The sequence below is a fragment of the Pseudochaenichthys georgianus genome, chromosome 10 (assembly GCF_902827115.2).
Source record: "Pseudochaenichthys georgianus chromosome 10, fPseGeo1.2, whole genome shotgun sequence".
NCBI classification, from domain to species: Eukaryota; Metazoa; Chordata; class Actinopteri; order Perciformes; family Channichthyidae; genus Pseudochaenichthys; species Pseudochaenichthys georgianus.
In genome coordinates, this window is record NC_047512.1 from 27,852,156 (window position 1) to 27,973,410 (window position 121,255).

Sequence of the window (121,255 nt, forward strand, 5' to 3'; positions counted from 1 at the left end):
TCAGCTAGCATCTCTAGCACCTGCTCGCCTCGGTGGTGAAGCTCTCCCTTCTGGCTGCGTAATGCGTAATGGAGCGGGCGTAGTTTATACTACGCAGGATCATATATTTGGAACCCATTGGTCGATTTGGGTGATTGACACCTTTTCTGAACCGTTGGAGCCAATAGAATCGAGTGACAGTTAGTAAGTCCCGCTAAACACCTACGTCAAGTAGAGAGAGGTTTGCGTAAACAGCACGTGAGACAGCATTAGCTCGGGACAGCAAAACTGTATACCTACTCTGCTGCCATGAATGTAATGATAGATTATTAGGAACAATTCTAAAGTGACTAAGAGACATTGGATTAACCTTAAGCAGCGTTTTTATTCCCTTGAACAAGAGCTTTGATCACAAAACAGCAACGGTAAGACATACTTATTGTTATGGTTTTGAAAACTGTTGTTTTTTTTCTTATCTGTTCTGGCTGATAGCTCAGTGAGTTTGTGTCCTACAGTGATGATACTTATAACAAAAATAATCTGTGGAGTATCAGCTTTCAGATGATATGTAGTTTGTGCAGAAAACATTAAGTTTTAAAGGTCGTTTTTGCTAGTTAGCACCGGAAGTAGCATCTGCCCGTTTTAGCTAAGGGCTAATGCTAACGCTTCTTGTGAGACTTTTGTTTTGTTTCGGTAAAAATAGTTCTTATCGTCAGTTAGCTGAGATTCTTCTCTTTAATCTGGTATAACACATTAATAGGTTTTTAAATATTAAGATGCTCTGAGACACAGTGTCGTGGAAAAAAAAAACAGGGTCCCCGCCGGCTTAACAGGTTAATCGTGGCGTGCGGTGCAGTGGGTTGTGCAGACGTTCTGCCCTTGACTGTTTGTTTACTCAATAAACGCATCTCCTCTTGATATTAGGCCATGTATGTTCCATACCAGTGGAGTTTGCTTTTTGTTGTTGTGTTTATTGATCAAAAAGCAAACCTTCAATACAGCTGTTATGTGGTCAAGGTAAGTAAAGTAATAATTGAAGCTGTGTATTGGTTAATATTAGCGTATGACTTAAAATGAAAACACAGCCAGACAGCACTGCTGTGATTGGTTGTTTTTGCTGCCAGTGAAGAAATGACGCTTCGTGATTGGTCAACGTCCGACAGCGCAATATGTCCCAACCGGTCCCTTCCAACACATCAGCCGTTAGCACACACTCAGAGCTCACAGCTCCTCATATCTGTTCAGAAACTGGACAAAAGTTAAATATGTACAAACCACAGATGGCGAATACAGTCGCTGCTTTATTTATGTCTGTATGACGTTGTTGTGAGTGTGGACGGAGCAGCTACAGGTTAGTTTAGCCTGATGGATCCGATTCCATTCTGAAAACACGCATTTTAAAAGCTTTTCGCCTGCCGTCTTGTCAAAGCATTAATTCATGATTTTTACTAACCGTTATCAGTATTAGTTACTTCGGCATCACTTTGAAACGTGTATTACAATTAAATCACTGTCAAATATGTTCATTTTGTTGTAGTTGGTATCTCCTATAGGATTTACATGGAGATACTTCCCGCCCCCTCTCCAGCGCGTCTTGTTTGAATGACAGGAGCAAACACAGCTGACAGCCGCGGTGAAACTCAAGCGATTAGAGCGATGCGAATATTGGGCAAGGCAAGGCAAGTTTATTTATAGAGCACTTTTCAACTCAAGGCAATTCAAAGTGCTTTACAAAAAAAACAAAAAACATTAAGCATTAAAAAAGAAAAGCTAATCAAATAAACATTAAGGAAAAATACATGGATAAAAGTTACAGTGCAGTCTAAAATATAAATAGTTCAATTAAACATTACAAGAAAAAGTACATGGATAAAAGTTACAGTGCAGTTTAAGATATGAATAGTTCAATTAAAAGCAGCGACAAAAAGAAAAGTCTTCAGCCTGGATTTAAAAGTAGTCAGAGTTGCAGCGGACCTGCAGGTTTCTGGGAGTTTGTTCCAGATATTTGGAGCATAATAACTGAACGCTGCTTCTCCATGTTTAGTTCTGACTCTGGGGACAGAAAGCTGACCAGTCCCTGAAGACCTGAGAGATCTGGATGGTTCATAGTTTAGCAGGAGGTCAGTAATGGATTTTGGGCCTAAACCATTCAGTGCTTTATAAACCAGCAGCAGTATTTTGAAATATATTCTTTGACACACAGGAAGCCAGTGTAAAGACTTCAGAACAGGAGTGATGTGATCCACTTTCTTAGTGTTAGTGAGGACTCGAGCAGCGGCGTTCTGAATCAGCTGCAGCTTTCTAATAGATTTTGTAGTGAGACCTGTGAAGACACCATTGCAGTAGTCGAGTCTACTGAAGATAAAGGCATGGACAAGTTTTTCCAAATCCTGCTGTGACATTAGTCTTTTAATCCTAGATATGTTCTTTAGGTGATAGTAGGCTGATTTAGTAACTGGGTAGTCTACCATAGTATTTACATGGAGATAAGCCCCTTAAAAACCATGAATTAATAAAGCATTAATTCTGTGTTTACTCCTGTGATTCAAAAAAGACGCTGGAGAGGGGGCGGGCCGGATCTCCATGTAAATCCTATCGGAATCGGATCGATCAGGCTAAACTAACCTGTAGCTGCTCCGTCCACACTCACAACAACATCATACAGACATAAATAAAGCAGCGACTGTATTCACCATGACATAGACAGTCTGTGTTTTGCATATCTTTAACTTTTGTCCAGTTTCTGAACAGATATGAGGAGCTGTGAGCTCTGAGTGTGTGCTAACAGCTAACGGCTGATGTGTTGGTCCAATCACGAAGTCATTTCTTGATTGGCAGCAAAAACAACCAATCACAGCAGTGCTTCTCTGGCTGGCTCTGTCCACAAACAATATCACAAACAATAAGTGTTCTCCCTAAGGAATACCCTTTCCGTCCAATGTGAAATGCTGCAGTGTTTTGTGAAATGCTGCGGTGTTTTGTGAAATGCTGTGGCGTTTTGTGAAATGCTGTGGTGTTTTGTGAAATGCTGCGGCGTTTTGTGAAATGCTGTTGTGTTTTCTGAAATGCTGTGGCGATTTGTGAAATGCTGTGGCGTTTTGTGAAATGCTGTTGTGTTTTGTGAAATGCTGTTGTGTTTTGTGAAATTCTGTTGTGTTTTGTGAAATGCTGTGGTTTCTTGCACTTCAGGGCCACCGTACGATAGAGATGTTTTTATTTTAAAGTAAATTGAGATGGAACATAGTAAAAACATGTAAATTCTAATGTCCGCCTAAAAAAAAAACATTACTTATAGTGAAAACCACCCTTGAATGATGAGTTTAGTAGACTAAAAGCTTTAGGAATCCAAACTATAACATATAATAAGTACCCTGTATCAAGATTGATGCAAAACAAGTGAAATTTGACCTTTTTAAGAGAGGTTTAGAAAAATAAAGTCCACCTCACCTCTGGGTAATTTGGGAACCATCAGTTCAATTTGAACGTTTTCACTGTAAAAATCATTTTATTACTTTGTATTATCACTGTATTCATTCCATCCAAATACAACTGTTGTGAAAAAATAAATAAAATAAAAATAAAACATACTCTGTTATCGTCTTAGGCCCCACGGACCCGTAATCGCGTCATTTTCAGGAAACAACGTCTAAGGAAGCTTAATATTTAATAAACTATGAATATTTTATATCCATAGAACGGGAAAAAAACTAATTTAACTGATCTTTTTCATTTATTTTTTCACAAAAAACACACAATGCTAACAGTGAGCCTCTGAATTAGCCCCGAGCGAAAAATGCTAACCTATTACTGCACCGAAAATCACTCCTAGCTCCCTTATTACTTATCCTAGCTCCACATCAAACACATTGTTTATGACCGCAAGGAGACACAGAATCTAACGGTGCCCACCTCAACACTAAAAGATACAAACTAGCGAGGTTACCAACAAAAACGTACATCAAAACAAGTGGCGCTAGGTATTAGCATTAGCACTGCACACACCCACCGCGTGTTCCAATGAAAAGCATACATATATATAAATAAAGTATAAAGTATAGGTCAACACATTTCAGTATAACACACCAATTGCGATATTACTCACGTTTGACCGTGGAGCAGGGTTTCTATGTACCGAGAAGTGGGTAGTTTAATGAGTCTGTTGACGACAAAACCTCCTAGCACACAGACAGCCAAGGCAAGCTACCTGAATTAAGTCTCTCCCTAAACCGGAAATACCGGAAATGTGACATCCGGTTTGTCATTCACAATAAAGTTTTTCAAAATAAAGGTACATTTAATATTGACGTATCAAATTGATTCAAATGTCTTACACAACACATGTATCGAGACAATAAATGAACTGTTTGTATAGTCGATCAACACTGTGTATGTTACTCATTACAGGATAATCACATGGCACTAAATCAGACCGGCCGTTCTCCTCTGTTTACATCCTGCTGGTTTAAATTATGTGTTCTATAGGCTCTGTGCACAAGATTGAGTTGAGTAGTGAGCCATTCGTTTTTTTTTTCGTGGTGAGATGTCTGCTGAGAGGTCCTTGTATACCTCGCTGACTTTGAGGACATCTGGGTCTGGCAGCTCCCCCCGCACGGCCTTGTAACGTGTACTCCTTTGAACACAGCTACATACAATTACTTAGGACAATATATATTACCTTACACCGTCAGCAACTGTAAACTGCTTTGGCATAGTGGAAATGAACACCATGTCACTCACTCTGCCTGGTTTCACACACTATTAATTACACAAAAGAATTGTCAATTTAATTGAAAAGGTCGTTGATGCAATATACTAAATCAGCTCTTGGCACAAAGGAAATACTCATTAAATCATGGATTGGCTGTGAACACATACTGTTCTATTGTATTGCATAGAAAGATGTGTTACTGTTGTGCTTGTAGTGGAAATACTGTTTGTAGTCGTAGATAGAAAAACAAAGATGGAAAACATTTCACCATACATTGTTTAGGAGTTTTATATGTATTGGGTGTTTATGGTTAATGTGGGAAATTAATAAGCAGAGCTGTTGCTGGTAAATGTGTGTGCCATCATAATAGTAATGTGTATACAGCGTTTCGTGAATATCTGGAAAACTATATGCGAGTAGTTTGGAGTCATTTGAGACATGTAAATCGTCAAAAATGGTACATTCTCTGTTAGCTTACGTTCGCCCCGATTGAGCTAGCAACTATTTTATTCAAAATGTAACATGATATTGGATATGGGCTTAACTTGTCCTGGACTGGAATTTTCCCGATCTTTTCCCGAGGAGGTGTTTGCGAAAAAGCGCTTAAAATGCATGAATAACACAGATTTTTCTAAATGGCCGACTTTCTGGGGGGCGGGGCTAATGGAAGCTATTTTGAAATATGTCCGCAATTCCATCAGTAATGTCTGTGGCAAGATTGGGGTAGTTTGGAGAAACTATATGTGACTATCGCACAATAGGGGGCGCTACTGAGCTGGTGTACAAAAATGTACATTTTTTTGTACAGTCTGGAAAAAGACGTGGGTTGTGACGTGTGTTCCAAGTTTTGCGTCCGAAAGTCATTTTAGCGATTTTGTGGCATTTAAATCGTCAAAATTGGTACATGTTCCGTTAGCTTACGAGCTCCCCGTTTGAGCAGTCATTCATTCGCAATTTAGCATCACATTGGATATGGGCTGATCTTGTCCTGGTTTGAAATTTCTCCGATCATTTTCCTAGGACAAGTATGCGAAAATGCGCTTAAAATGGACATATTTCAAAATGGCCGACTTCATGGGGGGCGGAGATAATGGAAGCCATTTTGAAATATGTCCGCATTTCCATGAGGAATCTCTGTGCCAAGTTTCGGGTAGTTCGAAGAAACTATATTTGACTACCGCACAATAGGGGGCGCTACTGAGACATATTTGCTAAAACGTCCGATTTTTTTCTACAGTCTGGAAAAGGTTGTGGGCTGTGACATGCGTTCCGAATTTAAAGGCCGTAACTCATTTTCTCCCCTACTTATGGCTCGGTACATTTTTTAACCCTTCGATTTCGAGAAAAAACTGAATAGGACACACCCACATTTTTCATTGGTTGCGACCCTTTAAATCTCAGTTTATACTCACCCTGTCAGTATGTCTATGACAATATATATTTTTTTAGTCCATCGGTTCTTGAGATATAAATTAGTTGTGTTTTTGGCGCCCCCTATTGTTCGAAATGAACATTGTTTGTTGTGCCTATTCCCCAAGACACACTGAACCTATCCACCGAAATCTGTGATATTTGGATACATTTTGGATGAATTGTGAGCATTTATGTGTAGGCCACACCCTTTTGCTAATACGTTTTGATTGATGTCGGCCACATTTTTCCACACCTCGTGCTCATTTTGTACGGTAATGTGTCTGCCCCTCCATTGATGCTGTGCACTAAGTTTGGTTTGGAAAATCAAGAAATTGGAATTTAAGTTAATATTTCAATGTTTTTCACATTATGCTAATTTAAAAAAAATCAAAGTAGGCGGAGCTTCGGGATATGAGAGGATAATATGTAGAGCTGCTCCACCCGGATAAGTGTGCAAAATTTCAGGTCCGTCAGACTTACGCTGCGACTTTGTACATTTTTCGAAACACTGAATTTACACAGGTGGCGCTAGAGAGCAAGTTGAAAAATGTTCTCCCATCGAATCCAGAATGTTAACATTTTCACCGGTCCTGGCGGCGTTGCCAAATGTCGCTACATGAATAGTGTCGTAACCCCCTCAAAAACAGGTCGAAAGTGCAGAACCGGTAACAGAAGAATAATAATACTGACGATTTCAATAGGTCTTTGCACTACGTGCTCAGGCCCTAATTAATCATGATTAATCACCATTCGAACTATGTCCAAAATATGCCATTTATTTATGTATATTGTTGTGGGAATGGAAAGATAAATGAAAGAAGGCGGATATATCCATTTAACATTCAGTATCTATGTTTATTATAACATTTTTCTGCATGTCAAAATGAAAGACAACCCACACACCTATCAATCATCAAACCGTGGGGTCTTAATTCATTACGTGTTGATTTCTATCAACGGGGGAGTACTTCAGGAAAGTCGACAGGGGGGGGGGGCTAGTGGAGTACTTCGTGACCACAGAGTGTGAACGTTGTGATCAGCTGTTTTAGCGCAGTTCTCCTGTGAAGGGGGGAGTCTCCCTCCGCAGCCGGTTGGCGTAGTTTTAGCACAGTTCCGTTGTACAGACCGACGTTAACAGCAGCCTGTCTGTGCACACGGAGACCGACTCTGTCGTCCGGTGATCTAACCGCCTTATGGAAAAGCTTCACAAGTACGTCGGTACGCAAATGCGCTTTGTGACACAAGTGACGGTACGCATTTCAGATTACGCACATAACCTGCGTACCAGTTATGTGCACCCCTGTACCAGAGCCATATTATTACTATTATATGGCTCTGCCCTGTACTACAGCAAAAGTATTCTCCGTAGGGACTTCCTGCAACAACACCATGCCGTTATCAAAGATGTTCTATTGAGAAGACGATCACTACGTGACAAAAGTTTTCAAAACCGTGGCTACTGAAATCAATCTTACTAACTGCTGTGTGTGCAATTTACTCCGCGCGAGATGGCAGACTTTATTTTGCTTACTTTAACATCATTTTTCATGGTGGGGCTAAGCCATTTCTTGGTATGGGTGTAGCCTACCCCAGCCATACCCTGGCGCTGCCACTGGTGGCACGCCTATGGGGCGGGCCATTCTGCACATGCGTTAAATGCGTTAAATATTTTAACGCAATTAATTCAAAAAATTAATTACCGCCGTTAACACGATAATTTTGACAGCACTAAATATAACACATAACAACAATAATTCAATAACGTGCTTTAACCACTAGGCGGTGCACACAAGGTACACACAGCCATAATAACTTTGTATTATTAGTGTAGGACACTTATGTATGTACAACATCTGAAGATGTGTAGTTTTATTCATGCTTTCACATAATTTTACAGCATATTGCTATACTATTTCAGACTCAGTATTTACATTCTTATATTTAAAGAAAATCAGTAATATCTTTAAAAACTACAAGTCCTTTTATATCAGCTGTGCACCGTTATGGTGTAAATATAACCTATCTACGAATTATATCAAATGTAAAAGTCAGCTGAATTAGTGTTGATACTGCAAGGAGACGTATTGTGTGAAGAGAAATTGAAGATGTTTTTTAATTGTTGATATATTTATGATCCATGTCAAGTATTCAGTTTCGGCGGCATTTCTTCAGTTTTTCCAAAGGTCTTCTCATCAGGGCTCTATAAATAAAGAACTAGGGCAGATCTGTAATATGTAATGCAGCTGAACCGTGTATTACAATGCCGTTATGTGATGACTTTCAAAGAGAACATTTGATTTGATATGGCATGAACACCATATCCCTACATGCATTGCGGCTAAAACATCCAATCAGCGAGCTTAAACCATAGCTGAGGATCTTGGGTAATCAGTTCAGTGGCTGTGTATCGCAACGATGCTACGTCTGTTTCCGGTTATTTTTATTTTGACATTCAGTTCCTGATGGACGCCAAAAAAGCCAGAGATTATGGAATTGAACAAATAAATAAAAAACAAAGATAATTGTGTGTTATTGGTGAGTAAATAACAGTGTGTTATTTAGAAAAGAATAACAAATTAGAAGGAAAAAAAGATTTAAAAAAATACAGATTTCAGTATTTTGAGGCTCTGAGCCCCATTTATTTTCCTCACAGACGACAAAAAAAGTCTGACATTATACGATTTAAAATAAAAACAATAATTGTTGCTTGATATTGAGTAAGAACATGTTTTTTATGAACCCCACAGCTTCCGGTCTTCCAAGACCCGACCGGACTAAAAGACGTGCTGCAGGCACGAAACATACTAATAGAAATACATTGCTTTTAAAATCGTTCTGTGTGACACGAAAAAAAAAGGGGAAAATCGTGTTGGTGAACACGAATCAATTATAGATTAAATGTCGTGACTATAACACAAAATGACGTTAGACTGGGTTGCCATAGCTGGTAGAAAATGATTAAAAGTTTGTGTTCTTTACTTTCTGTTTGTCGCTTTTTGTCTCTTTCTCTCTGATAAAGAAAGAGTGGTATCTAGTGATTTGGAGGATTATTAAATCCATTTAACTAATATAAGATAATATGATACCAAGAGATAAAAAAAAAGCCTGTAAAACTGTCATGATGCAAAAGAAAATAATGCATAAGAGAGACATTAGGGACACAAGACAAGGACAAGCTGAAAGTGATGAAAGACATGAGGCCAAGCTTCTCTATCTGGAGGTTGTGCCTCTCTGAGAGTAGACCCTCAGAGAAGACACCGCGAACACGGCACGCTCCCTAGAACAGGTCTTAGTCGTTATTATATTGGATAAAACCAATCTGATTTGGTTACGGCCCTAGATTCATATAGCTGCATTCAGGTCTGCATACCGTCCCAACACAGGCTGAGATGTGCAGTGATGTCACAACTTCTGTCTGAGAGCTGCTCTTGGCAATAAGCCAAACAGGTCGGTCAGTAAACACAGCACGGGTCCCCTGCAGCGTGTTCAATGTTTGAAGTACATTCAGCAGTCGAGGCCCCGAGCAGTGGTCTTGGCTGTCATGGTGGGACCCTTGAAGGAGTCTGTGTTGTTATAGGAAGGCTCCCAAGCCACGGCATTAGCTCTTATTCCCCACAGCCACTCCTGACAAACCAGCAGGCTTCAGATGTGGCTTTTCCATACACACAAGAGCAGAGTGGTTCAGACTAATATTTTATAGACCTGTAAAAACAGCACCATAAACAGAGGCTTGACTGAGTAACACATGGGGGTCTTGTCCAGTAAACCAATAACCCAAAGAGGCAATGATTTTTGTGTATGCATATGCAGCCGTTAGAATTCTGTCATCGTGATTCTGAGTGTTTAACCCCCATCTGTAAAATTAGGTGTGCAATTCCATGTATGTGAACTCAGAGGTTTATAAGAACTGTCAGTAGTTGTTGAACGTCCATAGCGCCCGGTGTGGATGTAGACTCCTTAGCGTTTTGTCAGTGATGACTTTACTGACATCTCAGCACTGACATCTTTCCTTGAAGGTCTAAGTTTCTCATGTTAAATAAATGTTATTTGTTGGCTGCCACTCCAGCTGGCTCCACTTTCAAAATCATACTTTCTTAAATCATAAATTCCAGTTCGGAGAATATGTCGTTCCTAGAAAACTGGGTGCTAAATCGCAAGAATGCATCTCTAACCCAAATGTGTGCTAAATAGTTTCCACGAAAGCCAATCTTGGAAATAGATTGACAGCAACACTTTTGGAACTATCAATAGAAATAATTATAGTGGGGTATGGGATGGTGAGGTGCACAGGGGAAGGAGGAGCAGGAGGGTGTCTTATAATAGTCATGTTGCTCATGATCCGGGGTGATGAGATGATTGATCCTGTAAGCTCCCTCGTCAACCTTAATGAACTATGTGGTGCTTCTCTGAGGCCACCATTGTTTCCTGAGTCCCATGACACAAGGCCAAGCTTGAGAGCCACCACACATGAATGGAGATAAATGCAGTGAGTGCCTGAGGTTTCCAACGTGGCCGTGTTATATGAGTAAATGATTAATCCGCATAGTTGGACCGTGTCTCCTGTCCGCAACAGCATACTCCAAGGCCACACAGCTGGTACCAATTTGCATGCCCCCGCCACATCATGATCCCACTGCATGTGTAGGAATCATGGCTTATCGCAGCAGTAATTCACTCCTTCCCCTCATGCCGAGGCTATTCTTGGCCTTTCTGCCTCTTTATTTTTAGTCACGGCTGCCTCTCTGGGTCATTGAAGTGGTCTTGATTTGGTGCGTCAGCTCAAGGTAATGGACCCTGGATGCTCAACTGTCATGAATCGCCTTCGGGATGCATGCTTTAGCACAGGGGTGGGGAACCTCCGGCCCCCGGGCCGTATACGGCCCGCGAGACCATTTGGTACGGCCCTCGAGGTAATTTATAAACACACGCAAAAATGAAAGAAATCTAGACCGCAAAAAAATTAAACCAGCGATTGCCTGTTTTTCCTGGCCAAGGTCAGGGTCCTTGAACACAACACGAGCCTAACGTGTCATCACGTGGTATATGTCTCGTCTGACAGGGGTGCAGTGCTGACGGAGAGCACCAGAACACCGCTCCGGCACTTCCAAAAATTGCAGTAGCCTACCCATAAGGAGCCGTACACATGCCGCAGTTGTTGCGTGGCTGTGTCTTAGTTGTAAGCCCAGTGGCGATCTGTTCATGACTGTCATACTGATCATACAGTCAATAACTTTGTTGTTATTAGCATCTGGTTAGCTAGCTATGCTAACGAATATAAGAAGCTTTTTCTCCAACCAGTGAGGTAAAGGCACATCTTTATATGATCATTATTATAAAAAAATAAGATAATAAAGTAAACAGGTATAAAATACTATATAACAGTAAAAAAAAGTTGTTATTAATAAACAAGAATACAGTTTGAAAGGGGAGTGATTTGTAAAATGTCCATAAAGAAAAAGTAAATCTGTTTACAGTTCTGTTTCATATGGGTGTTGAGAGATGTATCCATCGATCTCTTAATGTTGCTCTCAAAGTGCACCAGATTGATGCTTTTAACTTCAACATTTAAAAAAAAATCTTCCCGGGGGAGCATACCCCCCGGACCCCCCTAGAGGAGGTTAGGTCCCCCCCCACTTAAATCATGTCCACATGGATAGGAAACTAAATACATTTACACACATCCTGTGTCCATATCTGTCCACTCTGTTCCAGTCCCGCCTCAAAACCCATCTTTTCACCTCTCTCTATCCGTAAAACACCCCCCCACTCATTTTCGACCTCCTCCTGACTGCCATTGTGTTTTGTTTTGTTGTTTTTGTTGTTTTTCTTAGTCTGCTGTCTACCTGCCCCAGTCTATCTACCCCCCCCCCCCCCCCCCCCTCATATTGTAAAGCGTCTTTCGGTACTATAAAAGCGCTATATAAATCCAATATATTATTATTATTATTCATATCTTTCTGTTTTGGTGTTCATGCCACAACCGTGCACGTGCATGCATCATCATGGTAAAATATCTGGATTAAGAGGTTGCTTTTTCTTTGCACAGCATGAAAGAAAGGCCAAATGAATGGGCTGTGATTTTAGTTTTTTTAAGCAGAGTTCAATAATTTGTACGGCCCTCGGAGGATGTTGAAAAAATTGAAATGGCCCTTGAGAGGAAAAAGGTTCCCCACCCCTGCTTTAGCAGAACCACAGCGTCTCTGTCAGAGACAAAACAAATCGTTGTTTTGCTTTGTTCATCGTTAAAGCTGCACCTGGATGTGGTGGAAAATGCATCTGTGTTTTATTCTTAGCTCTTGGGTTTGGGTGTAACCCAACGCACTTTAGATGTAAGAGTGCATGCATGTTTGCCCCTCAGTTCATCAGGTTTAAATGGTATCTTGCACAAAAGAATCTGGGCCCCATTAAAACTTTGGCACATAAAAACACAAATAAAAAGAGACTGGATTGTCTCTGATAAATCTTCATCTGATCTTGTTTTCCTTGAAGACATCAAAGTGGTCACTTATAAGACATGTGCTGAAGACCGTGACAGACCCTAAGGTGACCTCGTAGGAGGACGGATGCCACCCGGCCTCCTCATTGGATGACCTCATTGGTCGGCGGGAAAAGAACTGGTGTACCCGTCCTCTCTGTCTTGGCTCATCCCTGGGTTCCTGGGTTGATTGAGAGCCACAGGGCACATGGAGTGCATCCCAGATTAACATAATGGAGTTAATTGATCAGCTAAAGTTCAGTCGGGGGACAGTCCTTGAATGGACTTGCTCCTTTTCTATCGGTTACACACAGAGGTACCTCACTCCATTCACCGCTTCATACCTGAATGTGAGCTTTCAGGTCACATCAGATAGTACTGAGAGCTTCCTTTGTCTCTTTCTGTTGCCTTTCCTTTGTTAAGCTCTCCTATTACTGTTGGTCAATGGAAACCAACAGCAGACAGACAGTTAGCTCTGGTTCTTGAAACAAATGTAGATAAAGAATTTCTTAAGATATTAAAGGAATAGTTTGGTGAATTACATTTGATTAAACTGACTCTTAAAAGCTACAATGCATTCATCCATGTAGAGTGGAAAATGTGGTTCTGCATTGGCTTTAACTAAGCCAAACTTTTCTGCTTCACACAAGACGGGATTTTTCTTTTCAAGCTACAGTCAAAACAGGTGGTTTGTCAAATACAGATTTCAGTATTCTGACACAGAACGATTTTAGAAGCAATGTATTTATATTGGTAGTATGTGTCGTGCCTGCACCAAATAATAACAAATTAGAAGGAAAAAAAGATTACAACAAATACAGATTTCAGTATTCTGAGGCTCTGAGCCCCATTTATTTTCCTCGCGGACGGCAAAAAAAACTCCGACATTATACAATTTAAAATAAAAGGGATAGGGTTACGCCTAGGGTAAGATATTGAGTAAGAACATGTTTTTATGAACCACACAGCTTCTGGTATTCCAAGACCCGACCAGACAAAAACACGTGGTGCAGGCACGAAACATACTACCAATAGAAATACATTGCTTTCAAAACCGTTCTGTGTGACGAAACAAATGCGAAAATGGTGTTGGTGAACACGAATCAATAGATTAAATTAATTTCGTGACTATAACACGAAATGCCGTGAGACTGGGTTGCTTACAACAACATCAAGGCTATCACCCTAACACGCCTGCAAATTTTTTAACAAGCAGGCCGCCGACTGTGAGGAGGTATTTACACATCATTATGCTCGGTCGAGTATTAGGGGCACATCATCACTTTCCTTCTTTCCTGGCTGGATGGCAGTGGGCGGGGGGCATACCAATGAACTTATATGAAGTGCTAATACAAAGCAGCCAGCAGGGTCAACTTTGTAAAGTGATAGATAAGCTGTGCCCGTTTAATCGACTTATTTTGGAGTCCACAAACTTGTCTTCAACATTCAACATTTGGCTAGCATCTTTTGTTTTAGCTAGCCGTTGATTCTGACTGAAGGTAGATCCACTGCCAGCCTGAATGTTCTTTGTTGTCATGACTTTTTACACACTTAGTGACTACTATTAAGGAGCCAATTGCGAGTTATTCCTGTAACAGCTGACAGCTGTCTTTATGTTAGCTACAGTCTCTGCATGGCACACACAGAAGTACGCTCCTCACAGTGAGAATTCACACACTTTCCAATTCAAACAGAAGCATATGATAGTTTACTTTTTTCCCAATGTAAACTCACCAAGAGAGATGTCTCAGAGATTGCGCTTGGAATGAAGAGAAGCCTGGTCTGTGTTTCTCTTTCCCCAGCATTGCTGCAGCTCTGAAAGGATAAAGGGTAGAATTCAGAGTAAGGATAGAGAGGAAGAGTAAGGGGAAGTAATAGCAAAGAGGAGCAGAACAACTCACCAACCCTCAAACATCAGCCAAGAAGCTTTGAAAAACATTGATGGAGAGAAAGGAAGAAACATGGGTGGAGAAATAAGACGAAGCATGAGGGATGAACTGAGGTAACGTCTAATGCCAAAGCTTATAAAGATCTGTGTTCCCTCATTTAACATCTCCATGGGGTTGAACTTCGACTCAGCTTGAGGAGCTACTACAATCACTTTAAAGGCTCAATGCCAGCTTCCTATTAGCTAAACAATGTGTTTTTGCAGCTGTACATTTATGAGAATGTATGTATAAGAGTGAGAGAGAGAAACACCAACCCTGTCTCACTGCATTTCGTGTTATAGTCACGACATTTAATCTATTGATTCGTGTCCATAGCTGAGGATCTTGGGTAATCAGTTCAGTGGCTGTGTATCGCAATAGAGTGGTGAAGTCCCTCCCCTTCCGGTGGACCTCCATGGGACCTTATTTCAAAAACATTATGTATTGAAGTCAATGGAGAGAGAAAGATTATCTTTCGATCCCGTTTGAATTGTGCCACGAATTACACATATGATGTTTGTCAATTTAAAAGATAATTTTGCAAGTCAAAAAAAAAAAAAATTATCGTAAAACTGTGAAGTAACACTTTTGTTTGTGTGAAACGCTCAATGAACTACATCTCTGGTCTCACAGAACAACACACGTCACCAAGATGGCCATCACTACTGTCTTGTCAACCAAACGATTGTCTTCCCTCACTATCACCACGATGAAACACGTCCAGAAGAATGTCATGTAAAGCTGCCTGCCTGCCTGCCTGCCTTCCTTCCTTTGATTCTCTCTGAACTGCCTGGTCTTTTTAATGTTTAATGTCAACCATTTGTGCAGATAGCATGAAGTAGAATAGATCGGCAATCGCCGATGCTAGCGTTAGCATTTCTCCCCCGGGCTTAAATGGTGTATTATAGAATGATCACACCGGTGACAGTACTCTTCAAAGGGTTCACGAAATATGACTACTACTCTTACTGTTTAACATTTTGGGTTGCTTAATGTTACTTCATATTAAGGCTAATAAAAATGACAAGGCTGTAATGCTAACTAACGTGCTAGCTACTAGCTAGGTAGCTAACTTGATCCAGCCTGGTCCTTTCATCAGATGGGAAGCGAAAGAATTCGCAAGACCCATTGCTGGTATTTTAACAACCTGGTACTAAGCACACAGGCATCTTGTTAAAGTTATCTTATCTTAGCCAGCGCCATATAGATAGATTATATCTATATGGTGCTGATCTTAGCTATCTCTTAGTGGAGGAAAACAGTTATGACATCACTTACGCGACTGTGGGATTTGTGGTCTTTCTAGTTGCGTATTTTTCATAGTCTTATATTTCAACCCAGTCTCATGGCATTTCGTGTTCACAAACACGATTTTTAATCTATTGATTCGTGTTCACCAACACGATTTCCCCCTTTTTTTCGTGTTGCACAGCACGATTTTAAAAGCAATATATTTCTACTGGTAATGTGTTTCGTGCCTGCAGCACGTCTTTTTCTCCGGTCGGGTTGTGGAAGACCGGAAGCTGTGTGGTTCATAAAAACATGTTCTTACTCAATATCAAGCCACAATTATTGCTTTTATCTTAAATCGTATAATTTCTGACTTTTGTTGCCGTCTGTGAGGAAAATAAATGGGGCTCAGAGCCTCAGGATACTGACATCTGTATTTTTTAAATCTTTTTTTCTTTCTAATTTGTTATTCTTTTCAAAAATAACACTGTTATTTACTCACCAATAACACCCAATTATCCTTGCTTGTATTTATTGGTTTAATTCATGGTTTAATTCCATAATCTCGGGCTTTTTTCATGGGAGCCTGCCTGCAGACCTCCACTCTCAGGACAGTTCCGGTGCAGACCTCCACTCTCAGGACACCTCCACTGTCAGTACAGGAAGTGACGATTCTGACGCGTTTTTTTTTCCCGCCCAAGGACTCGTTTGATGGAAGTTTTCAAATCACAATGGAGACTCATCACGGAGGTGATGAGTCCGCCCACCGTGCACTTTGGGTCGGCCTTGGTCAAGCCCTTTTGACCCCCCCAGCCTGGTTCTCGTAAAAGTTTTTCACTCAAATGACACCATGGAGGAATGTAACGGGAGTTGACAGGGGACTCTGCCCGCCTCACGAGTGCCTATTTTCGGACACTTTTTTTCACTTTACCCCGGTTTTATTATATTTTTGGCTATTTCACCCGGTTTCTACCGGGGACATTGCCCTCGGGTGTCCCCACACGGCCTGTGTCCAACATATGTATATAATAAGTGTCAAGATCCGTCACGATCCGATTTTATTTTGTATTTGCGTGCATTTCCTGTTTGGAAAGTGGCACTGTACTGATAGTGGTGATTTTATTTTGGAATTCTTAGCGTGCACTTCCTGTCCTGAGAGTGGAGGTGTCCTGAGAGTGGAGGTCTGCACCGGAACTGTCCTGAGAGTGGAGGTCTGCAGGCAGACCCCTCTCGCTTTTTTGGCGTCCGTCAGGAACTGAATTTCAAAATAAAAATAACCGGAAACAGACAGACAGCATTTCGAGCGATTACCCAAGATCCTCAGCTATGGTTTAAGCTCGCTGATTGGATGTTTTAGCCGCAATGCATGCTGGGATTTGGTGTTTATATTATATGAAATCCGGAAAACATTTTAAAAGAATAAAATCCTTAATTCCGAGTGCTCTTGCTTTTCTCTTTGAAAGTCATCACATAACGGCATTGTAATACACGGTTCGGCTGCATTACATATTACAGATCTGCCGTAGTTCTTTATTTATAGAGCCCTGATCAGAAGACCTTTGGAAAAACTGAAGAAATGCCGCAGAAACGGAATACTTGACGTGGATCATAAATATATCAACAATTAAACATCTTCAATTTCTCTTCACACAATACGTCTCCTTGCAGTATCAACACTAATTCGGCTGACTTTTACATTTGATCTAATTTGTAGATAGGTTATATTTACACCATAACGGTGCACAGCTGATATAAAAGGACTTGTAGTTTTTAAAGATATTACTGATTTTCTTTGAATGTAAGAATGTAAATACTGAGTCTGAAATAGTATAGCAATATGCTGTACAATTATGTGAAAGCATGAATAACACTACACATCTTCAGATGTTGTACATACATAAGTGTCCTACACTAATAATAAATAAGCTTTGGGGGTATCTACAGATAAATATTAAGCCTGACAAAGTACTTAACGTCTAATATATTGCTTTCCTGCAATGTTAACTATGTTGAAGCACTTAATTTAACTGATATTATACATATGAATTATACTCTTATGTATGTAGATAGAATAAGAAATGTGCAGAATATGACAGTTTAATGGTGGAGGTACACACATATTGATAGATGTCTTGTAATGCACTGTTGAGGAACCTGTGACCCAAGTTTTTCATTCATTGCATAACTACACCGTAGTTGCGTATATGATATGTCAATAAACCTTTGAAAATATTGAAAGCTTGAAAGGTATGTGCAAAGTAGCCATTATACAGTCTTTAATTAACTATTAGTAGAGAATAACGAGTAATGAATATACTTTATTACTCGTTTCCATTCATGTCAATTGCAGATACATGTTTAGTCTTCTCAAGCACCAACTATCAAATATCTCTCCTGATTGTTGGCACTTGACAATCACCTTACCTGAATTTTACTCGGGTGTAACCTCTGATTTAAGGTTAGTTTATATTTCACATCATTACTCAGAATCTGAAAAGTAACTCAAATAAGTGTAGTGGTGTAAATATACCAGGTTAACCTCTGAATTATAGTGGAGTAGAATTACAAAGTAACAATGATGTTACGGTGTGTGAAGCAGGCAGGACCCAAATGCAGATATAAACTGAAAAACTCCTTTATTTCAAGGCTATACTAACAAAGACAGAACAGAACACTCACCGAGGACAAGCCAAATCACAAGACGAACCAACACTGAACACAGGAAGAGAACAGACTAAATACAGGGAGGGGTAATCACAAGACGAGAAACAGCCGGGCAGGGGAGGAGAAACACAAGGGCCACAGGTGAACACAATCAGACAACTAGACACACCAGGGAAACTAACGACAGGAGGAAAAACACAGGAAGAAAGACCAGACAATATACAAGGAGGAAAATACCCATAACCAGACATACAAAACTACAAACGTGACAAAACATGAGAATCCTGACAAATGAGCTGTCATGTGGGTATATATTAATGCTGCGCATTATGGACACAAGCAATTGTCACCCATTTATTAATTATATGTTTTACATTTGATAACACCAATGTGTTTAATACTGGCAACTTCTAATTGTGGGAAAAACGAAAATGTTCAGTAGAGACGTCCCATAGAACATTTTGCGAAACACAATTGCCAGCATGTGTAGTTCTGGGGGGGGGCGTTCGATTCCAGTCGATTCGATGGATAGTCTGGCGTGGTTTCGTTCCATTTCAAACAGCTGTTTGACGCTCAGCGTAACTAAACGATAGCTGGGGATTATGGGTAGTGTAGTGTCTTCGGCCATCCTAAACTCAGAAATGTTGACAATCGCAATGATGCTCGAAATGTCCCTTATAGGCCTACTTCTGTTTCCGGTTATTTTTATTTTGAAATTCAGTTCCTGACGGACAGCAAAAAAGCCCGAGATTATGGAATTAAACCAATAAATAAAAGCAAGGATAATTGTGTGTTATTGGTGAGTAAATAACAGTGTGTTATTTTGAAAAGAATAACAAATTAGAAGGAAATCTTTTTTAAAAATACAGATTTCAGTATCCTGAGGCTCTGAGCCCCATTTCTTTTCCTCACAGACGGCAACAAAAGTCAGAAATTATACGATTTAAGATAAAAGCAATAATTGTGGCTTGACATTACCAGTAGAAATACATTGCTTTTGAAATCGTGCTGTGCAACACGAAAAAAAGGGGAAAATTGTGTTGGTGAACACGAATCAATATTTTAAATGTCCTGACTATAACACGAAATGCCGTGAGACTGGGTTGGAAACACACATACTGAATGGGAAAGCAACGACAGAGAGAGAGAGAGAAGCTGAGATGAGGGTTACTCAAGGTAGCTCTTGTTATTGCATAAGATGCCACTGGCTATTCAGAGTTTTGCCAAGTTGGTATTTTCATTATTAAATACATTGGAGGAATGTTGAATTTGGAAGGTTGGTGCGGCTGATATTCTCCCCTTTCACACATGCACTGCAACCCTTAGGGTATCTAGACATTACATTAGAGGAGCAGTATGTGAGAGTTCAATTCAGTCCTTTCGTCACTGAGGGCCGACGCTGCAAACGTCACATAGGCTCAAGCAATGGCAAGAAACTTGTTGTCTATGAGGAAAATACGAGAATATTTATCCAAGAACGTTATTATCTGACTGGCTTATCCTTTACAAGCAACCGTTCCCTGCTCACTGGTCACCGGACTAAAGTTTAGTTAAATGATTCATTCTCTGACACAATCGCTCAAGCCTGTGCCTCTCCAGCTCTCTGAAGTCTTTATGTAGGAAGCAGGAGCAAATATTTATATTATATATAATATGTGTCACAAAAAATATATGTGCTGTAGAGAAAGGGGTGGGACTTTTTCAGTTTGCAAACAATATCTCTATCCAGCAGTTTCAGTGAGTGTGACTATACATTACATTGCATTTAGCTGACGCTTTTATCCAAAGCGACTTACAATAAGTACATTCGACCAGGAAGATACAACCTTGAAGAAAACAGAATCATATAAGTACATCAGGTTTTATAGAGCCAAACATTTCAAGTGCTACTCAACTGGCTATAGATAAGCCAGTCCTTTATTAGTATATAAGTGCTCTGTTAGCAGTTCTTTGTTAGTCATTCTATCGCTCGAAGTGGAGTCGAAAGAGATGAGTTTTTAGTCTGCGCCAGAAGATGTGCAAGCTTTCTGCTGTCCTGATTTCAATGGGGAGCTCATTCCACCATTTTGGAGCCAGGATAGCAAACCCACGTGTTTTTGCTGATGGGAACTTGGGTCCCCCTCGCAGCGAGGGTGCAGCGAGCCGTTTGACTGATGCAGAGCGAAGTGCACGCGCTGGGGTGTACAGTTTAACCATGTCCTGGATGTAGGAAGGGCCAGATCCATTCACAGCATGGTATGCAAGTACCATTGTTTTGAAGTGGATTCTAGCAATTACTGGAAGCCAGTGGAGGGAGTGGAGGAGCGGATTGGTGTGGGAAAATGTTGGAAGGTTGAAGACCAGACGAGCCGCTGCATTCTGTATGAGCTGCAGAGGTCGGATGGCACATGCAGGCAGACCAGCCAGGAGGGAGTTGCAGTAGTCTAGGCGTGAGATGACGAGAGATGTTGTAAAGTGTGTATCTGCAGCAGCGTGTTGTAGCAGCGATGTTTGCAGTGAAGGACAGTTTGTTATCTAGGATCACACCCAGATTCCTTGCAGTCTGAGTCGGGGAAACAACAGAGGTGCCGATGTTGATTGTTAGGTCAAGAGTGGGACAATCTTTTCCCGGAAGGAAAAGCAGTTCAGTCTTGTCAAGGTTTAGCTTGAGGTGATGAGCAGATATCTACTGAGAGATGTCAGCTAGACAAGCAGAGATGCGTGCGACGACCTGGGTCTCTGAGCGGGGAAAGGACAGAATTAGTTGGGTGTCATCAGCGTAGCAGTGGTATGAAAAACCATGCGGGCTAATGACTGATCCGAGCGAGTTTGTGTACAAGGAGAAGAGGAGGGGACCAAGAACAGAGCCCTGAGGGACCCCTGTAGTTAATTGACAAGGGTCGGACTCGGACCCTCTCCAAGTTACCCTGTAGGTGCGGTCTTTGAGGTATGAGGTGATGAGGGAAAGTGCAGAGCCTGAAACTCCAAGTTCTTGGAGAGTGCGAAGGAGGATCTGATGATTCACCGTGTCGAATGCAGCAGACAGGTCCAACAGGATGATGACAGAGGAGAGGGATGCTGCTTTAGCAGTGTGCAGTTCCTCAGAGACAGCAAGGAGGGAAGTTTCTGTGGAGTGACCTGCCTTGAAACCAGACTGGTGCGGATCCAGAAGGTTGTTCTGATGGAGATAACAGGAGAGTTGTCTAAAGACAGCGCGTTCAAGTGTTTTATACAGGAACGGGAGGAGAGAGACAGGCCTGTAGTTTATAACATCAGACGGGTTGAGAGTGGGTTTCTTTAGGAGAGGGTTTACTCTTGCCTCCTTGAGACTGTTTGGAAAGTGACCAGAAGTTAGAGAAGTGTTGATGAAATGGGTGAGAAACGGTAGAATATCAGGAGCGATATTCTGAAGGAGGTTTATAAAGAGTTGATATGTTTAGAATAAAAATACATTTAAAAAAAAAGTTTTTCAGAACTATGCTTACGGTACGTCCACACAGCAGCTTTTCAAAAATCTTGAAAATCTTGGAGCTGGGCGTGTCTGACAGCTTGGGGATTTTTTGCGAGCAATGCGACCAACAACCAATCACATGAATCTCCCGCCCCCGACATACAAAGCAAAAAACCCCGGGGATTTTATGCGAGCAATATATATATATATATAAACTCCCCAAACAGGCGAAAACCTACCAGTTTCACCCACTGTCTCTGCCACCTCACTCCATGCCTGGTTCCTCCGGTTTGTATCCCGTTAATAGTTCTGGTCGTAAAGAACCGGGTGATTTGCTACCGTAATTTCTCGTTTGGAATATGAGGAAATGAACTGCGGTCTGGTTCTCCCTGCTTACACGCGGTTTGATTGGCTAGCGCTTCTACTGTCAGATTTGCATAAACGTGTTTGATTGGCTGGCGCTTCCAGCTCAGCTTCAAAAGTTGAACATTGCTCAACTTTGGAATCCTGGAAATCCTGAACATCCTGGAAATCTTCGCTTCGCTCCCCCACAATGCAGTTCGGCGAAAAGCGAGGCAAAGTGACGTCATCCCCATTCAAAGTCAATGGGAAGAGAAGCATTGGAAGCGGTGGAAGTTTCTTCTGAAGCTGCTGTGTGGACGTACCGTTATTCACTTTCTCTTGAGATTCAGATCAGCAGAAAGATCTCACATCTGAGCGCTAAATATGTAGCTGGAGCCCGGAGACAGTTGAGCTTACGTGCAGCCGGAGCCTCGGTTAAGCACTGAACAATATGGTTAGCAAATCTTTTAAAGACACTTTTAAATTAATAGATTAGAGTGATACGGTATATATTAAGAAACTGCTTTGCCCATCAGTACTGGATCTTATGTTAAGCTCAACTGTCTCTGGGCTCCAGCTACATATTTAGCGCTCAGATGTGAGATCTTTCTGCTGATCTGAATCTCAAGAGAAAGTGAATAAGCATAGTTCTGAAAAACGTTTTTTTAAATGTATTTTTATTCTAAACATATCAACTCTTTATAAACTATGCTTAATTGGAAAGGTTTGTGTGTGTGTGTGTGTGTGTGTGTGTGTGTGTGTGTGTGTGTGTGTGTGTGTGTGTGTGTGTGTGTGTGTGTGTGTGTGTGTGTGTGTGTGTGTGTGTGTGTGTGTGTGTGTGTGTGTGTGTGTGTGTGTGTGTGTGTGTGTGTGTGTGTGTGTGTGTGTGTGTGTGTGTTTGAAGGGTTGCATGCTGCCAATACTTTAGTTATTCTTACATCTGGCCAAGCACAACACTGGCATAGAAGTGAAATGGCCATAGCGAGCGCCTGGCTGCAGCATCTGAGAAGAGAACGCCAAGCTGAGGCAGCAAGAATCGATGCAAAGAAAAAAAAGGTCACACCCTCACCTCTGCCCTACAAGACAAAATGCAAAAACACAGGCTTACAGACTTACACATGTGTCTAGTAGCCGTTAGCACATTGCTGCATTTATCAAGGTACCACTAAAATAAAATGAGGCCAGAGTCAGGCGTGTATCGTCCACTGTCATCTAATCTGTCAAGAAAAAAACATGCTGTGATCTGCTAAAGACAACTAAATTAGGAGAAGCAGAGACCTTGGCTGCTGGTTTTGGCCTCTCGGTGAGCACTGGCACAGATATCAAATCATATTGCAGACATTTAGCATTATTCAAATTGAAGCATAGAAATCCTTCCTGTATGTTACAATGACTTGTACATTTATTATGGCTGCACCACAATTTAAATGTCTTTTCTGTGAAAATGAGACACTGATAGATATTATTTGTCAGATCCAGTTTTCCACCATTTATCACGGCTGCAGGGGTAATTGTGGAGGATACAGCCTATGGAACATTCCACTGAGGGGTGAATGATGAGGGGGGGGAGTAGACTCGGTATCACTCCTGTGCTGGACAGAGTCTCCGAACTGTCCTCCATTAAAGCATCTGATGAGTGATTCAATGCTTCTATATTGGGCAGGACTTTGAAACAGTGACATGAAAACGCAGTTGGCAGCAGCTTCACAAATCCCACATCAGGCCCAGGGAAACCATAATCACCACTTTCATTTTTCAGCCTTGTTTATTTCAGAGGCTGGGGTTACAATTAAGACCATTTGCCTTGCAATTACTGTGTTAAAAATAATAAAACAATTTCGGCCTACCTAAAATACCTGCATTTTGTGTAATGATTCAGGGCGTGCAAATTGAAATTGCAATGTTTGGACATTGTCAGGGAGCTGTGCAAAGCTGCCAGAGTGATAGAACTATGTTTATCTGGATGTTTGTCTACGTCTGGATTTCTAGCACTTTGTCAGAATGCAGCCAAACCCTGGTCACAATTTCTGCATGACCTTCACCGGATAATTTTAGCTGTGTGGATGTATAATGTCATGATTTACTGCGAGGATTAGTTTTTCAACAGCCACAGCGTAAGTGAGGAATGTCTCCGGTGGACTAGTAAGTAAATTCCCCTGTCAGTAAACCCCCCCCTCCTGCTCCAAAAGCCCCTTCGCCCCTCCGCCCACATGCTCCCCACCGCACCACTTACCCTTATTTTCCCAATAAAGTCACACAGCTCAGCCAATGTCCTCCCCCCGGGCCAGCATCTAGCCAGGGACGTACACAACGTTCTGAAGGGCAGCTTACTCAAACAAACAGCCCGCCCCCATCATGGTAAAAAAAGAGAAGAAGAACATCATGATCTGATATCAACTCTAAAAGTCTCTAGACATTAAAAAATTGGTTTTGGAAATATATATATGAGGAAGGAAATGGATTCAATATGTAGAGCATTAATTAATGTTTTCTGAAGGTAAGGGGCAGCACAATGACACGGACATTTGTATTACTTCCTCCAAAGGGTGTATTTCTTAGTTTCTTTTGGGTTTGTTTGTCTGTCGGCAGGATAACGGAAAAACAGCTTCATCTCATTTCAATTTGGAGCAAAAACATTTATAGATTTTGGAACACAATCAAACACGGTAGGGATACACAAAGTATGTTTTACTTTTTAGCCACAAAATGCTCCACTATATTTCTTCATCTGTTAATCCCTTTGTCTGTCAACCTCTGGAGCTGCGCAGGAACTTTACAGTGTTTTTTTAAGGTATTTTCAGTGAAAACATCTACTTGCTGAGAAAACATGGGTTGATGAGAGCGTTGAGAGATAATCAAAACAGTTAAGTTGGGGTCCAATAAAAACGACACACTTTAAACACAATAACCTGCCGAATCAGGTGATATTCCTCTGCGGGCCTTTCACTGCGAGAATCATCCTTTCTTTTCCACAATGCACCCTTCGGTAAGTAACAAAAGAGAAGCCAGCAAGAGAAGGCTCGATTGTTCAAATATGATCAATATAAAAGGTAAAAACAACTTACATGGCTATTGTTAGCACCCGCAGTTGTCAAGCTAGCAGCTTATGGAAGAATCCAGGGCGCTCAATGAGAGCACAAAATAATGTGTGCAGGTAGACACGACAGCTATTGACCTTTAATGAAATGATGGATGAACTTTTAACAATCCTGGAACAGCCACACATACTGTATCTTATTATCTTCATTTTATTTATTGATTGCTGTCAGGATATAAAGATGATTAAATCAAAAATAACAAAAACACTTCTGAAGTACATAACCAATCATAGCTTTAAGGCCTAACTCTAAATCCGCTCTTGTAACACTTGTAAGAGGTTTGGCATCAATGATCGCTACAGAGATTGTGTGCGAGAGCGGCACGGAAATGGATGTCTGTGTTTCATGCTTTTGATCCAATTGTTGTGGAATCTTGTTCGGACTGTGACACATGTGCTGCTAAGATGAGGAATAGCGAGCCTATAAAAGTTGTGCGTCACATCCCACGCAATGCAAGTCGTATAGGCCCGAGGTCTGGCTGTGTCGTGCGGGGGAGAGCTCGCAGCGCACGGAAAGCTCATGTCTCACACCAAGCTCTGTGCTGCAGGCCCACATGCAATAATTAGAGCTGATATACAGCCTGATGTGTGCTGATTGAAAGCAGGCTCATCTAACTCGGGACAGGGTCCTGTTGCACTGCTGTGGATCGCCGGAGGGTGTCATTTTGTTTCCAGGCACTTGTCTAAGGTCACTTTCATGGTCTCCAGACACATTTATTTGCTAGTGATTTAGAGAGGGTAAAACGATGCAGATCTGTGCGTATTATGCACCGACTTATTGATGGTGTAAAAGGATGTGGCGTTTTGTGCTCTCTCAGAGCTCTGCAGCTCACAACCAGCTGTCCATGTGGCGACAGCTTCAGCTTCACACAGAAATGAGTGCCTCTTGCAGCATGCACCCTCTTCTGGATGTGCTATAGTGTCTCGCTTGAATAATGATAACAGAAACACAAAGCCATCAACTTTTAAATCGATGTATGTGCATAAACAGTTTTATTAACCTGCTTTTGTCCAGACTTAGCTCTTTGCTGTCCTCCTTGCAACTCTTTTTCGTAAAGGAATCAGTGCGGCGTTAGTGAGATGGCAGGACAATTACCTAGGATCAGTTTTCACTGGAACTGCAATCAAGAGTCTCGAAGAGTTCGCCATCCATTCTTGGCCAAAGTTTTACCATTTTCTTTTGAGACAGTTTATTCTTTGTGTTTGAGCAGGATATCTGTTTAGGTGTAGATTCCAGGAGGAATGTTATATAATGTTGGATGCAAGGCCCTTTATTGATCATTGCAGGAGTATCCTGTGGATCTGCCCACAGAATGCTATCCAACAGTTTGTCTTTATTTATGGATGTAAAAAAAAAAGGAAAACGCTGGGACAGTTTAGCAGGTCAGACCAATAGCATGTTTTTTTTATGCGGACGATACTGTGATGTACTGTGCAGGTCCCTCCATTAAGGAGGCTGTTGTTGAATTGCAAGCTGTTTTTAACATTATTCAGACTCAGCTCTCTGAACTAAAGCTTCTTTAAAATGTTGATAAAATCAAGGTAATGCTCTTTTCAAAAGCTACAAAGACACCAGAGCCTGTTTTAGATATTCATTTCATTTCATTTCAAACCTTTATTTAACCAGATTGGTCCCATTGAGATCATAGATCTCTTTTTCAAGGGAGACCTGCAGCATATAGGTTCCACATGAAACATAAAACAATAAAGGACATTATACATTATATTTACAGGATACATAGTTATAGACATTTACAAGTGCCCATTGTATCAGCAAGCATTTCATTTAGCCTAGCTTTAAAAACATGCAGAGGAATGAGATTGCTCAGTTTCAATTCTTGCTGAAGATTGTTCCAAGCAAGTGGAGCTGCGCACATAAAAGCTGTCTTACCTAAGACAGTCCTTGCTCTTGGCACATCTAACAATACTACATCATGTGACCTCAGACAATAGCTGCGTGCAACTCTCTGTGTTATCAGAGAGCAGATATAATACGGGAGTTTACCCAACAAAGCTTTATAAATAAACGTGTACCAATGACTGAGCCTCTTTACAGTAAGTGATGGCAAATATTGTAACTACGCAAGGAATAAAACTTGAAGTTGTTGCCTGTTACAAATACCTTGGTATCTGGCTTGATGATTGTCTCACTTTTAAACTTCATGTCAATAACTTGCTTAAAAAGCTGAGGGTTAGGCTAGGGTTCTTCTACAGGAACATCTGGTCTATATGAATGCACCTGCCCATTGCCTGGTCAAGTTAGATGCTGCGTATCACAGCGCACTGAGAGTTGTGACAAACTGTAAAGCATTAACCCATCACTGTACCCTGTATGCAAGGGCTGGTTTGCCTTCACTAACTGTACGGAGGCTCAGTCACTGGTACATTTTATATACAAAGCCATGTTAGGGAAACTTCCATCCTACATCTGCTCCCTGATCTCACGGAGAATTGTAAGTGGCTACTGCCTGAGATCGCATGCTGTGGTTTTATTAAATGTGCCAACTGCTAGGACTGCCTTACAGAAGACAGCTTTTAGATGCGCAGCTCCTCTGTCTTGGAATAGTCTGCAATTGAAATGGAAACTGAGCAATCTGGTGCCACTAAATGTTTTTAAAGGTCACATGTCATGGCCATTTCCACTGAACATAATTCCATTGTTGTGGTCTACTAGAATAGATTTATACTGTGCAATTGTCCAAACTCATATTGGTTTCGCATACAGCATCTCTGTAAAGTATGTGTATTCACTCTCTCCACTAAACAGCTCGTTGCAGCTCTTACCCCCCCCTCCCTGTGAGCCCAGTGTGCTCCGATTGGTCGGGACCAGTCGGGACGTTGTGAATCGCGCTAAGCTCCGTGGAGGTGTGATTTCCTTGTTTAGCGATACACAGCGAAACACAGCCAAACTCACCCTGAGCACACACAAAGTCACAGCCGAAGTAAAAACAATAAGTGTGGCTTGATATTGAGTAAGAAAAAGGTTGATAAACGCTGTGAGAATGGGTCTGCAGAGAGAATTTCGCCGCGATCCCAACTGTCTGTTATCAGCCTGCAGCCAGGGAGGAGAGATCAGCTGAGCTGCATGCACTGAGTGTGTGAGGAAGTCCATGGATTGGTCAATTTGGACCAATCAGCGGGGGCTTAACGTAACGGCTGCGCGGATGTAACGTAACGGCTCCACGGATTGGTCCATTTAGTTCCGGGGACGACATGACATCATGATGTACCCGGAAGAATCAAATGGACAGTGACGTATCTCCAACGAGGCGTTTTGGGGAGGTATTTTCTGTTTTAGAGTTTTACTCCCTACAGGGTGTACTTTGAGGGTTTTGACTCTGCAGACCGTTTACATGCATACAAACCTTCATAACACACAAGGGGGCGGGTAATAACCGGAAAAGCATGACATGTCACCTTTAAAGCTCGGTTGGATGCTACTCAATCGGAAGCTGTTGGTACCTGCTCATGTGGATAGTCATTGTAAATTGTAATCCCTGTAATGATGCTGCATGATGTCCTTCTTGTTGTTCTGTTTATGTTTCATGTGGAACTACTTGAGCAGGTCTCCCTTGAAAAAGAGATCAATGATCTCAATGGGATACACCTGGGTAAATAAAGGTTTGAAATGAAATGAGAACAGCCATCCTTGTGATTTTACAGCTGGTTTGCAATTGCAGAGTTATTATAGATTAAGAAAACATGACTTGTGTCAATGAAATAATGGCAGCCCATTGACAAATACGCCTTCAGCAACCCAACACCTGGTGAAAGACCCATTGTTAGGTATAACAGCATGCCAGCTTGAAAAGAACAGAGCGGGTACACTGCCTTCATTTTTCCCTTTGAGATGAGGACGTTAAACAAATAGTGTTCCAATAATTTTGTCAATGGACAAGAGGCAATTTGACTTTCCTTCAGCTCGCACACTATTAGTCAAAACATCACATTTCTCATTCCTCTGTAAGGCCTTTAGGTACAATCACTGAGTGTGGGACCGCCAGTCAGCTTGACCAATAGTACATGATTTATGTCTAAAGGACTGCAAGCTGCAAGCAATTAACTACTGAAAGCACATTTGGTCAGTAAGTCTTTTACTGACATACTATAACAGTCTATAACTTGCTTTTGAGCTCTGTATGGGAATACCAGTATTTACTGAAAACAGGGGCAACCAGCTTGCTCTGTCCAAGGACCCTTTTACACATCCATCCACAACCCTGAAAGTATCTAGACATTACCCAGAGGAGCTGTATGTATGAACGCAAATATCCAAATCATTCGGACCGGCCATCAAACAAGCTTAACCTCACCATCGCCCAAGTATGAAGTCTGTTTCATGTCCAACAAGCCGATCTGTGAATGGATCCGATCAATGTGCAAATAATTTGCAGCGTGCATGTGGCCACTTTGATGGCGCTTCTTTGAAAGAAATTCTTGAAAAGGGTGAAGAAGATGGGTTATTTGGACGAAAATGTCAACAAAAATATGATATGCAGACATGATTCACCAGATGTTGAGTTCATATGAAGAAACATACAAAGAAATGGTGTAAAAATGTAAAAGCAGCAGGCTGGGGTTTTAAAAGTATCCTTTTGTGCAGGACTATTGCTTGACCTGGTGCAGCGACACAGGACCTTTTGTATGTATAAAACAAATGAGATAGAGGTGTAAAGTGAGCTTTGTGGCTTAGGCAGGCCGATTTGGGAACATTTGGACAGACTAGAACCATTTCAATTGAGCATTGCATTATGGGACAATGGGTCCAATGGTACTGTCTAAGACCACATTCATACATTTCATAGCTGCATTTATCTCATGATCTTTTATGCAGTCATACAGAAAAAAACGAATGGCCAATACAGCCGCTTGCAACTTGGACAAATCCCAGCCCCGCCATCATAAATGTCTCCATCATTATCTCTTAAACGTTTTCTCTCTCTTTGGAATGACAGATGTAAGAGCCAACTAAGAGCCAACTTGAAGTCTGGTGTCAGAATGTGCCGATTCAGCGATTCTTCATCACACTGTGTTTGAAAAAGAGCAGGCCCCATTACAGACAGAGGATAAATGCGGGAGAGATGCATGATGGGGGAACGCTGGTTTGTCCAGTGATTTAGCTACCAGTTGGAACTTCTCACAGCGGCACTAATTCACTTATACAAGTCCGCTCAGTAGCGTCAGCCGAAGCCAACGGTAATGATGAGTTGCAGTATGCTAACCACACGGTGGACGCTGCCTCCTCAGACCCCAGACTGTCTGCACTGAGATACACCTTGCTGTTTGAGTGGTTGAGAATACAGAAGAGTGCCAAAAAGCCAGGGGGGAAAAGCATCGGCCATTTTAATCCTTTAATCAACCCAACCTTCTTTTCTAACCGCACATGCATCGACAAACGTACACCCATTGCTCCGAGACGCAAGTAAGTAAAAACGTATAAGGACACGTGGCATGTTATAACTTTACCCCACAGGTGACACAAGTGTACAAACTTGTAAGTCGATTATGTTTTTGTTGCTTTACTTTTTCTCTTCTTCCTGTCTCTCTCTTCTTCCTCCTCCATCCCTTTTCTGTCTCCCACTTTAAGCTGCTTCTCCTCTCTGTTGACAGCTTTGCTCGGCTGAAAAAAACAAGCAGAATTACTGAGTAAAAGGGAAAAAGAGAGCAAATAACAGCTCTTAGAATGTTTGGACTGTGAAACCAGAACATTAGTACAAACCATAATGGCTGGCCCAGAGAGCTCAGCGCTTCTCCAGCACTTCACTCTCACAGGCAATGATGTAACGCCAGCCATTTCATATGAAGCGTTCGCTTGTTGCACTCCTGAAAGTCTATTTATACCTACTTCGTCTACTCAAAATAAAGCAGCCTATGTTAGGCTGATGCCCTTTAAATAGCCTATTTGTTTAAGCTGAGGGAGACTGCCACCATTGGATGGCGATAGCTTAAATCTGGAGAACGTTGAATTGTTTAATGCATACAAAATAAAAGATGAAAAGAAAACGTCTAAATGTAAGAGGTCCTTGCTTGTTTGTGATGATGTTCTGCGCTTAGATATCCATAAATGACTATGTTCATGAACATAAAAAAGTGAGTCAGTCAACTGGCAGGTACAACCTGCTCCACTGTCCAGGACAGATCATTGTACTACTACAAAGAAATGTGTGTGTGTGTGTGTGTGTGTGTGTGTGTGTGTGTGTGTGTGTGTGTGTGTGTGTGTGTGTGTGTGTGTGTGTGTGTGTGTGTGTGTGTGTGTGTGTGTGTGTGTGTGTGTGTGTGTGTGTGTGTGTGTGTGTGTGTGTGTGTGTGTGTGTGTGTGTGTGTGTGTGTGTGTGTGTGTGTGTGTGTGTGTGTGTGTGTGTGTGTGTGTGTGTGTGTGTGTGTGTGTGGTGCCAACCAGGCCTCAGTGTATACTATGCAGCAGAATAAACAAGTCTGTCTGTGTTTGCAGTCTGTAATTAAAGCCGTATAAAGGTGCACACGCATGCAGTAACAGCACACGTCATGGCCCTCAGCGGCTGTTTCCCTCCGCCCTCAGCATGGGCTTCACAACAGCTGACCTAAACCATCTATGGCTTCAGATGTATATGAAACATACAAATGTGAAATAAAAAAGCTGCACAGACGTGGGCTGCACGGCGGGCTTGGATGGAGCTGAATGTGCAGCATACACTAAATGCAGCGTAATAACTTCCTGCTGCTGCTCACAATCACCCTTTGCAGTATTGCTTCGTCAAGGCTGGATTCACATATACACGGCAGGGAGATTTGATTGTATTGGCCTATTCCAGAGAGTAATCAGACCTCCCAATGGCTCCACCACCACCTCAGCTATAAAAATAACCTAGGCATGAGAAAAGACCGCATCATGCTGGATCCTGCCAGCGTTTGGCTTAAATCTAGACCCATAATCTACAGTGAGGTGAGCTCACAGGGTAGTCAGTTTCAAGACCTCCCGGCTCCAAGCTGACAGCTACCTGTGCTGTCTGTTTGATCTTAGTGGGCATTCAAATGAATTATAGGCCCAATACAACACATGTACCTCCCAAAACCTGACATCTTCTTAGTATGATCAAAAACATATTTTTCTCTTCCCTGAAGTGCTATTTATCAATCGAGATATTGGCTGTAAAGATGTTAGCCTCCCCTCAAATATAATGGATCTAGTAGGCACTTGGCTTGTCGTGTTAAAAGTAAAACAAATACTTTTGAAGAACTCCACAGCATTATCTGTTTCCATAAATCATGAACCGGTAAATCAAGATAATCCACAGATCTTGTTGTGACCAGATTCACTTAGGAACTATTTTTTTATAACAAACTACACCCGCAAACCGCATCACCACGCAGAAGGAAGCGTGCATTTATACAGCTAGTTTTAGCTACAATTAGAGAAGTAATATGCCATTGTTGTTTCCTATTTCACAGATGAAACATTCACACCAATACACACACTCTGCACCAATACCATCCAAATTCATTCAAAGCACTACAATTAAGAAGAAAAATATGTATTTTAGCAATTGTATGGCAAACTGTGCCTTTAAGGGTCAACCATTACATATGTATATTCAGTTACTCCTTGCTCAGCAAGACTGCTATACATCCAGATCCATACACTCAACAGAAATGTGTAATATAAACTGTTAACGCCGGGACTTGTATATACTATATGTTACCGCAAGTGGAAGAATGTAAACGCTGACATAAGGATTGTATGTGTGTCAAATAGCAGGGAGTGTGTGCATCTGTGCCTGTAGATACATGAAAATGCCTACGTGTATGAGTGTGTGTGTGTGTGTGTGTGTGTGTGTGTGTGTGTGTGTGTGTGTGTGTGTGTGTGTGTGTGTGTGTGTGTGTGTGTGTGTGTGTGTGTGTGTGTGTGTGTGTGTGTGTGTGTGTGTGTGTGTGTGTGTGTGTGTGTGTGTGTGTGTGTGTGTGTGTGTGTGTGTGTGTGTGTGTGTGTGTGTTCATTCACGTGACGCTTGAGAGAATCTGCATTATAGTTTCTGACCAGATTTTGCCCTCTGGTGGTCCAACTAAGACAGCACTGTTGTTTCCCTTCACTCCTCCACAAGTGAAAGCATCCCTCACAGCTGCACACAGCAGATGAAAGATATTTTTTCACCGATTCAATTTATAAATATGCTCCACATGAAAACTTGTGTTGACCTTTTGTAGCTTAAATTTGGAGATTTTGTCAAAACATTTAGCAAGGAAATGTCGGTAAGTGGCCAGGATGACCGTCTGCTGCATCCGTGCATTCAATTGAGGGTTGCTCAGCAAGTGAATGAACAGCTCTACACTTATTTGTGTATGTGTGTACCCATGCATATGTGTACATCCATGTGGGTGTGTGTGCGTCAGGCACCAAACAGATGCCCTCAGAGCCAGTGACGGTCCCACGCATTTCCCATGCTCACTCACACTGAGCAGTGAGTTCCACCACTCTCTCATTTTCACCTCGTCATGTGCTCTTCCCCTCTCCTTTTCATTCTCCCATCGTCACCGCTGCCATCATCATCACCCCACTTTGTTTTCAGCAGTGTTTTCGGCCTGACCTCATCTGTGGAGGAGGATAATTACCAAACGGGGACACCGTGTCTTATTTCTAGGTCAACGACTCGCTCACGTTTGCAGGTCTTTTTTGTTTCTGGGTTGGAAAAAAGTTGCCAATGTTCCTGCACCCCCCAGGCGTACCCCCTTCTCTGCCCCCCTGCACACATCAGTCGATAGTGAGATGGCTTTAGGAATAATCCCCGTAATCTCTCACTGTCTGAGGAGTTGGCAGGGCCCCCTCTGTGCATTGCGACCAGGAACACTGTGTCCACGCAGCGCTAGATGTTAAAGAGTGGTGATTGCAGAGAATGTGGCATGGTTTCGCAGAATGCCAGCCTATTAAGTTCAGCCATGCCAAAGCTATATTTGTGTTCCAAATGTTCGGCTGATTTATAATGTACTGTACAAACACAAGAAATTGCTTCCAGAAGAGCTACATGTTGCCCTCATAATCATCCAAGTTCTGTTGTGTGTACAGTCAGAGCAGCAGATTCCATAAGTGTGACCTGGCTAGGGGACAGTGTTGGAGCAGGTGGTCAGCGGTAGATGGGTTGGGGTGATGGGCAACCCTGAGTGTGTGAAGCTCAGGGCTCAGAGGAGCTGCCCTGGGATTTCACTCACCTTGAACATGTAACACACTATGCCTGTGGAAGCAGCATGAGGTCTGGGAGGGGGTCGAACTTTACTTCCCTGCCTGGACATACTGTGGATCACATAACTGGGCCAGCATGGGACGACTTGAGCTGTGGAGGAAAACCACAAGGAACAACTTTAGATCAGAGGTACGGTAGCTCACACAACAACAACAAATCTCTTGTTCTGTGGCTTCATTCATCACAGAAAATAGAAGATGACTATCATAGCTACCATACCATTTTAGTGCCGTTTTAATTAAAACAGACACATGCATGAACCCACACCCATCACTGCCCTATTCATTCCGCAGTAGCAGCCGTCGCAGCCCCGAAGTGTCAGTTTGAAGGAGCAGCATTCAGGGAATGTAACGCATGTTGTACGTGCCTCGAGGTTGCCGCAGAAATGAAGCACATAGGTGCAAAGAAATGCCAGTCAGCCTCTGCATGGCTCCATCAGTCCAGCTCCTGGCCGCGCGCTGCCAGGCCCCGGGGCCCAGGAATGCTGTGCCCATCTGTCAACACAGAGCTGCCCTCCCTGGCACATGCAGAGAGGATTTTGTAACCTGGCCTGGCAGTGGGGCAAAGATTATGGGCTTGCATAAGATGGAGCTGCCTACGTGTGTGTGTGTGTGTGTGTGTGTGTGTGTGTGTGTGTGTGTGTGTGTGTGTGTGTGTGTGTGTGTGTGTGTGTGTGTGTGTGTGTGTGTGTGTGTGTGTGTGTGTGTGTGTGTGTGTGTGTGTGTGTGTGTGTGTGTGTGTGTGTGTGTGTGTGTGTGTGTGTGTGTGTGTGTGTGTGTGTGTGTGTGTGTGTGTGTGTGTGTGTGTGTGTGCGTGCGTGTGTGCGTGTGTGTGTGTGTGTGTGTGTGTGTGTGCGTGTGTGTGCGTGTGTGTGTCTGAAAACTAACTAACTAGAAAAGAAAATCCAAGGTAATGTCTTAAAGTGGCTTGTTTTGTAATTCCAAAAATGAATTAACTTTAGTTTCCTATTTAAAAATGACCTTTGGATTATTAAGAGCATTGATATATTTGATATTGTTTTGTTGACCAATGATTGCAGCTCCTATGAATTAAAGTGGGTTTGACCTCAGTTTAAGACACATACATGATTAGTTTACTGAGCAAGAATGTTACATCTCCTCTGCCCATCTCCTTGTCCTGCCTGCTCCTCCTTCGCCCTCTCCCCCCTCATATCTCTTCCCACCACTCCTGTTCTGCTCCTGTAGCGCTGATATTTATAATGAATGGTGTTCTCTATGTGGGGCCTGAATGTGTGTGGTGGAGCCAAGGGAGCACCACCTGAGTGATGATTCTGTCTGCCTGAGTCTCTCTCTCTAAGTTTAACACACACACAAACACACGGACACACACACGCCTGACCTGCTGGGAACACAGGGTCTTGCTGTACCAGGCCTCTGTGGCAGGGGCAATTAGAAAGGTCCAGACGGAGCACAAGCTCTCTTCTCATACTGTCCCCATTAGAGAGACAGGCAGTGAGGAAAGACAGGAAGAGGAGGACACACCATTGACACGCTGTCTCTCGCTCACACACACACACACACACACACACACACACACACACACACACACACACACACACACACACACACACACACACACACACACACACACACACACACACTGTGGCCGTACAGGCAGCCCTTCACTTACTTAAGGTGACTTGGTGGCTAGAAATAATTAGCATTTTCCTCAGCTGTGTTTGAACCTGCTCCACAGACTTCTCAGTGAGAGCACAATCTGTCCAGATGCCATGACGACATAATGGTCGATGCTCTGAATCTGGAGGGGTCAAACATCCCCCTTCATAAATGGCCCGCAGCAAATTTTCAAATATAAACTCCGATATGGCTTCAAGATATTTTTTAGAAACTATGTAGATTGCATATCCTATAGAAAACACTACATGTAGACTATCTTTAGTATATATTCAGCATTGTTTTACTTGTTGCATCTCAATATTAGGCTTGCAGATCTACATCAAAAATGTAATCTATGCAAATATTCAGTGGGCGCACAGGCTAGGCCATGAACACAGATCAGCTACTTATTACTTATTCACACACATACTAACGTTTTAATTAGTCACTATGGCACTGTATCAGAGTTTACAGGTGTTTATATTAATGTAAAAGTTGTGTAAGAGCAGTACATTCAAAAAATGGTCACATGTGGGCACACTAATAAAATACTTGAATGTCAAATGTTTAATGTTAAAGGGGTTGTCCCTTTCCTGTAGTGTGCTATATAGGTTTGTGTGCATGTAAATGGTCTACAAAGGCTAACATCTCTCCCACACACTCCCCCCCTGTCTGAAGCGCCTCCATTGGAATCCTTTGTTTACTTCCAGAACACAGTGACATCACTATATAACATGTGCGCTCCTATTGGCTAGAACTCCGACACATTGCAAGTGATAGGCTAAGGGGCGTCTCTAAGCAGTTGACCAATCACAACAGAGCCAGCCAGCTAACCAATCAGAGCAGACTGGGCTCTGGTTTCAGACAGAGGGTGAAAAGAGCAGCACATGCAATATGATAAAAATAAAGAGCTTGTTGAACATGAATGCATGTAAACATGTCACAGTAGAGGCACACAGTACAAATGTGAACCTGAAATGATCATAATAGGGACTCTTTAAGTCAGGAGTGTCCAAACTACGGCCCGGGTGCCAAATACGGCTGGCGGACCATTTTTAATCGGCCCTCAGCAAATTCAAAAAGTGTAATGGAGTATGGCCCACAAATGAAACGTGTGCTTGCTCTGCAAAAAGCTTCTGGACATGCAGGTAGATGCGTCACTAGTGGCCTGGATTAACAACTACCTCACATGTCGCCCACAGCATGTCAGGCAACGGGACATCGTTTCGGACACTATAGTGTGCAGTACGGGGGCACCACAGGGGACGGTCCACACCTCTGACCTCAGATCCCTATCACAGTCCTGTCACCCGCAGAAGTGTTCAGACGACTCTACCATCGTGGGCTGCATCAATAGGGATCAGGAGGCTGAGGACAGGAGTGTGGTGGACAGGTTTGTGGAGTGGTGTGGACGAAACCACCTGCAACTCAACGTCACAAAAACCAAGGAGTTGGTGGTGGATTTTAGGAAACAGAAGACCCTCCCGAGCCCAGTCACCTTCAATGGAACAGAGGTAGAAATCGTGGATCACTACAAGTACCTGGGTGTCTATATAGACAATAAGTTGGACTGGACTGAAAACACAGACGCAGTGTAGAAGAAAGGTCAGAGTCGTTTGTATTTCCTAAGGAGACTCAGATCTTTCAATGTCTGCAGAACCATGCTGCGGATGTTCTATGACTCGGTGGTAGCAAGCGTCATATTGTACGCGGTAGTGTGCTGGGGCAGCAGGCTGAAGGCAACTGACGCCAATAGACTCAATACGCTCATCAGGAAAGCTGGTTGGGTCCTGGGAGTAGAGCTTGAGCCTTTGCTAGAGGTGTCAGAGAGGAGGATGCTGAGGAAACTGCTCAGCATCCTGGACAATAACTCTCACCCCATGCATGCCACTCTGGAGGCCTATCAGAGCACCTTTAGCAGTAGAGTGCGAGCACCGAGGAGCACCACAGAACGCCACAGGAGGTCTTTTCTTCCTGTGGCCATCACACTTTATAACTCCTCCTCCTTCTGCAGGAAGGATCATTAAACTATAACACCATGTGCAATATTAGGTTAATCTCATAATCTCATAACATCTGCAGTTTTAATATTTAACCTAATTTTATTTAGTACGATGAGAAATTAGCAATTAGTATTAGTTGTTTTTAGTATTTGATATTTAGTATTTTACTTGAATGTGCAATATGACTTGTCACCAAATGACTTGTCACTGTGAGAGGCTGCTACCTTTTCTCTACTGGGGCACTGTAATACGTTACTTTAAAACTTTGTATATTGTATATTTGAGCTATTGTATATTGCATACTTTTATTAAGATGTATCTGTATTATTTGTATTGTAATTTTGGAGCAACCTGGCAAAAACAATTTCCTCCGGGATTAATAAAGTTCTATCCTAATCTTTAAATCGTGTTGCAAACTTATTTTGATAGAAAATCATTGTCCATGGCACATTGGGTATTGTGATTGAGAATCACAATTTTCTATGGCAGTATAATTGGTTGAAAACGACGTATTTACTGCTGTTTGGCCAGTGGCCACCCCTGCTTTAAGTCCTGCAGAACTTTCCACTCAAAGAGGTGGAAACATGTTATTTAGAATGAAGTGTGAGTATCCCCAGAGTTTGTGCAAAGGAGCATGATGGGAACAACTTGATGGAACTCTTAGTGATACTTGTACGTCACAGCTGACTGTGTGTGCGTTCTTGGGTGTGTGTGTGTGTGTGTGTATCCAGACCTGATACGTGGCACAGGGCTCATCCTTGACCAGAGACGTGCGGAGAGGCCGGTGCTCTTTCCACGCCACCTTTGTCTCCGCATCAGGTTGAGTGTGGTAATCCAGCTGCTCCAGCAAAGCCTTATTACAAAGTTGCTCATTTAACCCATTAGCAATACTCTTACCTCATTCCTTGGTCAACTCCAGTTGCATGGAAAACAGAGCAGTCAGCATGTTAAATGGGTTCAGGGGAGGTTGGGTGAGCTAAGGGCCATAAAGCGACGGCAGCTGATACAGCACATGCAGGCTGGCGGTGAGACGCTGTAAACATCAGACCACGTAGACGGTCATGGGTCACTGGAGAACTATGATCTCATGATCGTGAAAACTAATATTTAAAGAGGGGACAAAGGAGTACGCAGAGCTATGCTGTATATGTACTAATGCACAAAGAGCATTAGGGCATGACACAACTCCTCAAACACCAGACTAGTATAATATAGTGTTGGAAACGTGTGTATGGGCCATTCTAGCGAATTGGACCAAAGTCAGGTTGGAAATGTTTTGAAATGTTGTATGTTTTTTTCCCAAAACTTTGTCCATATATATTTTGTACCTTATCTAAATTACACATATCTAGTAAAAGAACCGTATATTTCTATATCGTATTTTCAGACTGTAAAACTGTCACTACCGAAACATAGTACATACACTGTAGTAAAAAAGTATTATATTAACCTGTTAAGATTGTTTTACCTTCCCTTCTCCAAATAGTATTTTAACAAATATTTCTTGAGGGTTTTCACAATTAAATTAATAAAAGTGAATTTTTAATCAAATTTCAAAGTTCAATTTATAAAATTCATAAAAATCATAATGCAAAATAATGTAAAATGCATAATACTGATCATATTGATTCCAGAGTTGATGATTGTTGAAATTGAACATACATTAAACCAATCAGTATCATATCATTTTAGTTGATAACTCAATTTACTTAATTTTTCACAAAACATCCGGTAACACTTTACGGTAAGGGTACATGAATCATCATGAATTCATTCATGTAGTACTCATGAACTATCAGTAATGTACAGGTATTAATGGTATCTCATGCATGACTTAATGCAGGAACAATACCTTAATTAATGCATCAACTAGGTATCTCAATCATCATGACTTCTGAGTTATTAATGAAGTTCATGTCTTCTTCATATCGATCTGCAGTTAAAGTGTCAGGCCAAAAAGCTGACCAGTCACAGCCATTCCAAGTGTTGTAATCATGATTAACTAAACATGACTTTGTCATTACTTCATCATGTTTGTGCCCCTTCAAATAAAGTGGTGACCCGGTCGGTCGGTCGGTCGGTCACAGCAGTGCATGTATGCTGTTGAATTCAAAGTGTTGACCCCAACCCTGTTCAGTGTGTTGACCATTAATCATATGTTAGTTATCAGTTTAAACGATGGAACAGGTCACCACTGTTTAGTTCATCAGGATTACAACACTTGGAATGGCTGTGACTGGTCAGCTCTTTGGCCTGACACTTTAACTGCAGATCGATATGAAGAAGACATGAACATCATTAATAACTCAGAAGTCATGATGATTGAGATACCTTAGTTGATGCATTAATTAAGGTATTGTTCCTGCATTAAGTCATGCATGAGATACCATTAATACCTGTACATTACTGATAGTTCATGAGTACTACATGAATGAATTCATGCTTTTTCATGCATTAAGTCATGCATCAATTCATGATGATTCATGTACCCTTACCGTAAAGTGTTACCAGTGTTTCGGTAGTGAGTGACCACAGTATTTTGTTCTCAAGGTTGTATCATATTCCCTCAACCTTATTGCTTAATCTTAACTCATAACATGCCTTATGTTGAAGTGTGAATGTTTGAAACCACTGACCCAGAATCAGCACTTTAGTAACAGGCTGAAATAGAGGGGGATGAGGCTAGAATGCATGATCTGTTTGGTATTTTGAGCAAAACACTTCATAGACATGTTTTTTATATATCTGAGACCTATAATATATGCCTAACAATAGTATAATAAGAGACCTTTAAAGTAACACACTGATTTTCAGACTTTAAAACACATTTATTTCAAAATGGTGGGATTTACCTGCTTACCATTCCATTTTGTCACTACCGAAACGATCATGTCAAACCATATGTTTTCGGTAGTGACGATTTTAGCTAAAATTGAGCATAACTAAAGAATGCTAGCAAGTACATGGCTAGCATACACGTTTTTGAAGAGGTTCACACACATAAAAACCTAATACTTTGCATAAAACGAAAATAAAAAGTTTACTTAATTGAAGATAAGACAATTCTTAAGGTTACACGCCGATTTTCAGATTTTGGAACAGATTTATATCAAAAGTATGGGATAAAGCTACTTGCCATCAGTGGCGGCCGGCCCATAGGGGCGCTAGGGGCGCCGCCCCACCTCTTCCCACATAAAAAAAATATATAAAAAAAAATATTAAATAAAAAATTTAAAATTTTAAATTTAAATTTTTTTTTTAAATATATATTTTATATTTTTATTTTTAATGAACAAGGTAAATATCATACAATTGGTATCACAAAAATGTATAATCTACGATAAAATCTCGTTTAAAATTGTGTTACGATGTCTAAAGTTACTGATAAATCACATGTTTCCTGCCTGGCCTTGCCCATGGCATTAGTTTATCATTACCGGGCGGAGCCCCCGAGCCAAACAGCAGCAACCAGCACGTTGCAAAAGTCTCAATAGTAAACTGTGCCGCCGAAACATAATTTCAGCCAATCAGCGCCATCAAATATTTTGGTCACGAGGGCGCTTACGTTGGCGCCCATGTTGCTTACGTGCGTTGACGTGAGTTGTTTTTTAGACTCGTGAGTGACCAAGGTGACGCAGTAGTTGGATGAGAATGGTGTGCAGGTGGAGTCGCCGGACCTCGGTCCGCACCCAATTCCGTGCAAGAGCTACTCTCCAATCCTTTCGAAAGGAGAAGTTTGGGAGATAAATTGATACTTAAAGACCTTGGACCAGACCAACCCGATTTGTATATATCACAGCAAGCTCGTGAAAAAGACAAAACGTATCAATGAGGCTTCTCACATGGCTAGCTGGATGCAAACAGGTAAATGCTATCTTTTGTTTCCCATGCTTGCTCTTCAAACAGCCGGGGACAGATACGATCTGTTCAGAAACTAGACAAAAGTTAAACAAGTACAAACCACAGACTGTCTGTGTCATGGAGAATACAGTCGCTGGTTTATGTATGTCTGTATAGGCCGTTGTTGTGAGTGTGGACGTCGGAGCATATATAATGTTAGCTTAGCCAAGCTCCATTCAGAAAACAAGCATTCTAAAAGGTTTTTCGCCTGCCGTCTGTCTGCAGACTTGTCAAAGCATTAATTCATGGTTTTTACTAACCGGTATCAGTATGTTGTTACGTCGGCATCATTTAGAAACGTGTATTACAATTTAATCACGGTAAAATATGTTCATTTTGTTGTAGTTGTAGCTCCCGAGCCAGCGCGTCTTGTTTGAATGATGCGAGTAAACACAGCTGGCAGCCGCGGTGAAACTCGAGCGACTAGAGCGATGCGATAGGAGCGTTTAGAGCGAAGCGAATATTCGCATCGCGTCCGGTCTGAACGCAGCATTAAAGCGAGCTCCGCGCTGCACTGGAAACGCGCCATTACATCACCAGAAGTCCTAATTTAAGGGGTAATTTCTCCCAAAAAAAATTGCTTTACTCACTATATCAACAGCCCCACCAAAAATATTTTCCACCAGCCGCCACTGCTTGCCATTCAGCCATGAGGGACTACTGCCTAGTCAAAAATGCAGGGATGTGGCTAAAAACCAGGCTCAGCCATTGGACTAAAACCCCTTGTGTTTCAGTAGTGACATGAAAACTGGGGACATGATTTTTCGAGTATAGTTTTTTTATTAAAAAATAATACCCACAATAAATCTAAATATCCCAACTTCTGTTTGAATGTAATCATAAAGATCTTCTAAATACACCATTGAACAACATTTAAAAAAAAATGTAAGTGTTATTTACAGAAATTGAAATGTAGATGTCAGGGTTGGGGACAGCTACTTCCCAATAGAAAGTACCCTATAAATGATATATATATTGTATATATTAAGCTTATCACTATCTAATTTAATGCCTTGTGTTTAAATAGACCATAACATATTCTTAGTAAATATCTATGTCTGAATACTTAATTGTTTTGTTGAATAGTTTTTCTTGTTGTGGGACCGCACTTTGCACAAATTCGGTAGAATGCCCCGTACTTGTGTATGCTGCTCTTGCTCTTTTGCATCTCATGTATTTGTTTATGCTATTTGTTTGTAAATGTCATTTTCTTAAATGTTTTATGTGAGGGACTGCGGATGGAAAGTAGCTTAAAGCTAAATCCGGCATATTTACGCTTGGCACATTTATTGTTTTAAGTGTGCAATGTCCCTGCCAAGTAAACGATTAAAATGAAAAAAAGAAAATGAAAGTCCAAATTAACAGATTGGATAAGCACCGATCAAGAAACTATCTATCAAACTATCTATTATCAATTATATTGGTCTAAAGTATTACATATAAAGGATTTCTGATTTAGTTTCTCACCTTCTGTGAATGCAGGAGTGGCAATGCAGGAATTGTCCATCTCACTCAGGAGTTACAAACGGGGGAAATGTCTGTCTTCTAACGGAATATGTAGTGATGTGAAAAAGTACTTTAATCTAAAATAACAGGGTGAGTTTGGGGTAATATTGTGGGAGAGCAAGTGAACTACTGTGTGCTGCTGCCCTCCTCTGGCTACTTTATGTACTAACCACGCCATGTGCAGACAAAGAAGTGTCATTACTCAAGTCATTACAATGCAATAAGAGAAATCACATCATATTATTCATTAAAGTGTGTTAAGAAACTGCTTATTGAGAACCAACAAAGCCAACATTGAGGCAGCTTTTACCCACTTTTAACATAATCAATGTACTAGTATCATCTGAAATTAGAATTTTGTTTAAACTGTATGGTATGTTTTTACAACAATATGTTTTGAACTATTACTGCAAGCTGATGAAAACTAGCCTTTCAGCTAACTCGAGTACATTGACATTAGTTAAAATGTTAATTCACATGCACTCTTCAAATGCAAAGAGAAGATAAAGAGAAAAGGAGTGCACTTGATAAGATAAGTAAAGAAAAGTGGAGACTTCACTAAGTTGAGAAGATCCCAAAAAATGACAGCATGACCAAAAAGAAGAAGGAGCAACAATGACAAGCTACACTCCGACAGTAGCTTCAGGTATGTACAGCGGAATGCACATTCAGAAATAATCCGGCAACATGTTAAGAAGAACTTGAAGCAGCCTGTGCAACCGTAAATATAAGACATACAGCTGAACAATGTAATGTCTTCTGTGGCTAACAGGGAGCCTTCTGTTGTCTGAGAAAATCCCTCAGGTCATGTTAGCGGGTTGATCTGGGGATTGGCTTTAGACTCCAGTGGGTTGGTCTTATTTAAATGATTGGAGTGCACTTATAAGGCACTTTGCTTCATTTTCAAGCAAAGTGTTTTTTTGCCTCTCATTCACACAGTGACCATTGTAGAGGCTAAGCCAACGCTGTAAGCCTCCGAGGATCCGCTGGGTGTAATTGACGCACACCTTGTTTGCTGCCGAATAAAAGTTAGAAACAAAGTTTCCAGTTCGAAATAGTCCGTTTCTTCCCATCATTCACCACACGATGTTTATGGTTTACGCAATACCTTTTGCTTTGTTTTTAATCCCGTGTGTGTGTGTGTGTGTGTGTGTGTGTGTGTGTGTGTGTGTGTGTGTGTGTGTGTGTGTGTGTGTGTGTGTGTGTGTGTGTGTGTGTGTGTGTGTGTGTGTGTGTGTGTGTGTGTGTGTGTGTGTGTGTGTGTGTGTGTGTGTGTGTGTGTGTGTGTGTGTGTGTGTGTGTGTGTGTGTGTGTGTGTGTGTGTGTGTGTGTGTGTGTGTGTGTGTGTGTGTGTGTGTGTGTGTGTGTGTGTGTGTGTTCCGTGTGTGCTCCTTGTGTGTGTGTTCTCCGTGTGTGGTCAAAAACTGTATGGGCCTTCCGGCGGAACCTCTCACCAACACACACACAGTAGGTTCCTACCTTTATACCCACAGTTAATTGGCTCCTACAACCATGATAACATGTGCAAAATCTACACTGTTTGCCCTTATGCCGAGACAATATTCCTACTGAGCTTTTCACATGCCTCATGAATCTAACTCAAAACGCCCCAATGATGAAGCCTACATCCAGATATTAGAGCTTATCCAAAAACCTGTTGATCCCACAGTCTTTCTCCTGAAGGACAGAAATGCAAGCTTTTCCTATGAGCATGTAACTCTACCTCGGCCTTGGAAACGGTTTACTAGGTGTGTTGTGTACAACGCACAGAGATGACAGTACAAAAGCAAGAGGCCATTTGTCAAACAATGTGCTAAAAACTTAACAGGGAAGGATATCCAGAAAACAGTATACGTGTCCAAAGAAGGCTTCTTAAACCCAATTAATATGGCTATATCCCACACGTCTTAATCTGAAAATGTTGCGTTCAGAATGAGGCCTAATTTGGAATCAAATGGAATGGACAAGGGTACTTAGACATGAGGAGCCTGGAGTCAGATCACCCTGAGAAATTAATGGTCGACCCACTCTACGTTCCCACATGTCTCTTCACTTCTAGGATGTAAATCAATGTGTAAAAGGTTACGTTTTAGAGAAGATGCTTGAGCAAGGATAGAAAAAATATTTGGAGGAAATATATTATATACGGATACGATTTGGTGGTCCAATTACTTGAACTCTTTGGATAAAACATTCTATTGAGTTGAGTTAAAGCCCTTTGGAAGCTTTATTCATACAAAGTATTTAAGTGCAGGGTATCTGTGCTTCTTCTGCTTTCATTTTGATGTGGAGTACCTCTTTAAATCCTGGTTTTATATCTTTATGAATATGTCAGCAGGGTACAACCTGTCCCCTAAAAATCCATTCACAGCTCATGAGCTACAACACAGCAGATTTCCCACCACCGACCCTCAAACGTCAGCTGTAGACAAAACTAAAGCAGCCACGGAGTAAAAACCATCCTCTCGTGTCCCCCGGGGGCTCTAACCTCACCTTGAACTCAGCAGAGAACTGAGTGAAGCCATGCCAAGCCCAGGAACATGACCTGGGGAGTGCGTGTCAGGGGTGGGGAGGAGAGGATGGAGCAGAGATGAAGGGGATGCTGCTCCCTGCATCACAGACAAGACAAACGATGCACGGACAGATGGCACTTGACACAGCTGCCATATTCACTTCAGTTTCCAGTTACAACAATCTGGCTCCAGGTCAGCAAGTGCTTAGGTCACGCAACAAGTGACACAGCAGGTTCAAGACTGTAACCCACAATCATTCATACAATAGAAATCCACTTAACATCATAGGAAATATAGAAATAGGACAATGTATTAAAATAACACCTTTACCCCAAAATGAACATCTGTGTACCAAATTACTTTGTTTGCACATTTTCTCTCACGTTGAAGGAAGGATCCAAAATCTCTTACAGAAAGGGGGCAGCGTTTAACAACAGAAAAACTGTTTCAAATCATCTGTTTACAAACCCTCACACACCTTGTTCAGAACACATACATGTTTTGGTTACATTAGAAGTAGTATACAACTGGATAAATGATACTTTATTTTACTGCACAAGTTGTGAAAAGATGATTTGAATAAGAGTTGTTTTTGTTAAACACAACAGATTCTTCAATTCATCCAGAATTGTCTCTGTTTTTTTTATTTTAGGTAAACCGTGGAGGCAATTTAAAAAAAAATCACGCTAAATGCTATTTTTCGTGAAGTATTTATTTAAGCCAGAGTTTGGATGTGTTCTATGTATGTCCACACGGTGGTGGTGTTTCTCGCAAGGGAGTGGAGAGGGCGAAGGTCCATCAGACCAAAGATTTAACTCATCGCCTGCAGTTAACCACAACAGTCATGTAAATCGGAGTCAGCTCATGATATCTCCACCACTGTTACCGTGTGAAATACACAAGGTGCGCCAAGACGGAGAGACACAGTGTGAGTTGCCAAAGCCTGACCTTGGACCTAGAGCTGTCTGATGTTATGATGTGACCACAATGTGAATCAGTTTAAAGGTTTACGTTTAATTTAGGATACATTTTATCAAGGGCTACTCAGTATTAATGTTGAATTAAATTGGAATTTGTATTATTAATACAGTAGTCTGCATTTTTGAAAAGGAAAGTACTAATTTGAAAGTTTAAAGACAGACTGTGCTGAGAAATTATTTGTCCAGGCATTTACCAGATCCACCCATTGAAATGTGTCATTGTCAGGTCAGACACTTTATTCAAAGGTAAAACAAATCTACATTTTGAATGAATTTAAATTGTATGGTGAATTATTTTAAGTATTTTTGAATTTCAAAATAAAATGCTGGAATGTTTTATTGAACTGTTGATTCTCCTGATAAAAGGTTGATGATGTTATAAAATGTGTGTTGTATCTGTTTGTAGTTTTTTATGATTTGGTGAAACATTTTTAATAAGTTAAATATATCACACATCAGGCTAAAGTTACTTTTCAAATGGAGTGTAATACTGGTTGAAACTGTGTAAATGTGCAGCCTTGTTACTTCCACAGTGTCAGTGGGATTTTGTCTTGTATAGATTATATCCTCATCAGAAGGCACAGTCAGATGTGTGATGTATGCCAAAGGAAAGTGGTTTCTATTATGTTTAGAGCTTTTACAGATTCCCACATCACTGAACTAACACGGTAGGAACCGGGGTGCCCTTCTGGCTGTCCCGGTCAGATCAAAAGAGTCGGGAGGGCTTTTTCTTTTCCAGCCTCGGCTTTGGAAGAGCCTGTTTGGTCAGAGAAGCTCACAGCATGCCTTCACTTCTTCAAATCACTTTCTTTTTCTTCATTTGTAAAATAAGGTTGATTTCACTTTATTCTTATGTTGTATAACATATTGTTTTGCTTCTGTATGTGTGTGTGTTTTCATTGATGTTATGTGCATATGCAGTTAAATACTAAAAACAAGGATGAGTATTACATTTGTAAATATTTCATTATAAGCTTGCACACATGGAATGTTTATCTTTTGTGTATGCACTGCACAACCAATTAGGGAATTAATGTATGTGTTTATGTATAAACACATACAAATATATTTCTGGCTTCTTTTCAAATGATCTACATTTTATTTTTAGAGCTCAATTATTTATCATTAGTTACTATTGGTAGGTTCTTTTTATATTAAAGCTTATCAACAATGAGCAGTGGTGGAAGAAGTATTCGGCTCTTTTAACTAAGTCAAGTATAGCAAAACTGAGGAGTATAAACACTCTGCCAAAGAAAAGGTCATGCATTTAAAATGAACTTGACTAAAAGGACAGGAGCTTAAACATATACTTAACCTACAAAAAGAAAAAGTACCCATTATGAGGAAAGTTCTATTTCACAACTTGGTTTTCATTATATAAGGCCAAAATATAATTATCAATGCAGTAATGTGTTCATTTTGTTGCAGTTTATACATGTTAAAATAATTTGAATCACTCTACACACTGCTGGTTTAGCTAATCCTAAACCAATATATCACAATTTTTTATATAATTTGTATTTTGTATTAGTATTTGGAATCTGCTAAAAATGTAGTAACTTATATAGATATTTAATTAAAGAGAATTATATTTGCGTCCAAAATGTAGTGAAAGTATAAGTCGAGTACAAGTAGCCATGTCACAGTTATTGCAGTACTTTAGGGGATACTGAGTTACAATCCAAAGCTAAAGGAGACATTACTAAAGTTTAGATGAAACAATTATAATGCATCCCTAATTCAACATAAAGCCATTTTTAGGAACAACAACTTTTTTTGGAAGTCCATTCAACCCGCTGGCATTGTGAACAGGTTAGAGACGCCAGCCAGCTTTGGTGGAGAAAGTGTAAAATGTTTGCGATGTCATTCCTAACCGGATTATATCCTAATGAGCCTGTTGCATCCTAATTAGTCTAATCAGTGAACAGTTAATGGATCTAATCCCCAAAAGGCCTCCAGGACAGAGAGAGGCCATTGTACAGTGGCACCAGGAACGTTTAGGCAAGAGACAGACATTTTAATTTGGGTCGCACACACGCGCACATACAGGGAGGGGGCTCACTTCGACACACAGCCCTCAAAATACCCACACGTTCGTGCAGCGGAAGTTTTTAAGCAACCTTATCTAACGCTTTATCTGAGTTGGAGATGTGCTGCAGAAAGACGGGTCAAAGGGGAGCTGCGGGCCGGGACGAAGCATTAGGGATATGAAACACATGCCAGACCTGTCATGTTCAATTTACAGTTGACTGGATGGTTTAGTTACAACTGAAGGTTCTTTGGTGGATGATACGGGCCTATTCCACGGGATTAATCGTTTTAAAGTCATGTCTTTTTGCAATTAAAGAAAGAAAACTGTGAGACTTTACGTCCAAAACCGCACAAAGCCAGCGGAAATCAATCATCAAGAAAACATGTTCCCTTGTGTCTCGTGCCCCCTCCTCCCTCCCCCTTGCGTTTACTTTATTTCACCAATTATTACAGCAAGAGCCGGGCCAGTGTTGACTCTCACTGCGCCTGAGAGAGATTTTACGGCCATTCATCAGCTCTCGAGGCGCACAAATAGTCTTTAAAACTATAAACACCATCGCTGGGTCGGAGACAGGGGGACCCATTTACCCCGTGGCTGTGCTAAACGCTGAAGATAAAACAAACGATAATACTGTCTGTCTCCTGTGACCGTCTCCACAGGCATTAATAGCAGGTTTAGTGCCAATTGTGCAGGGGGAGACACATGGAGCTAATGCGTCATTACGCACTCCATTTTACTGCTGTCTGGCTAAATGATTTGTAATGTGTTGTTGTTAATCCTTACATGTGTGTATTCGACATTATTGTAGCAGATTCTAAAAGCACAATTATCGATTGTCTTTGGTTTAACACTATAAATCATTGTATGTGATGTTAACCTGCACAGTAACAGTTGCACAGTGTGAGACACGAAGTGTTTTCCGACATGTCCCTATTTTCTTAAAGAATAGCATATTGGGATTTAAAGGAATTGATCAAACAAATATCGATTTGGCTAAAAATAAAAGTTTAAAGGCAATGCAACGGGTATCTTTTTTTGTAACAACATGGGTGTCATATATGACACATATTTAGGATAACCTGGCCTGCAGCGTGGGTGGGATTGTGTCTCTGTGTGCGTGCGTGCGTGCGTGCGTGCGTGCGTGCGTGTGTGTGTGTGTGTGTGTGTGTGTGTGTGTGTGTGTGTGTGTGTGTGTGTGTGTGTGTATAGGTTTGTTGTCATCTGTTATCACGTCCTGATAGCGCAGACAGTGGCTCCAGAATCTCTCGGAGGCAGACAGCAGAGTGTGTCGCTGCTGGTCTCAGGTTCCTGTCCAGGGACCCAACCTGTTGTCTGCTCCTTTTCCCCTTGGGTGAGGGAACGGGCCGACACCCCCAAACACATGCACGCGCACGATCAGACAACCTCACTTGTTATAATTCCTCCATCATGGAACCTACATGATGCATGTTTGATTACTCAGTCAGTCTTTATACACGTTTGATGTAGACGCAGTTAGATAAATCATTTCTCTTGGTACTTGAAGATGTGTGTAAACATCCGTCTAAAAGCTGACTGGGAATCGTGCGTAAAGACTACAACACTAAAAATAGCTTATGCATTGAACGAGACAGTTATTGAATTTCACATGATGTAAAAATATAGAAATGTATGAACATTTTTCACCAAAGCTATCTTTGATTTAGGGAAACATTTATAACTAATATGCTAGGGAGAACAGTTGGGTTGGTGTTGCACAACTGCAGTGATTGGACACATGTAGGCCTATAAGGAACATGCACCAGACATCACTTTGTGTCATGAAATGGGAGTACCATTGTCTCCATACAGAGGGTCCCAGTGGCTCCCCCTCCATCCTCCCCCCTGCGTCACTGAGAGGAGAAGAAGGCCAAGAAAAAAGTTTCGAGACAGAGTTGACATTCAAAATGCCCACTTCACTCAAGATCAGTCTGCTACACCAAACTAATACTTGAATCCAGTAAATATTACCAGGAAGGAGAGGGACTTTGTTGACGTTTTTTTTGTTACTTCCACATGACAGGTTAACAGTTTATTTGTTCAGTTCTTGGCAATGTTTCCCTGCCCCAGCAGCACGTCCACTCCCTTCTCTGTAAAGGATATATTAAACCTGGAGCAGAGTCATGACGTTATGGTGTCTCCTCTGGACGTTTCTTCTCGTATGGACTGCTGCAGCGTGCCGACCTCCTCCTCCTCCTCCTCTTCCTCCTCCTGCATGCTGGCCCGCCTGAAGCAGGAGCCTCTCCGGGACATGTCGTCCGCCATCTCGATGTTTGGAGAAGACCTGCAGGATCCCAGAGCTGGCAGAGGAAATGCACTCAACTTCGCTACTACCTTTTATGGGAAATCCCTCATGGAGATGGATTTGGTTAAGGATGGGAAATCAGACGCGTTTGAGGGGAAACGTAGAAAAGGTGAGATGAGGAAAGCAGAAACATTTTATTGTGCAGTCCTGTGCAAACATAGGCCCAATGAATTGTGTTGTTTGATTTATGCACAACGCATATATTAAAGAAAAAGTTCACTAAAGAAAAAGTCCTTCACTGCGGACACAGGCCTGGATTTTCTAACCGTAAAAAGTCGAGTTAGAATGAGCTTTTTCTCGTGGCCTGCTACATTTATTTAGGAGTTATATAATCCAAAAAAATCTCCTTTTTTTAAATGACTACCAAAAGTTGCACTGGAAAATACAAATTATTTATCTAAGTGTCCCATATATGTGTTCCACATCTATAAATCGTGCGTATTTTTCCAAATCACACACTGAAATACACTCAAATAACTGAATTTCGTACTATTGCACAAGCTAATTAACCAAAAAATGACAATATTATTATTATTATTATTTAAGTATAACCTAAGATGCTGTAGTAAAAATAGCTCTAGGCCCAAATGGGTAAATAGATTTCCAACTCTCACTGTTCTATTCATTTTTAGCCATGGTTGTGTATTTCTGTTTTTATTTTTATTTTTGTTATTACTAATGTGTGCTTTTCTTTTTTATGTGACTCTATCTGTAACACTATCCCAGCTATGGGATTAATACAGGAATTCTGAATGTGATTGATTTGTGTTCATCCTTTTCGTTATGTCTGGTGTGTTCAGAGGAGTTCAGCCCTCCTGTGGAAGACACAAAACCCGAGGATCCGAACCGAACCAAGTCCCGGAGACGCAGGAAGCCGCGCGTGCTCTTCTCCCAGGCGCAGGTGTACGAGCTGGAGCGGCGCTTCAAGCAGCAGAGGTACCTGTCCGCCCCGGAGAGAGACCACCTGGCCGCAGGGCTCAAACTCACCCCGACCCAGGTGAAGATCTGGTTCCAGAACAGGAGGTACAAGTGCAAGCGGCAGAGGCAGGACCAGAGCCTGGAGATGGTGTCGCTGCCGCCGCCCAGGAGGGTGTCGGTGCCGGTGCTGGTGCGGGACGGGAAGCCCTGCCTGGCCGCAGACACAGGCTCCTACAACCCGTCCTACAGCCTGGGGCACATCAACCATTTCACGTATAACAACTACCCGGCTTTCAGTAACTACACCAGCCCCGGCTGCAACACAAACTATGCGTGTAACTATCCTGCAGCCACGATGCAAACTATGCAAGGGTCCTCCAACAACGGGAACTACATGAACTTCGGAGTGGGGGACCTGAATAACGTGCAGAACACATTCTCCTCCAGTAATGGGGTGTCTTCGTTACATGGCATTAGGACGTGGTAAACAGATCTGTGTTTCTGTTTCAGTTTAACTGGGTTGTTTTACGATTGCATGCATTTTTAAATGTTGAAAGACTTTCAGAGTGTCGTCTAACTTTTATTATATTAAATTACTTATTTCTGATAGTTTTTCGTTTGTGTTTTAAGCACTGAATAGCTTACATTTGTATTTATTTTCATGCCCTGTAAATCAAATTTCAAGATCTGACTGAGCGCACAGATGCGAAATTTGAGCCAAAAAAAGATGCAAGCAAAGTTCTTTAAATGTTATTTTAGAACACCAATTTTCTTTCCCTTCCTTTTATTTTATTATTTGTATTGACTCCAATTGTATTATTCAATATTTGTACCAGATTCAGCGAGCGAGAATAAAAAATATACAACCACTTTTAAATTAGGGCTTAATTTATTAATTATATAAGGCTATTATTGTACATTTAATTACTATTATTCTCTTTTATATTGCTTGAAATAAGCTTATGAAAATGAAATTGCTCTAATTTGGCTCTCTATAAAATACATGATAAAGTATATAATATGTGAACTATGTCTGTGGGTCACATAATGGTTGAACTGGTTAACCAGCAGGATCCTAAAGTTTTTACAACCTTCATATGGTTTGTGTCTGGTTAACATGTTCAAGTGGCCATTAGGAAGCTTCTTTCAATGTTCTTAAACAAGGTTAAAAGGTTGTTCAGAGTTGACACTTTTTAATGCTCCCTGTCAGCCACCTACACGCATGTTTTAAGTCACTGCTACAGAGATGGCTGTCAGCCATGACCTTGAGCGGTACTAAATGTTTTTACATCAAGTTCTGCTGAGGAAATGCTGTTTTTAATTCTGTGGATATGCAGACTTTTAGATGTTTCTTTTATTATATTTACAAGACTTTTCTATACACTTTCTCAAAATGCCATTCTGAAAGTCAGCAACCTTTTTTCTCTGTACTTGTACATATGACAAATTCAAGATGTTACCTGATCCAAGATATTTATCTATTTTTGGACAGTTTACTTAATTATTAAAGACTTCCTTTTTGAAATGATTTGGCTTAGTCATTACTGTTTATATAGAGCTGGACTGAAGAAAGTCATACTCTTAAACCATGTGTTCGATAATATAATGTTATATTATGGTGCTTTGACAAAATATTTACACAATGAGATTTGTAATAATCATCAGTATAATAACAAAGTCGGAAATCAGGTAGAACAGTGTGGTGACTTCAGAAAATTACATCACTTGTGAAATGTAGCCTTTAAAATCAGTAACGACAATACTTATGTGACACTTTTGAGATCCAAAAGCTAAGACTTGTATCATGTTATCGATGAAAAGCTGCTATTGCCTAGCCCTATTTGAAAATTAAAGGTCTCAGACTGAAATATGACAATTAATGTATGCAACAGTCCGATACATACACAGAAAGCTGCCTTTAGCCGTAGAAAGGACTTCATGAATTCAGAAGAGACTGGTTCCTGTGTTTACGCCATCAGTGTGGTGCCGTGTACGCCCCTCTGAGACCCCCGTCCACTTGTCCAGATACAAACACTTGATTGACACTATCACGGTGCTAAATGTAAGAATAATCCAATTTGCTTGACAGAGAGCCAGAGTCTTTGTCTAAGTGTGCAGTTATAGGAACAGGCCGGCTCTGCCCCGCTGCCACTTTACACGAGTAAGAGACGCTTAGGCCTCTCTCAGCTCTCTCCACACACTCTGTTGTCTTCCCTCTCATTATGAACCCTCACAAACACACGTTTGAGAAACATGTCAAACATCAAGCCAGAAGACTTTTTGTTTATTGATGATTAACACTGACCACATGAACATATATTAAACAGAAAAGGCAATGCCAGGCGATAGCAGACAGGGTAGCAAGGTCATGTAGCTCCTCTGGCCACCTTCTCCTCCGAGGTGTTGAAAAGGCAAAGTCAGATAACAGCACCACACAAAGCTAAAAATATCCCCCCTCACCCTCCACCCACACTGGAAAGGGAAACGGGTCGGAATAATCTGCTTTTCCGGGTCTTATCTGAAGAAAGGCAGGGATGCATGCTGCTCTATCTCTGCCAGGGTGGTCACTGCCACGGCCTGAGCCGCTCTGCTGCGCTGCAGAGCAGAGCGGGGCTCAACCGGGCGGAGATGGAGGGGAGGGTGCACACTCTTTTAAAATGATATATTATTTTTTGTTTTCACGCTATGTGAAGAAAGCATATAGACCATTCAAAGAGCATTTATACAAGTGCAAGCGCCATTCTGATTAGCAAACTGATGGACAGCGAAGCTCCAAGCCATTTCAACACTCCACTAACTAAATATAGAACTCAGTCATTGTTGTGCTGTAATAAATTAAAACTCACTTAAGTATACAGTACATCCTAATAAATAACAATAACAGTGAATGTTGCCATCATTTGCAAAGTATCTGAATAATCTGAACAAGTTTGATTGAAACATCAGCGAGGATATGTGAATGTGCCACTTTTTTGTTCATACTTATATTCAATCCCAGACAATATACATCCTTGATATGTAATGCTACTATAGATTTATAGTATTTGAAAGTATTGCACACTACTATAAACACTCTTAAATGACATGTATGCCAATCAAAGCGTGTTGAACTGAAATGAATGGTGGAACTTGTTTGTGATTATTAGATATTACCAGGGTTTACATTATTTGCCTCAGCCTTTTTTTTAATCCTCTATGGAACCATCGTTTGTCATTACCACCGTCAGCATTTTACCTTTAGCCACAGAAACAAAGGAGGCAAACTGAAAGAGTATCTTAGGGGTCTGAGAATGACTTTCTGTACATTAAGAGTCTGGGTGTGTATATACAAATATAGGCTAAATACGGATAAACTGTACGTCTTTGATATGCAATATTCTGGAACAAAAACCAAAATGGATATTGTTCATAGGAATGTACAAAGGAAAAGATTATTATGGTTTGTCCATCTTCTCTCTCAACTTATTTCATTTAAAAGCAATGCACAGCATTACTGTCACACTGACCAAAGATGGACGTCTGATACAATTGGGACCAATAAATAATATCAACACATCATGGAACCATAGGTGTGCGGGTTTCTCTTCGCTCTTGAGCACAGTATTCCCCTCAGCAGCGCCCGCTTCAGCAGAATGAGCGGGGCACATTCCTCGTGTGTAATGTGTGTGTAACACGACACGCAGCAGTCAGGGTTGTTTAAATCATTTGCGCTGACCGTGGAAAGTGCTGTATGTAGTAATGGAAGAGCTCCTCTGAAAAAGGTACCTGGTCTACAGAAAGGGGAACAGTCTCTTCTTAAGGATGTAGAGAATGGTGGCGAGGAAGAGGGCGAGCGCCAGGAAGATGAGCAGCTTGTCTGTGAGCTCTCTGCGGTTGTACTTGGTGATGAGCTTCCTCCCGAGCTTGATGGTCCCCGTCATGGTCCTGAACTCACCGTTGGTCTCTGCCACTGTCCTGGAGGAGGTCGCTTCAAAGATAAGATACACCATTAGTATAAATGTTTAGTTAAATTAGACATTTTTCATGATTTTGGCTTTGAAAATGCATATGGCATACATGTTTGCTAATGTGTGTTTTTTTAAGTTAAACCTTAGCTCCATAAAAAGTGTATTAAAAAAAGGTAAAGCCAAAATACAGACAGGCTTTTAAGGATAACACGTTCCCCATTGAAAACCTCATTTTAGTTCCACGAGCCATTAGAGCACACCCTCATTCATTCTATTAGATTAGGCTTTCGGTTCCAACTTCAAAATGATAGTTTTTGCTACCACCAGTACCCCATGGGGCAAATACAAGCTATGTTTCTGCTTTCCACTAGGTTTATTGCTGCTGTATCATGGAGCACTGTGCAATATGTGCAATATATATATATATTCCGTGAATAACTGTGTAATATGGCTGCTCATCTTCAGAACCGTTACAGGCTGTGTATGTTTGTATTTTGGAAATTGTGTAATTCTTTTTTTTAAATATTTTTTTAATCTTTAATATTTTTTTTCTACTTCTTGTCAACATTAAGCTGTCTTTGGCTCTTTTTCTGCTGGAGCAAATGTAATTGTCCCCTCTGTGTTTGGTTGTTGTAAAAATTAACAGACTGGCATTTAAATGGTTGAAATGTTATGAATATTACTCAAGATAAAGATTCAAATTGCTATAAAGATTCAACTTCCTTTTAAGTCTTTCAAAAGGATATAGTAACGTTTTTTACCCAAGGGTAATGTATGTATGCAACACAGTGGTGGCAGCTGCTCCCCTTTAAAGCCTTCAAAGTAGATTCAAACAAGTTCAACAAAACAATCACATTTTAAGTAACTGGTAGATCCTTGGTATAAAAATGATAATTGTAGTGTGTTTTTCTTCACGAACCCAGCGAGGTCATGGTCTCCTCGCTCTGCTGGACCTGCTGCGCCATCATCCGGCTGATGCTCATGAGATTCTCTGTGATGTCGCTGGTTGTCTGGGCCAAGCCTTCTTTGGTCATCTTCCTGAGAAATAGAATAAAACCATTATTTGAATGTATACTCAAAAAGGACTACAAAGATAAGAATTATTTATTTATTTATTACAAGACTGAGAGCATTGTATATCTTCTACAAAAATAGACATAAAGCTGATTGCCAGTTGTCTCTTTAAGAACTATTACACACTGTCAGCTCACCTCTCCCTCACAGCACTATCTGCTCCATAAAGAAGCGCCTGCTTCTCCATTTTGTCTATAGACAGTTTGCTGGCCAAGTTGGCTTTCCTCCAACCTGTCTGGTTACTGTGAACATAGTCACAAACACAAAGTTTAATTACCACCAAAGTGTAATTAGACAATATAATAATCACATGACCGTTTTCCACCAGAAAGAAAGAAACACAGCAGTTCACAATAATACAATCCAGGGAATGTTAGATTAAATATATAGACATTACATTTAGCTGATGCTTTAATCCAAAATGACGCAAATAACCAAGAGGACACAAATTCAGTACAGCATTACCTCAGCATCTGTTTTCTGTGTCCCTCCACCTGACTGATCAAAGCCTGCTTCTCCGACTCTTTGTCCTGCTCCATGGCCATCTGCTCAAAATCCTGTCAAAGAAACGAAAAAAGCCCTCTATTATGATACTACCAAGTGCAAGTGGTTGATGTGCAGCTGCAAATAGTTTCTTACCTGAATCCGCAACCTGAGATTGTGGAAACTCTTTTTCACGTCTGCGTTCAGTTCTGTCAGCTTACATTCAGGGCCTTGGCACTCATTGAGGTCCTGGTGAGGTATCAAAACAAGGATGAGAATAACATGCATGGGTTTACTAGTAGAAACTCTCATTTGACTGTAAAAGCACTCCAAACACTGCTGGAGAATCAGGGCTGTTTGAGTGGTTTTCTAAAGATGATCTTAGACTGTCTGTTATTAAGAGTTGCATGATGCATCATTCTGTTAGGTGGGAATATGAATACAAAATAAATAAATAAAACTTTAGGCCTGCAATTACTATTTTCTTTATCTATTGGTCTGTCAATTATTCCTAAGCGTGAAAATAGTGACACATTAATATTATAATTGTGCATATGGTAAATGACTTCAACAATTAATTATCCAACTATTTGAATGGGTTTCCTTTACACATTTAAAAAAGCAATCAGTGGAAACTAAATTACAAATATAGGTCCACTCAAATGGGCTCTGCTGGAACTGCTGCACCCGCGACCCGTCCACGGATAAGCGGGAGAAGATGGATGGATGGTCCACTCAAATGTGTGAGAGAAAGCTAACCCAAACTCAGTTAAGATTGGTCTTTTTGTAAAGCAGGTGCATCCTACTGTAAATCAGCTTCAACATGAATCATTTATATCTGACAGAATAAGCTAACGTTACCTTTGACAATAGACAACATAAGTTCTTGATAGTCGCGTTTTCCCATTTCATATAATACCATTACATATAAGGAAATATGACGCATTAAAGAGAAAGGTAAATCATGTGTAATCCACCGGTAGCTGCAGCTTGTCTCGAGCTGTCAGTACACCGGCTGTCTGCAGCTGGAAACACTTCATTTAGCATTCTGCTATAACACGGTTCACTTACATGACAAGCTTCAAAAGCACCGTGTCTTCACATAGCGCTATGTAATCTTATCAAATAAATACTCGCACCTGGATGAGAGCTTTGATTTCCAGGTCATATTTGAGTATTTCTTGTTCACAAATTCGGACGTGGACATCTGAGGACGCCATGTTGCCAACTGCAACTGCAGCTGCAGCTACGGAAAAACCGGAAGTCTGTTTTGATGGTCGAAGGTCGCCCATTCAAATGAACACAACAGACTTGTAAGATATTAAAAAACAGAATGTACACAATACAACGATGGTGTTAAACTATATGTAAAGTATTTACATTACTGATATATATGGTCTGCAACAAGGACAACATTCACTGAAATAAACAAATAGCCTTAAGAACCTTCTACAGTCATTACAGTAAAATTGATCACGATGTGTCAACATAACAAGGATAATCTAAAATGACATTGACAAAAACATGTCATAAATATCAACACTTTAGGCTAGAAAGTAATAAAGGAGTCAAAACAAAATACAAAGTGACAGAGCAATGGTGTATTTTTTGTTTATTAACAACTATCGTATGGATTACATCCATCACTAATATTATCAGACAAAAGCAATCGAACACACATCAAATACTCCACTTCACTATTTAAAGACAGGTCATTCATATTAACAATAAACACGATATACATAATATATAAACCGGACAACAAGAGAAGGTTGTTTTAATTTAAAGTAAAGCACATTCAGTGAGATCTCTCAGAAGTCCTTTGGGAATATTTTTTACACAAGGCACAAGTGTGGGCATCACTCTGTATATCAAACAGGGGTCTGAGTTTAGAAGGAATTATCTCAGCATGAGGTGAGAAGCAAACGCCCATTGGTATGCAGCAGAATCAGGTCCTCCCCTGCTGGCAAAATTAAAAAGAACAGTAAAAAAACAAGCATGGCAATAATATAAATGAGTTATAGGCTACTATATAAGTACAGTATGAGCTGAATAAAAGGTACACGATAAAATGTAGGTTCAATATTTTACTTTTTTCAGAGGAGGAAGTGTACCTGCATGATTCAGGAATCTTTTAAGAATAAATTAAGCCCAGTGATAGTTCAGGTACCAGATGACGTCAGTGGACAGAGACGGCCCAAAAAGTGGGTTCAGCTGGGCCAGAATTGCTATCAACCAGCTGATGAGGAAAAAAGGGTATTAAAATCAAATGTGTCAATAAAATACAAAACTACTTAAAGACAAATAAAAAAAAAACACATTCTTGAAAGCTCAGTTATTGTCTTTCCTATTGTGTTACAAAAGGTAATTCTGAATTCAGGCCAATCATTTTCACTACAAAAGATTCAGTTTTAAGGATTATCAAATTGAGGGCTTTCATAAATTAACTTCACCTGTCTCTATGGAGTTGTTTTGCATATTTGACATGTAACATGAGCACACTTCAACTCATTGTGAATATAAATAATATATCACAAGACAGTAATTCTATACAAATAAACATCCACTAGTAGAACAGTGGCACTTTGATCTATTATTTATAGGTATGTCAAGTTAACGCAAAAAAAAAATAACGCCACTAATTATTTGAACGCGATTAACGCATGTGTATTTTTTTTCCTCGGCCGCCCCGTAGTTTCAGAGCGCATCGAGTTTAAAATACCATCTACAAGCTGATGCTGACAGCCCCGCTCCTGCCGCCTGCTTGTGGCAGACCACACTTCCACGCTCACCGGCAGGCACCGACTGGCCATCGGGAGGACCGGGAGGGTGTGTGTACGTGTGGGCCGAGCGAGCGAGAGAGAGACCTTACGTGTATTGTTGTTGTTAGCATCTGGTGCTAGCTAGCTGCGCTAACAGTTCCAGGTTGAATATTTGTAATGTTCAGAGGTTGTTGTGTTTAATATTCATGAGAATATTTGTCATTGTTCAAACGATAATAAACATTAGCATAAAGCATATTTGTTCACTTATATGTTGATAAGAGTATTACAAACTTGAAAAATATTCCTCTAAGGTACATTTAGAACAGATAAAAAATGTGCGATTAATTTGCGATTAACTATTTTAATCGACTGACAGCCCTAATTATTTATAATGTATATTTTTAAAAGCCACAAAATAGTGACGAACAAATAATGAAACTGCTTATTACACATAGAAGCACAGGAAAATACTTCAACAGTGCATACTCCATAGTAATTCAATAAGACATCAGACAACAAATGTGCATATTGTTACATTTAAGGAGTATGAGGAATATATTGAATACATTATTTTAATCAAAAAATTACATGAATTACTCAAGTCAACTGATAATAACAATATTTTTGCTTTATACGTGATTATTACTGACCGTTGACTTTTTGATTCAATGTGTGCTATTGGTTCATGAATGCATGACATGGTCTTAACATAGACCGGGTTTAAAGCACAGCAAAACAACATTTTCATGTATTTGTACATTTCTTTAATGATGATAATACTTACAACAGGTAGCAGCAAACAGCAGTTAACACCAGCATTGTGACTATCACTCTGTGGACATTTGAGAAAATATGTAAGAGGTTAGCATCTAATACTGCATTAATGTTTTAAAAAAACATCACATACTTTTAACATAGCGTGATCTCGTGATGCGAGTGACAAACAGACAAATAGAGGAAGTTCAATCAGACATATTTTCCAGAGATGAAGTACATTACCCTTGAGTTCGGTCTTTAAATATATAAAAATACACAATTTGAATGTATTCCAGCGATATGTCAATAACACCAATATTTTGGAAAGTGGAAAGTACTGACTAACACAGGAAGAAGGACTGTAGCTTAAGTTAGCTAACACTAACTTTTACTTTGGCAAACAAAGTTTTCCCACAGGGTTTACATGTTTTAGTTGTTCAAGTAACTTTGAGAAACTTTTTTAAAGTGTCGCTACATTATACAGTGTACTTGTAACAAATGAGAGTCACGGGATAACATAAAGTAACACTTAGCTAGCTCTGTGTAGCCAGTAGGAAGCTAAAGGTAAGCTAACAAACTCACCCTCTGTTTGGTCCTTTGGGGATGAACCACGGCACTACTCCTCCGATAATGCCCCAAAACAGAGTCATCACGGACATGGCGATCACAAAACCCATTTCTGCCATGATGGGGTTTCTTGAAAACCAAGGATATCTCAGTTGTACAAACTTTTGACAACTTCAGTGCTGTGCAGCTGGCAGACAGGATCCACAGGCAGCACGTATCACATGACCACCAACAAGAGGGAGGGAACAGTCTACCATTTAGTGTATGAAACATTAATGTGTACACAATTCATCTGCAAACCTCCTGAGAAGATGAGGCAATGGCCACTTTGGCATATACGACATTAGACAAAGAAAAGCAGCATATTGTTACATTTAAGGAGTTGGAATCATAGACTGTATGTTAATGTTGGAATACGTCATTTTGATTAACAAATCATTGATCAAATCTATGTTAACTGAATGTACAAATATTTTCAAAACTGATTTCTGTCAAGTGTTATCTAGAGTCTAGACTGATTAGCCATTCATATTATATAAATGATAGTTAACTGGCCCTTGATTATTTGTATTTAATGTGTGCTATTGGTATGACATGTTTTAAAATAAAGAGCATGACGACTAGTGCTGCGTACCTGGACTCACATTCAGGTTCAGGTTCGGACTCAAGTCCAGAGGTTCAGGTGCAGGTCCGGACTTATAAGTCCGGACCTGAACCCATGGCTTGTGTCAAGTTGTGTGAGTAACTAAAGTGAACTTATTGTGAGCTAATTATCAATTGAAAATTAACTCATAATCAACTCAAATTCAAACTCGTGAGGTTTATTGTGCTCCCTTCCAACTTGTGTCTACATTTCTCTACAAAGTACAAATGTAAAAAAAACACTTTTTGCCACTTAGTCTACAAATGACTTATGACAGCAGTGAACTACTACAAAGTTCAAACATTTATTTCATTTACCAAACAGTCCCTGAGCTGACTGAGCCTAAATCCCTAAAGCGTTGCTGAAAGGTAGAGTGTAGAGTAGACTATACGCATTACACTGTTACACACCTACTATACAGTATACACTGTAGTGACTGTACAGTCAGAGTGTACTGTACTGTCTGACAGTACACCATGTATTTTCTACAACTCTACATGTGTACATTATACAGTACATACTACATACATAGTGATGTACATACACACTGTTAGAAATTAAAATCAATGTTGATATGGCGTAATTTTGAATTAAATACACTATTTAATTTAAATCAGTTTTATTCTGAAAACACCGAAAGTTCACACTATTAACTTAATACTTTTATTCTGAAAATTCTTCACTTCCGGTTAGCATTAGCATGTGGCGAAATGCTACGTTTTCAAACTGTGAATCGAAGGTGAAATGACATGTGATGTTGTACACTGAGCACACTGGGATTAGCACTCATTTATTGACGCTGAATAACGTTTATCAGGGAATGTTTAAATAACAACAGACACCAGAATATACGTAAGTGCTAGTCTTTTTGCGAGTCCAAGTACCGGTTCCCGACGTTCCGGTTTTAACCGGACTTGAACCGAAACTTTTTACAAGTCCAGTACCGGTTCGGCGTACCGGTACGCAGCACTAATGACGACTGACCAGAGAGAAGTACGTGAGTCTTCGCCTTGTATGAAACAATGAGTACAAATATATATCTTTACATCTGGAGAAACGATGACCAATTTGGAATTGTTCACTCCTTTAATTATTTCAGTTTAGAGATTGGTAAATTAACTTGTAAAATCAAGATGACAGGTTTTTTTTTTTTTTTTAAACTGTTCAATTTATCTTTGAATCTTTTGGAAAAGAGAAAATGTTCTGCATTTATTGCTACCCTTCCCCTTGGCAATAAATGTGTGAGGTGCTTGAGTTAAATAAATACTTTTCAGGTTACTCATGTAATGTTCATTTTAGAGTCTGACCCTAAACATTGAGAAATCTAATCTCCACAAGACAATTTATGAAACTTCCAGTAACATTCCACTCATAATTTGCATTATTGCCTGGTTCTAAAAGACTTAATCCAATTTCAAATGGGTAGACGTCTATATATCCGTCAAGGATAAGAAATCAAAAAGACAGAGCCCATAAATATCTGTATTTTATTGTATGTGCATTACTCAAAATAAAAAAATGGATCTGTATTCAAAACGAGTTCCTCCGGATAGCAAACACCTGTCAGCACTAATTCTTAATGACATTGGATTCCTAGATGCTGAAAGACTCACTTTGAGTAGTGGATACAAAATGAATATTCAAGAGTTTGGTGGGATCTGTACAGACATGACAATTACCAAATTATCTTCTGAAAAGTGATGCACAACAATTGTGTACCTCAAATAAGGCAGGTCATATTTGAGCAAGATTCCCTAATGTAGACAATACATAATGCCTTGCAAAGACAAAAACAACTCGCCTACATAATCAAACACACGACAGACAAAATATGGTCCATTTATACATTTTTTTATTGAAAGCAAAAAGTATTTTTTACTCCTGCATTTTCTCAATGGTCTCCTCCTTGTATTTGCCCTTCTCCTTTCCATCGGCGCGAGACTTGGCCTTGCGCTCCAGGATCTTCTTGCGGTCCTTGTCCAGCTTTAGCCTGGTGATGACCACCTGTGAAGGACAAATAAAAACAGGTTGGTAAACAATCATGGAATAAGCGAGTGATACCAATCATAGGAGAGCATGTCTGAAAATAATCTGGTGTCACAACTACTTACGGAATTAAAGTATGTCCAAAACCGGTTTAATAAAAATACTATTTACAAGTGTGCATATAAGTTCAGTTCCACAACAGACACATGGATGGAACATGACCGGCACCACATTTCTTATAACGCCAAACATGATGTGCATCAAATAGCATGTCTGTATTTATAAATCACAGTACATAGTGCTTAACGTAAAGGCCCACTGTGAAGCTCTCTTACACCCTGATACATTGTTCTCTATTGTAAGAGGGCACAAGATAACAGTTTAAGTGTAATTATGAGTGCATTTAACTTCTTTTGAATTCAAGCACTCTGTAAGTTTTGCATGCTGGTTAAACAGTATGGCTTGGCTTACTAGATGACTTATATTTTAACTGAAATCCTCTGTTGTCATTCTTTGAATTTGTCCTTTTTTCTGCTATAGACATGTCAACATGCTACACTAGATGTATTGGAACCAGAGATGGGGTCGTTACTAAAAAATAAATAATATATTACTTTAAAAAAAAGTAATATATTACACTACTTCGTTACTCTACATAAAGTAATTCGTTACTTTACTCGCAGGGCCGGCCCGCCCCTCCCTGCAGGCAGATCACGCAGACTGCTAAAGTTGTAAATGTTCTCATTAGTTCAGTTTCCATTGTCGCATAAGACTGATCCAGATAGCTCCTGAATGTTTTCCTATCTGACCGTGGCTGTCCTCTTGTCTCCTGCTATCTGTATATTTTGCGCAGTCTATCTCTGCTCACGCTGTTGCGTCAGCGTGTTCTCCTGCGTGTTGGCCATGTGTTGCACTGGAGCCAGACTGGAGCACACCGCAAAGACTTCAGCCGAACTGCGCGTGCGTGAGTGGCAATAACTCTCCTTACCAACAGGCGGTGGTAGTGTGTATTCGTCATTCAAAACAGGCAACAACCGGAAAACAGAGAAGAAGAACAGACTACGCGTGTGATATAAATAAACAACAGCTATGTGCGTTAGCTTCACCGTAGCATGTGTTCTTTGCAGGTGTTTGTTGAGGTTTGATTATGACTGATTTTCGAAAGTAACGAAGTAACGCGTGTCGGGAAAATGTTAGTAACTGTAGTGTGATTACTGAATTATAAAAGTAACGCGTTACACTACTCCGTTACCGACAAAGTAATATTATTACAGTAACGCGTTACACCCAACTCTGATTGGAACTGCAGCTTGCTTTGGCCAGCTCACATGTACCGGTGAGAGCACAACAAATTGCTGTGTAGAGTTTATCCATCACATCTATATGGCCAACACAGCATTTTGCCAGTATGGGGATGAATTAATACATAAATAAATAATCGAAAACTAAAAGGCAACTGCAGCCCAGTAAAAAAGGACAAATGAGCAATGGCAGGTCTGCTGCCTGCTTAAGGGTCTGTGTAAGCCATAGCTATTTGACAGTGAGCCAACATGTAAAATACCAGGACGCTAAAACTGCTGTGATAATTGCATTTGAATAAATGAGCAAAACTATTCCTTCAAATCTAAGGATACAGGCATACAACATTACTATTGCTTTAATGTATCATACAGCGGCAGTATCATCTTTGTAGCACTACATTTATTTTAAAATACAATGCAAGATGTTGTGCAACTTTTCAGTCACTGAAACTACAGTGAATTTGAATGTTGGTAGAATAGTGTTTGTTTCATATTGCCTACTTTCCAACACGGTCAAATGTCATTGTCATCTTGTTAACAAGATGTATGAAACTGAAAATCTAAATATTAGGAACAATATTCTTTCCAGTTACAATAAAAGAAATGTAACTTTGAAGTATAGCCCTCTATTATGTATTGTCTTTCAAGCTTAACTTTGAACTTCAAAGCCCCGAAATAAGTGATAAATGTAAAAAGTGGTTGATAAACAGAAAGAATAAAATGTCATCCAGCCACACCACTTCCTACATTGTCAATGATTACAGAATTTAATCGGATCAACGTTTCTTTGACAGTTTTAAGCCGGTTTACCTTTTTTGAGTAAAACAATCAAATCAACTGTTGTCCAGCCCTTTCATTCCAACAGAACACAACAGTGTGTCATCAAACACAGTCAAGTGCTTCTCTGTAGATCTACCTCTTTTTTAGAGTGCTTGCAAGGATACTCATACAATTACTGATAAAAGGGACATTTGTCTTGTACACCCTCAACAAGGAAATGTTCTTAAACATAGTTTGTGTGGCACTTAAATTTCACATAAAAAAGGGGGAAAAGAACACAAATTCAGTGTCAACACCCAGCTAATGAACAGTTTTAGTCTCACTAACTACAGGTGTAGGTTACAACTTTGAACAATGCCAATTACACTTTATTTGTTGCCACTGAAGGCAGCAAACCAATTTGAGGATATAGTGGACTTTCTCACCTTGCTCGGGTGGATACCGACATGGACTGTGGTTCCGTTGGCCTTCTCTCTCTGCACACGCTCGATGTAGATTACATACTTCTTCCTGTAGACCTGCACTACTTTGCCAATCTGCTGGCCTTTGTAGTGTCCACGGACAACCTGTAAACATAACAACTATGTCAAGCAAAAGCCTTACACTTTATATGGCAATGATGAAAACATTAAGCAATTGTAACTACTATACCTGGACTTCGTCATCTTTGCGGATGGGCATGGACCTCACGTTGTACTTCTGGCGGAGCTCCTTGGACAATGGGGAAGACATAATCTTCCTCCTGATGTGTGAGGGGGCATTGAAATGCCTCTTGCGGTTCTTCCGGCGGGAGGAGGTTACAAATGGATTGAGCTTCATGATGCTGCTAGAAAACGAGACATGAAAAACGTTATTATCCAGTTTAAAATGTCTCAACTGATGACTCCTGTAAGCATGCACTGATATAAGTGCTTGTTTCCAACTCGAGCAGTACGAGAAGCTATTTTCTTTACACAACATCAACCATTTAACAATCAAATTAACGTTGCAAAAAAGGTTAGCAGAAACACGTAATACATTTACGGTTTTAAAACAGCTAGATAGCAGGCTAGGCTACAATCTGCCTTCAGAGCCGTATGCTAAGCTATAAAGCTTAGCATAACATTAAACATAGTAGAGCAAGCGTATTTCTGTGCCAACAGTAACAAAGTTATATTACCGAGTGTTTTACAGACTACATGAAAAGCGGCTAACTGTAAAGTACCAGAAATCAACCACCTTCACTAGCTGTAGCCGACATGCGGATACTGAGGGACCTAGCAGGGACACCAACACCTGAGAGGTTTTTTACTAACAATAAATAATCAATTGGGTTCAATATTGGCATTATTTTAATTTGGATAATGTTAGAATTGTGTTTAGACGTTTATAGGGACACACAACGAGAATAAAGGCAGGATGGATAGTGATTACTATTGAAAGTATCTGCAAGGAAATCTTACCCTGCCGTTTGCTCCTCTATGGCCGGCGGAAAAGAGACTCGCACAGTACTTCCGCTGGCATTAGTTCACACTCAAGTCTCGCGAGAGGTCATAGATATGGGGAAAAAACATGTGAAAAACTGCCACAGTTATCAAATTATAAATCAACAGAACATTATAATAGTATTATTATAACTGTTATGTGTAGTTCTTACAGCTTTAAAATGTAAAGCTGTATTTGTATTAGACTTTTAGGATTTTCATAATCCTGCATTATTGGACAATAAACGAGCTACTGTTTATTAATATTATGTTGTCAACATAAATTCCAAATCCCCTTTACTGGTTTTATTACTGGTTTTATATTATATGTTCATCATTGTACTGTAACCATAGACCAGTGCTTCTCAAAGTGTGGTCCGCGGATCACTGGTTGTCCGTGAGCGCCCCCTAGTGGTCCGTGAGTATATTGGTAACATTTCACATTTTACATAAATTAATTAATTTGAGTTTTTCCGCACTCTCGCGGGAATATCTCCGCAATAGAGTGAGCTTAACCCGCGCAACACCTTCATCACACATGTTGCCACTTGTTTGTCCCATTTTCAAGCGATTTGTAATCTGTTCTAGAAAAACGATGTGATTTTGGATGTCCGCGAGTGTTTTTTTATTGGTCCTTGGTATGAAAAAGTTTGAGAAACACTGCCATAGACTGTATAAAGACTGTAACACGAGTGTAACTCTCATTTGCTGTGAATATTAAATAGTGCCAGAAGATGGCGCCAAACCCAATTGAACAATAACCTGGTCAGCAGTTGGAAGTTTTGCACATGATTCATCAAGTTTGAGCCAATGGTCATTATCACACACTGTGCTGTTTTAATCCCCCACTACTTAAAATCAACCCTGATACTGGGATACAACACAAATATAACATATTGACACCATAAATGTTTGGGGGCTTAGATTTAACTTAGTAGCCTCCATGAATCATATGGTAATATCGTGGGAACAACATGACCATCCGGACCATCCCTGTAATTACTTGTGTTCCTCCAATAAGCTGACTAACACGAGGGGGTGGGGATGTTTACACCGGCAGAACACACATAGGCTACATTGACCTCCCATCTGTGAGGACAGACACGACCCCCTGTCCGGCTCTCACTCAAACAACTCGGACTGAACTACCAACACGGAAGCGGAGGTGCGCTGACATTGTGCGGCTGTTTTACCGGAGCCTGCTGCCTGCCTGTCTGCGCTGTCTGCCTGCGAAAAGTGATGCTGTCATAGCCCCCTGCGCCGCGGACGGAGAGCCTCTTCCCCTCCCGCTCCCCCAGGTTCCTCTCTGGCTGCTGTCGCGGCGGCAGTGCGTATGTGGAGCCCGCAACGCAGCGCTCTTCACCCATCAGCAAGCATCGGAGAAGAAGAAGATGAAATGTTTTTCCCGTTATCTCCCGTACCTCTTCCGCCCTCCGAGCACCATCCTGTCCTCCACTTGCCACACCGAAGGTAGGGTGGGACGCTTGGGGGGGCTGTCACAGGCTGCGAGTTGCTTACTTGAGCGTTGTGATATGAATGTCTGTGTGACACATACAGTAGACTAAACATGTGTGATGTCAGAAGTTAGATAGTTGTATGGTTACTAACCCACTGCAGATATGTCACAGTGCCTGAAGTTGTTAGAGATAGAGATTGTTATGATGTTCTGTATGGTGCAAAGAGTAGCACACATTTTTCACTCGTTTCGTTTTCCTTAGAGCTGTCAACACACAGGCATAAAGCATGCCAAGATACACTCAGTTTGTGGAGTTGCATGACAAGTAATTCCATTGACCTTTATCTCATAACTAAAGACACTTAAAACCAATGCAGGCCTTTTTCTTAGAATATCAGGATTGTAATTAGCATAGTTTTGATGGTGGAAATTCCTGGACATACCGAAACTTCTTCCATGTAATACACAAGGTGTACAAAGTTATTGTCCTAGAGATGAACAGACTATACATGATGATTTGAGTGAATAGCTATAGGCCTCCATTAGTTGAAAAGAGCATGGTCCATTCATGCTTATGATTGTGCTGTTAGACTGGGCGGCCCAAGAGGGTCTGAGTGTTTGTATAACCAGCCATTTACTAGGTCGTAATGTGCAGACTGCCACTGCATTATTTAGCTTTGCATAGTTGCCCTCCTTCCTGTGCACACTCTGCCCTCAGCCCTCTGGCCCGGGGAGGAAGATAGTGTGCTACAGTGTACAGTAGTAGAGTATGTGCTGGTCACAGCCAGGGCCCTTTACAGCATGTAGAGCTGACCTAAATACTGCATATACATGTATGAAGACATGAAAAGCATTTAAGCACTCACTCATTCATTCAGTCACTTACTCATGTATTCTTCTGATCCATTCCCTTTTTCAAAGTTTACCACAAGTTATCTCCCTCCCTCAATGGTTCTGAGTAATTCTACATTGATTATCAATTTCAAATATGACATTGCTCTGAATTTGTAGGGTATGGTTTGATTACAAGGTTTATTATTGAAATATTGAATACACAGTATACAAACATATCACGAGTTCAATTGCTAACCCGGAGCGAGATAATGAATAAACAACAGAAGAGAGAATACATTCTTAAAAACACCATCCATTTTAAATATAGATAATTGATTAAGGTATCTATATAATTGTGTGTATCTATAGACAATTATAAGGCCTTGTCGCGGTGGATATTTGTCAAAAACAGGGCAAGAGACATTGGCTTTCCGAAAGGTAAGGCAAAGGCTTTTTGAAATGTAGCTAACAATGTGTTACATTGACAATGAACTCAAGATGATAATTCTTTTGTAATGTTATGATGTAAAAGTGCATTTCAAAAGACTTTGTCTTACAGTAACATGTGACCAAGTGTCATTATGACATGGTGTAATCATCATAACAAAAGCCGACTAGCATTATATTACAACTGCAAACTCTGTCCAGCGAGACGAATAATAGTTAGAAGTAGGTGAAAGATCTATTGCTTGAGTAAGAGTAGCTACCTTTAAAGATTTTTGTTGGACAGTACAGTTTCTAAGATGGAGAACTTTATCGCTCAAACATGATCATAGTTAAACCTCTGCTTTTTCCAATTCATCAGCTGCTTCTGCATTATTTAAATGGGAAATGTCAACAATTATACACCATTAATGCTTATTTTGTATATGAAATGCAGAGATATGATCGACTAAGCTCCTAAACTTAAAAGCGATGGGGCCAACAACAAAGTCCTTCTCTCCCCTCTCTTGGCTCTCTCTCTTTCTGATGCCTGAGATAAGGGAGTGCTATAATAGAGGAAGTGATAGACCAGTACGCACGGTAGCTGCAACGCTCAGCCACAGTGATATGATACATGATCCAGCGTTGCTCTCTTTGTGGAGAAATATGAAACATTTCTAAAGCGAGTGAAAGACGTTGAATGTCATGTGCTGAGGCCAGCGGGGTTCTGATGACACAGCAGACGACCTTGGAAATGTGACGTGTACAAATTCTGAGGCCATTCTCATCTGCACGCTACATACTGTGTGTATAATGATTCAAAATAAGAACAAGTAGAATCCAATCATTGCATACACATGTTTGCATTGAGCACCCTCAGTGTTTTGTTTACGCTTCTGTTCGCACTTCCTGTTGTGACCTGGTATATTGTATTGACCTCCTGGTCTTGAGGAGGCTTAGCGGTGCACTGCTAAAGTCCCCCCCCCCCCTCCTCCTTCTCTTCAACATCTCCCAGGATTCATGTCCAGCCCAGCTGAGCCGAGTTCACCACAGGGAAGATGAGTGTGCGGTTACCATGTTAGTGGGAAAATAAATGATATAAGCTTTACTGGATCATATTCAAAGTGTGGTTTCTCTTTGTTGTTGTTTGTCCCAATAGTGGGGAACAGCATCGCTCAAATTCACTGAGGGATATACAGCAGATACAATATCTTCTGAAACGTGGTGTGTGTGTGTGTGTGTGTGTGTGTGTGTGTGTGGTGTGTGCTGTGTGTGTGTGTTGTGTGTGTGTGTGTGTGTGTGTGGTGTGTGTGTGTGTGTGTGTGTGTGTGTGTGTGTGGTGCGTGTGTGTTGTGTGTGTGTGTTTAGGCGCTCTGTGTCCCAGTGTGTTTTTTCTGTATGTTGTCCCCTGGTGTTTTCTTTTTCCCCCATTGACATCACTCTATCAGCTCTACTGTGATGGATTGAGTCTTAAAGGTTTCTGATGGGTGTGCGTTGTATGTGGGTCTCCCTTGTGCTGCCTTGTGTTTTAGTCATTGGGAAAAAGATGAGCATCCCAATCTGACACCTCACCACATCTCACGCTGCCATCCATCAACACAGCCATGCTTCCTCAGCTTCCTGTTCCTGTAGTGCAGGGGTGTCAAACTCAAGGCCCGGGGGCCAAATCCGGCCCGCGGACTTCATTTTACGTGGCCCGCAAGAGCTTGCAAAGAATATAATACGTTTATTATACGGTTACATGCCACTTTACAGAAGCAGGTGGCCCACAAACACATGTCCCACAATGCATCTCCGTTTGCGCACTGAAGAGACTTGCAATTATTTTGCCCTGGATTTCTGCTTTCAAACGTAGTTAGTTATTACCCTATCCGATAATAATCCAATTCAGAGGCAATAATGTAATGTAATACATTATTTTATATATATATATTATATATTTATATATGTATATTATTTATATATTTACATCCGGCCCTTTGAGTGCAACCATAATGCTAATGTGGCCCGCGATGAAATTGAGTTTGACACCCCTGCTGTAGTGTTTTGGGGCAACATACATTATTGGTTGAGTGAAAGAAAAAAAAGCTAGATGAATATTTACGGGATGGGAAAGTCTTTGTTATTAAGAACTGTCTAGTGTATTCATATTTGGGCATTTTGCATTCATACAGGCTGTTTTATATATAGGAAGAGCAGTGAGCCCGTCATGGCAGCGCCTGAGGGGGACTTCTGTCGGCATTTTGTCAAAGCATGACATTGACTTGAGTTTTGTGGGTGAAGAACACAGCGTATGCTGGCGTGTGTGCTTGAGCCTTTATCATACAACCCGCTGTGTTGTTATCCTGACAGACACCCACTTCACAGCTCAGAACACACTCCTTTAGTCGCCCCGTCCTTACGTGCCGCTGGGGACAAACACCCTACATAGACACACATAAGGCATCTGAAAGCGCGTACACGTGACTGTTCTGTTTCAGTTTAGTCAGCCTTTTTGTTTTGCAGAGGGTAGAAAGATGGGAGAACAGGAAACAAAAGGGTGCTCAAAAGAATACCAGATAAAGATGGAGAAGAGATGTTGCTTTACCACCCTGACAAGCTAAGAAGCATGTTGAGAAAGGAGTATATCCAGAAAGCTTTAGGCTACTCTTAAGAATGTAACAATACACTGTCACAAAGTGGAGGAGAGCGATTGATAAACCAATAAGAAACTCTGAATTGACTATCTAGAATAGCTCAAGCTCCTAAAAACACTGAGTCCTACAATTTCCAAAACACTAAATGTTAGCGACTTTTAATATGGGACGTTCCAGAAAGCTTCTGACCTCCTAGTGTGCCAGGTACTCTACGGAAGAAATGAACAAAGGCCATGGCTGACCGGGACAAACTGAGAAGTTGTCTTGTTATTGAAGTCAATTGTTCACCAGCTACTTTATAGCATTGGTGACATATTTGGTTAACATGTTTAAAATGTTTATTATAGGCAAGGCAAGGCAAGTTTATGTATATAGCACTTTTCAACACAAGGCAATTCAAAGTGCTTTACAAAAAATGAAAGACATTAAGAAAATGGCATTTAAAATCGGTATTAAAAAGAAAAGCTAATAAAAGAAACATTAAAAGAAAAAATACATGGATAAAAGTTACAGTGCGGTCTAAGATATGAATAGTTCAATTAAAAGCAGCGACAAAAAGAAAACATTATATGTTACTTTACATTATCTCAGTTGAATACAGGTATACTTTTAGTGGATATGTTACCATTTATGAGGCCTAAACTGGGATCCCATCACTGCTAGATGTATCTTCTAGCCACAGAAGACATGCACATGTGTTCACAGACTGAATAACACTCACACTCACAGAGGGAACTCTATGGTAAGGTTGGTGGAGTGCCTCTCTAAAATGGAGAACGCATCAACAAACATCTGCTCTGCTTAAAAGCGCAGGAGCAATACACTCGTATGCCTTCTTGCTTGAGGTTCTCATGTGCGGCGTTACGTGTGGTGTAACTGGAAGGAAAATACAAAAATCCCCTTCAGAAGAAAAGGACTTTAAAAATAAGACTTGATTTTGAAGGAGGAATGAACCAAATTGATTTGGCCGTAACCCATTTATGTTTGCATCAATATAAAATATACACTAATCCAATAATCGACATGTAACAGACCTATTTGACACATCATGTCCACATTAGAGATGTTTGCTTAGAACGCAGGTATGCACACATGACTCTGTGTGCCTTGTAATGTATTCACTGCTGTAGTAATGTCTGTGTGATGGGACCTTGTGGTGAAGCTCCTTACTGCCATGTGATAAGCAGCGGTTGCTTCAAGCCTTTGCAGTACAGTGTGTCCCCACCTGAGGCTGAGAGCAGGAGTTAGCAGTGGCATGGGATGTGTCCAGTCAACATTGGAGCAAAAGGGACAACATGATACCAAAGTGGCAGCAGATGAAGTAACTAGATCTCGCTCTCGTGAAATGTAAACTTGCACCACACTGGTTTTGTTATGGTTCATCCCAAACTAATGACATAGGAGAAAAACATGTCCTCCGCATAATTCAGCTCCATTACCATGTGAAAATGAACAAAACAATAGTTAGTAAGCTAATATTCGTCCTGTTAGCCTCCCCTGGATCTCAGGGTGGTACGAATCAGATAGAAACATGGTGTTCTCTTACAGTGAGACGAAAACACCATAACATACCAGCCTTTTTCTCACACAGCACTCATCCGCAGTCTCACTTTACCACAAACACTTCCTGCTAGGTCTCCACGGCAAGTCCACATGAAAACAAGGAGAGGGGCGAGCAGGAAAGTATCACCGAGACTCCCTTCGCTGCTCCAGCCTCGCAGGAGGCAGCGTATCATTACAGCCAACACCGTGATGCAGGTCTTACTCTGTCTTTTCTTTATCACTGTTTCACAATATGTAGCACAGGATTCACCTGTGGCCTGGAACTGGGTGGTAAGCCTTGGTGTTTCAGGCTTTTGTGTTGTATGGAATCGAATGTGCTCCTGTTGGGAGCTTTAGAGGCAGACAAAGAGGCTCCTTATCGAGCCGGACCGCTGGGCCTTTGCTCCGGCTGGCAGGCTGCAGCTCAGACAGAGACTGCTATTGGGATGGGGGTATATATAGAACATCAGGATGGGCTTCCTCCCTCTCCCCCTCCACCCATCTGTCTCTGTGCTTTGAGAGCATCCTGAGACAGGTCTGCACCGCTGCAATAAAACCCTTTTATTAAATCCTGAAGTGCATCCTGATTTCAACCCCATTTAAAGTACTGTAAAAAGGAAATGTACAGCAACTTCCAGAATATTATATGAATGAGATATATTGTTAATAGCTTAGAGGCAACAATGTTTCATGTACTCTCTTCACTTTTGTGTTAATCTCTGTTCTTATTGCTTTCTTATGAAACCTAAGCGCATAACTCAGATGTAGGAATAACAAGTGCTCAGCACATCCAGGTGTCACACACGGATGAAGAGCTTTCCTTGTTTGCATTTCCCTTTTAACTTGTGTGCATTTTGAAGAATAGACTAGCTTAGATGAAACTTTAATGAGGTTGTGCAGCGGATAAGAAGAACAAATGGTGCCGGAGATAAAACAAGTGTTTTTAATTGAAACTGAGCCATTGTGTTCATCAGTAAAGTGGAACTTCTGTGTGAACTATTCATATCTTAAACTGCACTGTAACTTTTTATTCATGTACTTTTTATTCATGTTTTTTTAGATTTGTTATCAGGAGTAGTACAACTGTGGCCTTTGTTGGTGCTTAGACATTTAAAACCGAATTCCACGTTTGCATTAAGATGATCCTTAATTACTATAACACTATAATAACAATCAGATTACAAAGACCTACTATAAATGGCAGACAAAGTTAGTGACAACTGAACTACTTCTGAAACGGTTGGACTCTTTCACTTTAGAACATAGCTTGTACATTTTCAGTATTTCTTTTTTTCTTATACTTAATTTAACTGGCTTTTATTTCTATTTACTTCTAATATTGTCACTGTTATGCTCCAATTCACCAACGCATATCCCTTGCATGTGAAACCCCCTTGACAATAAACCAGATCCTGGATCTAATTCCGGGGTTCCTCAAACGGAAAAAAAGTTAAGACCCAATGCTTTACAACAAAGGTCTATATTCCATGGAAAGTAAAAACTAAACGTGGCATTGAGGAAATAGTCCCATAACACTTTTTGAATGTGAGTACGAATAAGTAACTTGTGGTTGTACTGTGCTCTGGTCCTAGATGTAGAACTGCTGTTGTTAACATGATGCAGGATGTTACTGATCAAGAACATTCATTTGACTTTCTTTGGCCGAATGTAACTTAATAAGATTACAAAGATAAAGGCAAAAGGCTTTGAGGCCCCAGATGTCGGCTCTTTGATCTGGCTGACATGACTGTTCCCTGGGGGGGAGGGGGGTCATTGTCCAGGTTCTCCAGAAGCCCTGAGACGAGTAGCAAGGACTCTCCTGATTCAAGTTCTGAATTAAATGTGTTTTTGCTGGTGCCGTGCCCCTTTATGGCCCTATAGGAAAGTCAAAGGGCACACGCATAATACAACTACCATCCACATACCTAACCAAAATGCTCCAGGAACTCATTGGTAGCAGGAAGAAATTAGCGACAACAATATCATCAGCTTTCAGGAGAGTGGAGAAACAGATTTTCTGGGGGTTTTCTTACCCAGCCATACCCAAAGGCGGAATGGATGGGATCCAATTAGGTCTGGCTTTAGGTTCCTTTTTATAGTTTCTCAGCATAGTTTTTCAATATCCCTCTGAAAATAGCCGTGTGTTGTGACAGAGTCATCACAGCCCCGTTTGAGTAGAATAACCTGAGAAATGTGGTCGATATGGAGCAGGGATCAGACCAAAACACAGCCTGCAGCAGATGGCTATGGATAGAGGGCTGTTTACAAGGCGTGTGTTGTGTCTGTCAGCACCATGGATAGAGTACAGTGTGAAACGATAGAGATACTCCTCCAGCCATACGGTAGTGAAGGCTTTTACTGTTCTGTCTCAATGGCGAGCCATGACACTGGATAAATAATGTAGCCTATGATACTGTACGAGGCAGTCGACAGAAGCAGTACATGAAGTACCAGTCGGTGTGTCTAACAGCCACTACACACACATACACACACAATGTACAAAACTCTCTGAATGGATGGCGCATGAAGTCACATGATGAGTCATATTTCAGCAAACCAATTCTCCCCCTGTCTCCGTCTTTTTATATTTTTGTTTATCTCTAGTTTTGGACTTTTTATGCCCTCAAATTATGATGAGCAGCGTCTAGCTTCAGCACATTTCCACTGATTCTCACTCCGAGCCACACCTTATTTATAGCTGGTGTATTGTTATGCAGGAAAGGAAGCTGGTGGTGTTTCCTCCCCTGTGGGAACCTTATTAGTCACCAACCAATTATAGTACTCTAACTAGCTGTACGATTCAGGACGTGGTTGCTTTAAGCATATCACCACGCCACATATACTCATTACTCAACATCTTTCTTTATCCAATCGGTTTTATCTGCCTGTAACCTTTGAACTAGAGGTAATGTCTTCAGCCTGCTTTTTTGTTTGTGTGTTCATTGTCCGTCAGCAGGACGCTTACTGGGACGATTTCACAGTAACTTAACCCTCCATTAAATTAAGTTGCAGAGTGTAGCTCCGCTTTGTTTGTAAGAACAAATCAAGGGGCGGATACACCGTTTTTTCCGAATGGAAACAGCCTTCGTGGATGTTCTCTGTGCTCAATTGCCATTAACTTGTCAATATCGTGTTTTTTAATGATGAATTCCTATACTCAAAGTCCATTGAATCGTGCATATCCTACATACTGTATGCGTGAGTAGTGTAGTCTCATAAACAGAGATAAGAAATCATTCAACCAGCTTACATTTCTCAACGACTATCTGATGGATTACCTTGAAATATGGTTCAGACAGACATTCATGTTGCCCTCAAGATGAATTGTTATACATTTGATGAGCCCACTGACTTCCTCTGTCATTTATCCTCACATCAGAATTGCATTGGGTCCAGTACTGATACTAATACCAGTACTTTAGGCCCATTAAAGGTGGGGTAGGTAAGTTTCAGAAACCGGCTTGAGATACACTTTTTGTTATATTCCATGGAATGCTCTTAACATCCCGATAGCAATGAATATTTTAAGTGCTTTGACAAAAAATCCATAAAAAAATGTCATCTGTAGAAGCCGTAATACTGTAAAAAGTACAACCAATCCGTTTAGCCGGCCGGCTAAACGGATTGGATGGCCTACCTGCCTGTCAGCCTTCCATCGGGGCACAAACTTATCTCGTGCCCTCATTGGTCATGTGCGCGTTCGTGTGTGTTGGAGGAGGGGCTCTGTAAGGAAGTGGCAGATTTTCTCCGGTTGTGTATTTTCAAATAGCGATCTCGAGCCGGTTTCTCAAACTTACCTACCCCACCTTTAAGCTAATGATATTCCAATCATCTTTAGCTGTACCACGTGTTGCTAATTAGTATATTGTTAAGATGCTAACATGCTAAACTAGGATGATGAACTAAGTTAACATACCGGTTCAAAACATCATGTAAGTATTACCACATTGGGCATGTTAGCATGTTAGCATGCTGATGTTAGCAATGAACTCGAAGCAACACTGTATAGCATCATCAAGAAGATGCTAGTAGTCTCTTGGTCTTGCATTGTTTATTTTATTGTTTTTCTTTATCATGCCATTTCAAACTACTAATTTCTAGAAATGATACATATACTGTATTTTTATACCATAACCATTTAACTCCTTTTGTAGGGGAACATTGTTTTTTTAATAACTGACTCGGATACTAAACATCTAGAAGCATATTTCCTTTTCATATTATGCAATGTGTGTTCCTATTAGTTAAGATTTGAGGCTAATGCTTCTAGCCTTAATTTGTATACGCAGTGTATTGCATTTTACAAGCCGTGAAGGTGAAACACATTAGATGTCTGGCTCACACACACATATGAAATATTAAACCCTTGAGTATGACCACGGGGTCAATGTAAATGTAAACTATAACATAACAGAGGACTTCTAAGATAGCAGCTGACAGCTACTCACGTAAATGGATTTGGCAAAGCGCCCTGTTGACCAGCTTTGTCTCTGTTTTTAAATCCCCCCACTGACACCGTACTCTGGATCTCCCTGCCCTCCAGTGGGATTACGCAGACGTGACTGAAGGGGACTCTCTGGGATCTCTTGTTATCTCATTTGCTCGACATATTCACAGGCAGGCTCCAGAGACTGATTTCAGTGAGAGGCCGAGGAATCCCAAAGGGAAAAAAAAGCTGATTTGTGTCACTTTCCATCACAAATAAAATCTAATAAAAAACTTGAGGGCAACCTTTGTGAAGATCTTAGTCTGGGCACATCTTGTCAAAGCAGCCTACATACGGAGACACCAGTAGTTCACTGCAAACCTCTAAAACACCTTCAATATAATCCAGATCATAGTCCATCAACATTTAACATCCATGACATCCATAAACATTACAAAATAAAGTCACTGCATCAGAGGGAATTTAGGATGGCAGATTATATCACGCTTAATTAGAATTGGATAATAAAGTCTGATAAAGAATGGTTACTCAGCGGCATTAACCTTTACATCAACTACCTTATATTCCTGTTTAACAGCCACAGTCTCTTTTTAACTTACACATCAGTCGATACATTTGTTCCCAATCTGTTATACAAAATGCGTTTTGTTCGGCCCGTTCTCAACCCCGCGCTCTGTGATAAGCTCCCATTGATCTGACCTAATGGCTCTGTGACCCACCGAGCATCACATGTATGTGTGTTTCTCACAAGCAGCCAATTTAACGCGTGGAAATGACTTACAGTAAAGGTCTTTTTGAGGGTCATGACCCGACACGACAAGGCCATCTATCCTAAGAGCTCTTTTTCTTCCGTGGTTTGTAATGACCTACACATTGTCACAGTGTGCTCGGCTGGTTTTGTAGTACACACTTTGACAAAACTGTACTTGGATGGAGCAGCTCTGGAGGGCGGCAGCATTATGAAGATTTAAGCGGCTGTTAGATGTATTTCATTGAGCTCATCTGGCCTGTTTGAAAGTGTTGCTGAGTCTAGAGAGGCGGTCAGGCGGTGCAACAGAGAGGGTGATGGATGGGCTGATGGAGGCAGGGGGAGGGGAGAAGATGAGAGTGTAGATTTGGGGGGGAAAGAAGCTATTTTCCGGCAGAGTTGAATCTCAGGCTTGGCATGCGGCACACTGCTCTGCCTGTTTTCATACCGACACTCGGCTCTGGCTCCTAACCAGGCTCAACCCACCAATGCCTCTGAAGAGCACACAAACCCACCCGCACACTCTCTTTCTCCCCCTGACGTTTTGGCTCACCCCTCTCTTCCCCCTCTTTATCTTTCTGACTCTCGTTCACTACATCCTTCCTCTGGCTCTTCTCAATTTGTCTTACCTTCACTCTCTTTTTCTCTGGCCTGTTTTCTTTTTTTCCACCCAGCCTTCCGGTACAGAGGGGTGTGGGGGAGCCTCCAGGTTTCCATAGCGACACTTTGTATCCTGATGTCATTAGTATTGACGGTGTGCAGCTAGGCCAAGCTGTCCTGGCACCGGGGCTGTTTACTGGTTTCCCCAAACTGAAATGATCCGATGTGGGACATCTGTGTGTTTGACTTCACAATGCAGTCTGTCTAACAGTGTCTGTTTGACATTAAGATAGTGATAACAAGGAGTTGTAGCAACATACATATACAAAAGTGAGTCATTTGTGAACTGCCTGTTGAAAAAGCTCTGGTGATGTGGTTCCAGGAGCTGGATTTGCACCAGGGGAGAGGCTTGGCAAGGTGGAAATGGATGTTTCATGAGGAAACATCGCCTCTGTCTGCTCGCTCGCTGTATGACTACTGAAGCATGTCAGTAAAGCCCGACTCCCAGCCCGACTCCCTCCTCGTTCTTCTGCCTGCTTCACTGGCTCACCTGAGGAGATAGGTGCCTCCTTAGCACCACTCCCCTCAGAAATGCATACAAGTGTTTATCTGTTGCCTGCATGTATGACCTCCTACATAGGTGTTGAATGTTTGAGTCACGGGGGCAGCAGCTCCCCCTTCTCCACCCCCCACAGATTGTTGAGCTCCTCCTGCAGGCCCACGAGCCGGCAGGTTGCAGCTCTGTGTTGCCAGGGTAATTAGTTCTGTAAGGTGTCTTAGGCCATGGGTGTACAACATGGATCCTGTGTGACGTCACATGCAAGGAAAGAACATCTATAATGTCATGCAACATTCATACATAACACATCCTCTGGTGATCCTTCGTGGGATGCAACACAATGCATTTTCTGCATTGATTGAAAGGGGGAACCAAGGATAGTTTATCTAAGGAGAAGTAGAGGAAGCAGAGCAGATCATAGTCTTGCAGTTGATGTTAGTTTATCACAGATACATGTTTTACTTTTGTACATGTCTGGGGGATATTTACAAAGGAATTGCATCATTTCAATGTTTTATAGACTCTATTTTATTGACATTGACCCTCCCATTTCTTAATTTAAACTAAACGTATTTCTATGTATTTGTGTGTGTGAATTATTTATTGGCTTTGAGGCATTTTGTGCCCATATTAGTGAGTCAACAGAAGAGAGATGACAGGAAATGAAGGCGGGGAAGGAAAAGGGGAAACACATGCACAAGCAGTTATTGTTCCTGTTGTTCATATTGGACATTTTGTATTCCTAAGGCAAATATAATGTATGTGATGGTGTACAATATTCCATTTAGTGCACAAATGCACTCCGAAAGCAAATATGATGATTTTACAGTTTTAAAAAGTTAGTATTAGTAGTAATTGAAAAAAGTCCCTGCTTGTACTTCAACAGCTACAGAAGAGGCTCAGCAGGCTTTGGCAACATAAGGAGGGACAACACCTAAAAAAGTGTGACTTGTAAGATTTATTCTCCAACTCAGACTGCTTATGCCTCATATTACCTTGAGCGGTTAGCACACAGAGGGAGGACTGTGTCCCTAAGCACTTACAATTGTAATTGGATTAGTTAGATATCTATTTACAGCCAGCGTGAACAGGAGAAAACACCTCTTTTATGTACATGTGAATGGGCATGTGACAATGTGAACCTTTTATTATTTCCCAAGGGCACTCAGTCATCTCTGAAAACACAGTTTATTGATCATATTCCCAAAGAGATCCTTGTTTTGTGCCACAATGCCATATAATACTGTATTTCTATCAGCCCTTCTCTGAAATGGGATCCACCTCAGAAGTCCAGTATCATTGGAGCTCTGTTATTTGTATCGCCTTTGATTTGATTGATTTATTCCCTGGAGTATACTCTTACCAATGCACGGTTTACCGTTACATCTAATTGTAAATCTAATCTTGACAAAATCAGGAATGATTGTACTTTTTGTCGAAGTAGCTGCATTTCTCAGTGTGTCATATGACTGGTTGATAACTAGCTCTTGGATATTATGCAAAGGCTAAGGTTAATGCATTTTCTTCATGCATCTTAAATAGTGGGTTGATTGAATTACTCAGGTTAAAACATGTAATATTGGCTTTCGCCAGATGGTGGTGCTCTAGGATCAGCTCTACTAATGCAGGTGGGAGGTTGCTAAGATCAATTTCATATATGCATGTTGCTGCATAATACTATATAAAGCACAGCTAGATAAATAGATTGACTTTATACTACACAATTGAATAACTTAAAAAGCATGAGAAGTCTTTAAATGTTATTAAATAGTAAGCCTTTAAAATGCTTATTTTTCTATTGTTTCCTATTACCTGTGTATCATCTCAAAGTGCTTTTGACAGACAGCCAGCGCCATTAACAGACAGATGGACAGACCATTTTTGCCAGCAAGCCTCCCCACGCTCGGCTATATCAGAAATGGCGAGTTCCTGAGGCTACTCTGTACCAGAGATGCCAGATCAATACATTGAGCAATACAAATCAAGCCCTTTTCAAATGGGAAACTGGCCGGGTGAGCCAATCGACATGTTTCCATTAAAACAAGTGGCATGCATTTATCATTGCGGTGGTGGAGCCTGATCCCACCTTAAGCTCCTCTTCAGATGTGTGTGTGTGTGTGTGTGTGTGTGTGTGTGTGTGTGTGTGTGTGTGTGTGTGTGTGTGTGTGTGTGTGTGTGTGTGTGTGTGTGTGTGTGTGTGTGTGTGTGTGTGTGTGTGTGTGTGTGTGTGTGTGTGTGTGTGTGCGTGTGTGTCGTTGAATAGCGTGGACGGACAGCTTGCCACCCTGTGGACACCACAACTCCAGTCTCTCTGTGATCCACGCTGGCAGCTGCTCTGCCAAATGGGATTTTCCTGGAGATTACGGCCTTTAAGTGCGACACACTTGCATGTGTTTGTCTTTGTTGTTGACTGAGTGCGTGTGAGGAGTTTCAGTGTGTGTGTGTGTGTGTGTGTGTGTGTGTGTGTGTGTGTGTGTGTGTGTGTGTGTGTGTGTGTGTGTGTGTGTGTGTGTGTGTGTGTGTGTGTGTGTGTGTGTGTGTGTGTGTGTGTGTGTGTGTGTGTGGAGACAAGGTGCACAGAGAGCATGTTCTGTTGTCCCATGAAACTGGTTGGCACATGAACTCTCTCTGGCAAGCTGTAAACAGTGAAAGAGAGGGAGCGTGTTCAGATGTGGGGTCAGGCTCATTTCCACACTGATGCTGTTCTGATTATCAACCCCCAAGCATTAATCATTAAAAACACAGTAGCTATGTTATGATTTGACTTTTGCATCAAAGTTCTGTATCCGATTGTATTGGAAAATGTTGCTGTGTTTGCTTTGTGCAGTGGACGTTATAACCTGGCAACTAACAATTATTTATCCGCTGGTACATTCTTTTTTTTTGTAATTCAAAATTGAATTGGATTTTAAGCACAAACATCCAACATCATATACAGACTCAGAGAAAAAACAAACAGTACCAAAGAAATAATAAAAAAAAAAAAAAAAAAACATAAAAACAGGCAGGTAAAAACAGACATTGACAAGTATCCATACATCAAAGTAAAACATCCAGTCATAGCAGCGCACATTAGTGCATGATATTGCGAGTGTCCCACATCCACTTATTAGTGTCTTCACACGGTTCCACCTTCCCCAGACATGTATCTGAAACTATCCCATTGTTCATTAGCCATGCCACTTCAACATTCAACCTTCCCAGCATCTTTTCACATGCAGCAGTCTCCATCATTTGAACCCTCCACATATTCAGTGTAGGAGTTTGGGGATCCTTCCAACATCTTAAAATTATCCGCGCACACGTTATTAGGCCAGTCTTTAACACTCTAAATGCACATTTATTCAGATGCGGGGTCAACGTCCTGTCTCCAAGGAGACACAGTCTTGGCGAAGTGGGAATATCACATTTCAACCATTTCCCCATAGAGTCCAGAACACTCCTCCACAAGGGACAAACCTTCGAACATTCCCAAAATACATGCATATACGTGCCACGTTCTTCCCCACATTTCCAACAAAAATCATCCTTAATCAGGCCCATTCTGTGTAGTCTTGACAGAGTATAATAATATCTTTGAATTATTTTATACTGAATGAATTTGCCTCTAGCTTCCCTTATGTATTTTTCAGAGTTAGATATAATTTCCTCCCTTGTTTTTTCGTCAATTGTAAGTGACGGGTCCTTTTCCCATACACGTTTGAGATTACCACAGCCATTGTTATTTATCCAGGGACACATCCCGTACCACCTAGATGCTCTTTGAAGCATTGTTGGCAGTTGTAGGTAATACTCTATTGTATTGTCATCCCTATTAATGAAACTCCTCCCCCCCCATATCGCTGGTACATTCTTGAATAAATTAAAAGTCGTTTTGAAACGTGAGAATAGTGAGAAAGGCCCGTTACATTTTACCTGAGACCAGGGCAACATCTTCAAATATCTCAGTTTATTTAATGTCAGCAGTCATCAAATTAGTTAAATGTATTTTCATTGAAGACTAAGAAATCAAACCAGCTAGTATTCCCATTTAAGAGGCTGGATCTCAAAAACATATTTGCTCTTCTGTTGGCCTCGCTGGAAAGGATGATTTTTTGAATGTCTATTTTAGACCAGACTGAAATAATAAAAAATACATTTGATGGATTATCTTAAAGTGGACCTATCATGCTATATTTTAATAATATATTGTAGGGCCATACCTATATAAAACATGTCATGCGAAGTTTTTTTTTCAAAATACCAAACAGATCATGCATTTTTAGCCATGTCTCATTTCGCTCTATTTGCTCTTTTTTAGCCCTGTTTTTGCAAGGGCTGATTCTGTGAGAAGTCTTCTTCGCTGCTTTTGTGGCAGACTACAGCACCACCTACAGGCCTGGCATATGTACTACAGCGTCTCCAGCGCTTTCGAATGGCAATGGCCGTGGCTGTCTCCTCCTGATAGGTGGAGAGTTGCCCATATAGGCGGAGCTCTTCGTTTCTGACGTCAGAGATATTTCAAATCTGTATCAGTCTGTATCAGATCTGTTGCAGCTCCGTTTTTAGAGATGTTGGTATGGAGGAAAAGAGAGAGGGTTGTGTTTTCTGACACTTGGTGAGTTCCCTGGAACGCCGGGGACACATATTCATGTATAAAAGACGTATGATAGGTCCCCTTTAACATTTTGGTAAAAGTGACCAGTTTGTGATTTTTGGAATGCCATGACATTTGGTATCTTCATACACGTTTTTCCTCTAGTGCTATCATAGGGTCAAAACACATTTGATCATACTTTGGTTGATGACCGAAACAATAGCAGAACTAATGGCATTCCCATCAGCCTCAGCTGTGCTGCCAAACGTTAGCATGCTAACATATTAAAAATTGTGAAAATTATGTCTGTTAAATATCAGCTTGTTAGCATTTGATTGTGATCATGTTAGCTTGTTAACGTTAGCATTTAGCTCAAAGCACTTCTATGTCTAACTATATCCATATAAAGCTACGAGAATATGTCTGGCGACTCTTCGGGTTGTTGCTTTTTAGAGTTATTTTAAATTGATGTCGGATAATGAAGTATAGGCTACGGTATATAAAAATTAATGGATACAATCTTAACGTTTCAGCTTTGCTATTATGATGATTTCATGTTGATTTTATGATGATTATTCATTATGATGACAGTCCTAACCAATATCTACAATCAAAGACAATGTCAAGTCTCTTCAGGCATCACATTTGAATTGATATCGTTACTGTCTGGTGGAATGGGTCCATTGACACTGAAAGTGACATTTAATGAGTTTCTGTCTGAGATATCACAACTAAATTGGTTTTATTTAAATGTAGTGCTTACAGCTAATTGGAAAATCTCTTAAATCGCAGGACAATTATAATGGGCGCTGTTATAGTATTATAGGAGTTTTCCATTATTTTATTGAATCGTTCGTATGTCTATGAATCAGCTCCAGTATTGGTCCCTAGATGATGTCATCAAAACATGTATCCCCTGAGCTGTGCTATATGATACAATATCACACATGAATTAAGTATTTTATGTGGATTTTCCCATTAACACATTTCTGTTAGCCTCAGCGTCTGCTCTTTGAATAGCCGTCTGTGGTCCTAAACATAATCTCTGCATGGATCCTCATCCTGGTCCTGTATGGGAGGTGCCTCATTCACTAACCTGCTTAACCTACTTTCTACTTGCCGGTCTTTCATCTGCCCGCAGAGAGGAAAGTGCTGTAGGATATATATAGAATACTTAACAACGTACACAGTGTTCGTCCAAGCTTTTCCGGGCAGCACGGATGGTTCCGTGCTTTGTTGTATTTCTGTATCCTTAGTTCCTTACCCTTAATGCACCACTGATCATTTCCCTAATGAAAACCACGTTACTCCCAACATGAACTCCTCATGTTCAGCCCATTAACCCAACTGGTAGAAAACGTGTTGGGACGCGCTTGAACCTTCATTGAGATGAATATGACCAAAATAATGACATTTTAAGATCTTAATTGTCCAATTATGTAGACAGCTGTTGTGCTGCATTGCAATGCCAGTTCAATTGCAGTTTCCTAGCAACCGGAATGGTACAATGCAATGATTTTCTGTTAAGTGGCACCATTTCCTCTCAGCGAGACTACACTGCATGTTCACAAAACAAATATAAATGCGCAATGTGTGAATGCTTCCTTATATTAAGGCCACTTTTGCGTTACTGCTTATACAATTTTAATACATTTAAATGTTCGTGTGTTGTGTTAGGGTACCTGCTAATGTAGACATATTGGTCATGTGTGCATCCGTATTCCCATGAGGTGTGTCACAGCATATGAAAAAGCTGTGTCGCTGCAAACAAAATGATTTCAGTTGATTAATGTTCATCCAAAATGCACCGTCCTGAGCTAATCATTGTACATGCATTCTTTTCAATTAATTCATTATCAAGGGAGCTACAGAGGGGGGGGGGGGGAGATTGGGGGGAGGGGAAAGGAGAGTCAGGGGGGGAAACAGAAAATCCAATCGAGCTGGTCTGAAGACTCGGAGCAATAGAGCATTAGTCTCATCCTGATGTAATTGGAATGACACCAAGAGTAAAGCCCGCTGATTTAGGGACAGCCTCTAGGCTTGATTTAATGCCCTCTACCAAAACTATACATCCATCTTTTTATCTTTCTCTCCTTCCCTCTCCCAGGCCCTCCGTTCTCCTCCGTGTTCCTCCCCCACCCTGTCTCGCGCTTTCTCCGTTCACCAGTTACTGCCATGCATCTCCATCTGTACTCCATTAAACAGAACAGTAGCTGCATTTTATCATGTTTCAACCCAGGCGGTTATAAACTCCCTCGGAGCGTGTGTTTCCAGCCTTTTACTTAGTCCTTTGGCTTTTACACACTTGAAAGGCTGTGTTTTACCCTCACAGAGGTTGTGCTTTATTACTGAATAAATATCTCCAGAGAAGAAAGCGTAAAGAAAGGGCAGACTAAGCAGGTGTATCAGGCCAGGGTGCTGCGTCCCGGGGGTTTCTGCTGCTCAGTCCCCTGACAGATGGACGGCCAGGGCAATCCTATTACCCTCCATGTGTTTAGCTCCTCTTAATGCCAGGGTGGGATGCATGGCTAATGGAAGCCAATGCATGTTTGGAGGGAAACTGTCCAGGGACTACAGATGAAAAATAGCCTCTTGGCTAACTCGGCACATTTACAGAAATGTTCATTTGATTGTTAAATAAATGAATAAATAAAAAATAAAAAAAATAAAAAATGTATGTTACTGAATTATCCCTATTTGTTTAATAACTTTGAGGGGATCTAAAACTAGTGAAACGGCAGTGAAAATGATAACCATGACAACTTTGTAGCTCAGTTAGTGCGCTCTGACACAGCTCGTCTCACTGAGCGATGTCATATTAATCAGCTCAGCCACTAAATAGGCTTTGCTGTATATATTTCACATCAGGGATTTCATCCACCCTTGTCCAGCAAAGTGACTTTTAAACAGCGTCATCACTGCTACCAACCTTCTGGACTCATATTTGTGAGTATCACAGAGTACCCTGTCCTGTCCTGGAGATAATAATGTATCATGTCTGAATGAGACATTTAGTGCCCCTAAAATAAAGCTGGAAATAAAGGGGGCAAAGGTCAGCCTCAGGTTGAATCTTAATACTGACTTTCACTCTTCTGTTCCTGTGTTCTTTACTCACACTCATCCACAATTGCATCATGCATTATGACTGTATATGTCATGCAATAATATGGATGTGTTTACTCTCAGAGATTTGTATGTAACCATTGTGGGCAATATTATAAATCAATTAGCAGCAATGCTTTATGGCAATATAGATTATTAAGCCATGCTAGCAGCTCTTTGGGTGGAAAGAATGTCCTGACTGAAATATCTAGACAACTATTGTATGCATTGGCATATCATTGTTTATAAAGATGTTCATCTTTAATTACCCTTTAGTTTTTTTTCTTGCTCTTTCTTTGGGTTGATGTTTTTTAAATGTCTGGACAACTATTGAATGGATTCCCATATCATTTGGTAAACACATCCATTAGCTCTTTTGTATAAATGGTAATAACTTTGCTAAACCCTTGACAGCTATCGTTAGGTCAAACTGTTGGTCTGTCCAATACTTCACGACAAAATATCAGCAAAACAAATAACCATCCGAAATCAATAAATGTTAGCTTTATAACATGCTTAGATGGTGAAAACTGTTATCAGGTTACCTTCTGAACATCAGTATGCTCGCATTGTCTTTTTTGAGCATTTTGCAGTGCTAGCGTCAGCATCTTTATCATGGCTTTGTCAAAGTGTAGCCAGTACAGCCTACAGAGCGGCTAGACTGGCTGTTACTCGCAGATAGTCTTGCAATAGGATTTTTCCAGCAATGTGATGTTGAAAAAAAAAATGTCAGGCATTTAATTGTATTAAACTGGATTAGCCAAAACCAAATATTCCTGTTCTTATTTAATCCATAATCCATCCATAAACAGGAACAAAAATATGAAACGTTATACTTAAATAAACCCTATATCGATATTGCAACCCGACTCCATTCTGAAGACTCTGTGAGACGTACTGCAGAAGACATACTGTAAGGCTTTGTGACCCGCTATTGAAAATCAAGCATGCATTCAGAGGAACCCATCAGTTACACACCGAAGAAACATGTTTTTTAAATATTTTTGGGCAATCTTAGTGGCATATCTCGCGTTTGAAAGTATTTAATACAGATTTTGGATTGATTTGCACAGGATTTCACTCATTTATCTTCAAGGCATTGCAGATGTAATTATTTGACTGTTTTGAGGGAAATCAGTACACAATTGAATTACTGTCTACCGGTCAATTAGATTAACTGCACAATGATTAATTTTCCACCTCTCGTGTTAAGATATTTTTCCTATATATTATTAACAATATGGCTTTCTAATATATTTTGTATTGATCTATCTTAATCTCATATTTGTTGGATTAACTGGATGAAAGTAATCAATATTATACCCTATTTAAACCAGACCTTATGCAGTGGTCAATATACCATCGACTGCAGTATCGAGAGCTTTGAGGGATTTGCAGTGAAGGCGAAGTATAACTCTGCTGTGTGGTCAAATATCTATACTGTGTGAATGTATATACTGCTTGGTATGCAGGCAGCGTTGTTGCCGCCTGTAGCCAAACCAACAACGGCTTCCCCAGGTCAAGCAATTACCACACATCAAGGAAAGCAATTGGGCATGACTAAAATATCATTGCCATGTGATCGTGTCCCTATGTTCGGGCTGCTGTAGCCTAATTTCACCCACTTTGTCCATACGACAGAGGAGAATTGAGGACACGCTCTCCAATCCTCGTGGCCCCCCGAGCATTTCCTGCAAGTCTGACACGCAGCAGCTGGGCCGTAGACGCGCCGTCACCGGTCTCCTACCCAGAGGAGAGAGAGATGGGATGTAATGAGCGAGAGAAGTGAGCCAGCAGAGGAGAACAAGTGGCTGGAGGTATGGAAGGGAGCAATACATGAGCCATTGGGTGCACAAACTTGAGGCATTTCGAGTAAAGGATCTCCGACTAAAATCGATCCTGGAATCACTTGAAGGTTACATGATAGCATCAATAAGAGTCGTACTGGTTTCCAGTCAGGGTTGTTGCTTTCCATCTGCACAGGAGCCAGTGTGGTCACATTCGGACTTGATAGGGGGGGGTTACGGGGGGAGAAGATTGGCATATATGCACCAGGAATGGGAGAGGCAAGGAGCGAGATGGTGAATGTTATTAGAGCGGCAGCATTGATCCCAGGCTCTGGCTCCGAGCAGCATTCACCACTCATTATACAGTCAAATATCTCGGTGCCTTTAACTGCCAACCCTGCCCTTCATCTGTCTGTCTCTCCTCCTCATAACCCCCCACCCCCTTAGCCTCCCAACACAATCTGACAAACCTGAACCTCTCATCCATGCGGCTTCATTCTGCTAAACCCATTGTTTCATCGATAGCATTTCAATTTCATCCCGTCTTGCTGCTCGGCTGTAACTTAGCCGTAAGTCTTTTGTGGAAGAGGAACAATGTGAGTGTCTTTTGTCCTCGTGGAGCCTGTTTAAATATTGATAGAGATGGGAAGCATCGCTGACCACTCAGTCAGATCTGAGAGGGACAAGGATGACAGAGTTCCTCTGCAGATTTCATTAAGGGAGCAGAGGACTGTAAACACGAAAGCATGTGAACCACCAACCTTCATTATCTCCCCGCATGGATAGCGTCCTGTAATGTATTCTGATGGGGAGATGGAGGTTGGAGGGTGATGGGGTGTTAAATAGCATGTGTAGGAAGGCCCTGTTTTCCAGTCACGAGCAGCCTGCCACCCTCACAGCCAGATACCCATTAGTACAGGAGCAGAGGATTGGAAGTGCAAATGGTCCCATGGATTAGAGAGTTAATGCATTTAGGAGAGGGGGCTCCACAATCTCTTTATTGCTGCTGCTGCTGCTGCTGCTGTGAGTGTGTGTGTGTGTGTGTGTGTGTGTGTGTGTGTGTGTGTGTGTGTGTGTGTGTGTGTGTGTGTGTGTGTGTGTGTGTGTGTGTGTGTGTGTGTGTGTGTGTGTGTGTGTGTGTGTGTGTGTGTGTGTGTGTGTGTGTGTGTGTGTGTGTGTGTGTGTGTGTGTGTTGAGGCTCGTGCCGGGGAGATACCCAGTCCCTTTGTGGAGCTTGAGGGATTTAGGGTAAAGTGAGTAGATGCACTGCAGCAACACATCTGAGACACACACACACACACACACACACACACACACACACACACACACACACACACACACACACACACACACACACACACACACACACACACACACACACACACACACACACACACACACACGCACACACACACACACACACACACTCATCAAAGCTTACGGTTTGACCAGTCGAAGGTCTTGTTCTGTTATTAAAACTCAGCATGGAAATGAGAGCTTTCCAGAAAGAGGCGCAGGCGGCGGTCGTATACTAATCTAATTAATCAGCGTCTGGGATTTTTCATCTTCTTCTGCCCTCTGTGGCTCTCCGGTCTTCTCTCTTCCTCGACTCATCCCTCTCTCTCCGTGGCGCTCCTTTTGTGTCCTTCTCAGCCCAGACTTCTCTGAATCTGAACTTCACGCCCATTTCTCAAGTGTTCGGACCAAACTGTGCCCTGTCATGCGCTTCCTACAGCATTTAACTCATCTCATAAAGCATCTGTTGTGCTCTCTTGGTGAACAGAGCTCTGCACTGAGGGAAGCACATAAAGTATGCTCAATCTACTGTGATAGATGCCTCTGCAGCAGGCAAGCAGGATGAAGATGGAGGGATGGATGGCGATGCAGTGCAGAGTGTCGAGACAATAATCAAACTGTCTGATTTACATGCACACACATTGTAGGTGGTCATCAGAATATGCTCTCTTCCTCGGTGGTGGTGTTTCCAGTGAGCGTTACATTCGCTGCTTGTGGTTTTTAAAGATGGGAGGGGCCCTCCTCGGTGGGTAATACAGCACGGCTCTGCTCTGTGCTATCCGGCACAGTGAGTCAGCTGAGTGGCCAGTGAATGAATGAGAGAGGAGACCCTGCAGGATTGTTAGGATACGGAAAGGCGAAAGGTGCAACTCTGGAAGCTGAGAGCCTGACATGGAAACGGAGAAGTGATCGGAGCAAGCTTGTTGACGCATAGTCCCGCCCGCCCCGCTGGCACTGGGAGGGGGCAAACCTCGCTTGCCTAAACTCAAATCCTCCACAAGAGCTTTACGGAGTGCGCTGCTGCACCTTCAACAACACATTTCATATTTATTTTTTAACCAGCTCTACAGGCGATCTGTGGTGTATGTGATCATATTGTATTGTATTCCTGGAGAGACATAGGCCTGCGTGTCTCAAGCGGAGGATCTAACGCGCTAATATAATTAAGGTATTTAATCCAGTGTTGGAATCGGCACTGTCACTGCGTCGCGGTTGAATGCGCCCTGAGGTGTGGACAGGACCTGCCCGTACATCGTCACCACCATCACGACCACCACCATCATCACAGGGATTTGATCGTGATTGTGTTGATTACACCGGAGATCTGGAGCCATGACAGCCCCCCCGCTGGTCCCACAGCCCGCCTGCTGACGGTACCGGGCATGATGGGAGCAGGTCTGCCGCGTTCAGGATCCCGAAACAGCCGATTTATCAATGGAGGAAGAGAGTGACACCCGGAAAATCAACAACAGCTTCCTTCGCGAGCATAACTATGCAACCGAAGGTATTTAAATCGATGAAAGGAAACATTATTTAATTTAAACTGCTTTACCTGCATAGGAAATAACCTGAGGCTGTTGCTAGAGGGGTGCACATATCACATCAAACCAAAGTCACTGCATGGGAATCTCAAAGAAATCCGAAAAATATCTGTTAAAAAATATAAATGGCCTAAGTATCAAATAAATATATCATATCAGGCTATCGTGATGCTGTTTGGCCCACAACGTGTGTAAATGCGAGTTAAAGAGCATTTAATAACCCAAACACCATATAAGCTATAGGGGAATTAAAGGAATATTCCAGTCATTTGTCATAAACATGGAGCTTGTAGCTGAGCATGAGACGATGAGGTGGCTTCCCACCATGCCTGCTATTTTAAGATGATCATCCTGACCGAGGGGAATCAGGGCTTTAATCTGTTTGGGCCATGGGAAGTAATGGGATAAAGCCTCCTGTAAAGCCTTAGTCTGGAGTGTATGAAGTAAACATGTAATGCAGTTTAAAATGATTGAATTGATGGTTTATTTTTTTTCATTCAATGTTCACTTATTGAAATAATTGCACAGAGAAGAGGCCCTCATTTTTAGAGGCAGTGTATTGAAATGTGGATGTCTCTTTTAAACACACACGCAAAGCAGCTATGATCATAATTGGATCTGCAAACAATAGCTTTTGTAGTCTTCAGCCTAAATGCTGCTTCTGCACGTGTGTGTGTTTCCTTCTCATTGACCACCAATCAGCCCTTCAATGATCAGCATGTTATCTAATTGATGGGAAATAGTTCCCTTATGTTCCACCAATCAGCTCCACCTCTCCCCCATCTGCTTACATCATTGATCAACATTAACCATTGATTTAAAGTGGAAACGCTTTCATTAATCTTATTACCACCTTGTTCCACATTCACTTCATTGTATTATTCATATCGGTTATGAAAGTTAACTGCTGTGGTAATATCAGTAAGCTTTAATTGCAAACTGAACATCTTTAATGTCATCCTGCAATGCTGTAATGTACATTGACTCTAAATGTATCAAATTACACATCAATACTTATTTTTAACACATAATAACTCAAAGTATACATTTACTTCTATGAGGATGTCTATTTTATTCTCTTTAATAATGTAGTTATTTAACAAATAATTGATACCAAGGTATTGTATAGATATTTCTATATTATTTCTAATATATTATATATTAGTGCATTGAGTGGTCTTTATATTTCATGTTGAAGTCAGTTCAAAGATAGTCCCTGGCCTGCAGTACTATATTCATTGCAATACCCATTTACAACAAGGTGTAAAATAGAACCTCTATAAAATATATATATTTTTTTATTTAAAAGGAGCATCCCGGTATTGAACAACCAAATAGCAAACCGCACAACTTATCTTCAGAATTTGATAGAATGTCATAACGGGCTATTGGGGCTGTACGTATATGGGTTGGTGGAGGGTGTGTGTAGCTGCAGGGAGGGTCCGAGCCACAAGAGCTTCTTCCATTTGCCACCAGTTCAGGTTACAGATGCCACTGCAGGTTGGAGGAGAGACAAAGTCAAAGCCCTTAAAGCAGAGAGTCTCCTTCTCACCGTTTCTCCTGCTGCTTTCCTCAATGTATTTTTTCCCCCTTCATTTCAACATGGCTGATCATCATCATTTACTCTCCTGCTCCTACAGATGATTCCCTGTCAATGCTAAACACACAGCCACTGGTTTACAGCGAGAAGAAGTGGAGTGGGGTGGGAGTGTGGGTGTGATTTGTTTGATGTGTGTGCTGAGATGGAAAACAGTAGGGGTTCTTCCTCTTCTCGATCTGTTTCATTCATTTGATCAGCGGAACGTGCACGAGTTACCCAGGGTGTAAAACCTGTCTCTGAAAGCAAAGCACTGTCTGGTCTGTGGCCCATCTGCGCTTTTCAAACAACAAACGTCTACCTTTGTTATATTTTATTGCTCTAATTTATCACTGATGGATACACCTCATATACCATGAATGAGTGTGTGTGTGTGTGTGTGTGTGTGTGTGTGTGTGTGTGTGTGTGTGTGTGTGTGTGTGTGTGTGTGTGTGTGTGTGTGTGTGTGTGTGTGTGTGTGTGTGTGTGTGTGTGTGTGTGTGTGTGTGTGTGTGTGTGTGTGTGTGTGTGTGTGTGTGTGTGTGTGTGTGTGTGTGTGTGTGTGTGTGTGTGTGTGTGTGTGTGTGCGCGCACTTGCCCATTCACTCGCTCGTTTCTTGTCTCCTAAGTGGTATGAAGTCAGTCTGAAGCCAAAGATCATATTGCCCGTCCTCATAAATTCACAAAACTGCACATGTTCCTTCAGGTTCGGCCCATTCAGACCACACACACGCACACACGCACGCACGCGCACACACACACACACACACACACACACACACACACACACACACACACACACACACACACACACACACACACACACACACACACACAGGCAGGTCTCTGATGAGTGTCGGCGAGCTGGTAGGGATTCCCCTCAGGCCGCGCTTGCCCACAGCAGCAGGACACTAAAATTATGTCACATTTTAATGATGTCACCCGCGCTGACCTTTGGTTTGCACCAATCCCACGCCTCAGTGGGTCTGTGGGCGGATACATTGACCCGCTGTGTCGACTACATAACGTGTACACGCTGTGAGTAAAGCTGTACTGGTCGTTCATACTTGTTAATTTAAATTATTCTCAAGCATAAAGATATAATATAACAGTTCCGCATTCAAATGTCTAAAATCACTAGACCAGAACCATGTTACATATCATTTTGAGTTGTGTACCTCCATTATATCAAATGTAACAATATCCAAACCTAAGGAGGTAACAATCTCTTTTATTCGGTTGCTTTTCCAAATGTACCAGCAAGTTGACTGCAAAAAGTCGTACATTGACATAAATAAAGTATTCAATGGAAGCATGTATCTTCGATTATCAGTGAAATAAACTACGTCAAGGCTAGCAGTTAGCTTGCAGCCACTCCGCCAAACCGTGACGGAGAAATACGTTTTACAAGAATCTGAAATGCTTTATTCGTCCAACGCGCACATTTAGGCCATTACAGCAGCAAAGGTAGAGTGCAGATAAATAGAAAGGAAAGCCAACAGGGCAACCTCGGATCCTCGGATAACTCTGCTCCAGGTAAGAAACACCTGAGTGAACAATAAATGAAAGCTAACGGGAGGAGTAGACTACAATAACAAACTCTGATAATGTTGCGCCGCTTGAAAGCAGCACTAAATGATGTGTTTGTTTTGATGGAGAGACCCTAAATCACATTTTGTGCATACATTGCAAAGTTCCCCAACACATCGTTGATGTCTAGCTGAAAGATTACAAATGACATTACTGTCTGATTTGCATTCACGTTCGCTTGCAGGTGACACATCGCTAATGGTGATAGAATGGATGGCATGTCTCACTGCAGCTGTGTATGTCACGGTGTGTGGAGTCAATGGACTGTGACGCTCCGACAACATGGTTCTGAGTTCATTTTCATAATCTGCACCTTGTATGTTCCTATAATGGATGAAATTGCCAAATAGCCCAACACAACTTGGGGTGTGAACATTTAGCTTCCTTGCTGTGAGGCAGGACCTGACCTAATGTCTGCCTTGGTATTGATTTCTGGTCCTTTACAATTTAGCTACCGGAACAATGACCTAAAGATCTATTGGTAGGACATGTAATCCCTTCCACCTTCTCTCCCCTGCCCCCTCTGTCTCCTATTTTCTCTCTCTTTCTGCTTCGCCTCTGTCTGATGCGAGTACAAGCTTGTGTGTGATGTGAGCCCTCTAGCCCCGCTGCATACTGATGCAGTCCTGTAACACACAGCTTACAGCCTTTATTGCAGCTGCTGATGAGAGAGCAGCACCGACTATGGTTGCCTGTGCCAATGCAAACAGCCTGGGGCCACACTTTAGGACCCCGGCATCAAAAAGACTTAGCCCACCATACCCCCAGGTCCTATCCATTATTCAATACGAAACACTCAAAACGCCGAACCCCGCCTCGCCACGTAGAGCGCAAGAAAGATAATGTCTACGTGTGTGTGTGTGTGTATGGGGGCTGGTGTGGGGGTGGCGGGCGCTTAATGGCAAGCTGTGAAGTTGGGGCGAGTCACACTCCTTATTCAGCAGCTGCTTTCATCCCCTGATTAGCTTCTTATTAAGTCTGCAGCTCCATGCACATTTAATGAGAATTTATTAAAAGAATACCCATGGCGTTGCTACTGTAAGACGATTACAAAAAATATCCTTTTTCCTCAACTGGCTTCCAGTTCATTTGAGGCGTCACGGTGATACATGCAGTGTAGGTGAGTCTTCCAGAGTACTGCTAGCCTGAAGGGTAAGTAGTGTTTGACCTTTCTGGACTTTATCATGGGATACATTTGTAAGTTTTGATAGCTAATTCCTGTGTCCTGTCCAAGAAGCATCGTCACTCTGAATAGTTCATGTTTCGTTGATAAGGTTACTGTATACACAGGATTTTAGTGTGTACAGCAACCGTCGAATGTTTGATGCGTTGAAAACAAGAAGATGAAAGGGATTGCACTGGAGCAACACAGACGGGTAGAGAGGCAGCTTTTGTTTTGGTGGATTATAATTCCATGCACCCCCGCTTCCCCACCATCCCCCCCTCCTGCATCTTGAATTTCTGAGAGAATACCAAATAACAAGCATCTTAAATGATCCTTCTTGGTGTTCATGTTGGAGCATGCAGGAATCGATCGCTGATTTCACTGCTTTTCTCCACTTCTTCTTCTCGTCCGGGGGCGTGTCTGTAGTCACGGCAAAGTGTTAATGAAGTGTGAGAAATGAAGCAGTAACACGTCTCGCCCATTTCACCCTCTACTCCCCGGACAGGGGGATACAGAAAAGCTAGCATACGTACACGTACAAAAGGGAGAAAGTAAACACACCCACACACACGTTATGTCTGACTCTCAAGAGGCTGATCCTGGAGCAACCAGGTTAATTAGCTTGTTCACTCCAGATCTTACAAAGAGTCACGCTCTTCAGATGAAGAGAGCTGCATTGTGCTCCGTCTCTTTGTGTGCTGTTAATAAAACCTAATAAACCCTTAATCAAACGGCTGGGCACCGGACCAGCAGGTAGCTACGAGCAGGGTTTATTCAACATTTCGATTGATCTCCATTGTTGCTTGTGTGAAGTGAAGCCGTTATCAGCTGCCTATTCCAATGTATGAAACATGCGGGTATGTGGTTCCCGGATCGAAAAAGTGAAGATTGATACGTATTGTTTTTTTTTTTTGTAATACTTTATTTTTAATTTGTTAAGACATTACAAAGGAAACAACAAGTAACATACAACATACAGGTCACTGCGGTAATACATCATCAATATGTTCTCAGCAATTACTCTTGTGATATGGGAAGATCTCCCTCACAACGGGTTCACAACCAATCTGTGTGAAACATACAGTAGTAGCAAAGTTATGCATGAATTATAGACTATTGTACCAAAATGAGTAAAGCAAAAATAAAATAAATATCTCAGGGTTATGTGACCCCCCTCTTCATGTGCAAAACCCATTTGGACCAGTAATTGTCACATTTTTCACTACAGAGTCTTAGAGAAACAAGTCATTTACAATGTGTATCCATTCTCCCTTTGTTGGTGGATCAAGCCATTTTTTGGTAATTGCCTTTTTGCTGGCTGTCAGTAATATTTGAAGAAGATACTTGTCCACTAAATTCCACTGGTATATTAGCTAAATAAATCCCATCAACACTGTTTGGAATCTCAAAGCCAAGAATTGAATTGATTTCCATTATTATAGATAGCCGATACGTATTGTTGATTTGAAAAAACAAGAGTGCCGTGTGAAAGAGAGTACGAGAACGGACGTGAATGATCCCCTGTCCTGATCCATTGACGCAGGCAGCTCAGCACAAGTGCTGTAATCCTCTCCTCTCCACATCAATGGCTAACAAAGCATTTACACGACACCATGTTGCTCACGTCCCTCCCTCTACCTGGAATTATTACACGTCACTTACGCAACTAGCTTTCCAATGTATCATGTTGGGTCTGTTTGTCTTACACAACCGTCCAATACCGCAGGATCAACTCAAGTTGTTTGCTTTAGTTTTTTTCCACTCCTACAAGGATTACATGTTGTCTAGAGATTAGCCAGGGCGCTCCTATTTTTGTCTTTGCTGTAGTCTGCGCCGACGAGACTCACTGTACGATCTTTTATTGACCTACTTGCTTCCCAGACTTCCCCCATCTTTTTCTTTTAGCGGCCCTTTCTGTTATGCGGGATGGATGGTGCTTGCCAGGCGTCTATAAATACATCCAATATCCCCGTTCCCCACCCTGAGTTTCTGGTACCTCGTGCACGCTTTTCATTCCAGAATCAATGCATATCTATGTTTCCATCCAATTGGAACGTCCCAATTCTATATTGCATGCTGAAGGGAGGTTATTGAGGTTCAGACCGGTGAATAGAAACAGATAACGGCCTGTGTTTGTTCAGTCTTACGTACACAGTTATACTCACACATCACAGCAGCGGGCCAGCAGGCTTGTCTGTGTTATTACCTGTGATGGATGTGTGTTATCTCGAGCATCCCTCCGAAGCATCAAGAAGCGCTGACCTGTCTGCGTCAGACCTGGCTGGCCACAGGATTTATGGGCTTCATCTGGTTAGGGTCTGCTGATGAAGCTGTGTGTGTATGAGGCAGTGTGTGTAAGTACACATTTGATCAGCCTAATGCTAATTCAAGTCCACCTTGAACCTGCTGATGTTGATCCGGTGCACGCAGAAATCGTGACAGAGACCCCGCCCACCTGCGACTCCGCTGCAAAGCAGTTTGTTCTCTGTAATGAAAGTTTGTTTGAACACACTGTATGTTGCCGTTGTAACACGGTTTCATCAGTAGCCGAGGTTGAATAAATTGCAGTTGTCTCGTGTTTGAATTCATTTGCATGAGGAAAATCTCATTTCGGGAAGCATTCCATCACGTTACTCGGAGTTTCCCCTCCACTGCCTCGCCACGGTTCTCCATTCAGTGAGATGATTGAAGGATGTATCCGTGTGTAAACTCGTTAAAATGGCACCCATCAATTACTGTTACTCCTCAGTGACTTAATGGGTTAATGATGAGGGGAGAAGAGAGGAGAAAGAGTGAACAAAGAACAGGGAGAGAGAAAATCTTTGATTCAAGAATGCTGACTGCTAAGCCGATTCAATTCGATTCACACCGGCGGCCTTGGCCTGATGGTGTTTGGGAATACACGGTTGTGTGTGTGGGAGTGTGTGAGTGCTGGGGGGGTTGCGATTCACATCTCTGTGCAGATTCAGAATCAGGCATGTTTTTGTGCACTTGCGAGGGTCTTTGCTTTGACGATATTTCTTGTCGGTGGGGTACTCCCAAGCTGTAATTAGGTCAGAGTGGGTCTTGTCTGCGAAACGTTAATTAGTTTTCTGATTCGAATATGATTAGGATCGGCGCCCCCACCTCATGTCATTATCAACACATGGGCATAAGAATCCCTCCGGTGTCGTCAACAATTAGATGAAACCAGGGGAGGACACATGCAGTGGAAGACATGGCGCTTAGTCATTCCCACAATGCACGGCAGCTCTACGTGCAGGGATGAGCCCGTCTACGGGGACTCCATTGTCTGAAGTTGTGTGCTGCATTGAAACGGCACTCACTCCCCCAGATGCAGGAGCAGCTTTTCACTCTATTGCAGCACTCTCTCTGTCTGCTGAATTACAGCTAGCATCAGCAACTAAGTATGAGAGCTATTGGCACACACACACACACACACACACACACACACCCCTCCGACTGCCGCTAGAGATGGAAACGGTCTCCATAGCAACGTTCGCCTCTCCTGTTCAGCGCTCCGCCAGTAGCAGGTCCACAGAGGGCGTGGGGGGGGGGGGGGCACAACACAACAAGCTTCTCTTTCTCTCTCTGTCTAATATTATTGTCACTGTTAAACAGAGGGCTAGCCTCTGCTGTGGTGTGTGTCTTTGTGTGGTGTGTGTGTGTGTGTGTGTGTGTGTGTGTGTGTGTGTGTGTGTGTGTGTGTGTGTGTGTGTGTGTGTGTGTGTGTGTGTGTGTGTGTGTATGTGTGTGTGTGACAGACATATTATGCATATTACTTTTTAGCCCAGGGCTGTATAATAGCTACAGTCACCATTAGCCTCTCCGAAATCAAGGCAGATGTATGAGCGCTACCTTGAGGCTAGGTGTCTGTTATCTACTTGTGTTGGAACTGTAGCTATGCAAAGAGACACTGAGAGATGTTGGCGATGAAGCACATGTATCTTACTGCTCTTGTGTTTTTGTGTCACCCTGTTGATGCACTGCAGAGATCGAACATTAACACAGTGTGCTACACATGCATGGACATATATTAAGTGCTAAAAGGTCATGTTTGAAAGGTGTATGACTGAGGTTTCTTAATGAAGGAGCAGGAGAGTCCCTGAGCTGCACGGGGGCTTGCAACCGGGAGGAGAGAGTGATTGGCGTTATTAGTGCCCTTAAAAAAAGCAGGAGTGCAATTAAATGACACAGATTGGCTCACTTCAGTCAGACAAGGGGCTGCATTAGTTGATATCATGCAGTGACTCAATCAATGGCTTCTCCTAACCCATATTTCACCAAACCAGGGTATCTGTGCCGAAGAGTCCTCTGTGGGTTTGTCAAGAGATTTCCCTTTTTTCTAGAAGTCACTGTACCAGATCTAACTGAAGGCTCTTTGTTTCTGTCCGACTGATACCTTGACAGCTTTGTGCATGCCGTCCATACTGACATTTTCTCCCCCTCTCTGCTTTGCTTCCTGTGTTGCAGCTGACATTATCTCAACGGTTGAGTTTAACTCATCGGGGGAGCTGTTGGCCACCGGGGATAAAGGAGGCAGGGTGGTTGTCTTCCAGAGGGAGCAGGAGGTAGGAAATGCCAACAATGCAACACTAATGATCCCGCCCTTCCACTGAGAGGATTTGACAGCCTTGGAATATTAAACTTGTATTGTTAGCTTTTAAATAACTAGCAGGGGGGGAAAAGGTGTATTTGAAAAAATATTGCTAGCTGGAAAGTTCAGAATATCTTAAAACCATGAACAACAAAAATGGCTGTGATCGCTAAGAAGCTTAGGTGGGGCCATTATTATAAACCTGTGTTAAATGGAGAAACATCTTTTAAAACCACTAAGATGAATTCTGATTCAGAGGTAAGATGCCAAGGTGTCCAATGATATCGACTACATGTATTCTGAATTACAAAGAAATATGTGCAGATGGTGCAAAGTACCTCTACAATTTAAGCTTCATGTCAGGGAGAAGCCATACAAATATAGATATTGAAATAGACTGATGTAATCCACAGTGTAGCTGCTATGGAGTGCTAACAATGCTAACAGCTAACAGGCTGATGGTTAGCATGTACAATGTTTACAATGCCAAAATGTGCTAGCTACACAAATTGAAACAGAGGCTAATAAAAAGGTCATCAGTTGTGCAGGTCATAAACAAGTAATCATTAGCCAAATATGACCCAATAATGGCTCAAGATGAGAAGTCATAGGACCAATGTACAGCCACTAGCATGGCCACAAATAGAACATCTCACATTGAAGATACTTTAGGGGAGATTTCATGGAATACAATGAACATTTACACCAATATCAATATTGAATCATCTGCAGTTAACAGCCAATGAACTGTCCTCTCACTATGTGTCTCTTCTTGCAGAGTAAGAGCCAGCCCCAGCGTCGAGGGGAGTACAATGTTTACAGCACATTCCAGAGCCACGAGCCGGAGTTTGACTACCTGAAGAGCTTGGAGATTGAGGAGAAGATCAACAAGATCAAATGGCTTCCACAGCAGAACGCCGCCTACTTCCTGCTCTCCACCAACGGTCAGTCAGTTAGCTGAGGCGGCCCCTCTACTGTAGCAGCATGGCAAAGTGGTTGAATAGACCATTCATCAGTCATGATGAGAGTGTGTTTAAATGTGGGCAGAGTGTTATTGTTACTCAATAACGGTGTTGAGTAAAGCCATGGTTCATTCCTCACTCTGCTGAACGGTCAGATATACACTTGATTTATGAGGAGACGTTATTAATATCACATCAAAATGTCTTTTTGACTGTCTGTGCGAATGTATTGGTTTTCCGCTTGGCTGAGCAAGTGCCACCAGCAGAAGCGTTTCAGATTGAGAACATCATGCATGGCTGCCACACCAGGAACACACACACACACACACACACACACACACACACACACACACACACACACACACACACACACACACACACACACACACACACACACACACACACACACACACACACACACATCAAAGCATGTGCCACCATACATGCACGCTAGCTCACACACATCAGCAGAGAGACGTCTTGCCGATTGTGGGCTTCATGCATGGCTGCTACAGAAGCGCTAGAGGTGGCTGGAGCAGATGGTGGAGGATCCTGTGGTGATGGCCTCGCTGCTCCGACACCAATACTCACAGCGGAAATTAAAAAAAGAAGTGGCAACAACCTGACTGCTGCCACCATCCCCCTCACTAGCCCGAGAAGATGGGATGTAACTGGTGTCTGTGCGAGACTGAAATGAAAAGTGCCCAGATGGCTTTTTCATGGTGAGCGTACACTGCTGAAGGGAAATGTAGTCCACGTGTAGATTGATATCTGTGACATCAAAATGTAAACAGGAGCCGCAATTCATCATTCCCGCTGGCTGCTGCCCAGCTACACGCCAGCTTGGCCGCCCCACCCCCCGCGTCCATCTTGTATTTGAGATTCACTGTAGTGAGCTGTCATATGACTGTATTTTGTGTTTCTGTGTGTCTCCCTGTTGGTGTGTGTGTGATGTATCCATCCCAGACAAGACGGTGAAGCTGTGGAAGATCAGCGAGAGAGACAAGCGTCCGGAGGGCTACAACCTGAAGGATGACGACGGTCGGATCAGAGACCCGTCGACCATCACCTCGCTACGGGTAAGAGTGTCACAGGAAACTATCACCCCAAACACCTGAATGTCACATGGAGTCAGCTTAACAGCCCTGGGTCTTGTCTTGCTGGTGTGGTGGTTTCAATTTGGCTCAGAGTCAAATATGATCTTAAGAAAGGGACAATTCCAGAGAATTCCAAACAAAACATTTCGAGCTACAGTCTCATACGACTGCATTCACATTTCCTTTAAGTAAAAACTCTGCACTGAACACGAACTCCACCAGCCTGGCTGTGTGGTCATTACAGATTCTAATCTAATCTAATATGCCAACTTTCTGAAGTTACTTCCACAAATACCTAAGTTGACCATTTAAATCCCTTTGACCTCAGATCAGACAACACGCTTAATTTAAGAATATTACTAAGCAGAGGAAAATAAACATATATTGCACCACAATATTTTATAATTATCTAACCTATCTTTTGTCTTCTACATGTAGCAAGGCCATACCTTTGGAATTGTACTATCCTCAAAACCAATCATATGGTGATTTTTAACATTGGGAAAATGTGCTTATATGCCTTCTTGATGATAAATTGTTACCTCTTTAATGTTTATACAGTAATTTAGTTAAGTACAAAGCTAGAGCCAAGGTTAGGTTCGGTTACAATACATGTAACAACTTCAACAGCTCCTTTGAAGCTCACAAATAAACATGTGACAGGCTTGAAAGACAACTTGCATGTTTATTTCTGCTTAAATGTTGTCTCTGACCAAAGTCGAACGTCTAAAGTCTGAATGTGTACAGCACAGAATAACTGATAACGTAACCTTCACTCATTATGCTATGATAGCCTTTAATCCTACTTGATAGAAATGCATACTATGTCTGTACTTTATTCGTCAAAGCTTTTCCTGTAAAGCAAGATAGCGTCCGGCTGATTTATTCCACCAGCAAACACAATCGTTGGACCTTTTTAAACTTGGAGTGGTAGTAGAAAGTGAGAATGAGTGATCGATATGAGCACTGAGGTGAAAACCGTGAAGGCATCATCCTCTCTGTCTCCCCCTTCCCTCTCATTCTTATCACTCCACTACCTCTTTAATTTCCTCACAAAGCAGGCAGGCACATAGACACATGTGCGTGTACGTGAAATGTGTGTGTGTGTCTGCCATAGTAGATTAGTGCTGTGTTCAGCGTGTCTGTCCTTCTTTGTGTGGCTGGCCAGGGGATCATAGCAACCTGGAGGACAGGCCGGGGCCTGTGGCAATCCTGTTTAGAGGCTGTGAAATCTGCTCATTGGCGGGGGGGGGGGGGGGGGGGGAAATGGAGGAAATGATGAATTTCCAAAAATCATTCCGAAATGTAGCCTTAAGTTAATTCTGACGATAAATGCTCTTTATTGTATCATGCAAAGTCTATGAAAACACATTTTAACTGCTTTGAACTAGGAAACTGGCTACAAATGATGTTGTAAATAGACTTCTAAGAGTATTTGTGCCTTTTTAAAGCAGAATTATCTTATTTTTAAATCTTCTGTTTCATATACTATAAGGAAGAGAATGTATTTGGTCATTATGAAGGTGCGAGAGCTAGCTGAAGCGTGTAACTGTCAGTGTTGGGGGTTATGGGTTAATACGGTCTGTGTCTCTCTGGACGGCCGGTGAAAGACATGGAAATGAAGTGACACCCATGGAGATACAGCGGCCTGCTGGGCTGCCATGTCTCTCTGGCAGTGCCAGAAACAGACGGGAGGAAAAGGGAAGAAGCAGTCGATTTGTTCTCCTCTCTTGCTCCCCTCCCTACTCTCTTTGTCTGGGTTTTATCTGGCCAACGGGGGGCTGCATGCAGACTGGTGCTGGCTGTCTTTGAAGACCGAGCAGCACTGCGTATGTGTGAAAGTGTGTGTGTGTGTGTGTGTGTGTGTGAGATCTCGTCTTAATTCTGCAGAGTTCAGTTATCATTCCTCAGCAGGGTCTAGCGATGCCCTCGGGCCATCTCTCTGTTTACCTCTTTCGCTTTCCCTCTTTTTTTCGCCTCTCCTCACACAAACAACAAAACAGAAGTGACTTCTTCAGCACTGACATGAGAGAGGAGAGGAGGGGGGGGTGCGTGCGTGAGTAATCTCAGAGTAGCCGTGTAGAAAGCTGATATCAAACAGCGCCTGAGCCCCTCAGTCACTGTCTCTGTTTCATTAAGATTTGTGGAGTAAATGTCATATGAATCCCTGGAGTCATCTAGTTATGGATCGTGTGCACACACACACACACACACACACACACACACACACACACACACACACACACACACACACACACACACACACACACACCAAGTGATTGCACACTAGCAACCATGTGCATCTACATTCCCCCATATACACCGATCTAAAACAGCTTTGAGGAATGAAACCAATCACAGATTTCCGAGTAGGTTCTGTCCTTGTTTCCAGTTGCACAGTTTGAACTGACCTGTCTTCTTCACCCATAGGTGCCGGTGCTGCAGCCCATGGACTTGATGGTGGAAGCTACGGCCAGGCGAGTATTCAGCAACGCTCACATGTACCACATCAACTCCATCTCTGTCAACTCCGACTATCAGACGTACATCTCCACCGACGACCTCAGGGTGAACCTGTGGAACCTAGAGATCACCGACCGCAGCTTCAGTATCCTCTTCCTCACGCCTTCGTAGGAACTCAAATGTGGGAGTGACCCTGTTATTTCACTCTGTTGCTACGGGAAATGTGTCGTTCTTTCGGGGCTTGAATTCAAAACAGTATAGCATTTGTCAGAGTTTGGCCTCCACAGTCTTGTCTGAATGCTACAGGAAGCTGTCTGAATGTTTGAGTTGTTCCTTAACGCCTGTCTCTCAGACATTGTTGACATAAAGCCAGCCAACATGGAGGAGCTGACGGAGGTGATCACCTCTGCAGAGTTTCATCCCCAGCAGTGTCACACCTTCGCCTACAGCAGCAGCAAGGGCTCCATACGCCTCTGTGACATGAGAGAGGCCGCGCTCTGTGACAAACATTGCAAATGTGAGTACAAGCAGGGTAACGACAAAGAGCCAACGCATCTCTTTATAGATTGTCTTTCAAGTGAAAATATTCCAGTCTTTTTGCCGAGCATCATGCATTGTTTATGTTCCACGGTGCCTCATTAGCCACCACGAAAAGGCATCGGGTGGTTCTTTTATTTGTTCTTTATCATTTCTCTATTCCTTAACTGTTATGTATTATTTAAATGTTACACTTCCACTGTTGCTTCAAAGCCTTCTCTCAAGAAGGCTTCTGCATACAATTCCCCTTGCTTGAATAACTGGTCGCATTGTATTGCATTAAACTGAATCAATGACTCCCTTTAATGACTATAACTGATTGCCCCTTTAAACAGTCAAATGTCATTATCCAGTCTAAAACATTAGAAACCCAGTTTGTGTCATTTGAAGTTTATTGTAGAATATCATTTTCCTTTTATTGGATATCAAAATCTTTAAATTCATATAAACGACACAAGAAATGGACCTCAATATCATGGTGTTCTATTATTATTAATATGTTATAGCTTCAAGCAGAATGGAAGGTCAGAAAAAGAACGTGTGTTCTTTCTTTCTTTCTTTCTTTCAGTCTTTATTTCGAACAGATTAAAAAATAACAAATAACAAATGTGAAAAACAGAATACCGTATTGTTATAATACAGTATTTATCCACATTCATGGTAATAATTTGTATATTCAACAAAAAAAACAAAAAATGTCTTCATATTAATAATAAATCATATGTGTCCGAAAGGGAGTAGGAGGAAGCAAATGCTTATTAATTCCCACCCCTTACTTGATCAATGATTGTCCTTTAAATCATTATGCAAGTTATTCCTACATACATTTACATTTATACATACATATACAATCATTTCTCATCTTAAATCACCTTTCTTCATTCTCATATTTTTCCAAAAAAGTGTGTTGATATATGTTTTTAAATACATTATCACAACACAAAAGACAGAGGTGGGAAACCAAGAGACAATTTTCACAAATTCGCAGTGAATGTATTCGCTCAGCTCTGCCTTTGTGTGGGTTCCCTCTGCTTTATATGAAGGGGTTGATAACCCATCAATAATTCTCATTGTGTGTTTCAAACAATGGACGGCCTTCTCTAAAGCCTTACATCTCATGCGTTCGCGTGGGCCAAATGAATAATGAATACATTGACATTTTCGATGCAAAATCAATAGCTTAAGAGCAATCGCATTAGTCCCTCATGGACACACCTTATTGTTCGATAATGCCAGTCATTTCCTCAGACATATTGATGTGTTCATTCATGCCCTAACATGGCGTGTACAATTCAACATGATCATTTATTTTGGGGCGGAATAGATATAATATATGTTTGCATTTAAGTGTACATTTTAAGTTGTGGCATTTAGTGCTGTTTCATATTTCATTGAAATATACGTGTGATCACTTGACAGATGCATTGCTCACATGCTCACACGCACACACACACACACACACACACACACACACACACACACACACACACACACACACACACACACACACACACACACAACACACACACACACACACACACACACACACACAGAGCCTCTTTAGCCTTGGGACAGGTCATACTGTCTCACTGCATGAACAGTGTATGGCTCAGAGCGATATTTCCCTCCCACGCATGCACACACACACATTCCGTCCCTTAACACACACTCACATACACGATACTTCCTTAACCTTGTACGTAAAAAACACAATCATACTGTATCCCCTCCCATACCTGCTGCTGGTGTCAGATTGAGGATGGTTAGATGTAAAGGGGAGGGCCCCAGGACACAGAGAGGGAGACCCAGCAGCCCCCATGCCCACTCCCCAGGGACCCTATTATACGCCCCTGCAGTGGGAAAGGGAGGAAGGGCAGGGACGCACACATACATGCATATATACATGCACATATTGCACACACCCTAAGCTCCTTCACTGACACACACACAAATCCAGTGGGGCCAAAATGGGCCCAGCACTTTGACATTGATTTGTTTTCCTTATCCCTACCTCATCCCCCCATTTTTTATCTCTCGTACCCCTTGTTAGACTCCCCATTGACACATCACAGAGCTATTCTCCGGGCCTCAGCTGAGGAGGAGGAGAGGGGGCATTTTTTGGAGAGATGGAGAGTAGAGAGGGGAGGAAGGGTGGGAGGAAAAGTGGAGGAGGAACAATAACTTGACAGCTAACGATGGAATGCCTGGCTCGTATCCCCAGCGTGTTGGCCTGCACACGGATCAGCAGCTGCCAGACTCAATGTGAATCATAACCAATATTTACCCAGCATGCTGATGACCCACCACTCTCTCCCTAAACACACACAGAAATGATGCCATGAAGAGATGCAGCTGCTGCGGCAAACTCCGCACCAAAGCATTGTTGTGGCTGTTATCGTTTGCTAATGACGGCCCCCACCCCAAACTAAATCTCTCAATGCGAATGATTCAAAGACCTGCCGGAGGAAGAACATCCTGTTTGGGCAGCGACCTCCCATGGTGTAAAATGTGTTTTCTCTGTCAGAAGATAACTGCTTTTTGTTTTTCTCTCCTAGACTTCGAGGAGCCTGAGGATCCCTCCACTCGCTCCTTTTTCTCTGAAATCATCTCGTCCATTTCTGACGTGAAGTTCAGCCATAACGGCCGCTACCTGATGACAAGGGACTACCTCACTGTCAAAGTGTGGGACCTTCAAATGGAGAACAAACCACTAGAGACGTACCAGGTAAGCTTTCATCTTACTTTTATGGGCCTGTTAGTTCGAAGGCGGCGAGAAAAATCCTAAATAATGTCAAGATCAAATCAAAACGTATTGATTTCAGACTAATCGCTCAACATAATCCTGTTTCACTGTCCGCCTGCCAATCTGTAACTGTCATCTTCAGCGATTACCCCAGGCGGGCTTATTGAGCTGACTGTCGGTAAAAAGACAGATAGTGCCGCTGCTGATGCAGCCTGAAGGGCATAACCTCCCACTGTGTGGTCACTGGGGTCAGATCCACACTGTCTGATCATGGGAAGCCATTTTAGGGCAGGTCATGATTGATAACGGCATCAGCCGAGCTCAAGGGATTCCCCATTCAATCCCAGCAGCGCCTCCACCTGCTAGCTAGGGTTTTAGCAAGGTCACCAGGTCTGAAAGGGATTATTGAAAGTAGAGCATATGGTCGAGCAGTTTATGGCGATGTGAGGAACTTAGGTCGTTGGTGGATCTAAAATCTTCAGATGTTCATGTTTTTATTTTTATTTGTCAGGTTCACGACTACTTACGTGGCAAACTTTGCTCTCTGTATGAGAATGACTGCATCTTCGACAAGTTTGAGTGCGTCTGGAATGGATCAGACAGGTACGATTCACCTCTTATCCATCCATGCATCCATTAGTTTATCTCAATAATAAATGCAATCTCTCTTCTCCTCTTCAGTGTCATTATGACCGGCTCCTACAACAACTTCTTCCGAATGTTCGACCGGAACACTAAACGTGACGTCACACTGGAGGCGTCCAGGGAGAACAGCAAACCCAGAGCCATTCTCAAGCCTCGCAAGGTAAAGCACACATCATGAATACAGGTTAACTGACATCCAGAGGCAGCTGGAAGAATTTTTTTAAAGTAGAAGACAGTGGAGAAAGATTCATGGCGATTACCATATGTGTTGTATATACGTAGTTTCTGCTAGCAACAAACAGCATACAGACAAAGTTAGCAACTATCGCTAAATAACTTGGTGTAGAATTTAGCATCTAAAGACAAAACATTTAGCATCAGGGGTTAGAGACTATAACAGAGCTAAAAGTAGAGTTAATATGGAGGTTCATTTTGGGTTGGACACATGACTTTAAATGAATGGTTATTTTGCTACATGTCTCCAGGGTGTGTAAATAGGCAACTGCTAATGAAGTAACTATATCTACTCTATAAGGTGATATTAACAATGCCGCTTTAACATCACTGAAATATGTTAATGTGTGCACAGTCGAATATTAACACCTCTTCATCTCTACTGTTGTCCTCCAGGTGTGTGTGGGTGGGAAGCGGCGTAAGGATGAGATCAGTGTAGACAGCCTTGACTTCAGCAAGAAGATCCTCCACACTACATGGCACCCCCATGAGAACATCATCGCTGTAGCGGCCACCAACAACCTGTACATCTTCCAAGACAAGGTCAACTAAAGGGGCGATCTGCCTCTGCTGAGCCCTCACCCCTTCACATGAGGGGGCTGCAGGGAGAGCTAGGGTCGGAGGAAGAGAAAGATGGAGCCCTAATCTGCATCCTACCCCTCTTCTCTCTATGACTTGTTGCTGCCAGTCTTGAATTTTGCTGAAGATGTGCAGAGATCAGTATCCAGGGACTGAAATATGGACGCTGTTTTATTTTGGGAATTTGATACAATCTGGATACAGCGTTCGAAAAAAAAAAAAAAAAGATTTGTCGAATTTGAGAATGGACTTTCATTCTTCAAATTGACTTCTTATTTAATTTATTTAGCCATGCGGACACCTGGAGAAGTGAATCCCGTGCAACAAGAGGATTGCTGCATGAATCACGTGATGTAGCAGCCCTCCGGAGGGACCCTGGAGGAAGGGGTTACACTGAACTTTAAGAAGAGCACACAGACAGACACCTAGCTTACATGATGGTGGCTCGTTGTCATGTAGCAACAGTGCCCCCTCTCTTTCATGCTGCTCATGCGGCGGTGCATGTGAACTGGGGCGGACAGTGCAACCTGCCGCACAACTCTTACTAAAGAGAGCGAGGTTGTACATCTCTGACCCCAGATACCGAGAGTTCTCTCTGCTTTGGACACAACATGGTCGGTCCTTCTAGTACCCGTTCTGTGTCTCCCTGGTGAGACTGCTGTCGTCTGTAACGTGAATGAAGCCCTTCCAGGGTGTGTCAATGGTTTTATTTAATGCTGTTGTTTTATTGAGTCCTTCGCTCGGTCAATGAGTCTGTTTAGAAGCTGTGGTGCCTTCTTTTGGTATGTGGGGGGGGTTGATGTAGTGGGAGTGGGAGGGTGGTGGGGATTGAGTACAAGGCAGGAGTGTGGATGTTTCAAATGAAATGTTGATTTAGGATTTTTATTTCTGTCTTTCTCCATCAAGAACAAAACAAAATAGCTCTTGGGAGTTTTCCAAATGGAAAGAAGAGCTAGAAGCGATGCAGTCATGAGGACATCATAGCACCGGCTACATGCTTGTTCTTCAGGGGGGACGCTGTGATATGTACAAAGTTATTGTTGCTCTTATCACATTGCAGTCAGTCCGATGTCAGCCGTTTGCAAAAGACATGACAAAGACACAACAAATAATTGTTTGGCAAATGCCCTGTTTGAAAAAAAACACCTCGCCCCGTTTGGATTGTACTGAAAATGATCTGTAGATTGTAGAACTGTCCATTTTTTACGATGATTTATTAAAGTTCATTGGGTAACATAATGATAGCGTAGCTCTTTTTGCATGCGTTGGATCTTAATCTGATGGACCCGACAGCCTGCACATAGATATTCTGAACATCTACAGATCATCTGAAGCACAATGCAAGTACACATATTTGCCTGTCCACGTTCCTCGTCTTGTTAAAGATGGGTAACGTGGAACAGTAGCAGGTTTGTTTTTCAGCACTAAGCTCTGATCAGTCGGGAGATCTTCATTTGTCTCAGATTAGTTTTTAAGAGCCAACTCCCATAAAGAAAAGCAGTCAAAGGTCGAAATGAACTCTGTGAAATCAGGGAATTATTAAGTGTGATTCCTTTAAACAGTAATGTCTTCTAAACAACCTCCTTTGTGACACTTCTAATTGACAAACTTTTATAGCTCAGAATGTAATGAAATGCAATTAATTACCATGCAGTCTTTATGCTTAATGGACTTTCTTTGAATAAAGAAGATGTGCAAGATGAAGGACCTGGACCTCCTCTGTTTATAACGCTGAATGTACTTCAAATGATTCATTGCTGCTCGTGGTGCAAGAGGGCCCTCGTGTGGATGGAGTGAGACATATAAAAGCAGTCTGGATGAAACAGGATTTTCCTCCACTGGACACAGTCGGTGGTTGATTTGAAATGAAGAGCCAAATTGACAATTTTCTTAAATATTTTTGATTATTCATATTGTGTAATTTACCATTATAGGAGCAGAAATCCAACATATAACATACACAATTGATTGCTAGTGGATGCTTCAGATATTATAGACCATGAACACAGTTTTAAAGGCCATTGGGCTATATTAAAAACATCAGCAGTCAAGCATTAGTATAAGAAAACTGTAAATTAGCTATCCCATACATTCCTGTGTCCTACTGTGCACATTATGCAGAGTTTTTCTAATTGGCCCCGTGAGGCAGTCGTCGACGCACATTTCGTCAGCAGGGGACAGCAGCTGTCAATCAAACCGCATCTTTATAACCAGTGGCAGAAGCTGCATCATTGCGTCTCAGGATAAACCCTGGGACAGACAGGAGCTCCACTGATTATTGATCGGCAATCGATAGTTCTGTCTGATGCAGTTATTCAATCAGGTTTAGATTTAAAGTGGTAGCATTGCTTAACATATTACATCATTCTTTTTAGCATTTTCTCCTTCTTCCCAGATCCTTCTTCTCCTGGCAGGCTTGAACTTTTCCTAGTGTTTCTTCTTATATCATTTCCCCATCTTTTTGGGAAAGATGGATAAGTTGAGTGGGAACAATGAAACACTTGTGAACAGCTCTATAGACAAGTGGTCCTTCAATGAGCGCGGCTTGTACCCACACCTGGACCCCGGGGAGCTGAGGGTCCTGATGCCGGCCATTCTAGGAGTCATCTGTTTCTTGGGTGCAGCTTGCAACCTCACTGCGATGGTCATCTTGTTCTCCAGCGCTCACAGGGGCAAACTATCTCTCATCAACTCCCTGGTCTTCAACTTGATGTTTGCCGACGGGCTGGTGCTGCTGTTCGCGGTGCCTTTCAGGGCTGCGGTCTACTCCAAAGCCTCCTGGACTCTGGGCTGGGTTGTCTGCAAGACGGCCGACTGGTTCCTCCAGTCCTGCATGGCAGCCAAGAGCTTCACGGTTGCCATCATGGCCAAAGCTTGCTACCGCTACGTTTCCAACCCCAACAAGCAGGTGAGCATCCACCTGGGCTCCATCCTGGTGGTGTTCTTCTTCATCTGGCTGTCCGCTTGCTCCGTCACCATCCCTCACTGGCTGTTTGCCACGCTCCAGAGAGAAGCTCGTGGACTGGTGTGTGTGATGGTGGTTCCTCCTAAAGCCCGGGACTTCATGGCTGTGTATGTCAAAGCTTACCCCGTGGGAGTGTACTGTGCACCCCTCAGCTTTGCCCTGATGTATTTCTGGAGGGCTTACAGCCAGTGCCAGCGGCGCTCCAGTAAGTCTCAGAACCTGCGCACACAGATAAGGTCCAGGAAGCTTACCTTGATGCTGTTCAGCCTGACCGTGGCCATGGCTATTCTCTGGCTTCCACAGTGGGTGGAGTGGGTTTGGGAGCGTCATATAGCAGAAAAGGAAATTGCAGGAGCCAAGCCTCTCGTCTCCTCTCTTCCCCCTCTTCTGACCCTTTCTGCTCAGCTGCTCACCTTCTCCCTGTCCCTGGTGAACCCTCTAATCGTCCTCTCCCTCTCCGAGGAGTTCAGAGAGGGCTACAGGGGGCTCTGGAGGCGCCTCACCATGCGCAAACATCGTCCTACCAAGAAAAAACCCGGACCTCACAACCCTACTTGTCTCCAGTCTCCTCGCCCCAGACCGGAGACTTCGTTCCAGCTGCGGGGGGAGAAGAACAATCGATCAACCTCCAGCCAGGGTCCCAGCAGAGAGGCTGAGCCCCAGCCAGAGCAAGGAGGAGAGAGAGAAGTAGACACAGAGAGTCTCAAAGATGGGATCGTCTTGCCTGATCTGGAGCAGTTCTGGCACATGAGGGAGACTGGATCTAATGCGGAGGAAAATGATCCAGTGCCGTGGGAGAACCAAAACAAAGAGGGGGGGAAATAACACCAAGATGGTCCTCAGACAGCAGCTTCTTCGTCTACAGATCTCAGTTTAAGTACTGCTGCTCACTGCACTATCAATTCATTGTATTCTGTCAACAGTGTTAATGTAATTATTCAAAGGTAAGACGTGCAATACAAGAGTGGAGTACAAGTGGAGCAGTATCTTCAGTATATATGATAAATATTACACAATATTGTCTTTCTTCTGTGTTTGGAATTTTAAAAAAGTATATAATATAATGGAAGAATAATTAGGGTGAAATTACTTTGGTGGCTGTAAATAACGCTTCTGTTAATGATGATAATGTGAATTCAATACACAGTATATTTATATATATATATTTCAGTATACTCTTTGGTATATTAAACATCGTAAATGACAGGTTTCTTGAATTAACTGAACAACCCACTGTGGGAGTAGTCAAATGTTTAACGACTGGTGTGCTGCAAAAAATCTTTATCTGGCATATTGGAAGTACATGTTAACATCTGTAAATGTGTGTTGCACTCATGTGCAATCATTGTATGAGTATACTCTTTGGATAAGCAGATGTTTGTATGTGAAAGTGGAGAAAGTGTTTGTTTTCTGTACTCTTTTTGTTATGTCGCTAATCATTGTGCATCAGAATGAATAGTGTTAACAATAAAGACAATTCTAAAAAGGTTGCCTCTGTGTGATAACATTGTCCTGGGGTGAAGATATTAGAGAAAAATTAGAAGCACAACAGTTCATTTTTTAGGTGAAGTTCAAACAGGAATGCTCCTGTTATTGGTTCAATCAATGACACATACAGACGCACACTTGTACATTCAGGACTTAATGAGATCAGACATCAGCGGGTGGTCTCCCGCTGACACCAGGTCATTAAATATTATTTTACAAGGGCATCCATTGGAATTGCCATGGGTTCTCATTAGAGGTAAAGAGCTTTCGTCTGAACTCTGAAGTTCTGTCAGTGGACCCGCCTCTGTGGGAAGCTCATAACACATTACAATGTATTAACCTAAATGTCACACAATTAAAGGGATAATCATCAAGAGGAAACTGTGCCCAAGCTGATCTGCAATCGATTCGTCTGTCTGATTTAAAAGCAACCCAGCTGTGCTGAACATTGAGTGTAAATAATGAAGATTTTCACGCCAAAAAGGACCTACATTCAAAATGTACATCAAAGGTATAAGGTTTGCATAAATGTAAAGTTCAAGAAGAAAAGAAGACGACATTTTTAGGATAAAGGAGTCTTTCCACATTATCTTACACCACTTTTTGCTCACCCCTCTCCCTTATGACATTTTCCTCTCATTAATCATTGATGTTGACCTTTTATTGCTACAGGCAAGTACCTCCAGCAGAGCAACACTTAACTATATAACCCAGCATCAGTCTCCGGGGTGGTGACCCGGCCATAGACACTGAAGGCAAAAAAAGCTATGCACTCATTGTTAGAATGCAATGTAACCTTCAGTGTATGAAGAGAGAAATGATTAAAGGTTATTTAACAGCAAAAACACATAAACAGTAACTGTGAACATTAATGATACCATCTTTAAAAACACACTTTGTGTCCACTATTTCCAGCCTGTACAGTTTGCCACTTTGAGCTCTGACATTTACATTGTAAATGAGGCAGTACATTACTATTTGTTAATTAGAAAGGCCTGAAGCTGTGACTCACTGTTAAACAACTGGTGCACTCTATCACATATTTAATACATATTTGATAAGTTAAATAAAGAAGTTGAAACACTGAATGAAGTTTTAAATAAAAAAGAGTGTCAGCCTCAGCCACATGAAGGCAATCCCTTGGAGTTACGGACAACTTCAAATAAATTACATCGCATGAAAACTTTGTTTTCAAAATGGTTGGGACACTTTTCTGAGAAATAAAAATAAAACTGTATTGCACGCAACCCTTTTTTTTGTACACACTAATTGCCGTACTATTTGTCAAAAACACCTGTATAGACAGGATTTATAGAGTCAGGTCACAGACTGTTTTCGTAGGAACCATTATGTGTGGCCAGGGGAACATTATTGAGGAAGCCAATGATCTCCGTCTTTTTTTAAGAGTCTTGGACACGCCTGTTCTCCACAGTGACGCAAATGTACACTCACATGTCGATGAAAATACGATGTTTGCAAACCGAACCCCTGCAAATTCTCAGGCCTGAGAATTTTCTTTTGTTGCTTTTAACATGTAAACTACGCATTCTGGTAGTCTCTGACAAGAAAATAAATCAAAAAGACCACATTGACTTCAGGCGAACAGGCCAAACAACATTGCAGCAAGCATGTTTTTTTTGCTCTTTTTTACTTTAAACAGCAAAGCCAAAGACATGTGAGTAACAAATAAAAAGAGTGATAATGAAGGATAAAAAATCTAGAGCAGAAAGAAGGGACTGATTGAGAGACAATTGGTGAAACAATTAGTGAGGTAATCAACGTTACAAGTGGAAAAACAAGTCAGGTTTAATTAGGTCATTATCCAAGGCAGGGGAGCTTTCAGCAGGTGAGATCCTCTCCTCACTGACCTCCTCCCACTGTGAGGGGAGGCGGGGGTGTCACCCCTGTGTTTTATCTCAAGCCAATCATAATTTCTAATAAATGAAACTCCACAGGAAGTGACATGCCAGCTAACACTAATTATGCTCTACAGGGAACGCTGCAATTAGGCCACATGTTAAAACCTTTGACTGCTAAGTCACAGCTACCTTCGCCTCCCTCTGGTCTTGTGGAAGATCACCTGGCACCGCAGTCCAAAGAGAGTCACCTCAAAAGTGTGTGTGTTTATGTGGTGTGGTAGTGGTGGGGGGGTCTGGCATTGGTATTTAGCAGTCTTTTGATTAGAATAAATCAGAGAGCTTTAATCTCAGTGAAGGATGTGGAGATCTGAAGGGCAGGCACCTTTCAGCGCTTCCAGCAGTGCTAAGAGGGTATGTCATTCAAACCTATACACTATAGATTTATATTGATCTGTTCATAGGCAGAGGGAGATGCTTTGACATTAAAGGCATTTAATTACACACAACCAAATAAACAAGCCCCCCCCCCTCAAAACTGCCAATTAACTAATGTGGATGTACCATTTTAAATTGGCAGTAGCCAGTAGGCCTACTTGGTATAGCAAATAAAGTTGTTGCTTCTAGTGATGAATCCTCAGAAAATGATCTTACAACTAGTGATGGCGAGATGAAGCCTTATGAAGCTTTGAAGCTTTCCAGCCAATTGGTTCGCAAAAGGGTTCATCTCATGAGGCTTCATCATGGGCTTCATTTGAACACAAACCCCCTGTTGGTCAAAGTGTGTAAAACAGGCAGATTGGACATCTCAACAGTGTGCTCTATCTCATACCGAGTTCCCAATGAGTAAAGCCTTAGAATAACTCTAAACAACGAACATTATTCGTTGTTCATGTTAACAATATTGTTTTTATTCCAGTTTAATGATTGTGATTGAAAAGCCTAAGGAGGCTGGTAAATATTGCAAAGAGGGATATGTATTCCTTAATAATATTCTTAAACATAACCATGTTGTAGCCTGAGAAAGGCTAAACCATATCAAAGAATACATTTATTAACTACATTATCTCATTTAGCTGTAGCTTTTATAAACAACAAAAAATACTTATTGTTCAGTCGTTGAACCAGGGACCCTGCGGCCATGAGTCAACTGCTTTCCAGCTGAGCCACAGCACACTGAATCTCTCTGAAAACACTGGAACATATTTATTCATGTTTTTATTCCTACATTTATTTATGCTTGTATCTATTTATACTTATGACATGTTTTGACCTCTATATAAAACACAAGCGCACAATAACCTTCAGAAACCTAAAATCCCTGTCTCCCTCAGCACTCTCAGCTTGCATCACCCGCAAGATGTCCGCCTTCCCTCCCCCCCCGCCTGACAATCCATGTCAACTAGTGGACTACTACAACACCACCCTCTCCTCCTGCCTTGATGAACTGGCTCCCCAAAAAACTAAAACTGTCTCTTTCACACATTCAGCTCCCTGGTACACCCCTGAACTCCGCCAAATGAAATCACAAAAACGCCAACTGGAACGCCTCCATAAGAAAACCACTCTAACAGTCCATCTCCATGCCTACACTGACCACCTACATCAGTACAATAATGCGCTCAAAGCAGCCCGGACCAACTACTACTCACAACTGATACACTCCGGCTCCAGCAACCCCAAGGCTCTGTTCTCCACCATCAGCACACTCCTTAAACCCTGCGACAACGCCACCCCATCCTTCACAACCGCACAGTGCAATTCTTTCCTCTCATTCTTTCAATCCAAAATCGACAGCATCTACAGAAACCTGACCTCCTCAACAGCCCTCCCCATCTCCCCCACTGGCTCCCCCCCCTTCACCTCAAAGCCCCTATCCCGGTTCTCCCCTGTGACCCCAATGCAACTTTCCACCCTCATGGCCGGAATGAACTCCACCTGCACTCTGGACCCCATACCAACTACATTTGTCAGGGAATGCCTCCCTCCCATCTCCCAACTCATAACCACAATCATTAACTCCTCCCTCTGCTCTGGATCAGTCCCCCCCTCACTCAAACTGGCTGCTGTTACACCCATACTGAAAAAACCCGGACTCACACATGACATCATGTCCAACTTCCGGCCCATTTCCAATCTCCCGTTCCTATCAAAGCTACTCGAACGTGTTGTAGCCTTCCAATTAAAATCCCACCTCAGCTCCAATAACCTGTTTGAACCCTTTCAGTCAGGATTCCGGACAAAGCATAGCACAGAGACGGCCCTCCTCAGAATCACTAACGACCTCCTCCTCTCCTCAGACTCCGGCAATCTCAACATCCTCATCCTCCTCGACCTCACAGCAGCGTTCGACACCATCGACCACACCATCCTGCTGTCCCGCCTGGAATCATCCCTCAACATCACTGACACTGCACTCTCCTGGTTGAAATCATACCTCAACAACAGACACCAGTTCATCCACATCAATAACTGCACTTCCTCCACTGAACCAAGGCGTCCCCCAGGGTTCGGTGCTTGGTCCCCTCCTCTTCATCCTCTATATACTCCCCCTTGGAAAAATCATCCGTCGCCACAACCTCCAGTATCACTGCTACGCTGATGACATCCAACTCTACATCTCCACAAAAACCATCACTGCCACAACTCACTCCACACTCACCAACTGTCTCTCAGAAATTAAATCCTGGATGCAAACAAACTACCTTCAACTGAACAACGACAAATCTGACATCATCATAATCGGACCCCCATCCCGCACCAACACCACTCAGAACTTCAACCTCACCCTTGACAGCACCACTCTAACCCCCTCTCCTCACATTCGCAACCTTGGAGTAATCTTTGACAGCCAGCTCAAATTTGACAAACACACAAACCACATCACCAGGACCGCCTTCTTCCATCTGAAAAACATTGCCCGCCGCCGTCCCTCACTCACCTTCCCGGCTGCTGAAACCCTCATCCACGCATTTGTCACTTCAAGACTGGACTACTGCAACAGCATCCTGTATGGTTCATCATCCAAAATCTTAAATAAACTACAATACATCCAGAACTGCGCTGCTCGCCTCCTCACCCACACCCGCTCCAGAGACCACATCACCCCCGTCCTTCAAAACCTGCACTGGCTCCCTGTCCGTCAACGAATACACT

General features: G+C 41.8%; 6 protein-coding genes across 10 annotated transcripts; 3 read left to right on the forward strand and 3 right to left on the reverse strand.

The window, feature by feature from the left end:
- Positions 1 to 50,947: 50,947 nt before the first annotated feature.
- nkx2.5 (NK2 homeobox 5) lies at positions 50,948 to 53,818 on the forward strand. The gene is made up of 2 exons (XM_034093237.1): positions 50,948 to 51,481; positions 52,173 to 53,818. The coding sequence occupies exons 1-2, from the start codon at positions 51,121 to 51,123 to the stop codon at positions 52,775 to 52,777; spliced, it is 966 nt and encodes a 321-aa protein (XP_033949128.1). The 5' UTR covers positions 50,948 to 51,120; the 3' UTR covers positions 52,778 to 53,818.
- Positions 53,819 to 54,566: 748 nt separating this feature from the next.
- On the reverse strand, positions 54,567 to 59,052 carry bnip1a (BCL2 interacting protein 1a). Its single transcript, XM_034092983.2, has 6 exons — positions 58,934 to 59,052; positions 57,951 to 58,043; positions 57,777 to 57,868; positions 57,449 to 57,553; positions 57,157 to 57,275; positions 54,567 to 56,257 (listed from the first exon to the last, which is right to left on the reverse strand). The coding sequence occupies exons 1-6, from the start codon at positions 59,012 to 59,014 to the stop codon at positions 56,061 to 56,063; spliced, it is 687 nt and encodes a 228-aa protein (XP_033948874.1). The 5' UTR covers positions 59,015 to 59,052; the 3' UTR covers positions 54,567 to 56,060.
- A 337-nt stretch (positions 59,053 to 59,389) lies between these two features.
- atp6v0e1 (ATPase H+ transporting V0 subunit e1) lies at positions 59,390 to 62,114 on the reverse strand. 2 transcript variants are annotated; one of them, XM_034092886.2, is made up of 4 exons: positions 61,898 to 62,114; positions 61,344 to 61,391; positions 59,909 to 60,033; positions 59,390 to 59,757 (listed from the first exon to the last, which is right to left on the reverse strand). In XM_034092886.2, exons 1-3 carry the CDS (start codon positions 61,999 to 62,001, stop codon positions 59,940 to 59,942), a joined length of 246 nt encoding a protein of 81 aa, XP_033948777.1. In that variant the 5' UTR covers positions 62,002 to 62,114; the 3' UTR covers positions 59,390 to 59,757; positions 59,909 to 59,939. The 2 variants fall into 2 exon arrangements, with proteins under 2 accessions (XP_033948777.1, XP_033948776.1); XM_034092885.2 differs by having other exon boundaries at positions 59,390 to 59,754; positions 61,898 to 62,113.
- A 2,246-nt stretch (positions 62,115 to 64,360) lies between these two features.
- On the reverse strand, positions 64,361 to 68,124 carry rpl26 (ribosomal protein L26). Of its 2 annotated transcripts, none has more exons than XM_034092418.2 (4): positions 68,035 to 68,124; positions 67,244 to 67,418; positions 67,018 to 67,158; positions 64,361 to 64,529 (listed from the first exon to the last, which is right to left on the reverse strand). In XM_034092418.2, exons 2-4 carry the CDS (start codon positions 67,409 to 67,411, stop codon positions 64,401 to 64,403), a joined length of 438 nt encoding a protein of 145 aa, XP_033948309.1. In that variant the 5' UTR covers positions 67,412 to 67,418; positions 68,035 to 68,124; the 3' UTR covers positions 64,361 to 64,400. The 2 variants fall into 2 exon arrangements, with proteins under 2 accessions (XP_033948309.1, XP_033948310.1); XM_034092419.2 differs by having other exon boundaries at positions 67,244 to 67,415; positions 68,035 to 68,100.
- Positions 64,479 to 113,494, forward strand: ppp2r2ba (protein phosphatase 2, regulatory subunit B, beta a). Of its 3 annotated transcripts, none has more exons than XM_071204654.1 (10): positions 64,479 to 64,552; positions 102,407 to 102,504; positions 103,309 to 103,474; positions 104,459 to 104,571; positions 107,020 to 107,197; positions 107,405 to 107,569; positions 110,145 to 110,314; positions 110,844 to 110,935; positions 111,014 to 111,137; positions 111,608 to 113,494. In XM_071204654.1, exons 1-10 carry the CDS (start codon positions 64,522 to 64,524, stop codon positions 111,761 to 111,763), a joined length of 1,293 nt encoding a protein of 430 aa, XP_071060755.1. In that variant the 5' UTR covers positions 64,479 to 64,521; the 3' UTR covers positions 111,764 to 113,494. The 3 variants fall into 3 exon arrangements, with proteins under 3 accessions (XP_071060755.1, XP_033948306.1, XP_033948307.1); XM_034092415.2 differs by lacking the exon at positions 64,479 to 64,552 and adding an exon at positions 68,239 to 69,525; XM_034092416.1 differs by lacking the exon at positions 64,479 to 64,552 and adding an exon at positions 92,801 to 93,565.
- A 525-nt stretch (positions 113,495 to 114,019) lies between these two features.
- Positions 114,020 to 115,956, forward strand: gpr151 (G protein-coupled receptor 151). The gene has a single exon (XM_034092417.2). The coding sequence runs from the start codon at positions 114,261 to 114,263 to the stop codon at positions 115,578 to 115,580; it is 1,320 nt and encodes a 439-aa protein (XP_033948308.1). The 5' UTR covers positions 114,020 to 114,260; the 3' UTR covers positions 115,581 to 115,956.
- The last annotated feature ends 5,299 nt before the right edge of the window (positions 115,957 to 121,255 follow it).

Excerpts from the sequence above, each read along its gene's own strand:
- bnip1a (XM_034092983.2), bottom strand. The coding sequence starts at position 59,014 with ATGGCGTCCTCAGATGTCCACGTCCGAATTTGTGAACAAGAAATACTC. Across the intron at positions 58,044-58,933 it reads AAATCAAAGCTCTCATCCAG|GACCTCAATGAGTGCCAAGG; the intron begins GTGCGAGTATTT and ends ATACCTCACCAG. Across the intron at positions 57,554-57,776 it reads CACAGAAAACAGATGCTGAG|TAACCAGACAGGTTGGAGGA; the intron begins GTAATGCTGTAC and ends CTATGTTCACAG.
- ppp2r2ba (XM_034092415.2), top strand. The coding sequence starts at position 69,447 with ATGAAATGTTTTTCCCGTTATCTCCCGTACCTCTTCCGCCCTCCGAGC. Across the intron at positions 102,505-103,308 it reads TCTTCCAGAGGGAGCAGGAG|AGTAAGAGCCAGCCCCAGCG; the intron begins GTAGGAAATGCC and ends CTCTTCTTGCAG. Across the intron at positions 107,198-107,404 it reads GATCACCGACCGCAGCTTCA|ACATTGTTGACATAAAGCCA; the intron begins GTATCCTCTTCC and ends CCTGTCTCTCAG.
- atp6v0e1 (XM_034092886.2), bottom strand. The coding sequence starts at position 62,001 with ATGGCAGAAATGGGTTTTGTGATCGCCATGTCCGTGATGACTCTGTTT. Across the intron at positions 61,392-61,897 it reads CCCAAAGGACCAAACAGAGG|AGTGATAGTCACAATGCTGG; the intron begins GTGAGTTTGTTA and ends AAATGTCCACAG. Across the intron at positions 60,034-61,343 it reads GCTGTTTGCTGCTACCTGTT|CTGGTTGATAGCAATTCTGG; the intron begins GTAAGTATTATC and ends TTTCCTCATCAG.
- nkx2.5 (XM_034093237.1), top strand. The coding sequence starts at position 51,121 with ATGTTTCCCTGCCCCAGCAGCACGTCCACTCCCTTCTCTGTAAAGGAT. Across the intron at positions 51,482-52,172 it reads TGAGGGGAAACGTAGAAAAG|AGGAGTTCAGCCCTCCTGTG; the intron begins GTGAGATGAGGA and ends TGGTGTGTTCAG.
- gpr151 (XM_034092417.2), top strand. The coding sequence starts at position 114,261 with ATGGATAAGTTGAGTGGGAACAATGAAACACTTGTGAACAGCTCTATA.
- rpl26 (XM_034092418.2), bottom strand. The coding sequence starts at position 67,411 with ATGAAGCTCAATCCATTTGTAACCTCCTCCCGCCGGAAGAACCGCAAG. Across the intron at positions 67,159-67,243 it reads GCAAAGATGACGAAGTCCAG|GTTGTCCGTGGACACTACAA; the intron begins GTATAGTAGTTA and ends TTATGTTTACAG. Across the intron at positions 64,530-67,017 it reads TCGGTATCCACCCGAGCAAG|GTGGTCATCACCAGGCTAAA; the intron begins GTGAGAAAGTCC and ends TGTCCTTCACAG.